Here is a 144179-nt window from a genome sequence, read left to right on the forward strand (position 1 = left end):
GGCTGGCGGCCAACTGACTTCGGATCGGCAAGCATCGGCGGTTTCGGCGGCGGGCCCCCACTAACGGAATTTCGGAACGGTCGGATGTGGGGGTCCGTTCGGCGATTGACCGCCGTTGTTTTCGACAAAGTTTTATCGGCGCTCGATGCGCCTTTGGTGGGCTACGGACGATGGACAGTCCGTAGTCGTAACGATGCAGCTTGCGGGCTGCACCGTTACAAATTTTCTAAGTTCTTAAATCGCGCTTCGCGAAATTTTCTAAGTTCTTATTTCGCGGAGTTAAATATGACTTCTTTGTTCTTACCCCGACACTGGACGCTGTACTTCTTGCTGAATTTAATTTTACGCACTGCGATTTGGAGCCATCCGGTGGCCTTTTTCATAGGCATGGCTAAAGATGATGTGGCACGTGTCAAGGCTCTTCTTTTATTATTAAATGTTCTTTGTAGTTCGGTACGTGATCGGCGATGATTTTCCTTTGGCGGCGAGTTGCATCAAATGGCTCTTCTATATGTATTGAACCGTACGTGATTTCGTAGAACATCGCTAGACCTTTAGCTCAAAGTGGAAATTTCCTTCGTCTTATTGGATGCTCGATCTTTGCAGGTGTTGGTGAGTCCGCATTTGTATTTGTCCATGTATTCGTCGATCTATTTTATGTTCCGATTCGTAATTTTGTAAGACATTTCCCTTACAGATAAATATTTGCATCGTTTGTTCGAAGATTGACATTGCTCATTTTCTGATCTACAACAGTGTATAAATTTGATCTCGGAAAAGTTCTGTACTCCGTGTCTTAAATTAATTATTGTTTATAGAATGTTAATATTTAACTTATTCTAACGGAATTCATCGCATATAACAAGGCGCAATGTTACAGATATATAACCGCAAGTGTGTACAATAGTTATTCATTATATGCGAGAAATTTATATTTATACTAATAATTCGAAAACATCGACAATGTATTCTAATTAAGGGGATGCTGGAGTGGCAGCCGAACTCCGACGTGAAAGCGCCATCATTTCGATGATACTAAAAATGAAATGACATCGGCGTAGCGTGATGCGATATCTACTACCGGGCTTGCGGCTCTCGAGCCCCAACACAAGTAAGAAGCGCTTACGTCACGCATCTGTGTGCGCTCGGCCGTTCGGCTATAGAGAGAGAGCGGACGTCTCTGTCTTGCTACCATCGAGCCGACGTAAACACATTGCGGACGGCAAATGCTCAGAAACAAGCGCTTTTAATCGAGTAAGGCGAGTGCCTAGCGGATTCGAAGTCCCGTATTCGAGACTTGATTTTCGCAACTTTTTTTTTTCTTTTTTCCACATTTGTTTCTAACAGTGTAAGTTAGTTAATAACGTTTTTTTGGCTAAAAAATATTATTTCGTATATTAATAATATATTTGCATATGTTAAACTAATAACTAATTATTTTAAAAAGAATACTGATTTGCTATTATAAATAGAAAAATGAAGTCATTTTACAACATACATATTGCAACAAAGTGCAATTTAACATGTGCAATTATTGTTAATAAATATAAAATAATATTTTTTAGCCAAAAGCATTATCTAATGATTCACTTGATGGTACAGTGCTAGAAACAAATATCGAAAAAGAAAAAAAATGTTACAAAAGCAGTTATCAAACACAAGATTTTCAATATTCCTGCCACTCGCCTTAACCGATTAGTCACGCTTGCTTCTTAACATTTATCTCTATCGAAAGATTACGCACCTGGAAAATTTTTAACTACTTATTTTAAATTACTGCATATTAGCAAAAGTTACTGTAATGTGGAGATTAGTGGAGAAACGGTAACATACAATGCAGTCAAATACATCTTACAAATGCAGTCAAATAGATCAAAGATTTATTGCACTCTTGTTAGCATGTTAAAGTATGTGTAGCGTATTATTAGTTTATTAGTAATTTTAAGTGTTAACAATAGTGGTCTTCCACACCACCTTTGAGGTTCCACTAACTAGGCGCGTTCGATTTTTTTTTAAGTGGACCGTCGCCTGGAGCCCTATCGTACCACTTTTTTAAAATTATAATTTAAGGTAAAAGTAATTTTTATTGTTTTGATGTTGATGGACCATCATCTGCAATATGTAACGTTATATTCCTTTTTATTTTCCCAGGACTACTGGCGTACAGTGTCTTTGCCGACATCAAAGACAAATGCCTCTCATTAATGTTCATATTTAACACTGTTTCCTTACGCGATTTTAATGCTGATTTTAAAACACAAAGAGCGTTAACATTGGTGACCGAAAGTTTGTTGCGTTTTTTGGTTTTTAAATCAGAAACTTTAAAACTGAAAACATCCTTTCAGGATCTGTATTAGAATTAGACAGTGTTTGAATAGCATTCACCAAAGATTTCATATTAGGATATTTTATAGTGTTGTTACTTCGTAAAATTTTTTTCCACATATCATCAAAATTTAAATTAGAAAAATTTATTTTGTCTGTCTCAGTAAAATCTTCATGTAATTTTAACCATTCTTCCCGCAAACCGTTTTCGTCAAATCTGCCTATAGTTTTGGCAATAAAAGAAACATCGTTAAATGATATTTCTCTATCATTATCTGATAAAGCTACATTTGCTTCTAAAACTGTTAACGTGGACAAAAATTTGTCATTAATTGGTAATCTTTTACTAATTTCTTCAGCAGCGGTGACGTAAAATTGTAAACAATTTTCTCGTATATTTGTAATTATGTTACATTTGTAATCGTACATCGTATCTGTAGATCCTTCTTTTATTAATTCATCGAGATATTCCTCGCATTCGGATCCCAAATTTATTTTTTGTAAAGGTTTTTGATTCTCTTTTTGAGAAAATTTAATATTATTACATACGGTTTTCAATAATTCTGGCTTCAAGAAGTATTTGCATATTGTTGTTAAAAATTTTACTGAATTTGGTTGCAATAAATGAATTCTTGTTTCTGTTGCTTGGAAAAATGCATTAAATGAATTAAAATAATCTAAAATATGCTCTAAAAATAAAAAATATGCTTTTACATCGTAACTTTCCATTACAGACATTAAATCTTTTGCAGATTTTGATTTGTCTGCCAACGCCATATCAGTGAGAAAAAGCTTGATAGCATCCCAAGATTCAAGAATTCTTTCAATACATGAATGGCGAGAAAGCCATCGCGTATGAGACAATTTTAAAATGTTGTGACTTGTTTCCAAAAAGCAATCACTAAAGTCTCTATAAATAGCTGAACGCTTATTATTTTTATATTTATTTCTTTTATTTTTGCACAAGGTATGGTCCATCAACATCAAAACAATAAAAATTACTTTTACCTTAAATTATAATTTTAAAAAAGTGGTACGATAGGGCTCCAGGCGACGATTCACTTAAAAAAAATTGAACGCGCCTAGTTAGTGGAACCTCAAAGGTGGTGTGAAAGACCACTATTAATAACAATTAAAATTACTAATGAACCAATAATACGCTACACATACTTTAACATGCTAACAAGAGTGCAATAAATCTTTGATTTATTTGACTGCATTTATAAGATGTATTTGACTGCATTGTATGTTTACCGTTTCTCCACTAATCTCTACAGTACAGTAACTTTTGCTAATATGCAGTAATTTAAAATAAATAGTTAAAAATTTTCCAGGTGTGTAATCTTTCGATAGAGATAAATGTTAAGAAGCAAGCGTGGCTAATCGATTAAGGCGAGTGGCAGGAATATTGAAAATCTTATGTTTGAAAACTGCTTTTGTAACATTTTTTTTTTTTTTCGATATTTGTTTCTAGCACTGTACCATCAAGTGAATCATTAGATAATGCTTTTGGCTAAAAAATATTATTTTATATTTATTAACAATAATTGCACATGTTAAATTGAACTTTGTTGCAATATGTATGTTGTAAAATGACTTCATTTTTCTATTTATAATAGCAAATCAGTATTTTTTTAAAAATAATTAGTTATTAGTTTAACATATTCAAATATATTATTAATATACGAAATAATATTTTTTAGCCAAAAAAACATTATTAACTAACTTACACTGTTAGAAACAAATGTGGAAAAAAGAAAAAAAAAGTTGCGAAAATCAAGTCTCGAATACGGGACTTTGAATCCGCTAGGCACTCGCCTTACTCGATTAAAAGCGCTTGTTTCTGAGCATTTGCCGTCCGCAACGTGTTTACGTCGGCTCGATGGTAGCAAGACAGAGACGTCCGTTCTCTCTCTCTATAGCCGAACGGCCGAGCGCACACAGATGCGTGACGTAAGCGCTTCTTACTTGTGTTGGGGCTCGAGAGCCGCAAGCCCGGTAGTAGATATCGCATCACTGGGCGTAGCCTACGCCGCGTAGGTCCGTGTGTACGCATTTGTTTGTAGTGGTAACTCACTACACTGACGTGTGGTCTGTGTACGTGTGTCATCAGAAGTTTGTAAACAAACGATGCTTGCGCTTGTTTTCTCGACTGAAATTTCGTCGCAAGACTGCAATATAATGTCCGAGAAGGCATAGGCGTATACAAGGTGTCAAATAAATATGTCAACTAAATATGACAAAATAATAAATGAAAAATATACATATAATACTATATATATCACTGAAGAAAAATGTCGTATACTTTTCTTATTTTTATGTAGTAAATACAAAATAACTAATTAATCAATTAATTTATATATATATATATACACATATATATGTCAATCGTATATTTTGACGACAATTTTGAGGATGGATTGGCTACTTTGACGACCGTCGTCACAATTTTTACCAGTCAATCGTATACTTCGACGACTGTCGCCGAATTAACCGTAATGGTGTAAGGGCTATTTTAAGGACACTGTATTTATTTTGACGACTGTCGTCAAATTATACAATGTAGTTAAAGTATTTGATTCATTATTAGAGGTTAATTTGACGACATAAGCATATAAATGATAAGATCAGGCCAAGTTCCAAAAAAGACACTCCAATATGTTTATATTTTAATAATAATCTGAATTTTTAATATATTACCAACATGAAAAGTAACTGATATATTGTTCAAGGTGCAAATTCAAAATAAACATACATAACATGTATAAATAAAACTGATCATAATTTGATTCTAGAAAGTAAGTGATATATTATTCTTAGTGCACATACAAAATTTTTAAAAATTTAATTAAAATAACAAAATATTTATTAAAAAATACAAAAACACTTGGCGCTGCCAACGGGCTTCACCATCCCCCCTCCCCCTAGCGCAACCCCTTCACGCCATTTCCCCCTTTCATCACTCCCCCCCCTCCCCCGTCAAGAGGCTCCACCACCCCTCCACCCCTTTACATCTTTACACCTATAGTATTATGAAACAACGAAAATGAGTAATAATGTAATAATAGCATGATTAACTGACATCATGTAATTAATTGACATTATGTAAGTTAACATGTTGTTCGGTGTGGCAGCGCCAAGTGTTTTTGTATTTTTTAATAAATATTTTGTTATTTTAATTAAATTTTTAAAAATTTTGTATGTGCACTAAGAATAATATATCACTTACTTTCTAGAATCAAATTATGATCAGTTTTATTTATACATGTTATGTATGTTTATTTTGAATTTGCACCTTGAACAATATATCAGTTACTTTTCATGTTGGTAATATATTAAAAATTCAGATTATTATTAAAATATAAACATATTGGAGTGTCTTTTTTGGAACTTGGCCTGATCTTATCATTTATGAATTTTTGTGCTATATCACCTACTTTTTTACATTTTGTGCACAGAATTCTATCCCAGATTTTTCTAATTGACCGCCTAGGGCAAGCCTGAATTCAACGCTATTGCAGCCGTAAACGCTATAATTGCGAAAATAATTTTTGTTTGGGGCCCAAAAATAATTTTTTTAATTTGGCACCTAGGACAAGTCTAAACTCAGCGCTATGGCAGCCGATGTTTTAGTTCAGCGCCTACGGCAGCTTTTATGAAGCGCCAGAGCAGCCGATTAATTGTTATAATTTTCCGGATCTAAAAAATTCACGTAAATTTACTACAAAGAAATTCCGACACTTACATTCGAGGAAAGTGTCATTAAATGCAGTTATTTCCAAAATCACTTAATCTGCTCCAAGAACAATATGTACGCCCCTTGTGCTCCTTTGGGCCAGTTTTTCTTAATGACTTTCATGTCATTAGAGCAATACCATTCTGATTTTTTTTCTGCTCTCAACATACACGTGTAGTGACCACGATTCATTTCTTCGCCTTCGTGAAATATAGCGCTTATTACCTTGTACTTTTTTTTATCTATCGTGATATTATTCGTCGGTACGGCGTTAATCCGATTGTTGATAATTTTTTTGCAAACACCGTTCACAAAAGTGTATAAATTGAGCTGTATCACTAAGATGGATAAAGTCGATTCGATTACGGTTTTCTTTTTCAGAACGGAACCTTTACATGCGTTACAACTGCCGTCTATCGTTTCCCATTTGGAAAATTCCGAATCAATCAAAGTTTGTAGCGTGACACCTCTTTTCCTTTTTAATGTCGATTGTATAGGTAATATTAGCAAACAACTTTTTTCCAACGTAGTTACCGTGTAATTACATTTGGCATTTGAGCAACATGTTACGTGCTTCAATTCGTGTTCCAATATATCATTGATTTCAGAATACGTCGACATTAGAGCCATGAAAAATTGCGAAGCATCTTGTTGTATTCGTTCTTCGAAGCATTCTCCGACAGATCTTCTAACCGCTTGAACGTTGCAATATTTACGCTCAGTATACGCGCATATAGCATCAGTCAATGCGTTCGATGCTTTATATTTTAGTATTTGTTGCCTGATACGCACGCAATGAAATACACACTGCAATATTACATTAGCGTAACACGAAACATTATCGTCATTAAGAAGGCCGTATATTTTCCACGTAATTACACTTTTTGATTCCTCGCAACCATGATTCTGTACATTATCAATGATACTAGGTATGGTCCATCGACGATCGTAAACTTTTATAGCCTTTTTCTTGGATAAATCGATTTGTGGCAGCTGAGATTTGAACAAAGATCTTAGTCGATTATATTCCGAAATGGCTCCTGAGTGTGCTTGAACTGATGCCGGATTGAAGTTTATCAAATGTAGGCCTTCCAATGTACTCACTCGAGACAAACCTACATAGGCTTGACCATCACTGAATACAGTCGTTCCCAGATCCATCATTGCATTTTTACACGTAACGCCTTGACTTTTGTGTATAGTTATTCCATAACTGAGGGACAATGGAAATTGTTTGCGATGTACCACTATTTTGTGAAATATCTCGAATTTAATGTCTACTCTCGTTATTGCGAATTCTTTGTTATCCGAAGTAACTAATGTGACGGAATAAATATTTCCATCAGCAGCACGATTAACCGCAACTACATTGCCTATTGTTCCGTTGACAAGTCCCAGAGTTACGTCAATGTTTCGTCGAATCATCACTTTAGCACCAATTTTAATCATTATTACTCTTTCAATGCCTGCCGTTTCTGAAACTTTGTCATCTTTATCTTCCAAGGTTTTTTGCACTTTTTTTCTCATTGCTGGAGCACAGTCGACATCATCTTCTGCTATTAGTAGAATTTCCTCGCCGTCGATTTTATTAAGCATTGCCGTGTTCAAAACCTTGCACAAATAACACGTAGGTAATAAACATATTGTATCGGTCGGTAATTGATTCATATAAGTGTAAAGTTCATTCAATCTTTCGTCGCAACTATTTTCTTTGAAAATGATTTTTCTTGATTCAAGTACATTGATGTCAGAATCCGTTATGAGACCTATTCGTATTCTAGAAAGTATATCGCGATATCTGTTGTCGCCTCTTTGTCGCATATTTATCAAGAGTTCGTCGTAATCAAACAATCTCCACAAGTCAAATCCACCCATGGTACCTAAATACTTCTGAACATCTGATCGAGACATTTTAACGAACGGAGGATGTCCTTTTACAGGAGGAAGCTGCAACAAGTCTCCAAACAAGAGAATGTGTTTTCTACCAAAGAAACCATCATTTGTATCTGTCGTATCAAAAATTTCACATAATCGTAGATTGATAAACATAAGTGTCACATTCGAAATCATGGATACTTCATCGATTATGAATAGTTCGACATTCTTCAATTTGTCTCTCAAAATTTTCAAGATTACGTCTGACAATTGCACGTACTTAGGCGTAGATTCATGAGTGACGGGTAGCTGAAACATTCTATGGATTGTCAGGCCATCGATATTGAATGCTGCAATACCCGTGGGAGCAGATATCGCAGTCGTTTTTTTCAAATTTATTTTGATCCAATGTTTGATCGTTTCAATAAGAAAACTTTTTCCTGTACCACCCTCACCGCTTACGTACAATCGTAGAATATGATTTTTATTTTGTAAAACTTGGCATACCCTGTCGAAGACTCTTTTCTGATCTTTGTTCAATTGCGACATCATTTGCGATAAATTAATCGGGGCGTCAATCTTACCAAAATCTTCCAGATTTTTCATCGCGTCGTCAGCTTGTACTGGATTGCAATCCAGTTCATCGTCATCAGATTTGTCTCCGTCTGCTATTTTTAAATCATTTTCACGCTTCTCGATCAATTCAGTAACATCCTCAAAAGCTTTCTGTATTTCTTCGAGCCTTTCGTGATATTTCATTGCCTTCGTCAATCCAGTCTCTGAATTCTTAAAGGCATCCGTGTAAGTTTCGTACGCACCTTTGAGTTCACTCGAATCTCTCCATGGTTTGAACAGAAGAAGCAGCGAGTAAAAGTACTTTTCGGGTTCAGTTTTTACATTGAATCGGTAATGGTTTATTAAACTACCCTTTTTTCGTTTCTTTACAAATAAACGCGATACCAGTTCGTAATATTCGACCTCGTCACTTTTTGGCATCTGTTTTACAATGTCCCAGAATCTAGTAAAATCGTACAAATTCAATGATTCTAGTTCTTTAGGTCTGTTTGGATAATGATCATCGATGAGCGACGGACAATAGATATTCGTAGAATTTTTATCGAGAGCTGTAATTTCATTGAATGTTTTAACTTTTCTGTTTCTCACTTCATTGACGTCGATCCATTTGATAATGGTATCACAATCCGTACCATACAAGGGATGCCCTAATAGTGTATCCGCAGCTTCTAAAGCACCGCATTCTCTGTTATTCAAACGACGCATCGCAAAATTCCACAATTTCGATGCCAAAGGCTTATTGGAATCTATCATTTCAAAGTCTATGTTACATTTTTCCGACTTTGTCGTGTATTTTGTTAAATACGAGTTTAAAAACTCTGATTTTTCTCCAACAAATTGTATGTCCATATTTCCCTCCCAAGCCAATTTGATAGCCGGATTATAATCATTAATAAACCTCTCCGACTTCTTGCGAGGAAGATCGTACAACCTGCTTCTACTGCGTAAATTTTTTCTACCCACTATTGAAGTGACAACGTCTCTTAAAACGAAATTTGTCGTAACTGATCGCGGAAAATCAAACCGACACTTTCTGTAAATATTTGTTTCGGTTTTCTTTGTACGCATGCAATACGAGTTATGTTTATGATTCTGATCACTTGTAACCGTTTCGTACAATGTTGGCGAAACGTTTTTATCTGGAATTTCGCACGTCACGTATTTTTGAATAAACGAAACAACTTCTTCATCCGGCGATTTTCCTAGCACAGGAGCATCTCTTATCCAAATCAAGCAATGCATGTGCTGGATACCTCTAGTTTGATATTCTAATCGCCAGAAGTAGTGGATTACTTCCCCTATTGGGTTATCAACTGAACGAATAAAATCAATCATGGCTTTGAATTTTATGCACATGAATCTAGACGTGCTAACAGGGTCATATGCGATTAGTTCGTTAATGCTTAACTTCTCTTTATCGGGATTCATGTCTCGTAAATATTCACCCAAATCGGACCATTTCCATTCACTAGGACTCAAAGTCAAAAACCACGTTGCTGGGCCGTAATGCAGAGTCATGCATTTCACATTATTGGATGGTTGTCGCCAAAATTGATCCGTATTTCTCAGTTTTCCGAAAATACTCATTAAATTCGATTCCAATTGTTCGTCTTTCAATTCGTTCAAGTATCTATCAGCAGTATATCTCTCTCGTGCGTTAGCAACCATCATCGTATAATATATACCGTTTTTCAATTGTCGGTTGTTAGTATCATGAAGAAGGAAAAACAAGTACTGCGGATTCAATCTGAATCTATTGTGTTTCGACATCAATCGCGTTCTGATGAATAAATATTCCGGTAATGCAAAATTTCTATCTTCTCGTTGTCCATTGATACCCTCTGGATATAAATCGGGGAAACACATGACATCCAGATATTTATAACGATTATCCATTGGAACATCTTCGATTTTTAACATTTGATAAAGTTTGAGTGCAGATTCGTTATCAATCCTTTTCACGCGCATTGGGTATATCGTATACTGATCATTAATACCCGAGTCTTTGGTAATTTGTGTCAGGAAAGCCTTACGTTTCAAAACGATTTGGTCATTATCTTTAATCTGCTGTACGGTGTCCTCAACCACCTCATCTATTTCGTCATTATTGCTCTCCTCGCCCCCATCATCGACGATCTGATATTCTGTTTCTTGCAACTTCTCATTTAATAAATCATCAGATGACGCTGGAAGACGAATTTCCGAATAGTGCGGATTATTTTCTTTTAACCATTGCAAAGCCTTAAACACTTTATTAATATCCACCAAATTTTCCCAAACAACTTTTGATTTTTTAGGCATACCTCGAACGAGAATGTGCAACTCGTGTTTCAAATTTATAGGATTTTCCGGAGGACATATCTTATCCAATGTTTCTTGTAAAGGAAGTGGCAAATGAAATGTTCTACCTTTTACTTTACGGATCATTTGTCTGTGCGGCAAATGTTTGTTCGAAACAGCGCCCATTGTTTGCACTACTTGGAAGCTGCTCATTCTCTTGATTAACATTTTTTCGTAATCATTGAAATCCGACAAAACATCCGGTAATGGTTTTACGGCAAGATTATTCAAAACGCAAGTAGAAGGCAACATGCCTTTCCGAAATTTGCCCAAACAAAACTTACAAATTAATCCAGTATCGCTATTGTGTTCTGTTACGTAAGTCATCAAGTTTTTCCAAAAAGGTCCCTCTACTGGTTTTTTCAGCTTTTTTAGCTCAGAAACGTCACTATTCACACATAGTTTTTCGCAAGAGACACAAGGGAAACGTGGTGTATCCAACAATCTCTTTTTCATAACTGTAAACGCTTCGTAATTTTGCGACAAAATTTTTTCCTCGTCCAAACTAACGGTCAAATTGTTTTTGTAAAATCTTGCTTTAACCTTTGCATCATTGGAAATTTCCAGCAATTTATCCATATTGACAAATCTCAAAGCTGAAAACAAATGATGAAATTTTTTATAATTGCCTATCAATTTGTAGACATTTATTCGAATATTTCTCACGAGAGGAAAATGAGGCGATAAAGTGCTTATCGTTGCAATGTATGATTCGCAAATATTTGGATTCGCATAACAGTCCGGAGGATATCCCAATCTGCTACTCATATGTGAAACAGAACAATTTTTGAGCCGCGCCATAAATTTAGCATTCATTATCTTCTTTATAGTAGCTCCTTCAAACTCTTCCAACAATTTCACATACTTTTCCAAGGAAATATCACTTATGCGGCATCGTTTCTCGTCACAGTGCCATATTTTTGACTTTTTATCATTGTTATCCATTAACGGTAAAACATTTATCACTCCATGAGAAGAGGACTGTCCTATTATAAGTGGTTGCTCAAACTTTTTCCTTTGCTCGTAAGCAGTTTCAAAAAAGTATGCTTCGGAAGACGAAGTATGTTTGGATGAGCCACAAAGAGCTCTAATTCGATCGCTTTTTGGATATTTCAAAGTCTTACATTCATTGAATCGCAATAGTGCGGTTTCAGCAGCATTTTTCAAATACAAAAACACTTTTCTTGCTGCATTGACGTACGATTTTTTTGCTATCATGCACCACTTGAATATATATTCGGCTTCCAATCGAGCACATATCGCCGGTTTATTAATTTTCCTCGATATCCGTCGAATATAGAACTCTGACCATTTTGGAAAGTTAAAACACTTTTGCCAAGATCGGACAGTACTGAATTTTTCTTTTACTCTCTCGATCGTCTTTGATCTTTGTACGATAGACTTGTTACCACGTTTTGCATAATACTTTTTGTTGTACAGTTTTTTTGAGTCAGAATGTTTGTGTTTAAATTTTCTTCGGCGATCTCTTTCACGTGCAGCATTTTTAAAATAATTTTTTCTTTTGATTTGCCGATTGTACAGCAATTGGTGTGAGTAATTATGGCGTTTTTGAGCTCGTTTATTTTCTAAATCTTTTTGGTACTCGTCGCGTTTTCTTTTACATTGTTCCTCAGGATTTTTTTTGTACTGATTACGCACTCTCTGACGTTGTGTTTCGGGATCTTGTATGTACTGATCACACATTATCTGGCGTTTCGGTTTGGGGTTTTTTTTATATACCTCACACATTTTATAACATTTTATTTTAGGGTCCTGTTTATATTTATTGCGCTTTTGAGTGCATAAAAAATCAGCGTTTTTGGCATATTGTTGTTTGTGAGAAAAAGCATCTTTCTCGAGTCGTTTTGAACGCTGTTCTTCAGTTTCCTTGCTACGTGCAAGCCTTTTTCTCAGTGCATCCGCCTCTCGTATTTTCAATGTCTCCAACGGTAATAACATTAATGGAGCAGTTGAATTACAGAGGTACGGAAAATGAGTGATTGTTTGTCCTGCAAACATTGCAGACAAATGAGGTCTTAGCAAAGATCGATCGTACGTCACAATACAAGGATTTATGCCAAACAGAATCGATGTAGCAAACGCAATCGCCATAGGACCACAATTACAACCGTCGACTTGCGACTGGACTGTAGGAAAGACTATCGGATTGTTTTGAAAATCATGAAAAGGAAATAATCTCTCCACAAAAATTCGAATTTCTCCATTCAAATTTTGCTTATTAGCATTACGACTGCCTTCATGAGAATCATATATAATAACAGACTTTGCGTCGTAATGACAAGTAACCCAATGTCCGCCCGCGAAATTACTGTGCAGTATTTGCAAATGCTTCTTTTTTAGATTTTCGAGTGGAACAATCTGATCAGGAAATATCGTCAACCATACAGGTCGAGGTGCATATTCAGAATTTCTTTCGAGTAACGCATGGAAACTATCTATCATCGTTTCTGTCAACCATTCTTTGGAAATCAAAATGTCTTTTTCCTTATTGCCATAATAGAACTTGTGACACTGATGATGCATTTTGAGCTGGCGCTCGGGGCAGCCTTATACAGATATATGGCGCTTAGGGCAGTCTTTTAGTCATGCAAGTGTCACAATCACCTTAAACGAATAATTAAAGTTACAGAATTCTATATCAGATTTTTTAATTTGGCGCCTAGGACAAGCCAGCCAGGGCCAAAACTCAGCGCTATTGCAGCCGATATTTTAATTCAGCGCTTACGGCAGCCGTTATACAGCGCCAGAGCAGCCGATTATTTTTTCTAATTTTTTTCTGGATCTGAAAAATAAAAAAAGTGTATTAATACATAAAACAAACAAGTTATAAATTTTAGATTAATAATTGTAAACTTTGTACAAGTTTTTTTGCAATAAGCAAGCGAACAGTTTAAAATAATTTTAATAAACATATGCAGAGATTTAAAATTATTATACTAAATAAAATATTGCAGAAAATTTGCTTATAAAGAAGTGAAGCTACATTTATCTTCTGTATAGTATTTCTGAATAGTTGAAAATCAAGTAATCACATTAACATTTAAAAATAGTATTTATTTATTATCACTAAATCATCAATGCAATCTCCTAAAAATTTTTGCTGCTTTCTATTCTATATAAATAAATCCTGTTTATAAACCTTGCTTATAAAAAAAAATTATTCCATAAATTCTACACTTATATTAAATATCTCGAAAATAAAACATTTTATAGGAAAATGTGTTAGACAAAAGATGTTTGGTTCGAAAAAGGAAAAAAGATGGACATATTAATTTGGATGAAAGCGCTTCGGAGATTTGAAAGTCAATCTAGTTTTTTTAAATGGAACTCTATCTTAATTTTTTTATAAATCGATTCCTCGCAATATTCGGTGTTAAAAGTTATATAGGTAGAATGGCCACAAATTAAATAGTTTATGAGATATTTTATACGTTGACATAATTTTACTAAAACAATAAAATATCTCATAAAATAGTCATTTTTCCATTACCTTATCTGCATACTTGTATGCACAAAATAATGAAAAGAATCAATTAGTGTAAAGAAATAAATAGTTGTTTAGAAAAAAAATATGTACCTGCTTGTTGCAAATTCATGCTTTTTCTTAAAAACAACTATATGTTTCCTTTACACCAATTTGTTCCTCTCATTATTTTGTGCTTATAAATATTCAGGTAGAAATATTATGTCAAATGAAAATAAACATATGCATATAATATATCTTGAAAACTATTCCATTTTTGACCATCCTACCCTTATAACTTTTAACAGCGTATATTGCAAGGAATCTATTTATATAAAAAAATTAGAGCGCTTCCATTTAAAAAAATGAGGTTTACCTTCAAATCGTCGAAGCGCCTTCACTCATAGTCAAACTAATATCCTTTTCCTTGCTTCCTCTTCAAAGCGAACAAGTTTTTTCTAAAACATTTTCCTATAAATAAAAAAATGTTTTATTTTCGAGATATTTAACAGTTTTTGAACTTTTGGGACACACTGTATATACAACCTACAGGGTGCGGCATTTAAATTGAAACGTCTAAATGCCACCCTAATTTTTTTAAATAAATCGATTCCTCGCGATATTCGATGTAAAAAGTTATAACGATAGAATCTCGTTAAATATTCATTTTTCGATTATCTTATCTCAATACTTTTATGCACAAAATGATGAGAGGAATCAATGTTTAAAAAAAAATATGTTACTGCTTGTTGCAAATTATCATACTTTTTCTTAAAAATAACTGTGTTTTTTATATACCAATTGATTCCTCTCATTATTTTGTGCAGAAGAGTATATAGATAAGATAATTGAAAAATGATTATATTACGAAATATTTCATACTTTATGTAAAATTATGTCAAATTAAAGTATAAAAATTCTCCTAAACTATTCAATTTTTGGCCATCCTATCATTACAACTTCTTACGTCGAATATGGTGAAGAATCGATTTATAAAAAAATTAGAAGAGTTCCATTTAAGAAAACTTGATTGATCTTTAAATCTTTGAAGCATCTCCACCCAAGGTGTAACTAATATCTCTATCTCTTTTTCTTTTATGAAGCAAACAACTTTTGTTTAAAACATTTCTTTTCATTTTTATTTTTTATACATGATTCTGAAAGGTTTCCTCAAACTTCAACGGCGTATTCTAGCGGTCCTGATGAAAACAATTCCTATAAACATATGTCCTGCAATGTTTCCTTTTCAAGATACAATCATTTTTTAATTTTTAATGAAATTTTTAATTTTATTGGAAAGTGCAGTATTAAATCCAAAAAACAATCAAAGTAAATGTTCGAAATGTTCGCCAGCCGCAATTCAGCGCCCAAGAACAGTATTGTCGAGAAAAAAGGTATCTCGAAAAGAAAGCGTTGTAGGACACGTTCATAAGAACTTTTTTCATCCTTATGACCGCTAGAATACGCCTTTGAAGTTTGAGAAGACCTTTCAGAAACACCTTGTATATTTTGGAGTCTGAATTAAAATGCCGCACCCTATATATGTATATATATTAATAATAAATAAAATTTTATTAACTAAACAACTGCAATAATTGTTCAATAATAAATTCAACAAATGAATAATAGAAATATGTTCCAAGAAATATGTTCCAAGAAATATGTAAGAAGGCAGTAGACCGTTATATTACAACGATCTCGTTTGTCTAATGCAGTGCTCGAAATTGGTTGAACATTTGAGCCGATTTCCGCGGTAAACGCCTCCTTTCCTCTCCTTACCGCGCGCGCCGCAGCCGCTAGGGCCAGCACCGCCGAGCGTTAGGAGCGGCACTATCTGATTATGAGTGGGTTCTTCTCCCTATTTATTAAAATTTTAAAAAATGTATTAAAATTTAAATATAAATTTAAAAATAAATTTTTTATTTTTAAATTTAATAAGTGGAAATATTTCAATAGATTTCTACGTCACTCATGAGGTACTAATGCTGACGCGTTTTTTTAAAAGTGGTTTCTATCTACATTATTGCATCAATTGTTCATTCTCATAAAAGGCCAAGAAAATCTAATTAAGAAAATCTCTTTTATATATTTTTTTTAAATTAAGAATTTGTTATTTTTATCTTTAGTGGAATAGGCCTACGGGGGAAACCACTTAAAAAAAAAAAGCGTCAGCATTAGTACCTCATAGGTGACATGGAAATCTATTGAAATATTTCCACTTAATAAATTTAAAAATAAAAAATTAATTTTTAATAAATTTTAATACATTTTTTTTAATTTTAATAAATAGGGAGAAGAACCCACTTATAATCAGATAGTGCTGCTCCTAACGCTCGGCGGCGCTGGCCCTAGCGGCTGCGGCGCGCGCGGTAAGAAGAGGAAAGGAGGCGTATCCCGCGGAAATCGGCTCAAATGTTCAACTAATTCCGAGCACTGGTCTAATGCATAATATATTACATGGTAACGTAAGCGCGAGAAAATCATATCTACTCAATAAATACCTGTGATAGCTAAGAAAGCATATGTATACAATAATTATACAAGATAATACATAAATAGAATAAATAGAAATGTTAATAATAGTAATTATTTCTTACCTGATTTTAAACTCCAGAAAGTATAGATAATATATAAGTAAGCTTCAGAAAGTCTGTACTATTACAGTTATTTGCGTAAAAATCTTCAAAGTAAAATAAAGCCGCAGATTTATTTTATTTTATAGCTCAGGCTTCTTCTATGTAACTCCCACAGAACAAATTCTAATGGATAGAAAAACAGAATATCAAAAATTGTTGCACATGTGTCTGTATATCTATAAATAAATCTAACTTTATTTATTGGTCAAGCAACGGTTTGTTGAATTTTTAAAGAAATATGTTTTCATCAATGATAAATAAATCGCAGAACTAATTTATTTCCTAAGACAATTGAATTGACTCGACGAACTGTATTTATGTAAGAAGGCAATAGACCATTATATTACAACGATTTCGTTTGTCTAATGTATAATATTAAATGGAAACGTAAGCGCAAGAAAATCATATCGACAAATACCTGTAAAAGTTAGGAAAACATATACAATAATTACAAGATAATACATAAAATAAATGGAAATGTAATGTAACAATAATAACTATGCATTACTTACTTATGTAGCCACTTCTTTATACCAAACACTACTTAAGCAGTTAACCTGGTACACTCTGTCGTCAATATTTACACTCACTGATCAATGAAGTACTGAACATTGACATCCCGAATTCATAGTCGCGACATATAGATCTACTTATATCGATAATCTCGATGATAACTAAATCCATAATGTACATTTACACGAACTTACTCCAAACTACATTACCAGCTGTCGAAGTGATGACAATATTATTGTGAAAGTTTCAAATCTGTACTAATTATCGATTCAATGATCTTCAATGATCTCTGCCCTGTGGGGACCTATGGCGGACCGCTTCGACATTTGTGAACGCATGAGGATGGAGGACGATGTAAGTAACTCCTTTAATATTGTTAATATTTTATTAACAAATAAAATTAATACAATAAAATTGCAGATACTAATGATGAACGAAGAATCGCTCCTCAACGGCGATGTCGACGTCGACGTCGATTTAATCACCGCCCATTCCGTCGCCGCCCGTTCCGTTGCCGCCCGTTCCGTTGCCGTCCGGGACGTGGCTGCTGGTTCCGTCGCCGCCGGTCCCGTCGCCGCCGGTCCCGTCGCCGCCGGTCCCGTCGCCGCCGGTCCCGTCGCCGCCGGTTCCGTCGCCGCCCGTTCCGTTGCCGTCCGGGACGTGGCCGCCGGTCTCGTCGCCGCCGGTCCCGTTGCCGCTGATTCCGTCGCCGCTGGTTCCGTCGCCGCCGGTTCCGTCGCCGCCGGTCCCGTCGCCGCTGGTTCAATGTCGAAACAAAACAGACAAGGTAACATAATTTTAATCTATTAAAGATTGTACCATATATTAGTACTTACATAGTGTATAATTATTAGTACTTACGTACTGCATATTTTCCTACGCACTATTTTTTAGTAATTACGTAGAATATATTTTTCTTTGTACTATTATAAAAACACATATGTAATTAAATTAATTTTAATAATTACAGATTATAGACCGAGAGGTAGAGCCGCAGGAGCTCGTCGACAGCAGGAACGATTTATGAAATTTTTATATCAGCTATCCATGGCACCACATCACTGGGGCAGACACAGGGGAAGAGGCAGAGGAAGAAGGTAAGAAAGCATTAAAAAATTTCTAAAAATTACAAGTTATAGTTACATGTATAGTTATTACATTTATTTTACAGAAACAATTAAGTATTATCAAGTCATGGTGTTCAAGCGGCTCGTCGCATCGCTCAAGAAAAAATTTTTTTTAGTTATTTTCTAATATTACCAATAAAACATCTGTTTCACAGAATGTAAGTGTGATGTGACAAAATACTTGTGTTAGAATGCGAAATAATTTAGTTACTATGTAATTAAGTTAATATTAATGCACAAAATTAATTATGTGACAAAATTGAGATTATTTTTCAATTATTTTTGCACATTTTAGATGTAACATTTATATTAAGTCAGTTGTATATTAACTAAATTATCTTACATTCTAACACAAGTATTTTGTATCACACTTACATTTTGTGAAACAGATGTTTTATTTCGAATATTCAAACTAAACTATTTTTTGTTGTAACATGTCTTCGGTTTGACTGCCCCATTGATATAAAGCCGTGGATAGCTGATATAAAATATCTTTGGTTTGATATTACAGTTTTGTTAAAATTTTTACAAAATATACGAAATAAAACTATAATATCAAATCAAAGACATGTTAAACATAAAATAATTTAGTTAAAACATTCGAAACGACACTTATTATGTTTCATTTAGCGTAATTGTGATATCAAACGCAATACTTATGTTTTATTTCAAATATTCAAATTAAACTATTTTTAGTTGTAACATGTCTTTGATTTAACTGCCCCATTCATATAAAGTTATGGATAGCTGATATGAAATATATCTTTGGCTTCATATCACGGTTATGTTAAAATTTTTACAAAATATGCGAAAAAAACTATGATATGATATCAAAGACATGTTAAACATAAAATAATGTAGTTAGAACATTCAAATGACACTAATTATGTTTCATCTAGCGTAATTGTGATATATCAAACGCAATACTTATATTATTAGTTATTTTTTAATATTATCAATGAAACATCTGTTTCACATGACTTAAATGCTATATAAAACACAAGACGTGTTATAATGTAAAATAGTTTAGTTAATATGTAATTAAGTTAATATAAAAATGTACAGAAATGTACAAAATTAATTATGTGACAAAATTTAAATTATTTTTCTACATTTTGAATGTAACATTTATATTAACTTAATAACATATTAATTAAATTATTTAAATTATAAGTTTTGCGACTGGATCGATGTCAACGTCGATGAGATGTTCTTCGTTCATTAATACTAATAAAATTCTATTATATGGCAGTTTATTTGTTAATAAAATATTATTAACAAGATTAAAGAATATAATTTTTTTTTCATACTTTTCAGAAGTTTTTTTTAATACTTTTCGAGTTATTTTATATCTTAATCTGACATATTTTGATATAAAATTTAAATTAAAATATCTCTAAAAATATTAAGTTCTGGATAATCTTACCGTAATACTTTTATGATTAGAATAATGAGAATCAAGTGGTATAAAGAAAACGCATAATTGTTAAAAAAGTACATTGTAAATTGCATACTTTTTCTTCAAATAATGGGTTTTTTACACGTATTGATTTGTTTTATTATTCTGTGCATAAAAATATTACGGTAAGATTATCGATAACTAAATATTTTAAGAGATTTTAGATTTTATATCAAAATATGTCATATTTCTCTCTCTCTCTCTCTCTCTCTCTTTTCGTGTTTGCGAAATTTTCGTAGTGCAACTTGGGGAAGTCGAATTTGTTGAACCTTGATACCTGGTGCAAGGAATTCCCGTAGCGCAACTCGGGGAAGTCGAATTCGTCGACTCTTTGCACCTAGTGCGAAAAATTCCTGTAGCGCAACTCACGAAAGTCAAATTCGTCGACCCTTGATACCTGGTGCGAGGAATTTTCGTAGCGCAACTCGGGGAAATTGAATTCGACGACCTTTGGCACCAGGTGCAAAAAATTCTCGTAGCGCAACTCGCAAAAGTCGAATTCGTCGACCCTTGACACCTGGTGCAAGGAATTCCCGTAGCGCAACTCGGGGAAGTCGAATTCGTCGACCCTTTGCACCTAGTGCGAAAAATTCCTGTAGCGCAACTCGCAAAAGTCGAATTCGTCGACCCTTGACACCTGGTGCGAGGAATTTTCGTAGCGCAACTCGGGGAAATTGAATTCGACGACCCTTGGCACCAGGTGCGAAAAATTCTCGTAGCGCAACTCGCAAAAGTCAAATTCGTCGAACCTTGACACCTGGTGCAAGGAATTCCCGTAGCGCAACTCGGGGAAGTCGAATTCGTCGACCCTTTGCACCTAGTGCGAAAAATTCCTGTAGCGCAACTCGCGAAAGTCGAATTCGTCGACCCTTGACACCTGGTGCGAGGAATTTTCGTAGCGCAACTCGGGGAAATTGAATTCGACGACCCTTGGCACCAGGTGCGAAAAATTCTCGTAGCGCAACTCGCAAAAGTCGAATTCGTCGAACCTTGACACCTGGTGCAAGGAATTCCCGTAGCGCAACTCGGGGAAATCGAATTCGTCGACCCTTTGCACCTAGTGCGAAAAATTCCTGTAGCGCAACTCGCGAAAGTCGAATTCGTCGACCCTTGACACCTGGTGCGAGGAATTTTCGTAGCGCAACTCGGGGAAATTGAATTCGACGACCCTTGGCACCAGGTGCGAAAAATTCTCGTAGCGCAACTCGCAAAAGTCGAATTCGTCGAACCTTGACACCTGGTGCAAGGAATTCCCGTAGCGCAACTCGGGGAAATCGAATTCGTCGACCCTTTGCACCTAGTGCGAAAAATTCCTGTAGCGCAACTCGCGAAAGTCGAATTCGTCGACCCTTGACACCTGGTGCGAGAAATTCCCGTAGCGCAACTCGGGGAAGTCGAAATCGTCGACTCTTGGCACCTGGTGCGAGAAATTCCCGTAAATTTTAATGATAATGATAATACTCTGGGCCCCGTAAATTCTTCATTCGTCCCTGCGGACAGAGGAGAAGAATAAGGAGACGACGTTTCTTAATTTTTTGCATTACCAACATCACTTTTTGACCGCTTGTATCTCTGAAACGGCTGGACCAATTTAAATTTTTTTTGGCTTAAATTAGTCGTGGCGATGCCGCCTTTAAGGATATACTATGTGTTTTTATAAAATTTTTTATATTTTAGTTGCTACAAACCCCCGAAAAGTCGACTTTGTGCGCGCAGGATAAGAGACTTAGTAGTGTCATTTTCCGAACTTTGCCAGAGATTCTTTTCCTGACTTAGTAGTGTCGTTTTTTGAACTTGGCCGGAGACACTACCGCGTCTCCTGATATTGACTTTGACGACATGTAGTATAGTGGCGATTGGGTGATCCAAAAATGTGGAAACCCTTAATATTTCAAAAAATACGCATTTTCATAAAAAATGTTTTATACAAAAGTTATAGGATTTAATATTGCTTTTAAGAAAAAACATGCAATCGCATGTTGCATATTAAAATTTTTTAAAGAAACTATTATGTTTTCTTTACACCAATTGATTTATCTCATTATTTTGTGTATAAAAGTATTACGGTAAGATTATCGAAAATTGAATGTTTTGCAGAATATTTTGTATTTTATGTGAAAATGTAAGGCTGATGGCAGGGAACGAGATGTAAGCGCTTATGTCTGTCGAAGTAGCGAAGAATCGTGGACATATGGTAAAGGCCATCACACACAAAATTCCGTAACGACGTAAGACGTAACCATAAGGAAATCGACTAATCACAATTGAGTGTGCAACTTGGATGCATCAAGTGGGGATGCACACTCAATTGTGATTCGATTGTGGTCGATTTCCTTATTCTTACGTCTTACGTCGCTACGGAATTTTGTGTGTGGTGGTCTTTAACTCTGATCTACAATAGGTGTAGTAAGCTTTAAGCAGTAAGAAATTAACCAATCACAGACAAAGCATAATCAACAAGCAAAAGAATAATCGACTATGACTGGTCAATTTCTTACGACTTACGACTGTATTGTAGAACAGGTATTAATGGCCTTAACTCTCTTTGTCTAACTATAGTTTACGTAATCTATATTATAGACAAAGAGGGTTACTCAGAGTAAGATTTCTGAACGCGGTCCTGGATGCATCCAATACATTAAGAACTGAAACAAAAAAAACTGTGTCCGCGATTTGGAAAAGAATACGTATATAATTTGAGGATCTCTGTCTCTTTTTGCCATCAATCAATCAGCGAATGACTGACAAGAAAGACTAGCCTCACATAATCTATCTATCCTTTTCAACCGAGGAGACACTCTCACTCCTGAAAGGCTCGCTCCAGTATGTTATAGAACTCAATGATCCAATATGTCGTAGAATCTCCTTTTTGGCTCCTGCGCCATAGGACGCGCCAATGTTTGCTGAGCGACCAATCAACTTAGGATGAATTCTCACTGAGCACGTCACACGTCGCGTCATCCATCAGCGTCACGAATTAACCAATCAAAACATCCATTTTATTACATTCTATTATCATGCAATAAAATGAGATGCTTTGATTGGTTAATTCGACGCTAACGAATGACACGACGCGTGACGCACTCAGTGGAAATTCACCATTACAATATTTCCGAAAAATTGATTGGCTACTGCAATGTTACTTGCTGCGCGACAAATGTTTTACAGTATGCAATATTTAGAATACTTACCATTTAAAAGATAAAGAAAGGTGTTCAAGATCGATAATCAATGTAATAGAAAAATAGCCGTAATAACGAAGGAAAATTCAACCAGTTAAATTGTTATCCCAACTGTACCCGCACTCAGTTTTTTCTCCGTTCAAAGGGGGGCCAAAACAACAAACAACCGAATAAACAAGCAGTGACAGTTACTAATTTCAACAACATCCGCACACATGAACGCAAGCGTCACACAAATCTTAACCAATACTAGATGGCAACTCTCTCGCACACATGAGTCACACCACCAATTACCAATCATAGACATTTTGCAAGGGTCATCTTGAGAATCAAAATCCTTGCGATCTCATTGGCGAATTTCAACGGAACTCCGGATTTTTAAGCTATAAAAACCGCCCCGCACCACGACGACCGCCAGTCGCTTCCTTGAAAATTAGTGCAATCGCAAGTACGCGCGCCGCAGTTACTCCGCTGAGATTCCGCAAATTTGCAGACATTACGTGTCGCAGAAATTAATACCGCAATATCGCAGTCTAAGTTTGTGAACCGAACCAATCTGTTAAAATACTGTACTCCCTTTTTTTTACATTTATTTGCCTTCATGAGGACAGGTACATGCCTTAACTTAGATAAATAAAGAACTTGGTTGTAGTAAAATCACGTCGTTTCTTTAATTGCTCTTCCGTACACCTCACTGCCTCAACGACCAATTTTGACGCGCTCCCGAACAAAAGACATTAAAAGTATAATATTAAAAGTATAATATTTTTGTTCTATATTTACATTTATTATTTGTATATTATTATTTGTACATTTGCTCGATAACGCATTCTTCGAAGAATAAAATGATAATTTCAAGTTTACTATTCAAACACAATTGTCTAAAGATGAAAACGGAACGGTAGGTATGCAAAGTAGAGATTATGAATTTGGAAGCAATAATGAAATACAATCAGGTTTTAATTTCAATAACTATTACATAACTATTTTATTTTAAATTTGATAATAATGCCGAAAAGTAAAAAAGCATATTATTAATAAATATAATATAATAATATAATAAAAATGATAATGGAGAAGCTAGTACGCAAAGTAGAAGTTATGAACTTGGAAGTGATGATGGTGAAATACAATCAGGTGAGTTTTTAATTTTAATAAATTTCATGAGTTATCTTATTTTAAATTTGATAATAATGTAGTCTTGCACTTTTTACTTTTGGATATTAAGAATACTGTAATAAGATCTGTCGATGAAAATGGAAAAGCTAATATACATTTTGAATATGGAAGCAATGCTAAAATATAATCAAGTGAGTTTTTAATTTTAATAAACTTCAGGACTGCCATTTTCTTATAAATTATTATATTATTATATTATATTCGTTAATAATATGCTTTCTACTTTTAGACGTTGGCACTGTGGTAAGATCTGTCGATGAAAATGAATAGACTAGTGTTTAAAGCAAAAGTTGTGAATCTGGAAGCAATACTGAAATACAATCAGGTGAATTTTTAATTTTAATAAATTTCATAACTACCATTTTATTTTAAATTATTATATTATTATATTATATTTGATAATAATATGCTATTTTTACTGTTTAAAAGTAGAAATCTGTCGATGAAAATGGAGAAATTAGTATGCAAAGTAGAAGTTATGAATTTAGAAGTAATATTGAAATACAATCAGGTAAGTTTTTAGTAAATTAATAGGAAAGAAACCATTATTGTGTACTACAAGCAGTTATAAAAGAGATGTGCGTTTTGTCATATTTTATAAGAACACGTGTTTCATTATAAGTAACACTAAAGTAATTATAAAAGTGTACGCTTATTACAAAATTGCAAACAAAACTTCCTCGCCACTTGGAAACTATGCATTGCAATGAACCTGAAGTTAAAACGTTCGCTACGTTACCTAAAGGCAATCCGGAAAGGAAGAAAATAATACACACTCTTCGAAAAAATGGTAATTTCAAACACAATTTAAACTCAGAAGTAAACAATGGAAAACTCATTGTATGTAGGCGTCCTAACAAAAAATATAATAAAAATGCTACAGACTAAGAGGTATGTACAAAACGTAACTTGAAAAAAAAAAAAAACTATACTGCATCATTCTCGAAAGTGCCTTAAAAAAGATTTTAGTAAAAATAAGTGCATATACAAGGTGTCCCAAAAATTTTGACACAGCGGCCGTATGCCGGTAGAGCAGACCAAACTGAACCGAAAAGTCCTCTACCATTTTACAATTTTCACAAGGGTTAAAGAGATATTAATTATTAAAGATTACCGAATGCGAACGTACGGCTGAGATACGACCGCCTACAGACTACGGTCGCTAGGCGCGTGGCGTGCGGTAAGCGGCGAGCGACTTGCGGCGCGCGTCTCGCCGCTTGTCGCTCGCCGCTTACCGCACGCCACGCGCCTAGCGACCGTAGTCTGTAGGCGGTCGTATCTCAGCCGTACGTTCGCATTCGGTAATCTTTAATAATTAATATCTCTTTAACCCTTGTGAAAATTGTAAAATGGTAGAGGACTTTTCGGTTCAGTTTGGTCTGCTCTACCGGCATACGGCCGCTGTGTCAAAATTTTTGGAACACCCTGTATATATATAATAATTATGGAAAGAAAAGTGACTTGCAGAGTACACTCTTTGACAAATCAAATATTAGCGAAAATAATATTTCCCGTAACAAAAGACGATAACGTGACAAAATAGCACGATTGATGAACTGATTGTATTATATGGAAATAAACTAACTATTAAATACTCAGCACAACACCAAATAATAAATGCAAAATTGCGTCTTCGTGGACGATTCTTTATAGCACGTTAAAAAAAATGTTTTTATGTACAATGTAATAAGTAGTCGCACGCATGCTTCAATAATGTTGATAAAAATGTAGAAAATTTCAAATCTTTCTATCATCCAAGTGTGTATGACGATTGTGTTTCTACAATAAATGTAGTTACACAATATGACAAAGAGAAATGGATGTATAAAACTCCAGCAGTAGCGTCTACATTAATTTATTTACATTATTGAAGCATGTGGAAAACTTATTACAGTGTCCATAAAAACCTTTTTATTGCCGTGAATCAGAGAAAAAAAATCAGTGAAAGATTTTTTACAATTGTTAATCATAGACATCCAAACAAGTGTTAACAAAACTGTTACTGAAACACAATCAGCTCAGGAGAGACAAAATAGGATAATCCTGCCATCAATGCAAGATATTAAAAAATTATACAATCATTTGGCAAACTTGAGAAAAAAGTTTTACATGGCACTAGAAAAGTCGTTTTCTTACGAAAACTGGATTTCTTTAGCAAAGGCAACGTTAACTTCAATCCATGTGTTCAATAGACGACAGGCAGAAGAAATAAAGCGCATACTTGTCGAAAAATTTAAAAATTATAAAAAAATAAATAAAAATATGTATGGCGATATATATGCATCTTGCTATCAAAGAATACTCGAAAAATAGCAAACAATTATTGTCGATTCTGCATAAGAGGAAAATTAGAACGTACGGTGCTTGTGTTATTGATTAATAAACTGCTCAGGATATGAGCATAAATGCGAAATAACAGTTTAAGACTTAAAGTCTTAAATGTAAACTAATGCACAAGCTTTGGCGAATGCTTTATAATTTATTATTACGTTTAATTTTTCGCATTTGTATTCATAAATGTGCTCTAAATTGTACGCAGTAAGTTGCCACGTGTTTCCGTAATATTGTACCATATAAAACTGATAATTCACTTGCATTGCATTCTGTTGTGAATCTTATACATTAAGATACAGGCTCTAAGATCTTTTTTATTGCCGTGTAATCCAAAAATATATAGGTTTTCTCATGGTACTTTAGCTTTTTCGCGAAACTGCAAAATCAGATTGATGCATTTAAGGATATGGGCACAAATATGAAGTAACAGTTTAAGACAGACTTAAGTCTTAGACGTAACGCACAAACTTTGGCCTTAGAATTCATTATTACATTTAATTCTAAAGAAAAAGAAAAGGAAACAGTCCTTGAAGAATTTACTGTACACGTGGAGAACTTAACGCTACCATATTTGGAAGAAATTCAAGAAATGAAAAGGAAGTACAAATGTCTATCTCATCGGACATCGCCGCAAATAAAGAAACATGGATATATAATCAACAAAAAAAAACATGATATTATGGTAACGGCTACTTTTATTACAAGATAATAAATATTAATTTTTACTTATTGGATTTTAATAAGTATCATTTTTTAAAAAATGTTTAGATCTCTTGTTTCTTGTCATTTAAACATGCCTACAACTGGATAATTTTCATATATTTTTTTAAGATGTCCTGAATGTCGCAACAAAAAGAGATGAAAATGTTAGAATTCATTGTTATATACGCCAAAGCTTGAGCATTATTTTACATCTAAGACTTGAAGCCTGTCTTAAACTGTTACGAAGACAGAAAAAAATTATCTTTTACGTGTAATATATGAGCATATACTTTTTAACAGTATTAGGTATACAAAGAGGATACGTACTGCAAGATTTATTTATGAAGCACAAGAGAGTTGTACAGTTAATTAATTTTCTCTCTCTCAATAAGCTATAAATTTAAAAGAATTTTTAAAACATTAATTCTAGATTTGATATAAATATACTAAATATTGAAAATGCGAAAAAATAGAAGCTTTTTTTAAAATATTCTGAATTTTTCTAAAAGCCAAACAAAAAAATCAATAATTCTAAGATATATCCGGTCTATAAAATGCTTCCATCATAGCTTTCATTAAATCTTATAAATTTAATAATTATATTTTTTAAAATGTAACATTTGTGCTCATACCTTTAATTTCAATGATGCCAATGTTTCGGATTTGGGCTACATTCGTGGGACATGCAGAAAAAATACATTGATATTATAGACAACTCCTAGCAAGCAAGGATATTCTTAAAATCTCACAATATTTAAAAGCAGTCCAAGGAAACACAAAAGATTTAAATGAATTTTTATCCCGTACGTTTTTGAACTACCTGCTATTAACAAATATAAGTACAGATATCTTGCAGCCTGTATTGTAATGCAGATTCGCAAAAGAATGCAAGTAAATCTTCAGTTTAATAAGATATATGATTTTACGAAAACATGTGCTAACATAAATATATATGTATCGCTATACATGTTTCTATTTATAAAAAAAATATCTATACCGATGATAGAAACGATACGATGATGATATTTGTTATTGTCATATTCCTGTACTTGCAAGTTACTTTCTTCCCATAAGGTATATCCGCTGTTACTTTAAAGTGTTGATACTGTTGATTATCTTCGATGCTACTTCAATGCTGCTTCAGTTTAATTTCTGCAGGAGAAGGAAACGACACATAAATCTGAAATAAATAAAATAATGAATAATTAATCAGTAATGTAGTTAATATGAGATATGACATTAGGCACAACTATTCAATTGAATCATAAGTAATGAAAATAAATTTAAATAAAAGAAGATACTTGTGACTTAATATACAAAAATGAGATATCAGATTTGCAAAAATGATATATTATAATCAAAGATCCAGAGTAGATTTTATATCATTTAAAGAATTTTGATTGAGATTACAATACTTGACAAACAATATTCAAGGGTGTATGAAGAAATTGTACAAAGCTATCATAATTAAATTAAAGAAAAATTAAAATCTGATAAAAATCAGTTTAAAATTATAGTATTAAAGACAATCAACAATATTACCACTTTAATCATGGATCTTTTTCTATTATAATGCATATAAAATCTTAAATTGTATTTTTTAAATATATGCTTTATACAAGGCAGTGACGGAAAAAATATAATTAAAGGCTTGTTTGTTTTAGCTGCACTGGGGCAGCTCTGGGTCTGCTCTAAACAAGATAATACAGGACAAACTATTTATCTGTCCTGTATTATCCTGTGTAGAGCAGACCCAGAGCAGCCCCAGTGTAGCTAAAACGAACAAACCCTATGAGTAACTGTATATATATATAAATCAATGTTTTAATATAATTGATAAATCTTTTATTTGTACTTATCATGTACTTTAACTGTATAAGAAATGAGAATGTCAGAAGTAAAGATAATTACTTCTAAAATTCTCACAAAGATATTCTTATGTTTTATTCTTATCTATTGCTATTGAAAGCAGTTATACATTACATTAAAAAAAGAGAAATGCTTTTAATCACAACGTAATATTCTGTAAAGATATATAAATAAAAATAAAAAATATATAAAAAAGTTTATCTGTTTTTTCAATAAAGATCAAAGAAATGATATTACGAGTAAAAAACTGAATGCATAAAAATTGAGCACTCAAAAAAAAGATAATGCTTCAAATTGCTGTTTTCAGTTTAAATACGATACTCGCATTAAGACAAATTATTTGTAAAATTATTTACAAAATAATGAAATTTATAGAAAAGATTGCATGTAAAATATAATACACACATTTTATCAGTAAACTACAACATGTAAAATTGCAGATACTTGCATCATTACAGTTTTACTAAACAATATGATCTACGATACTTTAAGTAGATAGACATAAATGCATAATTTTCTTTACCCTGCATATTATGGAAGTTCATTTTTTTGAGACATGAATTTTATAAGACGTGCATAGAAGTAATGCATGGAATTTGTTTTTGCTGATGCATAGTACCATCATCAAGCGTGTTTGACTCAATGTCTAAAGCGACACGTTGGCACATGAATATCAACAGAGTTAGTAAGTCATGCCGAGTACTGTTCTTAGGCCGGTATTCATAGTCCGTTCTTATATTCAAGATCGTCTTAAGCACGAACTTATATTCGCTCTTTTCGTCAGACACAATCTATGTGTGACAAAGAGAACGAATATAAGTCCGCGCTTAAGACGATTTTGAATATAAGAACGGACCATGAATACCGCCCTTACATAATTCCATGCACAACACTGACATGAACCATGATCCATGACTGATGTTCCTCCAGGAATAATAACCTGTTAATTCCAAAAATTATTTATAAATTATAAACAAAAGTGAACAATTGTGTTGATTTATAATAATTAACAATTTAATTTTTTATAGAACCCTAACATTTATCCACAAATAGCAATACAATACCTAGTATCATGAAATATGCAATGAGAAAGTCTGCTTGTGAGAGAATACCGAAAGTCTTAGCTTGTTGTTCATCTGTTTCAATACACTCCTTAAGAGTATTATCTAGATCTAGTTTATTGACCTGGCAGGCTTGTATAAAAAGTAATTCGCTGGGCAGAGTGAGGCATCTATCAGCAGTAAAGTGATGCCAAAGGGAATCTGCTTTGTAAACAGCCTAAGGCGGCAGCTACTAAACATTCATGATCTGAATGATCCATCTGCCACTGTAAAGAAAATAATTCATTTGTAACAAAATAAGTAAATATATCTTTCATGGAAAATTTTGTATAAATAGAAAGATAAAAATTATGAAAATATATTGCTTACCATATATTTATGATCTTCAAGTTTTATAGTTTGATAAAATGGACATTTGTCCTCAAGTCGACCACAGTCCGTTGTGGGAGTGATGTGCCACGATAACGTTTGTCTTGTATTGGCACATAAGGACCTAAGCAGAATGGCTGTCTTATGTCTAGTCTTACAAAACAGCCATTCTGCTTAGGCCCTATATCTGAAATAAGTAAAATTATGAATGATCAATTAATAATCTAAGGTACGATTAAAAGTAACGCTACAGATGCTTTCATGTATTTCTTTTCCCTTTTTATTTCAAAAAAATTTGTTTGTAGCTGTTAAGGACTGAGCACAATGAAAAGCACAGGCAATAGGAACAGGAAATAACATAGAAGAGAAAGAGAAAAAAGCTATTTTTCTCTCTTTCTTTCCTATATTATTCCTTGTGCTTTTTATTGTGCTCAGCCCCTTACATTGGCCGTATCTCAGGTTATTGTGAACATAGACATTAAATAAAACTATTCAATTGAATTATTATTATTAACTTTCTTAAGATCGATTGTTCCACCAACAGTTAACTTTGATCTTAAGTTAAGTTGTGTCTATCTTTTTCAGATGAAATATAAAAAGGAAGAGGATACAATTTGAGATTAAAGTTAAATGACGGTGAAAAAACCGGCCCTTAATGATAATGAATTTAATTAAACGAAACGGAAGTACCTACACGTGGTTTAATAAAAAATAATGTACCAGGTTTTTAAGAATTAATATATTCTAAAAAAGAAAAATTATATAGCACAAAAATTCATAAATGATAAGATCAGGCCAAGTTCCAAAAAAGACACTCCAATATGTTTATATTTTAATAATAATCTGAATTTTTAATATATTACCAACATGAAAAGTAACTGATATATTGTTCAAGGTGCAAATTCAAAATAAACATACATAACATGTATAAATAAAACTGATCATAATTTGATTCTAGAAAGTAAGTGATATATTATTCTTAGTGCACATACAAAATTTTTAAAAATTTAATTAAAATAACAAAATATTTATTAAAAAATACAAAAACACTTGGCGCTGCCAACGGGCTTCACCATCCCCCCTCCCCCCTAGCGCAACCCCTTCACGCCATTTCCCCCTTTCATCACTCCCCCCCCTCCCCCGTCAAGAGGCTCCACCACCCCTCCACCCCTTTACATCTTTACACCTATAGTATTATGAAACAACGAAAATGAGTAATAATGTAATAATAGCATGATTAACTGACATCATGTAATTAATTGACATTATGTAAGTTAACATGTTGTTCGGTGTGGCAGCGCCAAGTGTTTTTGTATTTTTTAATAAATATTTTGTTATTTTAATTAAATTTTTAAAAATTTTGTATGTGCACTAAGAATAATATATCACTTACTTTCTAGAATCAAATTATGATCAGTTTTATTTATACATGTTATGTATGTTTATTTTGAATTTGCACCTTGAACAATATATCAGTTACTTTTCATGTTGGTAATATATTAAAAATTCAGATTATTATTAAAATATAAACATATTGGAGTGTCTTTTTTGGAACTTGGCCTGATCTTATCATTTATGAATTTTTGTGCTATATCACCTACTTTTTTACATTTTGTGCACAGAATTCTATCCCAGATTTTTCTAATTGACCGCCTAGGGCAAGCCTGAATTCAACGCTATTGCAGCCGTAAACGCTATAATTGCGAAAATAATTTTTGTTTGGGGCCCAAAAATAATTTTTTTAATTTGGCACCTAGGACAAGTCTAAACTCAGCGCTATGGCAGCCGATGTTTTAGTTCAGCGCCTACGGCAGCTTTTATGAAGCGCCAGAGCAGCCGATTAATTGTTATAATTTTCCGGATCTAAAAAATTCACGTAAATTTACTACAAAGAAATTCCGACACTTACATTCGAGGAAAGTGTCATTAAATGCAGTTATTTCCAAAATCACTTAATCTGCTCCAAGAACAATATGTACGCCCCTTGTGCTCCTTTGGGCCAGTTTTTCTTAATGACTTTCATGTCATTAGAGCAATACCATTCTGATTTTTTTTCTGCTCTCAACATACACGTGTAGTGACCACGATTCATTTCTTCGCCTTCGTGAAATATAGCGCTTATTACCTTGTACTTTTTTTTATCTATCGTGATATTATTCGTCGGTACGGCGTTAATCCGATTGTTGATAATTTTTTTGCAAACACCGTTCACAAAAGTGTATAAATTGAGCTGTATCACTAAGATGGATAAAGTCGATTCGATTACGGTTTTCTTTTTCAGAACGGAACCTTTACATGCGTTACAACTGCCGTCTATCGTTTCCCATTTGGAAAATTCCGAATCAATCAAAGTTTGTAGCGTGACACCTCTTTTCCTTTTTAATGTCGATTGTATAGGTAATATTAGCAAACAACTTTTTTCCAACGTAGTTACCGTGTAATTACATTTGGCATTTGAGCAACATGTTACGTGCTTCAATTCGTGTTCCAATATATCATTGATTTCAGAATACGTCGACATTAGAGCCATGAAAAATTGCGAAGCATCTTGTTGTATTCGTTCTTCGAAGCATTCTCCGACAGATCTTCTAACCGCTTGAACGTTGCAATATTTACGCTCAGTATACGCGCATATAGCATCAGTCAATGCGTTCGATGCTTTATATTTTAGTATTTGTTGCCTGATACGCACGCAATGAAATACACACTGCAATATTACATTAGCGTAACACGAAACATTATCGTCATTAAGAAGGCCGTATATTTTCCACGTAATTACACTTTTTGATTCCTCGCAACCATGATTCTGTACATTATCAATGATACTAGGTATGGTCCATCGACGATCGTAAACTTTTATAGCCTTTTTCTTGGATAAATCGATTTGTGGCAGCTGAGATTTGAACAAAGATCTTAGTCGATTATATTCCGAAATGGCTCCTGAGTGTGCTTGAACTGATGCCGGATTGAAGTTTATCAAATGTAGGCCTTCCAATGTACTCACTCGAGACAAACCTACATAGGCTTGACCATCACTGAATACAGTCGTTCCCAGATCCATCATTGCATTTTTACACGTAACGCCTTGACTTTTGTGTATAGTTATTCCATAACTGAGGGACAATGGAAATTGTTTGCGATGTACCACTATTTTGTGAAATATCTCGAATTTAATGTCTACTCTCGTTATTGCGAATTCTTTGTTATCCGAAGTAACTAATGTGACGGAATAAATATTTCCATCAGCAGCACGATTAACCGCAACTACATTGCCTATTGTTCCGTTGACAAGTCCCAGAGTTACGTCAATGTTTCGTCGAATCATCACTTTAGCACCAATTTTAATCATTATTACTCTTTCAATGCCTGCCGTTTCTGAAACTTTGTCATCTTTATCTTCCAAGGTTTTTTGCACTTTTTTTCTCATTGCTGGAGCACAGTCGACATCATCTTCTGCTATTAGTAGAATTTCCTCGCCGTCGATTTTATTAAGCATTGCCGTGTTCAAAACCTTGCACAAATAACACGTAGGTAATAAACATATTGTATCGGTCGGTAATTGATTCATATAAGTGTAAAGTTCATTCAATCTTTCGTCGCAACTATTTTCTTTGAAAATGATTTTTCTTGATTCAAGTACATTGATGTCAGAATCCGTTATGAGACCTATTCGTATTCTAGAAAGTATATCGCGATATCTGTTGTCGCCTCTTTGTCGCATATTTATCAAGAGTTCGTCGTAATCAAACAATCTCCACAAGTCAAATCCACCCATGGTACCTAAATACTTCTGAACATCTGATCGAGACATTTTAACGAACGGAGGATGTCCTTTTACAGGAGGAAGCTGCAACAAGTCTCCAAACAAGAGAATGTGTTTTCTACCAAAGAAACCATCATTTGTATCTGTCGTATCAAAAATTTCACATAATCGTAGATTGATAAACATAAGTGTCACATTCGAAATCATGGATACTTCATCGATTATGAATAGTTCGACATTCTTCAATTTGTCTCTCAAAATTTTCAAGATTACGTCTGACAATTGCACGTACTTAGGCGTAGATTCATGAGTGACGGGTAGCTGAAACATTCTATGGATTGTCAGGCCATCGATATTGAATGCTGCAATACCCGTGGGAGCAGATATCGCAGTCGTTTTTTTCAAATTTATTTTGATCCAATGTTTGATCGTTTCAATAAGAAAACTTTTTCCTGTACCACCCTCACCGCTTACGTACAATCGTAGAATATGATTTTTATTTTGTAAAACTTGGCATACCCTGTCGAAGACTCTTTTCTGATCTTTGTTCAATTGCGACATCATTTGCGATAAATTAATCGGGGCGTCAATCTTACCAAAATCTTCCAGATTTTTCATCGCGTCGTCAGCTTGTACTGGATTGCAATCCAGTTCATCGTCATCAGATTTGTCTCCGTCTGCTATTTTTAAATCATTTTCACGCTTCTCGATCAATTCAGTAACATCCTCAAAAGCTTTCTGTATTTCTTCGAGCCTTTCGTGATATTTCATTGCCTTCGTCAATCCAGTCTCTGAATTCTTAAAGGCATCCGTGTAAGTTTCGTACGCACCTTTGAGTTCACTCGAATCTCTCCATGGTTTGAACAGAAGAAGCAGCGAGTAAAAGTACTTTTCGGGTTCAGTTTTTACATTGAATCGGTAATGGTTTATTAAACTACCCTTTTTTCGTTTCTTTACAAATAAACGCGATACCAGTTCGTAATATTCGACCTCGTCACTTTTTGGCATCTGTTTTACAATGTCCCAGAATCTAGTAAAATCGTACAAATTCAATGATTCTAGTTCTTTAGGTCTGTTTGGATAATGATCATCGATGAGCGACGGACAATAGATATTCGTAGAATTTTTATCGAGAGCTGTAATTTCATTGAATGTTTTAACTTTTCTGTTTCTCACTTCATTGACGTCGATCCATTTGATAATGGTATCACAATCCGTACCATACAAGGGATGCCCTAATAGTGTATCCGCAGCTTCTAAAGCACCGCATTCTCTGTTATTCAAACGACGCATCGCAAAATTCCACAATTTCGATGCCAAAGGCTTATTGGAATCTATCATTTCAAAGTCTATGTTACATTTTTCCGACTTTGTCGTGTATTTTGTTAAATACGAGTTTAAAAACTCTGATTTTTCTCCAACAAATTGTATGTCCATATTTCCCTCCCAAGCCAATTTGATAGCCGGATTATAATCATTAATAAACCTCTCCGACTTCTTGCGAGGAAGATCGTACAACCTGCTTCTACTGCGTAAATTTTTTCTACCCACTATTGAAGTGACAACGTCTCTTAAAACGAAATTTGTCGTAACTGATCGCGGAAAATCAAACCGACACTTTCTGTAAATATTTGTTTCGGTTTTCTTTGTACGCATGCAATACGAGTTATGTTTATGATTCTGATCACTTGTAACCGTTTCGTACAATGTTGGCGAAACGTTTTTATCTGGAATTTCGCACGTCACGTATTTTTGAATAAACGAAACAACTTCTTCATCCGGCGATTTTCCTAGCACAGGAGCATCTCTTATCCAAATCAAGCAATGCATGTGCTGGATACCTCTAGTTTGATATTCTAATCGCCAGAAGTAGTGGATTACTTCCCCTATTGGGTTATCAACTGAACGAATAAAATCAATCATGGCTTTGAATTTTATGCACATGAATCTAGACGTGCTAACAGGGTCATATGCGATTAGTTCGTTAATGCTTAACTTCTCTTTATCGGGATTCATGTCTCGTAAATATTCACCCAAATCGGACCATTTCCATTCACTAGGACTCAAAGTCAAAAACCACGTTGCTGGGCCGTAATGCAGAGTCATGCATTTCACATTATTGGATGGTTGTCGCCAAAATTGATCCGTATTTCTCAGTTTTCCGAAAATACTCATTAAATTCGATTCCAATTGTTCGTCTTTCAATTCGTTCAAGTATCTATCAGCAGTATATCTCTCTCGTGCGTTAGCAACCATCATCGTATAATATATACCGTTTTTCAATTGTCGGTTGTTAGTATCATGAAGAAGGAAAAACAAGTACTGCGGATTCAATCTGAATCTATTGTGTTTCGACATCAATCGCGTTCTGATGAATAAATATTCCGGTAATGCAAAATTTCTATCTTCTCGTTGTCCATTGATACCCTCTGGATATAAATCGGGGAAACACATGACATCCAGATATTTATAACGATTATCCATTGGAACATCTTCGATTTTTAACATTTGATAAAGTTTGAGTGCAGATTCGTTATCAATCCTTTTCACGCGCATTGGGTATATCGTATACTGATCATTAATACCCGAGTCTTTGGTAATTTGTGTCAGGAAAGCCTTACGTTTCAAAACGATTTGGTCATTATCTTTAATCTGCTGTACGGTGTCCTCAACCACCTCATCTATTTCGTCATTATTGCTCTCCTCGCCCCCATCATCGACGATCTGATATTCTGTTTCTTGCAACTTCTCATTTAATAAATCATCAGATGACGCTGGAAGACGAATTTCCGAATAGTGCGGATTATTTTCTTTTAACCATTGCAAAGCCTTAAACACTTTATTAATATCCACCAAATTTTCCCAAACAACTTTTGATTTTTTAGGCATACCTCGAACGAGAATGTGCAACTCGTGTTTCAAATTTATAGGATTTTCCGGAGGACATATCTTATCCAATGTTTCTTGTAAAGGAAGTGGCAAATGAAATGTTCTACCTTTTACTTTACGGATCATTTGTCTGTGCGGCAAATGTTTGTTCGAAACAGCGCCCATTGTTTGCACTACTTGGAAGCTGCTCATTCTCTTGATTAACATTTTTTCGTAATCATTGAAATCCGACAAAACATCCGGTAATGGTTTTACGGCAAGATTATTCAAAACGCAAGTAGAAGGCAACATGCCTTTCCGAAATTTGCCCAAACAAAACTTACAAATTAATCCAGTATCGCTATTGTGTTCTGTTACGTAAGTCATCAAGTTTTTCCAAAAAGGTCCCTCTACTGGTTTTTTCAGCTTTTTTAGCTCAGAAACGTCACTATTCACACATAGTTTTTCGCAAGAGACACAAGGGAAACGTGGTGTATCCAACAATCTCTTTTTCATAACTGTAAACGCTTCGTAATTTTGCGACAAAATTTTTTCCTCGTCCAAACTAACGGTCAAATTGTTTTTGTAAAATCTTGCTTTAACCTTTGCATCATTGGAAATTTCCAGCAATTTATCCATATTGACAAATCTCAAAGCTGAAAACAAATGATGAAATTTTTTATAATTGCCTATCAATTTGTAGACATTTATTCGAATATTTCTCACGAGAGGAAAATGAGGCGATAAAGTGCTTATCGTTGCAATGTATGATTCGCAAATATTTGGATTCGCATAACAGTCCGGAGGATATCCCAATCTGCTACTCATATGTGAAACAGAACAATTTTTGAGCCGCGCCATAAATTTAGCATTCATTATCTTCTTTATAGTAGCTCCTTCAAACTCTTCCAACAATTTCACATACTTTTCCAAGGAAATATCACTTATGCGGCATCGTTTCTCGTCACAGTGCCATATTTTTGACTTTTTATCATTGTTATCCATTAACGGTAAAACATTTATCACTCCATGAGAAGAGGACTGTCCTATTATAAGTGGTTGCTCAAACTTTTTCCTTTGCTCGTAAGCAGTTTCAAAAAAGTATGCTTCGGAAGACGAAGTATGTTTGGATGAGCCACAAAGAGCTCTAATTCGATCGCTTTTTGGATATTTCAAAGTCTTACATTCATTGAATCGCAATAGTGCGGTTTCAGCAGCATTTTTCAAATACAAAAACACTTTTCTTGCTGCATTGACGTACGATTTTTTTGCTATCATGCACCACTTGAATATATATTCGGCTTCCAATCGAGCACATATCGCCGGTTTATTAATTTTCCTCGATATCCGTCGAATATAGAACTCTGACCATTTTGGAAAGTTAAAACACTTTTGCCAAGATCGGACAGTACTGAATTTTTCTTTTACTCTCTCGATCGTCTTTGATCTTTGTACGATAGACTTGTTACCACGTTTTGCATAATACTTTTTGTTGTACAGTTTTTTTGAGTCAGAATGTTTGTGTTTAAATTTTCTTCGGCGATCTCTTTCACGTGCAGCATTTTTAAAATAATTTTTTCTTTTGATTTGCCGATTGTACAGCAATTGGTGTGAGTAATTATGGCGTTTTTGAGCTCGTTTATTTTCTAAATCTTTTTGGTACTCGTCGCGTTTTCTTTTACATTGTTCCTCAGGATTTTTTTTGTACTGATTACGCACTCTCTGACGTTGTGTTTCGGGATCTTGTATGTACTGATCACACATTATCTGGCGTTTCGGTTTGGGGTTTTTTTTATATACCTCACACATTTTATAACATTTTATTTTAGGGTCCTGTTTATATTTATTGCGCTTTTGAGTGCATAAAAAATCAGCGTTTTTGGCATATTGTTGTTTGTGAGAAAAAGCATCTTTCTCGAGTCGTTTTGAACGCTGTTCTTCAGTTTCCTTGCTACGTGCAAGCCTTTTTCTCAGTGCATCCGCCTCTCGTATTTTCAATGTCTCCAACGGTAATAACATTAATGGAGCAGTTGAATTACAGAGGTACGGAAAATGAGTGATTGTTTGTCCTGCAAACATTGCAGACAAATGAGGTCTTAGCAAAGATCGATCGTACGTCACAATACAAGGATTTATGCCAAACAGAATCGATGTAGCAAACGCAATCGCCATAGGACCACAATTACAACCGTCGACTTGCGACTGGACTGTAGGAAAGACTATCGGATTGTTTTGAAAATCATGAAAAGGAAATAATCTCTCCACAAAAATTCGAATTTCTCCATTCAAATTTTGCTTATTAGCATTACGACTGCCTTCATGAGAATCATATATAATAACAGACTTTGCGTCGTAATGACAAGTAACCCAATGTCCGCCCGCGAAATTACTGTGCAGTATTTGCAAATGCTTCTTTTTTAGATTTTCGAGTGGAACAATCTGATCAGGAAATATCGTCAACCATACAGGTCGAGGTGCATATTCAGAATTTCTTTCGAGTAACGCATGGAAACTATCTATCATCGTTTCTGTCAACCATTCTTTGGAAATCAAAATGTCTTTTTCCTTATTGCCATAATAGAACTTGTGACACTGATGATGCATTTTGAGCTGGCGCTCGGGGCAGCCTTATACAGATATATGGCGCTTAGGGCAGTCTTTTAGTCATGCAAGTGTCACAATCACCTTAAACGAATAATTAAAGTTACAGAATTCTATATCAGATTTTTTAATTTGGCGCCTAGGACAAGCCAGCCAGGGCCAAAACTCAGCGCTATTGCAGCCGATATTTTAATTCAGCGCTTACGGCAGCCGTTATACAGCGCCAGAGCAGCCGATTATTTTTTCTAATTTTTTTCTGGATCTGAAAAATAAAAAAAGTGTATTAATACATAAAACAAACAAGTTATAAATTTTAGATTAATAATTGTAAACTTTGTACAAGTTTTTTTGCAATAAGCAAGCGAACAGTTTAAAATAATTTTAATAAACATATGCAGAGATTTAAAATTATTATACTAAATAAAATATTGCAGAAAATTTGCTTATAAAGAAGTGAAGCTACATTTATCTTCTGTATAGTATTTCTGAATAGTTGAAAATCAAGTAATCACATTAACATTTAAAAATAGTATTTATTTATTATCACTAAATCATCAATGCAATCTCCTAAAAATTTTTGCTGCTTTCTATTCTATATAAATAAATCCTGTTTATAAACCTTGCTTATAAAAAAAAAATTATTCCATAAATTCTACACTTATATTAAATATCTCGAAAATAAAACATTTTATAGGAAAATGTGTTAGACAAAAGATGTTTGGTTCGAAAAAGGAAAAAAGATGGACATATTAATTTGGATGAAAGCGCTTCGGAGATTTGAAAGTCAATCTAGTTTTTTTAAATGGAACTCTATCTTAATTTTTTTATAAATCGATTCCTCGCAATATTCGGTGTTAAAAGTTATATAGGTAGAATGGCCACAAATTAAATAGTTTATGAGATATTTTATACGTTGACATAATTTTACTAAAACAATAAAATATCTCATAAAATAGTCATTTTTCCATTACCTTATCTGCATACTTGTATGCACAAAATAATGAAAAGAATCAATTAGTGTAAAGAAATAAATAGTTGTTTAGAAAAAAAATATGTACCTGCTTGTTGCAAATTCATGCTTTTTCTTAAAAACAACTATATGTTTCCTTTACACCAATTTGTTCCTCTCATTATTTTGTGCTTATAAATATTCAGGTAGAAATATTATGTCAAATGAAAATAAACATATGCATATAATATATCTTGAAAACTATTCCATTTTTGACCATCCTACCCTTATAACTTTTAACAGCGTATATTGCAAGGAATCTATTTATATAAAAAAATTAGAGCGCTTCCATTTAAAAAAATGAGGTTTACCTTCAAATCGTCGAAGCGCCTTCACTCATAGTCAAACTAATATCCTTTTCCTTGCTTCCTCTTCAAAGCGAACAAGTTTTTTCTAAAACATTTTCCTATAAATAAAAAAATGTTTTATTTTCGAGATATTTAACAGTTTTTGAACTTTTGGGACACACTGTATATACAACCTACAGGGTGCGGCATTTAAATTGAAACGTCTAAATGCCACCCTAATTTTTTTAAATAAATCGATTCCTCGCGATATTCGATGTAAAAAGTTATAACGATAGAATCTCGTTAAATATTCATTTTTCGATTATCTTATCTCAATACTTTTATGCACAAAATGATGAGAGGAATCAATGTTTAAAAAAAATATGTTACTGCTTGTTGCAAATTATCATACTTTTTCTTAAAAATAACTGTGTTTTTTATATACCAATTGATTCCTCTCATTATTTTGTGCAGAAGAGTATATAGATAAGATAATTGAAAAATGATTATATTACGAAATATTTCATACTTTATGTAAAATTATGTCAAATTAAAGTATAAAAATTCTCCTAAACTATTCAATTTTTGGCCATCCTATCATTACAACTTCTTACGTCGAATATGGTGAAGAATCGATTTATAAAAAAATTAGAAGAGTTCCATTTAAGAAAACTTGATTGATCTTTAAATCTTTGAAGCATCTCCACCCAAGGTGTAACTAATATCTCTATCTCTTTTTCTTTTATGAAGCAAACAACTTTTGTTTAAAACATTTCTTTTCATTTTTATTTTTTATACATGATTCTGAAAGGTTTCCTCAAACTTCAACGGCGTATTCTAGCGGTCCTGATGAAAACAATTCCTATAAACATATGTCCTGCAATGTTTCCTTTTCAAGATACAATCATTTTTTAATTTTTAATGAAATTTTTAATTTTATTGGAAAGTGCAGTATTAAATCCAAAAAACAATCAAAGTAAATGTTCGAAATGTTCGCCAGCCGCAATTCAGCGCCCAAGAACAGTATTGTCGAGAAAAAAGGTATCTCGAAAAGAAAGCGTTGTAGGACACGTTCATAAGAACTTTTTTCATCCTTATGACCGCTAGAATACGCCTTTGAAGTTTGAGAAGACCTTTCAGAAACACCTTGTATATTTTGGAGTCTGAATTAAAATGCCGCACCCTATATATGTATATATATTAATAATAAATAAAATTTTATTAACTAAACAACTGCAATAATTGTTCAATAATAAATTCAACAAATGAATAATAGAAATATGTTCCAAGAAATATGTTCCAAGAAATATGTAAGAAGGCAGTAGACCGTTATATTACAACGATCTCGTTTGTCTAATGCAGTGCTCGAAATTGGTTGAACATTTGAGCCGATTTCCGCGGTAAACGCCTCCTTTCCTCTCCTTACCGCGCGCGCCGCAGCCGCTAGGGCCAGCACCGCCGAGCGTTAGGAGCGGCACTATCTGATTATGAGTGGGTTCTTCTCCCTATTTATTAAAATTTTAAAAAATGTATTAAAATTTAAATATAAATTTAAAAATAAATTTTTTATTTTTAAATTTAATAAGTGGAAATATTTCAATAGATTTCTACGTCACTCATGAGGTACTAATGCTGACGCGTTTTTTTAAAAGTGGTTTCTATCTACATTATTGCATCAATTGTTCATTCTCATAAAAGGCCAAGAAAATCTAATTAAGAAAATCTCTTTTATATATTTTTTTAAATTAAGAATTTGTTATTTTTATCTTTAGTGGAATAGGCCTACGGGGGAAACCACTTAAAAAAAAAAGCGTCAGCATTAGTACCTCATAGGTGACATGGAAATCTATTGAAATATTTCCACTTAATAAATTTAAAAATAAAAAATTAATTTTTAATAAATTTTAATACATTTTTTTTAATTTTAATAAATAGGGAGAAGAACCCACTTATAATCAGATAGTGCTGCTCCTAACGCTCGGCGGCGCTGGCCCTAGCGGCTGCGGCGCGCGCGGTAAGAAGAGGAAAGGAGGCGTATCCCGCGGAAATCGGCTCAAATGTTCAACTAATTCCGAGCACTGGTCTAATGCATAATATATTACATGGTAACGTAAGCGCGAGAAAATCATATCTACTCAATAAATACCTGTGATAGCTAAGAAAGCATATGTATACAATAATTATACAAGATAATACATAAATAGAATAAATAGAAATGTTAATAATAGTAATTATTTCTTACCTGATTTTAAACTCCAGAAAGTATAGATAATATATAAGTAAGCTTCAGAAAGTCTGTACTATTACAGTTATTTGCGTAAAAATCTTCAAAGTAAAATAAAGCCGCAGATTTATTTTATTTTATAGCTCAGGCTTCTTCTATGTAACTCCCACAGAACAAATTCTAATGGATAGAAAAACAGAATATCAAAAATTGTTGCACATGTGTCTGTATATCTATAAATAAATCTAACTTTATTTATTGGTCAAGCAACGGTTTGTTGAATTTTTAAAGAAATATGTTTTCATCAATGATAAATAAATCGCAGAACTAATTTATTTCCTAAGACAATTGAATTGACTCGACGAACTGTATTTATGTAAGAAGGCAATAGACCATTATATTACAACGATTTCGTTTGTCTAATGTATAATATTAAATGGAAACGTAAGCGCAAGAAAATCATATCGACAAATACCTGTAAAAGTTAGGAAAACATATACAATAATTACAAGATAATACATAAAATAAATGGAAATGTAATGTAACAATAATAACTATGCATTACTTACTTATGTAGCCACTTCTTTATACCAAACACTACTTAAGCAGTTAACCTGGTACACTCTGTCGTCAATATTTACACTCACTGATCAATGAAGTACTGAACATTGACATCCCGAATTCATAGTCGCGACATATAGATCTACTTATATCGATAATCTCGATGATAACTAAATCCATAATGTACATTTACACGAACTTACTCCAAACTACATTACCAGCTGTCGAAGTGATGACAATATTATTGTGAAAGTTTCAAATCTGTACTAATTATCGATTCAATGATCTTCAATGATCTCTGCCCTGTGGGGACCTATGGCGGACCGCTTCGACATTTGTGAACGCATGAGGATGGAGGACGATGTAAGTAACTCCTTTAATATTGTTAATATTTTATTAACAAATAAAATTAATACAATAAAATTGCAGATACTAATGATGAACGAAGAATCGCTCCTCAACGGCGATGTCGACGTCGACGTCGATTTAATCACCGCCCATTCCGTCGCCGCCCGTTCCGTTGCCGCCCGTTCCGTTGCCGTCCGGGACGTGGCTGCTGGTTCCGTCGCCGCCGGTCCCGTCGCCGCCGGTCCCGTCGCCGCCGGTCCCGTCGCCGCCGGTCCCGTCGCCGCCGGTTCCGTCGCCGCCCGTTCCGTTGCCGTCCGGGACGTGGCCGCCGGTCTCGTCGCCGCCGGTCCCGTTGCCGCTGATTCCGTCGCCGCTGGTTCCGTCGCCGCCGGTTCCGTCGCCGCCGGTCCCGTCGCCGCTGGTTCAATGTCGAAACAAAACAGACAAGGTAACATAATTTTAATCTATTAAAGATTGTACCATATATTAGTACTTACATAGTGTATAATTATTAGTACTTACGTACTGCATATTTTCCTACGCACTATTTTTTAGTAATTACGTAGAATATATTTTTCTTTGTACTATTATAAAAACACATATGTAATTAAATTAATTTTAATAATTACAGATTATAGACCGAGAGGTAGAGCCGCAGGAGCTCGTCGACAGCAGGAACGATTTATGAAATTTTTATATCAGCTATCCATGGCACCACATCACTGGGGCAGACACAGGGGAAGAGGCAGAGGAAGAAGGTAAGAAAGCATTAAAAAATTTCTAAAAATTACAAGTTATAGTTACATGTATAGTTATTACATTTATTTTACAGAAACAATTAAGTATTATCAAGTCATGGTGTTCAAGCGGCTCGTCGCATCGCTCAAGAAAAAATTTTTTTTAGTTATTTTCTAATATTACCAATAAAACATCTGTTTCACAGAATGTAAGTGTGATGTGACAAAATACTTGTGTTAGAATGCGAAATAATTTAGTTACTATGTAATTAAGTTAATATTAATGCACAAAATTAATTATGTGACAAAATTGAGATTATTTTTCAATTATTTTTGCACATTTTAGATGTAACATTTATATTAAGTCAGTTGTATATTAACTAAATTATCTTACATTCTAACACAAGTATTTTGTATCACACTTACATTTTGTGAAACAGATGTTTTATTTCGAATATTCAAACTAAACTATTTTTTGTTGTAACATGTCTTCGGTTTGACTGCCCCATTGATATAAAGCCGTGGATAGCTGATATAAAATATCTTTGGTTTGATATTACAGTTTTGTTAAAATTTTTACAAAATATACGAAATAAAACTATAATATCAAATCAAAGACATGTTAAACATAAAATAATTTAGTTAAAACATTCGAAACGACACTTATTATGTTTCATTTAGCGTAATTGTGATATCAAACGCAATACTTATGTTTTATTTCAAATATTCAAATTAAACTATTTTTAGTTGTAACATGTCTTTGATTTAACTGCCCCATTCATATAAAGTTATGGATAGCTGATATGAAATATATCTTTGGCTTCATATCACGGTTATGTTAAAATTTTTACAAAATATGCGAAAAAAACTATGATATGATATCAAAGACATGTTAAACATAAAATAATGTAGTTAGAACATTCAAATGACACTAATTATGTTTCATCTAGCGTAATTGTGATATATCAAACGCAATACTTATATTATTAGTTATTTTTTAATATTATCAATGAAACATCTGTTTCACATGACTTAAATGCTATATAAAACACAAGACGTGTTATAATGTAAAATAGTTTAGTTAATATGTAATTAAGTTAATATAAAAATGTACAGAAATGTACAAAATTAATTATGTGACAAAATTTAAATTATTTTTCTACATTTTGAATGTAACATTTATATTAACTTAATAACATATTAATTAAATTATTTAAATTATAAGTTTTGCGACTGGATCGATGTCAACGTCGATGAGATGTTCTTCGTTCATTAATACTAATAAAATTCTATTATATGGCAGTTTATTTGTTAATAAAATATTATTAACAAGATTAAAGAATATAATTTTTTTTTTCATACTTTTCAGAAGTTTTTTTTAATACTTTTCGAGTTATTTTATATCTTAATCTGACATATTTTGATATAAAATTTAAATTAAAATATCTCTAAAAATATTAAGTTCTGGATAATCTTACCGTAATACTTTTATGATTAGAATAATGAGAATCAAGTGGTATAAAGAAAACGCATAATTGTTAAAAAAGTACATTGTAAATTGCATACTTTTTCTTCAAATAATGGGTTTTTTACACGTATTGATTTGTTTTATTATTCTGTGCATAAAAATATTACGGTAAGATTATCGATAACTAAATATTTTAAGAGATTTTAGATTTTATATCAAAATATGTCATATTTCTCTCTCTCTCTCTCTCTCTCTCTTTCGTGTTTGCGAAATTTTCGTAGTGCAACTTGGGGAAGTCGAATTTGTTGAACCTTGATACCTGGTGCAAGGAATTCCCGTAGCGCAACTCGGGGAAGTCGAATTCGTCGACTCTTTGCACCTAGTGCGAAAAATTCCTGTAGCGCAACTCACGAAAGTCAAATTCGTCGACCCTTGATACCTGGTGCGAGGAATTTTCGTAGCGCAACTCGGGGAAATTGAATTCGACGACCTTTGGCACCAGGTGCAAAAAATTCTCGTAGCGCAACTCGCAAAAGTCGAATTCGTCGACCCTTGACACCTGGTGCAAGGAATTCCCGTAGCGCAACTCGGGGAAGTCGAATTCGTCGACCCTTTGCACCTAGTGCGAAAAATTCCTGTAGCGCAACTCGCAAAAGTCGAATTCGTCGACCCTTGACACCTGGTGCGAGGAATTTTCGTAGCGCAACTCGGGGAAATTGAATTCGACGACCCTTGGCACCAGGTGCGAAAAATTCTCGTAGCGCAACTCGCAAAAGTCAAATTCGTCGAACCTTGACACCTGGTGCAAGGAATTCCCGTAGCGCAACTCGGGGAAGTCGAATTCGTCGACCCTTTGCACCTAGTGCGAAAAATTCCTGTAGCGCAACTCGCGAAAGTCGAATTCGTCGACCCTTGACACCTGGTGCGAGGAATTTTCGTAGCGCAACTCGGGGAAATTGAATTCGACGACCCTTGGCACCAGGTGCGAAAAATTCTCGTAGCGCAACTCGCAAAAGTCGAATTCGTCGAACCTTGACACCTGGTGCAAGGAATTCCCGTAGCGCAACTCGGGGAAATCGAATTCGTCGACCCTTTGCACCTAGTGCGAAAAATTCCTGTAGCGCAACTCGCGAAAGTCGAATTCGTCGACCCTTGACACCTGGTGCGAGGAATTTTCGTAGCGCAACTCGGGGAAATTGAATTCGACGACCCTTGGCACCAGGTGCGAAAAATTCTCGTAGCGCAACTCGCAAAAGTCGAATTCGTCGAACCTTGACACCTGGTGCAAGGAATTCCCGTAGCGCAACTCGGGGAAATCGAATTCGTCGACCCTTTGCACCTAGTGCGAAAAATTCCTGTAGCGCAACTCGCGAAAGTCGAATTCGTCGACCCTTGACACCTGGTGCGAGAAATTCCCGTAGCGCAACTCGGGGAAGTCGAAATCGTCGACTCTTGGCACCTGGTGCGAGAAATTCCCGTAAATTTTAATGATAATGATAATACTCTGGGCCCCGTAAATTCTTCATTCGTCCCTGCGGACAGAGGAGAAGAATAAGGAGACGACGTTTCTTAATTTTTTGCATTACCAACATCACTTTTTGACCGCTTGTATCTCTGAAACGGCTGGACCAATTTAAATTTTTTTTGGCTTAAATTAGTCGTGGCGATGCCGCCTTTAAGGATATACTATGTGTTTTTATAAAATTTTTTATATTTTAGTTGCTACAAACCCCCGAAAAGTCGACTTTGTGCGCGCAGGATAAGAGACTTAGTAGTGTCATTTTCCGAACTTTGCCAGAGATTCTTTTCCTGACTTAGTAGTGTCGTTTTTTGAACTTGGCCGGAGACACTACCGCGTCTCCTGATATTATAAAAAAGGTTACGTTTTGTCTATCACCCTCGATTTGTAGTTTAACGACTTGAAGAAAAATGCGTCGTTTTATCACGTTATGACTGCGGTCGACTTGAAGACAAATGCGTAGCTCGCAAAATGCATTGCACGATTTTGGCGGCAACGGCCTATTTTAGGCATCACTGTGCTTGAAATTTCCGTTGTTTTAGGCCGGTATTCATAGTCCGTTCTTAAGGCCCTGGAACATACTTTTGCATAAAGCATAACGCATAAACATAAGGAAATTGATTGATTTATATATAATATAAGCATAAGCAAATGCATAAGGAAATGGACCAATCAATTTTCTTATACTTATGCTTTATGCAAAAGTGTGTGCCAGGGCCCTTATATTTAAGATCGTCTTAAGTACAAACTTATATTCGCTCTCTTCGTCATACATAGATTGTGTCTGATGAAGAGAGCGAATATAAGTTTGTACTTAAGACGATCTTGAATATAAGGCCCTGGCACACACTTTTGCATAAAGCATAACGCATAAGTATAAGAAAATTGATTGGTCTATTTCCTTATGCATTTGCTTATGCTTATATATAGACCAATCAATTTCCTTATGCTTATGCGTTATGCTTTGTGCAAAAGTATGTTCCAGGGCCTTAAGAACGAACTATGAATACCGGCCTAAAACAACGGAAATTTCAAGCACAGTGATGCCTAAAATAGGCCGTTGCCGCCAAGATCGTGCAATGCATTTTGCGAGCTACGCATTTATCTTCAAGTCGACCGCAGTCATAACGTGATAAAACGACGCATTTTTCTTCAAGTCGTTAAACTACAAATCGAGGGTGATAGACAAAACGTAACCTTTTTTATAATATATAATTTTTCTTTTTTAGAATATATTAATTCTTAAAAACCTGGTACATTATTTTTTATTACACATGCAGGTACTTCCGTTTCTTTTAATTAAATTCATTATCATTAAAGACCGGTTTTTTCACCGTCATTTAACTTTAATCTCAAATTGTATCCTCTTCCTTTTTATATTTTATCTGAAAAAGACAGACACAACTTAACTTAAGATCAAAGTTAACTGTTGGTGGAAAAATCGATCTTAAGAAAGTTAATAATAATAATAATTCAATTGAATAGTTTTATTTAATGTCTACGTCTCACAATAACCTAGGATACGGCCAATGTAAGGGGCTGAGCACAATAAAAAGCACAGGCAATAGGAACAGGAAATAATATAGGAAAAAAAGAGAGAGAAATAGCTTTTTTCTCTTTCTCTTCTATGTTATTTCCTGTTCCTATTGCCTGTGCTTTTCATTGTGCTCAGCCCTTAACGCTAGAAACAAATTTTATTGAAATAAAAAGGGAAAAGAAATACATGAAAGCATTTGTAGCGTTACTTTTAATCGTACCCTAGATTATTAATTAATTATTCATAATTTTACTCGTTTCAGATATAGGACCTAAGCAGAATGGCTGTTTTTGTAAGACTTTAGACATAAGAGCCATTCTGCTTAGGTCCTTATGTGCCAATACAAGACAAATGTTATCGTGGCACACCACTCCCACAACTGACTGTGGTCGACTTGAGGACAAATGTCCATTTTATCAAACTATAAAACTTGAAGATCATAAACATATGGTAAGCAATATATTTTTATAATCTTTACCTTTCTATTTCTGTGTACAAAATTTTCCATGAAAGATATATTTACTTATTTTGTTACAAATAAATTATTTTCTTTACAGTAGCAGACATGGATCATTCTGATCATGATTGTTTAGTAGCAGCCATGTGAGGTCATGGTGAATTTGTTTTTATCTATACCGACGAAGCTTCTTACAAAACAGATTCCCCTTGGTATCACTTTACTGCCGATAGATACCCTACTTTGGCCAGCAAATTGTCCTTTACACAAGTTTGCCAGGTCAATAAACTAGATCCTGATAATGCTCTTAAGGAACGTATTGAATCAAATGGGCAACCAGCAACGACTTTCTGTTATCTCTTACAAGCAGACTTTTTCATTGCATATTTCACGATACTAGGTATTGTATTGCTATTTGTGGATAAATGTTAGAGTTCTATAAAAAATTAAATTGTTAATTATTATAAATCAACACAATTGTTCACTTCTGTTTATAATTTATAAATAATTTTTGGAATTAACTGGTTATTATTCCTGAAGGAACATCAATCATAGATCATGGTTCATGCCAGTGTTGTGCATGGAATTATGTAAAAACAGTACTCGGTATGACTTACTAACTCTGTTGACATTCATGTGTTAACGTGTCGCTTTAGACATTGAGTCAAAAATCAGATTTCAATTTTTCCTTAGTTTTATTATGATAGCTTTGTACAATTTCTTCATATATCTTTGAATATCGTTTGCCAAGTATTGTAATCCAATTAAAATTCTTTAAATGACATAAAATCTACTCTGAATCTTTGATTACAATATACCATTTTTGCAAATCTGATATCTCATTTTTGTATAAAGTCAAAAGTATCTTCTGTTTCTTTTATTTAAATGTATTTTTATTACTTACGATTGAATAGATTAATTGAATATGTTACGTCCTGATAGAAGTAGAATTTTTTCGTTGGGCTCGGCGATCAACGTAAACGGGCCTGACCGCACGAGCTGAGCGGCACGTTTAGGACTTGCGACGGGTCAGCGACTGAAAGAGTCGTTTTTACTCCGTCGACAGGTTAACCGCTCGTGGTTCCCTTTTTGGGTCAAGGAATTGAATCCCTTTTACCCGGGACGGAACCTTTGTGCGCAATTTGAGAGGGAAGGTGTGAGGGGGTGATGAACGAGGAGGGTGTGGTTAAATGAAAAAGAACAAAAGTTTAATTTACTAAAGACAACATTTTAATTTAATTAAATTTTTAATTTGGATACAAAACTTAACTCTTAATCGCATGTGTTTATAATTTTGTTCGTGTATTTCCTACAATAGTGTGTGTGTGTGTGTGTGTGTGTGTTTTTGTGAGTGTTTCATTCTTCCGGAGGGAGGACAGAGGAAACTATAAAATAAAGAGGAATGAACTGACTTACTCGTTGCAGAGTAACCTTGGTTAGTGCTGAGTAGGTTCGGTGGTTCTAAGCGAGCACCCCGTTGAGGGATGGTGTTGTATAGGCGTCGGACCCTTTTTTTTTAAACGTGTGGGCACCCTGCTGCGGGATGGTGTCGTCAGGGTGATGGACCCTCTACTCGAGATGCACTACTTGGTCGCGACAAAGTATCAACTAATTTTACTTTTTTAATTCGCGTCCCCGAACTACTCGAAAAACTGTTTCAAGAAACTGAGCTGAACGGGATAAACTGCGCAAAAACTGCTTAAAGAACTGTGTGTAATTGTGTATAATTGCGTGTGGAGCCACCAGAACACGGGTTTTTATACCCTTTTCTTGGGGTAGATCCCTTTGGAAAATCTTAGGTTTTTGGAGCGGGCCCCCTCCTCCCCCCTCCCAGGGGGCTGGGAAAAAAGGAGGAAAGAAAAGGAAGGCCCCCCGCACAGCGGCGATCATGATCACCTGCCCAGGGGGTGAATACGCCGCTGTGATAAGGCGGGCACAGGAGGAGATCCCCCTCAAGGACTTAGGGATCACGGGGACGCTCAAGTCCCGTCCGGCTCTGACGGGTGCCATGCTGGTGGGGTTTCCGGCCCCGAAAGAAAGGAGCAGGCGGACAGGCTGGCCAAGAGAATGACCGACCTGTTCGCGGACGAGCCGGAGATTCGGGTCGCCCACCCCCAGAAGATGAGGGAGATCCGGGTCAGCGGCGCGGATCTCTCAGCCACACCCGAGGACATTGCCCGGGCGGTGGCAGCGCAGGGAGGATGTCCCCTCACCGAAGTTAAAGTGGGGGACATCAAAACAACGGTGAGGGGCACCAAGACCGCATGGGTCCGTTGCCCCCTGGAGGCGGCCACCAAAATTGACAAAGTCGGCCGTCTCCAAATAAAGTGGTTCAACTTCAAAGTGGAACTACTGGATGCACGCCCCCTCCAGTGCCACAGATGCCTGGAGAAGGGGCATGTGCAGGCCAAGTGTCCCGCGGGCAATACAGACCGCAGCAAATGTTGCTACCGCTGTGGCACCGAGGGACACGAGGCGGGTACCTGCACGGCGCCGGCCCATTGCGCTATAGTGTATGCAGTGCAGCCGGTCGCCCGGCCTCCCACCGATTGGGAGGCCCGGCGTGCAAGGCCCCAAAGAACGGGGGAAAAAAGACTAAGAGAAGGACTGCCCCAGCACCCCCCCCCCCAACTAGGAAAGAAGGCGACGGCAGCGGCGATTCTGCCCAACCGGGAGGGGCCTTGTCCCCCCCTTGATATGGAGTGCGAGCCGTCGCCAAGTGTCACGATCGACGACACGATGGAGGTTGGCCTGCAGGAGTGACGGGTTTTGTGGACTCGATAATGTCTACGAGACTCCTGCAGGCCAATTTGAATCACGCCCGACAGGCCCAGGATCTTTTTCTTGAGGACCTGTGCGGGCGTGACGCAGGATTGGACGTGGTGGCGGAGCCGTACAGTGTGCCCGACTCAAATCCCAATTGGGTCGCGGCCGCTGACGGCTCCGCCGTCATCATTAGAAGACACTCCCCGCGTTCCCCCTCCATATCCTTAATGGAGAGGGGGAGAGAATTTGTCATCGCGCGGTGGGGTGCCCTACGGGTAGTGGGGGTCTACGCCCCTCCCAGCATGTCTTACCCCGAGTTTTTACAACTCTTACGGGAGATGGGGGCAGGCATTCGCCGATGCCTCCCCCACCCCGTGCTGGTGGCCGGGGACTTTAACGCCTGGAACATGGCGTGGGGTTCCCGGCGCACCGGTAAAAGGGGTGAGAACGTGATGGATTGGGCGGCGGAGCTGGACCTCCAACTGTTAAACTGGGGGTCCAAAAGCACATGCGTGCATCCCCGTGGGGAGTCTATAGTCGATCTGACGTGGGCCTCCCCGCGGGCTGCGCGGTTGGTGGAGTCCTGGGGGGTGACGGACAGAGAGTCCCTGTCGGACTACCAGATCATAGAGATGGTCCTGACAGCCACCCCCCGGGAGGTGCTGCTCCGTCGCCTGCAGAGGGGAAACAGACCCCCACGCAGGTGGATCCTGGCCAAACTGGACCAGGACAAGCTGGAGGCGGCGGTCTTGGTGGAGATGTAGTCGGATCCTCCCGACCACGTCGAAGCCGAAGAAGAGGCCGCCGCGATCGTGGGCATGGTTACACGGGCTTGTGACGTGGCCATGCCCCGATCGAGATCCGCCCCTCGTCGGGCGGCATATTGGTGGAGCGAGGAGATCGCGGAACTCCGCAGAGTAGCCAACGCGGCTCGACGCGATCTCCTCAGGGCCCGACGAAGGGCGGGTGGAAATGGAAGTACTGCTGTGGCGCACGGTGCGTACTTAGCCGCAAAGTACTCACTGCAATCGGCCATCAGCAGGGCCAAGACCAAGGCCTGGGAGGAGCTGATAGCGGAACTTGACCGGGACCCATGGGGGCGTCCCTACCGGATAGTCCTAAACAGACTAAAACCGGCGGCGCCCCCCATCTTGGAGACGCTCGATCCAGAATTCCTCGGCCAGGTGGTGGAGACCCTCTTCCCTGTAAGGGATGTAAACATCCCCGCGAGGAGGGACCTTTCCCCCTGGTCCGGGGACCTGGAAATCTCGAGAAGGGAGCTCTCCGAGGCAGCAAAGAGACTGGGGGCGGCTGGCAAAGCCCCCGGTCCTGATGGGATTCCCGGTCGAATCTGGGCCTTGGCCTTTGGCGGAGTGGGAGCCCGCCTGAGGAGGTTATACAACACCTGCCTCAGGACGGGCACCTTCCCCTCAACGTGGAAAAGAGCAAATTTGGTTCTGATCCACAAAGAGGGGAAGCCGGCGGAGCAGCCTTCTGCTTATAGGCCGATTTGCCTGTTGGACGAGGTCAGCAAACTGTTCGAGAGAATAGTCGCTGGCCGAATCGTCCAGCACCTGTCGCGGAACGGTCCCGACCTAAGCGAAGAGCAGTTTGGGTTCCGGGAGGGTTGCTCAACAACAGATGCAGTTTTGCACCTGAAGGCCCCTCGGATCAAATTGTAGGGGAGGAAGAGGTGGCGTTGGCGGTGTCATTAGACATCGTCAATGCGTTTAACTCCCCCCCTGGGACTGGGTGGGGGTGGCCATGGAACATCATGGTCTCCCCCAATACCTACGGGATGTAGTCTGGGACTACTTCCGCGACAGGACGCTCCAGCACCGAGATCAGCTGGAGCGGATAAGCAGAAGACCAGTGCACTGCGGGGTTCCGCAGGGGTCGGTTCTAGGACCCCTACTGTGGAACCTCGCGTATGATAGAGTGCTCCGCACGGCGCTCCCCCTGGGCTGTCGTCTGTTGTGCTACGCAGACGACACACTGATAGTGGCCCGGGGGGAGGACTGGAGAGAGGCTCGGGACGCGGCAAATGCCGCAACCCGAGCGGTCGTGTGCTCCATCAGAGCCATGAAACTAGAGGTAATCTTAAGTTAAAAATAAAAATATTGTCATATTTCAAAAATATTACATAACACCTTTATTCTTTTTCCTAGCATATTTTCTGTTAAAAATGGAAAATTAAGTCTTATATAAATTTTTTTTATCTAACAAATTCGTTGTATTGTTTCAATCGTCATTATAGACATTTTCTTTATTTTCTTTGTCGTCTGATAAAAATTCACTTAAATATTCAATTTTTCATCTTACGTATGTTTATTTGAAATTTACTTATTTAATACTGATAAAATATTTGTTTCAGGATATTTTCTCATTTTACATCTAATGACTTAATGTATGTATTTTAATGCAAAAATTCGCTATGGAATGCAATGCAAGTAAATCATCAATTTTTTATGGTATACATTTATGGAAACACGTGGCTATTTAATGCATAAAATTTAATCTCAATATTATTGATGTTTAAGATTTGGGTACATTCATGGGACATGCAGAAAAAAATTTAAAAAACAAGTTAATTTAAAATCCTAAAAGATGTTTATTTTTTACTAAAATAATTTTCCTCCTCAATCTAATATTCTTTAGTATTCTACTTATTGTACACGCAACCAGAATAGGAACTTTGATAAATCGGTGCAAAATACTTACTGGATCTTTTCTTCCGTTTATTAAGTTTTTGTACATTATTCTCTAGATTGTATGATTGTATATTTAGGTCATTGGATGTATTAGAAGAGATGTGTCTGAAACAAATATTTTATCAGTATTAAAAATTAATAAATTTCGAAAAAACATAAATAAGATAGAAAATTGAACTTGTCACAAATCTAATATATCTGAAATCTCTCAGCAAATAATTAAGGAAGCAAGAAGTTATAGCACAGAGCTGTTGCTCGTTTGTCGAGTTCAAACCAGGCAATTTCATAATTACTAAGATATTTGACAGATTTCACATATATTTGTAGCAAGTTTAATTTAAATTACTTAAATTAAAAATGTCCTTAAATTAGAAATGGAAATATTGTCATATTTCAAAAATATTATGTAATACCTTCATTTTTTTACCTAGTATATTTTCTGTAAAAAAATTAAGTCTAATATAAGTTACCCGAAGATAAATTTTCTTTATCTAACAAAGGAGGATGTTAAATATAGGTCGATTTTGGCCCATGGTGTGGAACCAAAACTACACATGGTTTCTTATAGATTTTATACCGTAGAATCACGTGGTAAAGTTTGTTTTTCTCTAGACACCGGGGAAAGTACGGAAAAATTGAAAAAAGACCATGAAAAATGAAATTTCCCGAGCTGGTTGAAGCTTGGAACATTCCTGCAGCGATTTAAAAAAAATGATTTGTCGCTCTTGTCCTTTTGCAGGGAGGAAGTTTTGAGACCCTCACATAACATACAAAAAAGACCGATCCGATACATGCGTCGGAAGACACCCTTATATTCAATAAACCACCTCAGAGTGCCTAAAAAATTCTCGCCTAGCAAAAAATAATTTGTCGTTTTTTTCCTTTTGCACTGAAAAAGTTCCGAGGCCCTCACACGACATGCAAAAGAGACCGATCCGATACATGCGTCGGAAGACACCTTTAGCTTGGCGAGAATCGTTTAAATGATTTTGGGGGTGGTTTTTCGGGTAAAAGGGTGTCTTCCGACGCATGTATCGGATCGTACTTTTTTGCATGTCGTATGAGGGCTTCAGAACTTTCTGTATGCCAAAGGAGAAGAGCGACAAGTTTTTTTTTGCTAGGCAAGAATTTTTTAGGCACTCTGGGGTGATTTTTTGAGTATAAGGGTGTCTTCCGACACATGTATCGAATCGGTCTTTTTTGTATGTCATGTGAGGGCCTCAGAACTTTCTCCCTGCAAAAGAACAAGAGCGACAAATCATTTTTTTAAAATCGCTGCAGGAATGTTTCAAGTTTCAACCAACTCGGGAAATTCCATTTTTTATGGTCTTTTTTCAATTTTTCCGTACTTTCCCCGGTGTCTAGAGGAAAACAAACTTTACCACGTGATTCTACGGTATGAAATCTTTAAGAAACCATGTGTAGTTTTGGTTCCACACCATGGGCCAAAATCGACCTATATTTAACATCCTCTTTTGTTGTATCATTTCTATTGTCATACAAATTGTCTGATAAAAATTTATTTGAATTTTCTGATAAAATATTTGTTTCCTTGGACCGCCTGTAAATATTGTGAGATTTTAAGAATATCCCTGCTTGCTAGGGATTGTCTATAATGTTGTCGATGAATTTTTTCTGCATGTCCCATGAATGTTGCCAAATCCGAAACATCGATATCATTGAGATTAAATTTTATACAGTAAGTTGCTACATGTTTCCGTAAAATTGTACCACGTAAAATTGATGATTCACTTGCATTGCATTCCAAAGCGAATTTTTGCATTAAAATACAAGCTCGAAGATATCTGTATCTATCTTTGTTATTACCGGGTAGTCCAAAAACATATAGGTTTTCTCGTGGCACTTTAGCTTTTTCACGAAATTGCAAAATTAGATTGATGCATTTAAGCAATTCATTCGTCAATAATACAGGCACCGTACGTCCTAATTTTTCTCTTATACAAAATCGATAATAATTGTTTGCTATTTTTCTATTTTCCTTTGATAAAGATGCATATATATCGTCATACATATTTTTATTTATTTTTTCATGATTTTTAAAATCTTCGATAAGTATGCGCTCTATTTTACCAGCCCGTCGTCTATTGAACACATGGATTGAAGTTAACGTTGTCTCTGCTAAAGAAATCCAGTTTTTGTAAGAAAACGACTTTTCTAATGCCATGTAAAACTTATTTCTCAAATTTGCCAAATGATCGTATAATTTTTTAATATCTTGCGTTGATGGCAGGATTATCCTTTTTTGTCTTTTCTGAGCTGATTGTGTTTCAGTAACGGTTTTGTTAACACTTGTTCCGATGTCTATGATTAAGAGTTGTAAAAAATCTTTCACTGATTTTTTTTTCTCTGATTCACCTGTTTTTATGTACACTATAATAAGTACGTTTCCCACATGCTTCAATAATGTAGATAAACTAGATGCTACTGCTGGAGTTTTATACATCCGTTTCTCTTTGTCGTATTGTGCAACTACATTTATTGCAGAAACACAGTCGTCATACACACTTGGATGATAGAGAGACTTGAAATTTTTGCCATTTTTATTTATTTCTTTTAATGCTATAAGAAATCATCCAAAAAGACGCAATTTTGAACGTATCATGTCGTGTTGGTGTTGTGCTATTTAATACTTAGTTTATTACCATATAATACAATCAATTCATCAAATCGTGCTGTTCTTGTAATGTTATCGTCCTTCATAACGGGAAATATTATTTTCGCTAATGTTTGATTTGCCGAAGAATGCACTCTGCAAGTCGCTTTTCTTTCCATAGTCATTATGCACTTATTTTTACTAAAATCTTTTTTAAGGCACTTTCGAGAATGATGCCGTATAGTTTTTTTTTGAAAAAAAAACCTTTACATTTTGCACATGCCTCATAGTCTGTAGCATTTTTATTATATTTTTTGTTAGGACGTCTACATACAATGAGTTTTCCATTGTTTATTTCTGAGTTTAAATTGTGTTTGAAATTACCATTTTTTCGAAGAGTGTCTATTATTTTCTTCCTTTCCGGATTGCCTTTAACGTAGGTAACGTAGCAAATTTTTTAACTTCAGGTTCATTGCAATGCACAGTTTCCAAGTGGCGAGAAAGTTGTGTTTGCAATTTTGAACAGAAGTAACAGTAATTTTGTTTTGACTTTTGGTTATATATATATATACATTGGTCCACAGACATATTTTCATCATTACATCCAAATGTATTATTTTCTGCCGAGATATTTGGATTTGATATTGGAGACGCTGATGTACATAAAATTGATTTCTCTTTCTGTAATTTGTTACGTTTCAATGAACATGGATCATTTTCAATTTTTTCATCGGATTCTTCATCTTTTTCATCGAATTCTTTATCAGATTCTTCATCAGATGGCAAATATTCTGATTCGTAACTTTTTGAACTATTATTAACATTATCTAAGAAAAAAATTGATAAAGGACTTTAATAGAATGGCCGACTGGTAACCCGTTATTCAAGCTTTCAAGATGATGTTTTATACTCTTTATCTTAGCTAACGCACAATATTGCTATATCTTAAGTTTTAAATGTGTACAAACCAATGATTGCAAAAAATACATGTGTATGTATGCAAGAAATAAACACATAAAGGCAACAATTTTACTGTATGACTACTAACAGATAAAATATAAAACATTGTCTTGAAATTAAAAGTCAGCAAATCTGGTAAGGGCCTTCAGTCTGAGGCTCTAAGTCTTGTTCTCTCAAGATTTTTTAAATATGATTTGTAAAGCCTGAAACACAATGAAAAGCACAGGCAATAGGAACAGGAAATAACATAGAAAAGAAAGAGAGAAAAGCTATTTCTCTCTCTTTCTTTCCTACATTATTCCCTATTCCTATTGCCTGTGCTTTTCATTGTGTTCAGGCTTTAATGTGTTTCTAACAAGAAATAAGTACAGGTATTGAGAGTTTTTATGCAGTTGTGTTTTAAATAAAAACTTGTGTAGATATAAAAAATATTATTCTTGTTTTTTTCCTTTGTAATCTGTTGTACATTTGCCACACATATTTTTATTTTAAAAATAAATTATTGATCATGTATGTATATAGTTTCCTGTAAAATTTTTATTTTTAATAATTTATATAACAATTTAACAATAATAATAATTTTATTATTTAAGTAATTTAATTTTTTTAGTTCTTAATAAAATTCTGTACATTATATAAATACATGTGTAGCTAATGTACAAAAAATTCTAAAAAAAAAGAAAAAACGCAAATAATTTTTTTTTATATCTAAGGCTGAAATCAGATAATACGGAAAAGAGTTGCGGAACGGAACACGTGGACCAATCACAGCCATTCTATTTTCCACTGTTTTCTTTTTCTGTCTTCCTAATTAGTCCGTACGTTCCGCTCCGCAGCTCTTTTCCGTATCATCTGATTTCAGCCTAAGTAAATCTATAATTCTAGTCTATAAAACGTTTATTTCTTTTTAGCAACATGATTAAATCAGAAATATTTATATTATGTGATGTATTCTTTGCAATCATAACTAAATCATGTAATTCTTTTATTTATCAAGAAACAAGGTAGTGTCTCGCGCCATCAAAGTCATGTAATTCTTTTATTTAATTATTTAAAAAAGAACAAATCTGTATACCATGCAATGCAGACGCCGATGATGTTGGAGACGATATTGGAGACAATGATATTGGAGGCAGCGATGAATTAAGAAGATGATTCTCAGAAGATAGATTTATGTTCTCTTCATTTTCTTGATTACAGGCTATACCTTCAATAGCAGGTATATTTGCTGTATCTGTCAAATCTGTTAAATAGAAATAAAATATTATTAAATCATGAAACTGTATAAATCAATAACATATGATAATTGCAATCAAACAATACATACCAAAATTATCTAAAGTTAGTTTCTTGACACAATTATCTAAATTGCTACTTGTATTGATATTATAACACAAATCTGAAAATAAAAATAAAACTTATAATAAAAATAAATATTACAATTTTATCTAGGAAATAATACATCCTCCATGTATATAGTGTTCAATTTTAAATAATATAATGGACTTAATGTATATGATAAAAAACTTACCTATAGTTCAAAGAACTTCAGAATTTTGTAGATAATTACTGTCTGTATTATGGGTATCAGCCTCTCTGTTTTTATTTTCATCGACAGATCTTACCACAGTGCTCATCTCCAAAAATAGAAAGCATATTATTGCAGTAAGTTTTAATTTTACTACATTCAACCTTATTACAATGTTAATATCTAAAAGTGAAAAGAGATTACATTATTATCAAATTTAAAATAAAATAGCAGTCATGAAATTTATTAAAATTAAAAACTTACCTGATTGTAATTCAGCATTCCTTCCAGATTCACAACTTCTGCTTTGAACACTAGTATCTCCATTTTCATCGACAGATCTTACAGTGCCAACGTCTAAAAATAGAAAGCATATTATTAACAAATATAATATAATAATATAATAATTTATAAGAAAATGGCAGTCATGAAGTTTATTAAAATTAAAAACTCACCTATTTCAGCATTGCTTCCAGATTCACAACTTCTGCTTTGAACACTAGTCTCTCCATTTTCATCGACATATCTTACCACAGTGCCAACGTCTAAAAGTAAAAAGCGTATTATTAACGAATATAATATAATAATATAATAATTTATAAGAAAATGGCAGACATGAAGTTTATTAAAATTAAAAACTCACCTGATTGTTTTTTAGCATTGCTTTCAGATTCACAACTTCTGCTTTGAACACTAGTCTCTCCATTTTCATCGACAGATCTTACCACAGTGCCAACGTCTAAAAGTAAAAAGCATATTATTAACGAATATAATAAAATAATATAATAATTTATAAGAAAATGGCAGTCATGAAGTTTATTAAAATTAAAAACTCACCTGATTGTATTTCAGCATTGCTTCCAGATTCACAACTTCTGCTTCGCATATTAGTTTCTCCATTTTCATCAACAGATTTTACCACAGTGCCAATGTTTAAAAGTAAAAAGCATTTTATTATCAAATATAATATAATAATATAATAATTTAAAATAAAATAGCAGTTCTGAAATTTATTAAAATTAAAAACTTACCTGATTGTATTTCAGCATTGTTTCCAGATTCACAACTTCTGCTTTGAACACTAGTCTCTCTATTTTCATCGACAGATCTTACCACACTGCTAATGTCTAAAAGTAGAAAGTGTATTACTATCGAATATAATATAATAACATAATGATTTATAATAAAATAGCAGTTATGAAATTTATTGAAATTAAAAACTCACCGGATTGTATTTGAAGGTTATTGTTTTCCACATATTTGTTTATATTTTTTTTTCCAAATAAATCCTTCGGTACATAATATATGGTTTTTCATTATTCATGTTTTTCGCTATTTTTTTTAATATAACTTTATTATCTGTAAAATAATTTAAATTTGTTTTATGAGGTAAAATAAGATAAAATTTTTTCAATGTTCAATTATTGTTGAGTAAGTCGGAAATGTGCTACTTACCATTTCTCGCTAAAACGTTTGCTGCATATCTACGTCCATCACTATACAATGCTTTGGTAGTGTCTTTTTTTACAATAATTGTGCTTGAGTTTGATACGTAATAATAATTATCATCGCAAAATTTCACTAAAGCGTACATTTTTATAATTACTTTAGTCTTACTTATAATAAAACTCGTGTTCTTATAAAATATGACAAAACACACATCTCTCTTATAACTGCTCGTAATACACAATAATGGTTTTCTTCCCGCTAATTTAACAAAGACCTGCAGGAGCATTTACATTAAATCATTTTATTGGCTACGGTCTTATATAATATTGTTGCGCCTGTGTTTTTCGCCGCTGATGCTGTGTGTTACAGCTGACGGACCGATCGATAATATCGATCGGTCACTATAAAGTTAAAGCCATATGGCATTTGTAAATAACAAGAGTTTTTCTTATATTTGTTGTCAAGACGATATCGATTAGCGGTTTAAATGGTCTCTATAAGTTTGTAAACAAGCTGTCACATATGTCAGATCTTCGGTAGCTGTCTGCTCGGGCGGACTTTTATGACAGCTCTGATATTTAAATTGTATTTTTGGTTACTATTTGTTGAATGTTTATAATTAAGAGGATGCTTAAGTCCTACTTTATCGACCGGTATTTTCAATTTTCTGGAAAGTATGGCATTTTTTATTGCTTTGATAGAATTACAAATCCTTTGGTGTAAGTGAAGTACACATGCTAATCTTTCGGCAGATAGTGAAATTTAGACCAAAAAATAAAAAAAATTTTAGAAAATTTATCGACAATGTCACCTCAAAGAATTATATCTTTTATATCAAAATTATACTGCTTCAATCTGCAAAACAAGACCATGTGCCGAAGAAGAGCGTATGAAACAATGGAAAACCAAAAAAATAGAGCTTAGAGACTTATTTTCAAAATGCCATACTTTTCCAGATTTATGCAAAGCATGCGTGCAATATAGAAGAATAAGATAAAAAAGAGCTATAGATTAGTTCCGGGATTTTAAGATAGAGGCGCTATACAGTTCTCAGTGCTATCTGTCATATACAGAATCTGTTAGGTTAGTTATGTGTGTGTTAGTTGTGTGTGTGTGTGTGTTGTGTTATGTGCTATGAAACCCGGCTGAAAAAAATGGATTGAAGGCACTCTGAAGGATAAAGTGTATGTATTACACATAAATTTTGCAACATTTTTGCAAACATTCACATTATTTAGTTACATACATTCATATTCTAATTTCTGTAAAATATTTTATTCATGTGCTTTATATGTATATATTATGTATATTAAGTGCTCCATATTATGTATATTCACATCAAAGTATCTATGTAAAAAGTTAATATCATTTTGTATATTGTTATAATAAATGTATATGTCATATAACTTATATATTATTTATATGACGAATGACATATATCATTTAACACATATACATTATATATATATAAAGCATATGACGTAATAAAAATATCTTACAATAAAGAATAAGACAAGCCAGAGGCGGTTTTCTCGTGGACTGACAATATAAAATAAGACAAGCCAGAGGCGGTTTTCTCGTGGACTGACATTAGAAAATTCTTATTCTTCTCTTCAAGCCAGAGGCGGTTTTCTCGTGGACTGGCAATACAGAATAAGACAGCCAGAGGCGGTTTTCTCGTGGACTGGCATTAGAAAATTCTTATTCTTCTCTTCAAGCCAGAGGCGGTTTTCTCGTGGACTGGCAATACAGAATAAGACAGCTAGAGGCGGTTTTCTCGTGGACTGGCAATATAAAATAAGACAAACCAGAGGCGGTTTTCTCGTGGACTGGCAATATAAAATAAGACAAGCCAGAGGCGGTTTTCTCGTGGACTGGCATTAGAGAATTCTTATTCTTCTCTTCAAGCCAGAGGCGATTTTTTCGTGGACTGGCAATACAGAATAAGACAAGCCAGAGGCGGTTTTCTCGTGGACTGGCATTAGAGAATTCTTATTCTTCTCTTCAAGCCAGAGGCGGTTTTTTCGTGGACTGGCCATACAGAATAAGACAAGCCAGAGGCGGTTTTCTCGTGGACTGGCAATTTAGAATTACAAAAGCCAGAGGCAATCTAACGTCAGCTGACCGTTTAGAAAAAAGAGAGCTAAAGACGATTTATTCGTGAACTGACAGATTTTAAGAAATATTGTCAGAGACGATCTAACGTCAGCTAACAATTTTTAATAAATATAGTCAGAGGCGATCTAACGTCAGCTGGCCGTTTAGAAAAAAAAGAGCTAAAGACGATTTATTCGTGAACTGGCAGATTTTAAGAAATGTTGTCAGAGGCAATCTAACGTCAGCTGACCGTTTAGAAAAAAGAGAACTAAAGAGGATTTATTCGTGAACTGACAGATTTTAAGAAATATTGTCAGAGGCGATCTAACGTCAGCTAACAATTTTTAATAAATATTGTCGGAGGCGATCCAACGTCAGCTGACCGTTTAGAAAAAAGAGAGCTAAAGACGATTTATTCGTGAACTGACAGATTTTAAGAAATATTGTCAGAGGCGATCTAACGTCAGCTAACAATTTTTAATAAATATAGTCAGAGGCGATCTAACGTCAGCTGACCGTTTAGAAAAAAGAGAGTTAAAAACGATTTATTCGTGAACTGACAAATTTTAAGAAATGTTGTTAGAGGCGATCTAATGTCAGCTAACAATTTTTAATAAATATTGTCAGAGGCGATCTAACGTCAGCTGACCGTTTAGAAAAAGAGAGCTAAAGACGATTTATTCGTGAACTGGCAGATTTTAAGAAATACGTATTTCTTTTAGTTAGTAATTTACTACACTTGTGGTCTGTTTTTGTTTTATCGAATAATCTATAAGGTTATTTCAACTTTTTTCTCGCTATTAAAATTCTATTGTATGGCTGTATGATGTACATACGAGACGAAATAGACTTATACAAGGTGTCTAATAGATATAAATTAGATATGATAGAATCTTTTATTTAAAAAATCTATATACAATACTATATATCTAATTGGAAAAAAATGTTATATGTTTTCCCTATTTTTATTCTTATGTAATTAATACAAAATAAATAAATTAATTAATTATTCAATACATACATATATATATTGAATATAGTTGTCTTTATTTTGTATTTTATATAAGTGAAATGATATATACTCTCATTATTTCAGTTATCATCATATAAAATATAAAATAAAGATAATTATTTATTTAATATATGTGTATATATATATATTAATTAATTGATTAATTAGTTATTTTGTATTTGCTACATAAGGATAAAAATAAGAAAAGTATATGACATTTTTCTTCAGTGATATATATAGTATTTTATGTATATTTTCATTTATTATTTTGTCATATTTAGTTTATATTTATTTGACACCTTATATATGCTTATGTTTTCTCGGACATTATATTGCAGCTTTGCGACGAAATTTCAGTCGAGGAAACAAGCGCAAGCATTGTTTGTTTACAAACTTCCGATGACACACGTACACAGACCACACGTCAGTGTAGTGAGTTACCACTACAAACAAATGTGTACACACGGACCTACGCGGCGTAGGCTACGCCGATAATGTCATTTCATTTTTAGTACCATCGAAATGATGGCGCTTTCGCGTCGGAGTTCGCCCGTCACTTTAGCATCCTCTTAAAGTGTTCTCTCTTATAAAGTGTTGTGTTGTTTTACTTATTTTCCGCGAGTTCCGTTGACGCGTGTGATATCTCGTTCTGCGGGCGCAACAATATATAGCTAATACAATTTCTATTGGTTGTTATTGCCGATGTTTCATTGTTTCAAAGCTTTTCTCTTTTTATATAATAGAAAGGCATAGAGAGCCGTCGCGGGATGTTAGTGCGAAATTATAATTTTTCTTAAAGAAATTAATTTGTTAGTCTATGTGAGACTGTTAAATTTGTACACCGATCTCTGGTTCGAGATACTTAAAGTGTACGAAAATTTTAGTACATTGTTCTCACATATGGAGAATCAGTATGTACTGATAGGAATTATTAGAAAGAAGGGAAGAGAGAAAAAATATCAGGGCGCGAGTGGCTAAGCCGGGAATTGAACCCGGGTCTTCCGCTTGCCGGGCGAATGTTCTACCACTAAAATACTCAGACCCCACGCTTCTAACATTTATTTCTCTTAGATTAGGAAATCAACAAATCTGTAAGACATAAACGCGTCATAATGCCCGCGTGATTTAAAACAATCTAACACATATAAAGGAATGGCTCTAAAGATAACAATCAATTAATATAATAGAAAGGCATAGAGAGCCTTTTTCTTTTTTTTTCAATAAAAAGAGGAAAAGAAGAAAAATGTTTGAAAACATTTGTAGCTAGAACTATATGGACTATTTTATTTAACATAACATTCTTTATTAGAAAAGCAATTAAGATTGATATTGCGACAAATTGTGGGACAAATTTCTTAAACATATTAATTAATTACAAATAGATTATATCTTTCAGCAAATCAATAAACTTAATAAATGTGTCGTACGATAAATGTAATAGCATAAGACTGGATTTGCACTAAATATAATAAACCATAAGTCATAATAAATTGACCAATTATAATCGAATATTCTCTTCACATTTGATTATAATTGGTTAATTTTTTACATAACAGACAATAGCACCTAATACTCCAAAGAAGTCATGTTTGAGATTACTAATTTGATTATAAAAATGAACTTGAAGTTAAATATATATAATATAGTCTGAGATAATAAAATTTTATAATTTAATAACTAAGAGAAAGAGAGAATGAGATGCACACAATTTGAAAGTCATAGTATTTTATAAGAATTAATGATAATTAGTAGCTTAATATATTTTGATATAATAAAAAGTTTTATGCTATATATATAAAATATAGCACAAAAATTCATAAATGATAAGGTCTGGCCAAGTTCCAAAAAAGACATTTCAATATGTTTATATTTTAATAATTATCTAAATTTTTAATATATCACCAACATGAAAAGTAACTGATATGTTATTCAAGGTGCAAATCCAAAATAAACATACATAAAATATTCATAAAATGTATAAATAAAACTGATCAAAATTTGATTTAAAAAAAATTTAGTTAAAATAACAAAATATTTATTAAAAAATACAAAAACACTTGGCGCTGCCACACCGAACAACATGTTAACTTACATAATGTCAATTAATTACATGATGTCAGTTAATTATGCTATTATTACATTATTACTCATTTTTGTTGTTTCATAATACTATAGGTGTAAAGATGTAAAGAGGTGAAGGGGTGGTGGAGCCTCTTGACGGGGGGGGGAGGAAAGGGGGAAATGGCGTGAAGGGATTGCGCTAGGGGGGGGGGGATGAGTGAAGCCCGTTGGCAGCGCCAAGTGTTTTTGTATTTTTTAATAAATATTTTGTTATTTTAACTAAATTTTTTTTTAATCAAATTTTGATCAGTTTTATTTATACATTTTATGAATATTTTATGTATGTTTATTTTGGACTTGCACCTTGAATAACATATCAGTTACTTTTCATGTTGGTGATATATTAAAAATTTAGATAATTATTAAAATATAAACATATTGGAATGTCTTTTTTGGAACTTGGCCAGACCTTATCATTTATGAATTTTTAAGCTATATTACCTACTTTTTTATAAATGTACAAAATTAATTATGTGACAGAATTGAGATTATTTTTCAATAAGTTTTGCACATTTCGGATGTAACATTTATATTAAGAGGATGCTAAAGTGACGGGCGAACTCCGACGCAAAAGCGCCATCATTTCAATGGTACTAAAAATAAAATGACATTATCGGCGCAGCCTACGGACCTATGCCGCGTAGGTCCGTGTGTACGCATTTGTTTGTAGTGGTGACTCACTACACTGACGTGTGGTCTGTGTACGTGTGTCATCGAAAGTTTGTAAACAAACGATGCGCTTGTTTCCTCGACTGAAATTTTGTCGCAAGGCTGCAATATAATGTCCGAGAAAACATAGGCGTATACAAGGTGTCAAATAAATACAAACTAAATATGACAAAATAATAAATGAAAAATATACATATAATACTATATATATCACTAAAGAAAAATGTCATATACTTTTCTTATTTTTATCCTTATGTAGTAAATACTAAATAACTAATTAATCAATTAATTAATATATACATATACACATATATTCAATAAATAGTTATCTTTATTTTGTATTTTATATGATAATGACTGAAATAATGAAAGTATATATTATTTTAGTTATATAAAATACAAAATAAAGATAACTATATTCAATATGTATATGTATGTATTTAATAATTAATTAACTTATTTATTTATTTTGTATTAATTACATAAGAATAAAAATAGGAAAAGCATATAACATATTTTTCCAATTAGATATATAGTATTATACATACATTTTTCAAATAAAATATTTTATCATATCTAACTTATATCTATTAGACACCTTGTATAAGTCTATTTTGTCTCGTATGTACATCATTCAGCCATACGATAGAATTTTAATTGCGAGAAAAAGGTTAAATGACCTTATAAATTATCTGATAAAATATAAACAGACCACACGTGCAGTAAATTGCTAACTAACATAAATACGTATTTTTTCAAATCTGTCAGCTGACATTAGATCGCCTATGACAATATTTCTTAAAATCTGCCAGTTCACGAATAAATCGTCTTTGGCTGTCTTTTTTCTAAACGGTCAACTGACGTTAGATCGCCTCTGACTATATTTATTAAAAATTGTCAGCTCACGATAGATCGCCTCTGACAATATTTCTTACAATTTACCAGTTCACGAATAAATCGCCTTAGCTGTCTTTTTTCTAAACGGTCAGCTGACGTTAGATCGCCTCTGACAATATTTCTTACAATTTGCCAGTTCACGAATTAATCGCCTTTAGCTCTCTTTTTTCTAAACGGTCAGCTGACGTTAGATCGCCTCTGGCTTGTCTTATTCTATATTGCCGGTCCACGAGAAAGCCGCCTCTGGCTTGAAGACAAGAATAAGAATTTTCTAATGCCAGTCCACGAGAAAACCGCCTCTGGCTTGTCTTATTCTATATTGCCAGTCCACGAGGAAACCGCCTCTGGCTTGTCTTATTCTTTATTGTAAGATACTTTTATTACGTCATATGCTCTATGTATATATATAATGTATATTATATGCTCCATATTATCTATATTCATATCAAAATATCTTTCTAAGAAATTGACATCATTTTGTATACTCTTTTTACAATATATGATATATGATATATGCCATATTTTTTATTTCTAAAGCATGAAATATAAAGATATTTTTATTTTTTTGTGTCTATCATTTGTAAAAAAATTTTGATAAAAGAAACAACATTAATTTTACGACTTACAATAATCTGTTTTATTATATGCTTCTTTTAAATACTTACAATTAGTCTTATTTTATGTGATTAACTTGGTATTTAAAATACGTATCAAAATCGAAGATGTATTTCTATTACAGTAGAAAAGAAACATTCTTGTCTTACAACAGAAAGAAATGGCAAAATATAATATTGTCTAAAGTACAGTCCAATAAAAACTGTTAAAATTGAACATTTTATAAAACCATTGTGATTCATAAAAAATCAGAACTATTATTTCAAAAATATAGACATATTTCGACTGTGTGTTTTAAACTGCACTACACATTCAAAATTCACAGAATAAATTTATTTCTGCAAAGTTGTGTATAATGTCAGTGGAAGAGTGATTTATTTGTTATTACATATACATGATATTTTACCATTCCTCTCTGGTGTAAGACTACAATGTTTTTTTTTTACTGAACTAGAAATTAATTTTATATTTTGATGAGTATTTTAGATACCAAGATAAACGCATAAAATAAGGCTAATTGTAAGTATTTAAAAGAAGTATATATTGAAACAAATTATTGCAAGTCACAAAATTAATGTTTTTTTTTATCAAGATTTTTTTACAAATGATACATACAAAAAACTAAAAAACTTTTATATTTCATGCTTTATAAATAAGTTATATGACATATACATTTATTATACAATATACAAAATGATATTAACTTTTTACATAAATACTTTGATGTAAATATACATAATATGGAGCACATAATATACATAATATATACACATAAAGCACATAAATAAAAGTATTTTACAGAAATTAGAATATGAATGTATGTAACTAAATAATATAAATGTTTGCAAGAATGTTGCAAAATTTATGTATAATACATACACTTTTTTATCCTTCAGAGTGTTTTCAACCCATTTTTTTCAGCCGGGTTTTGTAGCACATAACACAAACACACACTCACACGCACAACTAACACACACATAACTAACCTAAAAGATTCTGTATATGACAGATAGCACTGAGAACTGTATAGCGCCTCTATCCCAAAATCCCGGAACTAATCTATAGCTCTTTTTTACGTTATTCTTTCTATATTGCACACATGCTTTACATAAATCTGGAAAAGGGTGGCGTTTTGAAAATAAGTCTCTAAGCTCTATTTTTTTGGTTTTCTATTATTGTTTCATACGCTCTTCTTCGGCACATGGTCTTGTTTTGCAGATTGAAGCAGTATAATTTTGATATAAAAGATATAAATCTTTGAGGTGACATTGTCGGTAAATTTTCAAAAATTTTTTTTATTTTTTGGTTTAAATTTGACCAACTGCCGAAAGATTAGCATATGTACTTTATTTACACCAAAGGATTTGTAATTCTATTAAAGCAATAAAAAACGCCACCCTTTTTAGAAAATTGAAAATACCGGTCGATAAAGTAGGACTTAAGCATCCTCTTAAGTCAGTTGTATATTAACTAAATTATCTTACATTTAACACAAGTATTTTGTATATTACCAGAGAGAAACCTGAGAGAGGTCACGCTGCCGTTTTTCGTACGACGCTTTCTCTAGGCCGTACGCTAGTGACGCACGTCCATTTCCGGCCGGCTTAGGAACTAAATAGCCACGTCCATTTTCCGCATCGGTCAAAAAGTCACGTCTATTTTTTGAGATGGTTCATGTCCATGTTATATCCACAAGCGAAGCTATTTACGTCACGCGTCCTTGCCGTGCGTTAGACTGTTTGATCAACAGCAGCGTACAACAAAGAATCAAGCGTTTTTTAATCGAGTAAGGCGAATCGCTTGAATATTAAAGATCCCATATTCGAGACCTACTTTTTGCAACTTTTTTTTCTTTTTTTTGCATTTTTTTCAACTGTATATAATCAAATTAATAAATTAAAATAAAGTTTAATAATAAAATAATGTTAAAATAATGTTAATATAAAAATAATATTTAATAAGCTTTTATTGCAGAATTGTAAAATTATTTTTAATTTTTTTATTAACAATAACAAATCAGTTTTTATTAAATAATTATAAAAAATTTTTTATATTAAAAAATGCTTTTTATAATGTTTTTGTAATATTTAGTACATGCCATGTACAATAAAATATACATATTTTTATATAACTAACATATGATCTGTATTAAAAAATGTTTTCTCTTTCTCGATCCTTCAAAAAAAAAAAGTATTAATCGTAAAGAGTGATTCAAATAATAATTTCAATGTAGAAAGAAATTCAGTCTCTTATGCAAATGTAATACAAGTAACGATAGCATCGATCTCATTCTTAATAATGTGCAGTGGCTTAACGGAAAATAGTTGGTCTATCACAACGCAGATCAGGTTTCGAGACTGAGTGGTGTCCGATTTTTTTCAAGTTTATGGTACATCTTATATAGATCACATTTAGATTTGATAATTTAACACAGGCCTCGGAATTATTTCATCTTTTCAGCCGATTCTCGTGGTATACGCCTCCTTTCCTCTCTTCACCGCGCGCGCGGCAAACGCTAGGGCCAGCGCCGCCGAGCGTTAGGAGCGGCGCTATCCGATTAATGTTAAAAAAATTTATTAAAAATATTTTTTTCCTCAATAACAATAGTACCTCATGGGTGACGTGGAAATCTATTGAAATATTTTCAAATAATAAATTTAAAAATAAAAAAAATATTTTTAATAAATTTTTTTAACTTTTAATGATCAAGGAAGAAGAACCCAACATTTATCGGATAGCGCTGCTCCTAACGCTCGGCGGCGCTGGCCCTAGCGGCTGCCGCGCGCGCGGTGAAGAGAGGAAAGGAGGCATATACCACGAGAATCGGCTGAAAAGATGAAATAATTCCGAGGCCTGATTTAACAAGAAATAAGTCAAAGAGATTTATGTAGATTTTTTTACTTTTTTTTTTACTATTTGTTTATTCATGATACATAATGAAACATATATTTATTAATGTGATTATATTTAACAGAAATCAGGAGACGCGGTAGTGTCTCCGGCCAAGTTCAAAAAACGACACTACTAAGTCAGGAAAAGAATCTCTGGCAAAGTTCGGAAAATGACACTACTAAGTCTCTTATCCTGCGCGCACAAAGTCGACTTTTCGGGGGTTTGTAGCAACTAAAATATAAAAAATTTTATAAAAACACATAGTATATCCTTAAAGGCGGCATCGCCACGACTAATTTAAGCCAAAAAAAATTTAAATTGGTCCAGCCGTTTCAGAGATACAAGCGGTCAAAAAGTGATGTTGGTAATGCAAAAAATTAAGAAACGTCGTCTCCTTATTCTTCTCCTCTGTCCGCAGGGACGAATGAAGAATTTACGGGGCCCAGAGTATTATCATTATCATTAAAATTTACGGGAATTTCTCGCACCAGGTGCCAAGAGTCGACGATTTCGACTTCCCCGAGTTGCGCTACGGGAATTTCTCGCACCAGGTGTCAAGGGTCGACGAATTCGACTTTCGCGAGTTGCGCTACAGGAATTTTTCGCACTAGGTGCAAAGGGTCGACGAATTCGATTTCCCCGAGTTGCGCTACGGGAATTCCTTGCACCAGGTGTCAAGGTTCGACGAATTCGACTTTTGCGAGTTGCGCTACGAGAATTTTTCGCACCTGGTGCCAAGGGTCGTCGAATTCAATTTCCCCGAGTTGCGCTACGAAAATTCCTCGCACCAGGTGTCAAGGGTCGACGAATTCGACTTTCGCGAGTTGCGCTACAGGAATTTTTCGCACTAGGTGCAAAGGGTCGACGAATTCGATTTCCCCGAGTTGCGCTACGGGAATTCCTTGCACCAGGTGTCAAGGTTCGACGAATTCGACTTTTGCGAGTTGCGCTACGAGAATTTTTCGCACCTGGTGCCAAGGGTCGTCGAATTCAATTTCCCCGAGTTGCGCTACGAAAATTCCTCGCACCAGGTGTCAAGGGTCGACGAATTCGACTTTCGCGAGTTGCGCTACAGGAATTTTTCGCACTAGGTGCAAAGGGTCGACGAATTCGACTTCCCCGAGTTGCGCTACGGGAATTCCTTGCACCAGGTGTCAAGGTTCGACGAATTTGACTTTTGCGAGTTGCGCTACGAGAATTTTTCGCACCTGGTGCCAAGGGTCGTCGAATTCAATTTCCCCGAGTTGCGCTACGAAAATTCTTCGCACCAGGTGTCAAGGGTCGACGAATTCGACTTTTGCGAGTTGCGCTACAGGAATTTTTCGCACTAGGTGCAAAGGGTCGACGAATTCGACTTCCCCGAGTTGCGCTACGGGAATTCCTTGCACCAGGTGTCAAGGGTCGACGAATTCGACTTTTGCGAGTTGCGCTACGAGAATTTTTCGCACCTGGTGCCAAAGGTCGTCGAATTCAATTTCCCCGAGTTGCGCTACGAAAATTCCTCGCACCAGGTATCAAGGGTCGACGAATTTGACTTTCGTGAGTTGCGCTACAGGAATTTTTCGCACTAGGTGCAAAGAGTCGACGAATTCGACTTCCCCGAGTTGCGCTACGGGAATTCCTTGCACCAGGTATCAAGGTTCAACAAATTCGACTTCCCCAAGTTGCACTACGAAAATTTCGCAAACACGAAAGAGAGAGAGAGAGAGAGAGAGAGAAATATGACATATTTTGATATAAAATCTAAAATCTCTTAAAATATTTAGTTATCGATAATCTTACCGTAATATTTTTATGCACAGAATAATAAAACAAATCAATACGTGTAAAAAACCCATTATTTGAAGAAAAAGTATGCAATTTACAATGTACTTTTTTAACAATTATGCGTTTTCTTTATACCACTTGATTCTCATTATTCTAATCATAAAAGTATTACGGTAAGATTATCCAGAACTTAATATTTTTAGAGATATTTTAATTTAAATTTTATATCAAAATATGTCAGATTAAGATATAAAATAACTCGAAAAGTATTAAAAAAAACTTCTGAAAAGTATGAAAAAAAAATTATATTCTTTAATCTTGTTAATAATATTTTATTAACAAATAAACTGCCATATAATAGAATTTTATTAGTATTAATGAACGAAGAACATCTCATCGACGTTGACATCGATCCAGTCGCAAAACTTATAATTTAAATAATTTAATTAATATGTTATTAAGTTAATATAAATGTTACATTCAAAATGTAGAAAAATAATTTAAATTTTGTCACATAATTAATTTTGTACATTTCTGTACATTTTTATATTAACTTAATTACATATTAACTAAACTATTTTACATTATAACACGTCTTGTGTTTTATATAGCATTTAAGTCATGTGAAACAGATGTTTCATTGATAATATTAAAAAATAACTAATAATATAAGTATTGCGTTTGATATATCACAATTACGCTAGATGAAACATAATTAGTGTCATTTGAATGTTCTAACTACATTATTTTATGTTTAACATGTCTTTGATATCATATCATAGTTTTTTTCGCATATTTTGTAAAAATTTTAACATAACCGTGATATGAAGCCAAAGATATATTTCATATCAGCTATCCATAACTTTATATGAATGGGGCAGTTAAATCAAAGACATGTTACAACTAAAAATAGTTTAATTTGAATATTTGAAATAAAACATAAGTATTGCGTTTGATATCACAATTACGCTAAATGAAACATAATAAGTGTCGTTTCGAATGTTTTAACTAAATTATTTTATGTTTAACATGTCTTTGATTTGATATTATAGTTTTATTTCGTATATTTTGTAAAAATTTTAACAAAACTGTAATATCAAACCAAAGATATTTTATATCAGCTATCCACGGCTTTATATCAATGGGGCAGTCAAACCGAAGACATGTTACAACAAAAAATAGTTTAGTTTGAATATTCGAAATAAAACATCTGTTTCACAAAATGTAAGTGTGATACAAAATACTTGTGTTAGAATGTAAGATAATTTAGTTAATATACAACTGACTTAATATAAATGTTACATCTAAAATGTGCAAAAATAATTGAAAAATAATCTCAATTTTGTCACATAATTAATTTTGTGCATTAATATTAACTTAATTACATAGTAACTAAATTATTTCGCATTCTAACACAAGTATTTTGTCACATCACACTTACATTCTGTGAAACAGATGTTTTATTGGTAATATTAGAAAATAACTAAAAAAAATTTTTTCTTGAGCGATGCGACGAGCCGCTTGAACACCATGACTTGATAATACTTAATTGTTTCTGTAAAATAAATGTAATAACTATACATGTAACTATAACTTGTAATTTTTAGAAATTTTTTAATGCTTTCTTACCTTCTTCCTCTGCCTCTTCCCCTGTGTCTGCCCCAGTGATGTGGTGCCATGGATAGCTGATATAAAAATTTCATAAATCGTTCCTGCTGTCGGCGAGCTCCTGCGGCTCTACCTCTCGGTCTATAATCTGTAATTATTAAAATTAATTTAATTACATATGTGTTTTTATAATAGTACAAAGAAAAATATATTCTACGTAATTACTAAAAAATAGTGCGTAGGAAAATATGCAGTACGTAAGTACTAATAATTATACACTATGTAAGTACTAATATATGGTACAATCTTTAATAGATTAAAATTATGTTACCTTGTCTGTTTTGTTTCGACATTGAACCAGCGGCGACGGGACCGGCGGCGACGGAACCGGCGGCGACGGAACCGGCGGCGACGGAACCAGCGGCGACGGAATCAGCGGCAACGGGACCGGCGGCGACGAGACCGGCGGCCACGTCCCGGACGGCAACGGAACGGGCGGCGACGGAACGGGCGGCGACGGAACCGGCGGCGACGGGACCGGCGGCGACGGGACCGGCGGCGACGGGACCGGCGGCGACGGAACCAGCAGCCACGTCCCGGACGGCAACGGAACGGGCGGCAACGGAACGGGCGGCGACGGAATGGGCGGTGATTAAATCGACGTCGACGTCGACATCGCCGTTGAGGAGCGATTCTTCGTTCATCATTAGTATCTGCAATTTTATTGTATTAATTTTATTTGTTAATAAAATATTAACAATATTAAAGGAGTTACTTACATCGTCCTCCATCCTCATGCGTTCACAAATGTCGAAGCGGTCCGCCATAGGTCCCCACAGGGCAGAGATCATTGAAGATCATTGAATCGATAATTAGTACAGATTTGAAACTTTCACAATAATATTGTCATCACTTCGACAGCTGGTAATGTAGTTTGGAGTAAGTTCGTGTAAATGTACATTATGGATTTAGTTATCATCGAGATTATCGATATAAGTAGATCTATATGTCGCGACTATGAATTCGGGATGTCAATGTTCAGTACTTCATTGATCAGTGAGTGTAAATATTGACGACAGAGTGTACCAGGTTAACTGCTTAAGTAGTGTTTGGTATAAAGAAGTGGCTACATAAGTAAGTAATGCATAGTTATTATTGTTACATTACATTTCCATTTATTTTATGTATTATCTTGTAATTATTGTATATGTTTTCCTAACTTTTACAGGTATTTGTCGATATGATTTTCTTGCGCTTACGTTTCCATTTAATATTATACATTAGACAAACGAAATCGTTGTAATATAATGGTCTATTGCCTTCTTACATAAATACAGTTCGTCGAGTCAATTCAATTGTCTTAGGAAATAAATTAGTTCTGCGATTTATTTATCATTGATGAAAACATATTTCTTTAAAAATTCAACAAACCGTTGCTTGACCAATAAATAAAGTTAGATTTATTTATAGATATACAGACACATGTGCAACAATTTTTGATATTCTGTTTTTCTATCCATTAGAATTTGTTCTGTGGGAGTTACATAGAAGAAGCCTGAGCTATAAAATAAAATAAATCTGCGGCTTTATTTTACTTTGAAGATTTTTACGCAAATAACTGTAATAGTACAGACTTTCTGAAGCTTACTTATATATTATCTATACTTTCTGGAGTTTAAAATCAGGTAAGAAATAATTACTATTATTAACATTTCTATTTATTCTATTTATGTATTATCTTGTATAATTATTGTATACATATGCTTTCTTAGCTATCACAGGTATTTATTGAGTAGATATGATTTTCTCGCGCTTACGTTACCATGTAATATATTATGCATTAGACCAGTGCTCGGAATTAGTTGAACATTTGAGCCGATTTCCGCGGGATACGCCTCCTTTCCTCTTCTTACCGCGCGCGCCGCAGCCGCTAGGGCCAGCGCCGCCGAGCGTTAGGAGCAGCACTATCTGATTATAAGTGGGTTCTTCTCCCTATTTATTAAAATTAAAAAAAATGTATTAAAATTTATTAAAAATTAATTTTTTATTTTTAAATTTATTAAGTGGAAATATTTCAATAGATTTCCATGTCACCTATGAGGTACTAATGCTGACGCTTTTTTTTTTAAGTGGTTTCCCCCGTAGGCCTATTCCACTAAAGATAAAAATAACAAATTCTTAATTTAAAAAAAATATATAAAAGAGATTTTCTTAATTAGATTTTCTTGTGGCCTTTTATGAGAATGAACAATTGATGCAATAATGTAGATAGAAACCACTTTTAAAAAAACGCGTCAGCATTAGTACCTCATGAGTGACGTAGAAATCTATTGAAATATTTCCACTTATTAAATTTAAAAATAAAAAATTTATTTTTAAATTTATATTTAAATTTTAATACATTTTTTAAAATTTTAATAAATAGGGAGAAGAACCCACTCATAATCAGATAGTGCCGCTCCTAACGCTCGGCGGTGCTGGCCCTAGCGGCTGCGGCGCGCGCGGTAAGGAGAGGAAAGGAGGCGTTTACCGCGGAAATCGGCTCAAATGTTCAACCAATTTCGAGCACTGCATTAGACAAACGAGATCGTTGTAATATAACGGTCTACTGCCTTCTTACATATTTCTTGGAACATATTTCTTGGAACATATTTCTATTATTCATTTGTTGAATTTATTATTGAACAATTATTGCAGTTGTTTAGTTAATAAAATTTTATTTATTATTAATATATATACATATATAGGGTGCGGCATTTTAATTCAGACTCCAAAATATACAAGGTGTTTCTGAAAGGTCTTCTCAAACTTCAAAGGCGTATTCTAGCGGTCATAAGGATGAAAAAAGTTCTTATGAACGTGTCCTACAACGCTTTCTTTTCGAGATACCTTTTTTTCTCGACAATACTGTTCTTGGGCGCTGAATTGCGGCTGGCGAACATTTCGAACATTTACTTTGATTGTTTTTTGGATTTAATACTGCACTTTCCAATAAAATTAAAAATTTCATTAAAAATTAAAAAATGATTGTATCTTGAAAAGGAAACATTGCAGGACATATGTTTATAGGAATTGTTTTCATCAGGACCGCTAGAATACGCCGTTGAAGTTTGAGGAAACCTTTCAGAATCATGTATAAAAAATAAAAATGAAAAGAAATGTTTTAAACAAAAGTTGTTTGCTTCATAAAAGAAAAAGAGATAGAGATATTAGTTACACCTTGGGTGGAGATGCTTCAAAGATTTAAAGATCAATCAAGTTTTCTTAAATGGAACTCTTCTAATTTTTTTATAAATCGATTCTTCACCATATTCGACGTAAGAAGTTGTAATGATAGGATGGCCAAAAATTGAATAGTTTAGGAGAATTTTTATACTTTAATTTGACATAATTTTACATAAAGTATGAAATATTTCGTAATATAATCATTTTTCAATTATCTTATCTATATACTCTTCTGCACAAAATAATGAGAGGAATCAATTGGTATATAAAAAACACAGTTATTTTTAAGAAAAAGTATGATAATTTGCAACAAGCAGTAACATATTTTTTTTAAACATTGATTCCTCTCATCATTTTGTGCATAAAAGTATTGAGATAAGATAATCGAAAAATGAATATTTAACGAGATTCTATCGTTATAACTTTTTACATCGAATATCGCGAGGAATCGATTTATTTAAAAAAATTAGGGTGGCATTTAGACGTTTCAATTTAAATGCCGCACCCTGTAGGTTGTATATACAGTGTGTCCCAAAAGTTCAAAAACTGTTAAATATCTCGAAAATAAAACATTTTTTTATTTATAGGAAAATGTTTTAGAAAAAACTTGTTCGCTTTGAAGAGGAAGCAAGGAAAAGGATATTAGTTTGACTATGAGTGAAGGCGCTTCGACGATTTGAAGGTAAACCTCATTTTTTTAAATGGAAGCGCTCTAATTTTTTTATATAAATAGATTCCTTGCAATATACGCTGTTAAAAGTTATAAGGGTAGGATGGTCAAAAATGGAATAGTTTTCAAGATATATTATATGCATATGTTTATTTTCATTTGACATAATATTTCTACCTGAATATTTATAAGCACAAAATAATGAGAGGAACAAATTGGTGTAAAGGAAACATATAGTTGTTTTTAAGAAAAAGCATGAATTTGCAACAAGCAGGTACATATTTTTTTTCTAAACAACTATTTATTTCTTTACACTAATTGATTCTTTTCATTATTTTGTGCATACAAGTATGCAGATAAGGTAATGGAAAAATGACTATTTTATGAGATATTTTATTGTTTTAGTAAAATTATGTCAACGTATAAAATATCTCATAAACTATTTAATTTGTGGCCATTCTACCTATATAACTTTTAACACCGAATATTGCGAGGAATCGATTTATAAAAAAATTAAGATAGAGTTCCATTTAAAAAAACTAGATTGACTTTCAAATCTCCGAAGCGCTTTCATCCAAATTAATATGTCCATCTTTTTTCCTTTTTCGAACCAAACATCTTTTGTCTAACACATTTTCCTATAAAATGTTTTATTTTCGAGATATTTAATATAAGTGTAGAATTTATGGAATAATTTTTTTTTATAAGCAAGGTTTATAAACAGGATTTATTTATATAGAATAGAAAGCAGCAAAAATTTTTAGGAGATTGCATTGATGATTTAGTGATAATAAATAAATACTATTTTTAAATGTTAATGTGATTACTTGATTTTCAACTATTCAGAAATACTATACAGAAGATAAATGTAGCTTCACTTCTTTATAAGCAAATTTTCTGCAATATTTTATTTAGTATAATAATTTTAAATCTCTGCATATGTTTATTAAAATTATTTTAAACTGTTCGCTTGCTTATTGCAAAAAAACTTGTACAAAGTTTACAATTATTAATCTAAAATTTATAACTTGTTTGTTTTATGTATTAATACACTTTTTTTATTTTTCAGATCCAGAAAAAAATTAGAAAAAATAATCGGCTGCTCTGGCGCTGTATAACGGCTGCCGTAAGCGCTGAATTAAAATATCGGCTGCAATAGCGCTGAGTTTTGGCCCTGGCTGGCTTGTCCTAGGCGCCAAATTAAAAAATCTGATATAGAATTCTGTAACTTTAATTATTCGTTTAAGGTGATTGTGACACTTGCATGACTAAAAGACTGCCCTAAGCGCCATATATCTGTATAAGGCTGCCCCGAGCGCCAGCTCAAAATGCATCATCAGTGTCACAAGTTCTATTATGGCAATAAGGAAAAAGACATTTTGATTTCCAAAGAATGGTTGACAGAAACGATGATAGATAGTTTCCATGCGTTACTCGAAAGAAATTCTGAATATGCACCTCGACCTGTATGGTTGACGATATTTCCTGATCAGATTGTTCCACTCGAAAATCTAAAAAAGAAGCATTTGCAAATACTGCACAGTAATTTCGCGGGCGGACATTGGGTTACTTGTCATTACGACGCAAAGTCTGTTATTATATATGATTCTCATGAAGGCAGTCGTAATGCTAATAAGCAAAATTTGAATGGAGAAATTCGAATTTTTGTGGAGAGATTATTTCCTTTTCATGATTTTCAAAACAATCCGATAGTCTTTCCTACAGTCCAGTCGCAAGTCGACGGTTGTAATTGTGGTCCTATGGCGATTGCGTTTGCTACATCGATTCTGTTTGGCATAAATCCTTGTATTGTGACGTACGATCGATCTTTGCTAAGACCTCATTTGTCTGCAATGTTTGCAGGACAAACAATCACTCATTTTCCGTACCTCTGTAATTCAACTGCTCCATTAATGTTATTACCGTTGGAGACATTGAAAATACGAGAGGCGGATGCACTGAGAAAAAGGCTTGCACGTAGCAAGGAAACTGAAGAACAGCGTTCAAAACGACTCGAGAAAGATGCTTTTTCTCACAAACAACAATATGCCAAAAACGCTGATTTTTTATGCACTCAAAAGCGCAATAAATATAAACAGGACCCTAAAATAAAATGTTATAAAATGTGTGAGGTATATAAAAAAAACCCCAAACCGAAACGCCAGATAATGTGTGATCAGTACATACAAGATCCCGAAACACAACGTCAGAGAGTGCGTAATCAGTACAAAAAAAATCCTGAGGAACAATGTAAAAGAAAACGCGACGAGTACCAAAAAGATTTAGAAAATAAACGAGCTCAAAAACGCCATAATTACTCACACCAATTGCTGTACAATCGGCAAATCAAAAGAAAAAATTATTTTAAAAATGCTGCACGTGAAAGAGATCGCCGAAGAAAATTTAAACACAAACATTCTGACTCAAAAAAACTGTACAACAAAAAGTATTATGCAAAACGTGGTAACAAGTCTATCGTACAAAGATCAAAGACGATCGAGAGAGTAAAAGAAAAATTCAGTACTGTCCGATCTTGGCAAAAGTGTTTTAACTTTCCAAAATGGTCAGAGTTCTATATTCGACGGATATCGAGGAAAATTAATAAACCGGCGATATGTGCTCGATTGGAAGCCGAATATATATTCAAGTGGTGCATGATAGCAAAAAAATCGTACGTCAATGCAGCAAGAAAAGTGTTTTTGTATTTGAAAAATGCTGCTGAAACCGCACTATTGCGATTCAATGAATGTAAGACTTTGAAATATCCAAAAAGCGATCGAATTAGAGCTCTTTGTGGCTCATCCAAACATACTTCGTCTTCCGAAGCATACTTTTTTGAAACTGCTTACGAGCAAAGGAAAAAGTTTGAGCAACCACTTATAATAGGACAGTCCTCTTCTCATGGAGTGATAAATGTTTTACCGTTAATGGATAACAATGATAAAAAGTCAAAAATATGGCACTGTGACGAGAAACGATGCCGCATAAGTGATATTTCCTTGGAAAAGTATGTGAAATTGTTGGAAGAGTTTGAAGGAGCTACTATAAAGAAGATAATGAATGCTAAATTCATGGCGCGGCTCAAAAATTGTTCTGTTTCACATATGAGTAGCAGATTGGGATATCCTCCGGACTGTTATGCGAATCCAAATATTTGCGAATCATACATTGCAACGATAAGCACTTTATCGCCTCATTTTCCTCTCGTGAGAAATATTCGAATAAATGTCTACAAATTGATAGGCAATTATAAAAAATTTCATCATTTGTTTTCAGCTTTGAGATTTGTCAATATGGATAAATTGCTGGAAATTTCCAATGATGCAAAGGTTAAAGCAAGATTTTACAAAAACAATTTGACCGTTAGTTTGGACGAGGAAAAAATTTTGTCGCAAAATTACGAAGCGTTTACAGTTATGAAAAAGAGATTGTTGGATACACCACGTTTCCCTTGTGTCTCTTGCGAAAAACTATGTGTGAATAGTGACGTTTCTGAGCTAAAAAAGCTGAAAAAACCAGTAGAGGGACCTTTTTGGAAAAACTTGATGACTTACGTAACAGAACACAATAGCGATACTGGATTAATTTGTAAGTTTTGTTTGGGCAAATTTCGGAAAGGCATGTTGCCTTCTACTTGCGTTTTGAATAATCTTGCCGTAAAACCATTACCGGATGTTTTGTCGGATTTCAATGATTACGAAAAAATGTTAATCAAGAGAATGAGCAGCTTCCAAGTAGTGCAAACAATGGGCGCTGTTTCGAACAAACATTTGCCGCACAGACAAATGATCCGTAAAGTAAAAGGTAGAACATTTCATTTGCCACTTCCTTTACAAGAAACATTGGATAAGATATGTCCTCCGGAAAATCCTATAAATTTGAAACACGAGTTGCACATTCTCGTTCGAGGTATGCCTAAAAAATCAAAAGTTGTTTGGGAAAATTTGGTGGATATTAATAAAGTGTTTAAGGCTTTGCAATGGTTAAAAGAAAATAATCCGCACTATTCGGAAATTCGTCTTCCAGCGTCATCTGATGATTTATTAAATGAGAAGTTGCAAGAAACAGAATATCAGATCGTCGATGATGGGGGCGAGGAGAGCAATAATGACGAAATAGATGAGGTGGTTGAGGACACCGTACAGCAGATTAAAGATAATGACCAAATCGTTTTGAAACGTAAGGCTTTCCTGACGCAAATTACCAAAGACTCGGGTATTAATGATCAGTATACGATATACCCAATGCGCGTGAAAAGGATTGATAACGAATCTGCACTCAAACTTTATCAAATGTTAAAAATCGAAGATGTTCCAATGGATAATCGTTATAAATATCTGGATGTCATGTGTTTCCCCGATTTATATCCAGAGGGTATCAATGGACAACGAGAAGATAGAAATTTTGCATTACCGGAATATTTATTCATCAGAACGCGATTGATGTCGAAACACAATAGATTCAGATTGAATCCGCAGTACTTGTTTTTCCTTCTTCATGATACTAACAACCGACAATTGAAAAACGGTATATATTATACGATGATGGTTGCTAACGCACGAGAGAGATATACTGCTGATAGATACTTGAACGAATTGAAAGACGAACAATTGGAATCGAATTTAATGAGTATTTTCGGAAAACTGAGAAATACGGATCAATTTTGGCGACAACCATCCAATAATGTGAAATGCATGACTCTGCATTACGGCCCAGCAACGTGGTTTTTGACTTTGAGTCCTAGTGAATGGAAATGGTCCGATTTGGGTGAATATTTACGAGACATGAATCCCGATAAAGAGAAGTTAAGCATTAACGAACTAATCGCATATGACCCTGTTAGCACGTCTAGATTCATGTGCATAAAATTCAAAGCCATGATTGATTTTATTCGTTCAGTTGATAACCCAATAGGGGAAGTAATCCACTACTTCTGGCGATTAGAATATCAAACTAGAGGTATCCAGCACATGCATTGCTTGATTTGGATAAGAGATGCTCCTGTGCTAGGAAAATCGCCGGATGAAGAAGTTGTTTCGTTTATTCAAAAATACGTGACGTGCGAAATTCCAGATAAAAACGTTTCGCCAACATTGTACGAAACGGTTACAAGTGATCAGAATCATAAACATAACTCGTATTGCATGCGTACAAAGAAAACCGAAACAAATATTTACAGAAAGTGTCGGTTTGATTTTCCGCGATCAGTTACGACAAATTTCGTTTTAAGAGACGTTGTCACTTCAATAGTGGGTAGAAAAAATTTACGCAGTAGAAGCAGGTTGTACGATCTTCCTCGCAAGAAGTCGGAGAGGTTTATTAATGATTATAATCCGGCTATCAAATTGGCTTGGGAGGGAAATATGGACATACAATTTGTTGGAGAAAAATCAGAGTTTTTAAACTCGTATTTAACAAAATACACGACAAAGTCGGAAAAATGTAACATAGACTTTGAAATGATAGATTCCAATAAGCCTTTGGCATCGAAATTGTGGAATTTTGCGATGCGTCGTTTGAATAACAGAGAATGCGGTGCTTTAGAAGCTGCGGATACACTATTAGGGCATCCCTTGTATGGTACGGATTGTGATACCATTATCAAATGGATCGACGTCAATGAAGTGAGAAACAGAAAAGTTAAAACATTCAATGAAATTACAGCTCTCGATAAAAATTCTACGAATATCTATTGTCCGTCGCTCATCGATGATCATTATCCAAACAGACCTAAAGAACTAGAATCATTGAATTTGTACGATTTTACTAGATTCTGGGACATTGTAAAACAGATGCCAAAAAGTGACGAGGTCGAATATTACGAACTGGTATCGCGTTTATTTGAAAAAAAAAAAAAAAAGGGTAGTTTAATAAACCATTACCGATTCAATGTAAAAACTGAACCCGAAAAGTACTTTTACTCGCTGCTTCTTCTGTTCAAACCATGGAGAGATTCGAGTGAACTCAAAGGTGCGTACGAAACTTACACGGATGCCTTTAAGAATTCAGAGACTGGATTGACGAAGGCAATGAAATATCACGAAAGGCTCGAAGAAATACAGAAAGCTTTTGAGGATGTTACTGAATTGATCGAGAAGCGTGAAAATGATTTAAAAATAGCAGACGGAGACAAATCTGATGACGATGAACTGGATTGCAATCCAGTACAAGCTGACGACGCGATGAAAAATCTGGAAGATTTTGGTAAGATTGACGCCCCGATTAATTTATCGCAAATGATGTCGCAATTGAACAAAGATCAGAAAAGAGTCTTCGACAGGGTATGCCAAGTTTTACAAAATAAAAATCATATTCTACGATTGTACGTAAGCGGTGAGGGTGGTACAGGAAAAAGTTTTCTTATTGAAACGATCAAACATTGGATCAAAATAAATTTGAAAAAAACGACTGCGATATCTGCTCCCACGGGTATTGCAGCATTCAATATCGATGGCCTGACAATCCATAGAATGTTTCAGCTACCCGTCACTCATGAATCTACGCCTAAGTACGTGCAATTGTCAGACGTAATCTTGAAAATTTTGAGAGACAAATTGAAGAATGTCGAACTATTCATAATCGATGAAGTATCCATGATTTCGAATGTGACACTTATGTTTATCAATCTACGATTATGTGAAATTTTTGATACGACAGATACAAATGATGGTTTCTTTGGTAGAAAACACATTCTCTTGTTTGGAGACTTGTTGCAGCTTCCTCCTGTAAAAGGACATCCTCCGTTCGTTAAAATGTCTCGATCAGATGTTCAGAAGTATTTAGGTACCATGGGTGGATTTGACTTGTGGAGATTGTTTGATTACGACGAACTCTTGATAAATATGCGACAAAGAGGCGACAACAGATATCGCGATATACTTTCTAGAATACGAATAGGTCTCATAACGGATTCTGACATCAATGTACTTGAATCAAGAAAAATCATTTTCAAAGAAAATAGTTGCGACGAAAGATTGAATGAACTTTACACTTATATGAATCAATTACCGACCGATACAATATGTTTATTACCTACGTGTTATTTGTGCAAGGTTTTGAACACGGCAATGCTTAATAAAATCGACGGCGAGGAAATTCTACTAATAGCAGAAGATGATGTCGACTGTGCTCCAGCAATGAGAAAAAAAGTGCAAAAAACCTTGGAAGATAAAGATGACAAAGTTTCAGAAACGGCAGGCATTGAAAGAGTAATAATGATTAAAATTGGTGCTAAAGTGATGATTCGACGAAACATTGACGTAACTCTGGGACTTGTCAACGGAACAATAGGCAATGTAGTTGCGGTTAATCGTGCTGCTGATGGAAATATTTATTCCGTCACATTAGTTACTTCGGATAACAAAGAATTCGCAATAACGAGAGTAGACATTAAATTCGAGATATTTCACAAAATAGTGGTACATCGCAAACAATTTCCATTGTCCCTCAGTTATGGAATAACTATACACAAAAGTCAAGGCGTTACGTGTAAAAATGCAATGATGGATCTGGGAACGACTGTATTCAGTGATGGTCAAGCCTATGTAGGTTTGTCTCGAGTGAGTACATTGGAAGGCCTACATTTGATAAACTTCAATCCGGCATCAGTTCAAGCACACTCAGGAGCCATTTCGGAATATAATCGACTAAGATCTTTGTTCAAATCTCAGCTGCCACAAATCGATTTATCCAAGAAAAAGGCTATAAAAGTTTACGATCGTCGATGGACCATACCTAGTATCATTGATAATGTACAGAATCATGGTTGCGAGGAATCAAAAAGTGTAATTACGTGGAAAATATACGGCCTTCTTAATGACGATAATGTTTCGTGTTACGCTAATGTAATATTGCAGTGTGTATTTCATTGCGTGCGTATCAGGCAACAAATACTAAAATATAAAGCATCGAACGCATTGACTGATGCTATATGCGCGTATACTGAGCGTAAATATTGCAACGTTCAAGCGGTTAGAAGATCTGTCGGAGAATGCTTCGAAGAACGAATACAACAAGATGCTTCGCAATTTTTCATGGCTCTAATGTCGACGTATTCTGAAATCAATGATATATTGGAACACGAATTGAAGCACGTAACATGTTGCTCAAATGCCAAATGTAATTACACGGTAACTACGTTGGAAAAAAGTTGTTTGCTAATATTACCTATACAATCGACATTAAAAAGGAAAAGAGGTGTCACGCTACAAACTTTGATTGATTCGGAATTTTCCAAATGGGAAACGATAGACGGCAGTTGTAACGCATGTAAAGGTTCCGTTCTGAAAAAGAAAACCGTAATCGAATCGACTTTATCCATCTTAGTGATACAGCTCAATTTATACACTTTTGTGAACGGTGTTTGCAAAAAAATTATCAACAATCGGATTAACGCCGTACCGACGAATAATATCACGATAGATAAAAAAAAGTACAAGGTAATAAGCGCTATATTTCACGAAGGCGAAGAAATGAATCGTGGTCACTACACGTGTATGTTGAGAGCAGAAAAAAAATCAGAATGGTATTGCTCTAATGACATGAAAGTCATTAAGAAAAACTGGCCCAAAGGAGCACAAGGGGCGTACATATTGTTCTTGGAGCAGATTAAGTGATTTTGGAAATAACTGCATTTAATGACACTTTCCTCGAATGTAAGTGTCGGAATTTCTTTGTAGTAAATTTACGTGAATTTTTTAGATCCGGAAAATTATAACAATTAATCGGCTGCTCTGGCGCTTCATAAAAGCTGCCGTAGGCGCTGAACTAAAACATCGGCTGCCATAGCGCTGAGTTTAGACTTGTCCTAGGTGCCAAATTAAAAAAATTATTTTTGGGCCCCAAACAAAAATTATTTTCGCAATTATAGCGTTTACGGCTGCAATAGCGTTGAATTCAGGCTTGCCCTAGGCGGTCAATTAGAAAAATCTGGGATAGAATTCTGTGCACAAAATGTAAAAAAGTAGGTGATATAGCACAAAAATTCATAAATGATAAGATCAGGCCAAGTTCCAAAAAAGACACTCCAATATGTTTATATTTTAATAATAATCTGAATTTTTAATATATTACCAACATGAAAAGTAACTGATATATTGTTCAAGGTGCAAATTCAAAATAAACATACATAAAATATACATAAAATGTATAAATAAAACTGATCATAATTTGATTCTAGAAAGTAAGTGATATATTATTCTTAGTGCACATACAAAATTTTTTAAAATTTAATTAAAATAACAAAATATTTATTAAAAAATACAAAAACACTTGGCGCTGCCACACCGAACAACATGTTAACTTACATAATGTCAATTAATTATATGAATATATTTAAAGAAGAACACGTGAAATTTATAAATAACTGAAAAAAAGATATATAAATAATTATTTAGTAATAATAATTAATAGTGGTCTTCCACGCTACCCATGAGGTGCCACTAATAGCGCGTTAGATTTTTTTTAAAGTGGATCTTCGCCTGTAGCCCTATTATACCACTTTTTATTACATTATATATTTACAAAAGATATATATATATATATATATATATATATATATATATATATATATACCGGGTGGACCATTTTAATCCATCCACGTAAATTTCTCCGTAAGTAAGCCAAATACAGAAAAATGGTTCAGACAAAAGTTGTTCAAGACAATAAGGGTCACCTATTTGTGTTAGTGACTTTGACCTTAAAGTCAATTTTCAAGGTCATTTGAAGGTCAGAGTTATTTTTTTAAATAAACCCCCTATTTTTGATTCCAAAATCTAATAGCTGGTGTCAAGAGCTTTTCAAAACATTATAAAAAAGTTATGTTTTATTAAGTGCTTTTAAAGTTAGGAGGCTTGTAAATTACAGTATTTTGACATAAAATACAAAATATCTTGTAAAACATTCAATTTTTGGGAATCTTACCTTAATACTTTTATGCATAAAATAATGAGACAAATCAATTGGTATAAAGAAAACACATTGGTTTTAAACAAAAGTATGCAGTTGCATGTTGCAAATTACATATTTATTCTTGAAAGCAACTATGTGTTTTCTTTATATCAATTGATTCGTCTCATTATTTTATGCATAAAAGTATTAAGGTAAGATTCCCAAAAATTGAATGTTTTACAAGATAATTTGTATTTTATGTCAAAATACTGTAATTTACAAGCCTCATAACTAGAAAAGTTCTTAATAAAAAATAACTTCATTATAGTGTTTTGAAAAGCTCTTAACACCAGCTATTAGATTTTGGAATCAAAAATAGGGGGTTTATTTAAAAAAATAACTCTGACCTTCAAATGACCTTGAAAATTGACTTTAAGGTCAAAGTCACTAACACAAATAGGTGACCCTTATTGTCTTGAACAACTTTTGTCTGAACCATTTTTCTGTATTTGGCTTACTTACGGAGAAATTTACGTGGATGGATTAAAATGGTCCACCCGGTATATATATATATATATATATATATATATATATATATATATATATATCTTTTGTAAATATATAATGTAATAAAAAGTGGTATAATAGGGCTACAGGCGAAGATCCACTTTAAAAAAAATCTAACGCGCTATTAGTGGCACCTCATGGGTAGCGTGGAAGACCACTATTAATTATTATTACTAAATAATTATTTATATATCTTTTTTTCAGTTATTTATAAATTTCACGTGTTCTTCTTTAAATATATTCATATTTCTGTTAAATATAATCACATTAATAAATATATGTTTCATTATGTATCATGAATAAACAAATAGTAAAAAAAAAAGTAAAAAAATCTACATAAATCTCTTTGACTTATTTCTTGTTAAATCAGGCCTCGGAATTATTTCATCTTTTCAGCCGATTCTCGTGGTATATGCCTCCTTTCCTCTCTTCACCGCGCGCGCGGCAGCCGCTAGGGCCAGCGCCGCCGAGCGTTAGGAGCAGCGCTATCCGATAAATGTTGGGTTCTTCTTCCTTGATCATTAAAAGTTAAAAAAATTTATTAAAAATATTTTTTTTATTTTTAAATTTATTATTTGAAAATATTTCAATAGATTTCCACGTCACCCATGAGGTACTATTGTTATTGAGGAAAAAAATATTTTTAATAAATTTTTTTAACATTAATCGGATAGCGCCGCTCCTAACGCTCGGCGGCGCTGGCCCTAGCGTTTGCCGCGCGCGCGAGTGAAGAGAGGAAAGGAGGCGTATACTACGAGAATCGGCTGAAAAGATGAAATAATTCCGAGGCCTGTGTTAAATTATCAAATCTAAATGTGATCTATATAAGATGTACCATAAACTTGAAAAAAATCGGACACCACTCAGTCTCGAAACCTGATCTGCGTTGTGATAGACCAACTATTTTCCGTTAAGCCACTGCACATTATTAAGAATGAGATCGATGCTATCGTTACTTGTATTACATTTGCATAAGAGACTGAATTTCTTTCTACATTGAAATTATTATTTGAATCACTCTTTACGATTAATACTTTTTTTTTTTGAAGGATCGAGAAAGAGAAAACATTTTTTAATACAGATCATATGTTAGTTATATAAAAATATGTATATTTTATTGTACATGGCATGTACTAAATATTACAAAAACATTATAAAAAGCATTTTTTAATATAAAAAATTTTTTATAATTATTTAATAAAAACTGATTTGTTATTGTTAATAAAAAAATTAAAAATAATTTTACAATTCTGCAATAAAAGCTTATTAAATATTATTTTTATATTAACATTATTTTAACATTATTTTATTATTAAACTTTATTTTAATTTATTAATTTGATTATATACAGTTGAAAAAAATGCAAAAAAAAGAAAAAAAAGTTGCAAAAAGTAGGTCTCGAATATGGGATCTTTAATATTCAAGCGATTCGCCTTACTCGATTAAAAAACGCTTGATTCTTTGTTGTACGCTGCTGTTGATCAAACAGTCTAACGCACGGCAAGGACGCGTGACGTAAATAGCTTCGCTTGTGGATATAACATGGACATGAACCATCTCAGAAAATAGACGTGACTTTTTGACCGATGCGGAAAATGGACGTGGCTATTTAGTTCCTAAGCCGGCCGGAAATGGACGTGCGTCACTAGCGTACGGCCTAGAGAAAGCGTCGTACGAAAAACGGCAGCGTGACCTCTCTCAGGTTTCTCTCTGGTATTACACTTACATTTTGTGAAACAAATGTTTTATTTCGAATATTCAAACTAAACTATTTTTTGTTGTAACATGTCTTCGGTTTGACTGCTCCATTGATATAAAGCCATGGATAGCTGATATAAAATATCTTTGGTTTGATATCACAGTTTTGTTAAAATTTTTACAAAATATGCGAAATAAAACTATAATATCAAATCAAAGACATGTTAAACATAAAATAATTTAGTTAAAACATTCGAAATGACACTTATTATGTTTTACATAACGTAACTGTGATATCAAACGCAAAACTTATGTAATTAGTTATTTTCTAATATTACTAATAAAACATCTGTTTCACATGACTTAAATGCTATATAAAACACAAGACGTGTTATAATGTAAAATAGTTTAGTTAATATGTAATTAAGTTAACATAAAAATGTACAGAAATGTACAAAATTAATTATGTGACAAAATTTAAATTATTTTTAAATTATTTTTCTACATTTTGAATATAACATTTATATTAACTTAATAACATATTAACTAAATTATTTTACATTATAAGTTTTGCGACTGGATCGATGTCGATGAGATGTTCTTTGTTCATTAATACTAATAAAATTCTATTACATGGCAGTTTATTTGTTAATAAAATATTAACAAGATTAAAGGATATAATAATTTTCTTTTTCATACTTTGCAGAAGTTCTTTTTAATACTCTTCGAGTTATTTTATATTTTAATCTGACATATTTTGATATAAAATTTAAATTAAAATATCTCTGAAAATATTAAGTTATGAATAATCTTACCGTAATACTTTTATGATTAGAATGATGAGAAGTAGTAAAGAAAACGCATAATTGTTAAAAAAAGTACATTGTAAATTACATACTTTTTCTTAAAAATAACAATGGGTTTTTTTACACGTATTGATTCGTTTTATTATTCTGCGTATAAAAATATTACGGTAAGATTATCGATAACTAAATATTTTAAAAAATTTTAGATTTTACATCAAAATATGTCATATCTCTCTCTCTCTTTTTCATGTTTGCGAAATTTTTGTAGTGCAACTTGGAGAAGTCGAATTCATTGACCCCTGGCACCTGTTGCAAGAAATGCACGTAGCGCAACTCAGGGTACTCGAGTTTGTCAACTCTTGGGACCTGATGCGAGGAATTCCCGTAGCGCAACTCCCGAAAATCGAATTCGTCGACTCTTGACACCTGGTGCGAGGAATTCCCGTAGCGCAACTCGGGGAAGTCGAATTTGTCGACCCTTTGCACCTAGTGCGAAAAATTCCTGTAGCGCAACTCGCAAAAGTCGAATTCGTCGACCTTTGGCATCTGGTGCAAGGAATTCCCGTAGTGCAACTTCCGAAAATCGAATTCGTTGATCCTTGACACCTGGTGCGAGGAATTCCCGTAGCGCAACTCGGGGTAGTCGAAATCGTCGACCCTTGGGACCTGGTGCGAGAAATTTTCGTAACGCAACTCGGGGAAATTGAATTCGACGACCCTTGGCACCAGGTGCGAAAAATTCTCGTAGCGCAACTCGCAAAAGTCGAATTCGTCGAACCTTGACACCTGGTGCAAGGAATTCCCGTAGCGCAACTCGGGGAAGTCGAATTCGTCGACCCTTTGCACCTAGTGCGAAAAATTCCTGTAGCGCAACTCGCGAAAGTTGAATTCGTCGACCCTTGACACCTGGTGCGAGGAATTCCCGTAGCGCAACTCGGGGAAGTCGAAATCGTCGACTCTTGGCACCTGGTGCGAGAAATTCCCGTAAATTTTAATGATAATGATAATACTCTGGGCCCCGTAAATTCTTCATCCGCCCCTGCGGACAGAGGAGAAGAATAAGGAGACGACGTTTCTTAATTTTTGCATTACCAACATCACTTTTTGACCGCTTGTATCTCTGAAACGGCTGGACCAATTTAAATTTTTTTTGGCTCAAATTAGTCGTGGCGATGCCGCCTTTAAGGATATACTATGTGTTTTTATAAAATTTTTTATATTTTAGTTGCTACAAACCCCCGAAAAGTCGACTTTGTGCGCGCAGGATAAGAGACTTAGTAGTGTCATTTTCTGAACTTTTCCAGAGATTCTTTTCCTGACTTAGTAGTGTCGTTTTTTGAACTTGGCCGGAGACACTACCGCGTCTCCTGATATATAGCATTTACTAAAACAATATATATACCTGTTGCTGTTGTGCCAAAGGACTTTTAAGATATGTAGCTGGAAAATCTATATCTTTGGTTTGTGCTATAGATGGTCTGAAAAATTGATATACTAAAAATACCCGATTACACAGGCAACATAAAAAGAAAACGTAAAATTCTACTAACTTGTTAACTTGTTCATAGCAAGCTTCACAAGCTTGCACTTCTTTTTTGATTCCAAATTTTAGGAGAGTACCCACACAGCATGGAATGTTACCAGAATGTCGCTAGAATATTTCAAATGTCTTGTACATAATATTTCATTTGAAATATTTTTGCAAACATCTAGAGATATTACATGTAGGATATTTTATTTGAAATGTTCTATAGACATTCTATTTAAAATATTACATTTGCAATATTTCTGCCACATTCCAGAGACGTTTTGCTTGAAATCTTTCTAAATGTCGCATATGAAATATTCTGGCAATATTCTGTTACGTCCTGATAGATGTAGAATTTTTTTGTTGGGCTCGGCGATCGACGTAAACGGGTCTGACCGCACGAGCCGAGCGGCGCGTTTAGGACTTGCGACGGGTCAGCGACTGGAAGAGTCGTTTTTACTCCGTCGACAGGTCAACCGCTCGTGGTTCCCTTTTTGGGTCAAGGAGTTGAATCCCTTTTACCCGGGACGGAACCTTTGTGCGCAATTTGAGAGGGAAGGGGTGAGGGGGTGACAAACGAGGAGGGTGTGGTTAAATGAAAAAAGAACAAAAGTTTAATTTACCAAAGACTTAACATTTTAATTTGAATGAATTTATAATTAGGATACAAAACTTAACTCTTATCCACGCGTGTTTTATATTTCTATTAGTGTATTTTTTACAAGTGTGTGCGCGCGCGCGCGCGCGCGCGTGTGTGTGTGTGTCTGTGTGTGTGTGTGTGTGTGTGTGGATTATTCCTCAGGGGAGAGGACTAAGTTTAGGAAATCAAACCCTGTGAATTCAGGGTTAGGAAGATGGGGAGGAGCCTCGACGTATTCGATGGTGGTGGCTTCGGAGTTGACAGATATGTTGTCGAACTCCGGATCGTTTTGTGGGAATTCCTCCAGTTGAGCCTCTACTGGAGGAGGATAGAAGCGGACAGACGAAGGGGGTCTGTACTCCAGGAACTCTTCAAGAGACGGAGAGATAGACCTAGGAGAAGGAAGTAGAGGAAAGTCGAGCTCGGAAAAGGGTTGAGGAGGTGGTTGAGGAAATTCCTGAGGAATCGGTGGTAATGCAGGAGGTTGGTCTGTTTGCGTGTGAGTGCTTGTACGGGCGTTATTAAATGGGGTGTGTCGCCTAATTCTAATGGGTCTTACGGTGACCCTCGCAGCGTATCTAACGTATGGTGGGAGAAATATAGCTAGGCAGAGAGCAAATGCCGAGAGATCCGAGCGGTTCCGACGATTGTTGAGTCGCGGCGAATGTTTAGTTCTCACTGACAAATAACACAAAAAAAATTTTTAACCGAAATAGGGACGGATCACATAAAAGGAATAAAGAGAATACTAAAGAGAGGAGAAAAAAAAACAAATAAACTAACTTACTCGTTGTAGGATAGTTTCAGATCGGGTTGACTATGTTCGGTGGTTCTGAGCAGGCGCCCCGTTGAGGGAAGGTGTTATATGAGCGTCGGACCCTTTTTTTGTAAACGTGTGGGCACCCTGCTGCGGGATGGTGTCGTCAGGGTGATGGGCCCTCTACTTGAGATGCACCACTTGGTCGCGACAAAGTATCAACTGGTTTTACTCTTTGATTCGCGCCCCCGAACTACTCGAAAAACTGTTTCGAAAAACTGAGCTAAACGGAATAACTGCGCAAAACTGCTTGAAAAACTGTGTGTGATTGTATCCGGAGCCACCAGAACACGGGTTTTTATACTCTTTCTTTGGGGTAGATCCCTTTGGAAAATCTTAGGTTTTTGGAGCGGGGATCGAATAGGAATTAGTCTTGCGAGAAGATTTTTAATGTGGGGGAGGATGGCGTCATTTTTAGTTAATAGGATTGGGTTTAGATGATTAGGTTACTTGAAATGAGATAGGAAGAAAGGAGCCCTAACGAATAAGGAATAGCTTCGTTTCGGGTCCATATATAATGGGGGTAGGTTTTTGAGGTGGCGTAACCCGGTTGGTGTTAATTAGTATAGGTGGGGTGCATCTCAGTATCTTAAGATATGGGTGGGCGTAGTTTTTAGACCATACGATGGAATGATGGGTGGTCTATAGAGGTGCTTGCCCCCGATTCCCGGCTTTCGGATTGGATGGTTAAGAATCGGTATATAAGTTCGCAAAGCGCCTTGGGTCACTGATCTAATAAATTTGACAGTTTACGACTGTCGCGTGCCCTTGGTGTCGCGTGGAGAGTGCGACTAATGCATCTCGGTTTCCCAGACCTACTAAACACGTGCGCCGTATCAGGTGTCGCGCCTTCTCGGCATGCGACGGCAGTCATTCCCCGATCGTTACTCGGTAAAACCCTATCTATTAGCTAGAGTTTCCGTAGGTGGAATCCAAGAATATGACTAGCTGGTGCCAGTTTTTCTTTTTATCTCTTACTCTAACCGTCTGGAGTCGGTTAAGGACCTCAGCTACCGCGAAGTTTTGACTTTTACGGTTTTTCTGGCAACGATAGGCACGCTGAGCGGCCAAGGTATTTTGAAATATCCATGGCCCTTGCTATTTTTCTCTGTGAGAGAAGATCCAAGCTCCTGGTGTCTCATGAGAAAAACAGCTCTGGCGTTATAATATTTCTTAAGAGTTTTTGTTGGTCCCGCGTTTACTAGGTCTGGTATTTAATGAAAGGAAAAGAATCGTGAAATCTGATCAGGACGTAACAATTCTATTTGACATATTTCAGAATGTCGCAAATGAAATATTCTACAGACTTTCTATTTAGAATATTACATTTGCAATATTTCTGCCACATTCCAGAGACGTTTTGCTTGAAATCTTTCTAAATGTCTCATATGAAATATTCTGGCAACATTCTATTTGACATATTTCAGAATGTCGCAAATGAAATATTCTACAGACTTTCTATTTGAAATATTACATTTGCAATATTCTTGCAATATTCTGGAGGGGTTTTGCTTGAAATCTTTATAAATGTCTCATATGAAATATTCTGGTTACATTCTATTTCAAATATTACATTTACAATATATTATTCAACTAGTCGAAATAAAATAAATATCATAAATGATGTATTTTGGTGAAATTGATTTGTTTAAAATATTACACATGTATAATATTCGCGCGATATATATATATATATATAATTACTTATAATTGTGAACTCTAATATATATATGAGAGCGAATACACCATATTTTATGATGATTTTCTTTCTCTGAACTCATAATCAAATCACGGCTAAAGTTATATATTAAAATAAATATATATGCAATGAATTTGTAATAACGAAATTAATAATTATTATTTTTTAATATTTTGTATTTTGTATATATATGGAATATTTCAGATTTAAAATGTAAATAATATTCTGGCGACATTTGGTATAAGAAAAAAATAATTTGCAAAAATATATAATAATAATCCGTATTACAGGTACATTTTGAATAAAGTTTTATTTTACTAAACTTACATATACTCTGTATATATAGTACATGTGTTTGCGAAATAAATGCATCTTTTTAATTTTAAACATTTGAGAGAAGCGTGGCAGTGCGCGTATACATGTGCCAGCCAGCCATAGCGTCGGGCCTAATAATATACATATCGACGCGAGCATTATGTGTGCGTCATAATAACTTAGTTCCCGTAACGACGGGACCACGGCGCGACGAATCACAAAACTAGTCTTCCACTCTTCCCGCTTTTTTCATTGTTTTTGTTTTGTTTCATCGTGTATGGTGCGTCTCATGACTCGTGGTGTCTTGTGTGATTTTTTCGTGTCTCCTATTCATAGGTAAGCTTATATGGTCTTCACAATATACAGTATATATAAATAAAGAGGTCCTCATAATGCATGTTCTGTATATTTTTAAAAATGGTACTCATAATGTACGAAATTCGATAAAGAAATTGTGAGATCCGGTCTACACAATATACGTTGCGTATAAAATATTATGTGTACCGGCCTCATAATGACGGTTGGTCTACATAATATACGGTTGTTCAATGAAAGTGTCCTTACAATATACGTTCCACATATATATGCCACCGACTACTGATGGAGAGATTTTATTTCGTACGTATAATATTGTGACGATATTGTGCAGACATATTGGAGATATTTCAGAATATATCCAGAATATCGCCACAATGTTACAAAATGTCTTCAAAATGTCTGTATAATATCGCCAGAATATTACAGAATGTCTCCAGAATATTGCCAAGTGCGGACATAAGACATTCTGCTAACATTGCTAGAATATTTTTGAGATTATTATCAGAATATTTCAGATTTTAAATGTAATATTCTGACAACATTCTGACGACATTCCATGCTGTGTAGGTAGAGACTTTACTAAAACACTGATGACAAAAGACTTGACCACATGCTCTGCAGTGATACTTCCATTGAATCAAACCAAAAACTACATAACAACTATTACATACTTCACCATCCATCCAAACAAATACAATATTTACTCCAAACACAGCATCACTTTCTTTTAAAGCAGATAATTGATATCCCTCAGTTTTCGTTATATTTACTGTATCCTGCAAAATAAATAATAATAGGGTAAAAATAAATATCAAACACAGACTAATAACCAAAAATTATTTGTGGAATTTTTATATATATTACACATTTTAATAAAACAAGCTATAATCTTTTACCTGAACTGTTCTATATTTGGAACTATGATAAAACACATGAGCCCAAACTTGTATTAGTTCCAATGTTTTCAATCGAACATTTTTATGAGAAGTTTTAATTAATTCTTTCAACTGTTCCATATATTGTTTGGTGCCTACCTCATCATGAATCAATGTTCCACAATTTTTTACATAAGACTCCAATATCTGAATACGAGTTAACAACCATAAAAATGATAATCACAATTTTTTTTCAGGTTATGATTTTAAATTATATCTTACCAATAAAACATATAAAGCTACTTGTAGATTATTGTTCATCATCTTCTTTATAGCAGTGAGTGCAGCTTTTGGCCTTAGGATATAAAATGATTAGAAACAAATTTCCAATATAATTTTTTAAAATAATGCAAAAATGTCATTGTCATTTACTTACAAAAGTAAAAAATATGTAAAAGCATGTTTTTCAATAATTATACTTACTGAACATCACTTTGGCGTATGAGATCACAAATTTGTATAATTTTAGGCCAATCTGGTTTCCAATTATACAAATTCTAACTGCAAATGGCTCGTCGCTTTACTACATATGATTAAAATGACTCACTAAACTCAGACATTTTTGAGGAATTAAGGCCATTAAGGCCATTAAGGCCACACACAACTTCCGTAACCGTAAGCAAAAGACGGGCTTTATTTTATTTACTATTATTGAATGGCTGGCTACATCAATTGTGATTGGTCAATTTCTTTATGGTTACGTTTTTACGTCGCTACGGAATTTTGTGTGTAAAAGCCATCATACACAACTTCCGTAACCGTAAGCATAAAACGTAACGTAAGAATTAGCCAATGAATGAGCGTATAGACTAATGGAACCTTGGTCTATATGCTCATTCATTGGCTAATTCTTACGTTACGTTTTATGCTTACGGTTACGGAAGTTGTGTATGATGGCCTTTACACACAAAATTCCGTAGCGACGTAAAAACGTAACCATAAAGAAATTGACCAATCACAATTGATGTAGCCAGCCATTCAATAATAGTAAATAAAATAATTTCTGATTGGTTAAATTCTCAATCTTTAATCTCCAATCTCAATCTTTAATGCGTCGTCTGTAACGGGCTTAAGCCTGTATCAAACTACGCATTGAAGATTGAGATTAAAGATTGAAGATTGGGAATTTGACCAATCAGAAAAAAGCAATATTTGTTTGCTTCTCTTCGATTGGTTAAATTCTCAATCTTCAATCTTTAATCTCAATTTTCAATGCGTAGTCTGATACGGGCTTTACAGACGACGCATTGAAGATTGAGATTGGAGATTGAAGATTGAGAATTTAACCAATCAGAAAGAAGTAATATCTGTTTGCTTCTTCCTGATTCGTCAAATTCCTACGGGCTTAAGGCATCTGCTTACCAAACTTTTGATCCAAGTTCGAATTCCGACGCTGGTCGTATCTTTTTTTTATTTATTTATAGTAATAAAATAGAAAATATGTTAATACTATATTATTAATAATATTCTATTAATGTTACTTAACATTTTTAATTTTTTCATAATTTTTTCTTTTTATATTTTTTTATTTTTTTTATTTTTTCTGGAGAATTACATATATTTCAAGTTTTTCTAAATTTAAATCAAGTATGCGTTTCTTTAGATATCTTATCCAAATAAAAATGTCGATGCGGTCAAATGTCTTTTATACAATATTTAATTTGCCAAAAATGTCTTTGTTTTCCTTGTTTTCATCCTAGTATTTGTATTATTAAATAAAATACAATTTTCCAGAAAATAATTTAAATAAAATAAAAAAATTTTTAAATGTTAAGTAACATTAATAAAATATTATTAATAATACCAGGTGTACAAGTATGAAATGCGGATCCTTTTTCCAAAAAAAAACACGTTAAATTCGGAAGAATGATAAAAAGTAATTTATTCAAAGTATGCTCTATTGCTAGTTATACATTTTCCCCATCTTTTGGGTAATTTGTGGATACCACGCCAGTAAAAATCTTCCCCTTTTGCCGCAAACCATTCATCGAGCCATTTTTTCACATCTTCGTACGAACCAAAGCGCTGCTCAGCAAGTGCGTGACCCATCGATGCAAACAAGTGGTAATCGGAAGGAGCCAAGTCTGGTGAGTAAGCCGCATGGGCTAGCACTTCCCAGCTGAGTGCTTCCAATGTGTCGCGAACCGGTTTTGCCGTATGTGATGGAGCATTGTCATGGAGAAAAATGATCTTGTGTTGCCTTTTTCGATATTCTGGTCGTTTTTCGAGTAGCAGACGGTTCAAATCGATCAATTGTTGTTGGTAGCGTTTGGTATTAACCGTTTCACCAGGCTTTAACAGCTCATAATAGACCATACCCTTTTGGTCCCACCAAACACAGAGCATCGTCTTCCTGCCAAAACGATTCGGTCTTGCGGTTGATGTGGATGGTGCGCCTGGGTGTACCCATGATTTTTTGCGCTTGGGATTTTCAAAATATATCCACTTTTCATCCCCAGTAACGATACGATGCAAAAACGACTTTTTTTGTATTGTTCGAGCAAAATTTCACATGTGTTTTTGCGCCTCTCCATCTGCCTCTCGTTCAACTCATGTGGTATCCATCTGCCGACCTTCTGAATCTTTCCCATCTCTTGTAGGCGATTGGAAACAGCTTGTTGACTAACGCTCAATTGCTCTGCGAGTTGTTTTTGTGTTTGTGAATTGTCTTCGTCCAACAATGCTTGCAATTCTACATCTTCGTATCTTTTTGGTGGTTTTCCGTGTTCCTTGTCTGCAACATCGAAATCACCACTTTTGAAACGCCGAAACCATCGTTCACACGTATCTTGCGATGGAGCATGTTCACCATAAGCTTCTTGAAGTAATCGGTATGATTCAGCAGCAGTTTCCTTCAAATGAAAACAAAAAATTAACACTGTCCGCGAATGCTCTTTATTTGGCACAAATTTCGACATATTGAACACAGCAAAACAATAATATGCAAACACTTTTTCAATTTATCACTTGTGCGCGTTGACTTTTGTTGATGGCACAACTAAATGGCATATACTTCAAATTTTTATACTACACACTGCATTGGTGCACTATCTGTTGTCTCAAATCCGCATTTCATACTTGTACACCTGGTATAATATTAATATATTATTTTTTATTTTATTATTATAAATAAATAAAAAAAAGATACGACCAGCGTCGGGATTCAAACTCGGGTCAGCAGTTCGGTAAGCAGATGCCTTACCAGGCCGCTATGCACCACTTCGAAGTTCTTGTCTTATCGCACTGGTTTATAACGGACATTACAATCTTATTTTCTTTATTATTATTGAATGGCTGGCCATCTACACTTAATATTTTACGTATGTACTCAGGAGGTCCTCCTCTATACACTATTAAAGTTTTGTTATCTGCGTTTCCCAACTGGTGCACACTCCTGTTAGTTTACACCAATCGTTTAGTACGCGTATCAAGTACTAAATCTGCTTCTCCGATTGGTTTAAATTATTTAGGGTAAAATCTACACCAATCAAAGAAACAGATTTAATATTTGGTACGCGTACTAAACAGTCGGTGTAAACTAAGCCATAACTTCTAGTTGTGGAAAGAAGGAACCGCTTATTAATGCCGCGTAAGTTTAAGTAATTTAAAAAAATTGAAGGTGACCTTTATATAATTTTGATAACGCTATTCAAAGTCATAATAATATTGCTATGTAATGCGTCACATAAAACCTACAACTTTTGTATGTAACATTTTTCTCGAAATGCGTATTTTCCAAAATATTAAAGGATTTTCACACTTTTGATAAACTTTGTATATAAATAATAACTTCTTATTGCGTTTTTCTATTTATTGGCAACTGTATACGTAACAGATATGCTAATTTTAAAATATTTTATTGCATACTTTAGAAAAATAAATATACAGAATTATTATAAGATGTTAAATTATTAATCTAATACTATATTATTATTCTAAAACTATTAATTATTTAAAAGAATAATTTCAATTAGCTATTTGATATTATTTAGGAGGAAACAGTGAGCATCGATGACGAAATCAACTCGAAATATGCAATTAAATGATAGCACTGTCGTACAAAATAACAATGTCGCCGTACTATACAAACGACATATTATTGTAAATAATTTTACCGCTAAAATACCTACTGTCGTCAAAACAACCGATCCATAGTTTATTGCGTATACATTCTTACTGAAATGTCGTATCTCAAAAATTTTGGTGATGTATACGTCAGACAATCAATGTACTCTAATGTATGCAATAGTACATAAGAAATTTTAATGTCGCCAAAATAGCCAATTGACATATATACCGGGTGTTTCAGACCACCCGTCCCACCCTTTTAAAACGTAGGGTTGTGCTTGTACAAAAAAATGGCTCAGACAAAATTTGCATGATTTCGAGGGATCTATCTGAGGTGACCTTGACTTTGATCTCGCAGTTGATTTTCAAGGTCATTTGAAGGTCAGAGTAATTTTTTAAAATGGAAACCCCTATTTTTTAGTCCAAAATCTAATAGCTGGTGTCAAGAGCTTTTCAAAACACTATAATAAAGTTATTTTTCATTAAGTACTTTTTGAGTAATGAGGCTTGTAAATTACAGTATTTTGACATAAAATACAAAATATCTTGTAAAACATTCAATTTTTGGGAATCTTACCTTAATACTTTTATGCATAAAATAATGAGACGAATCAATTAGTATAAAGAAAACACATAGTTGCTTTCAAGAAAAAATATGTAGTTTGCAACATGCAACTGCATACTTTTTTTTAAAACCAATGTGTTTTCTTTATACCAATTGATTCGTCTCATTATTTTATGCATAAAAGTATTAAGGTAAGATTCCCAAAAATTGAATGTTTTACAAGATATTTTGTATTTTATGTCAAAATACTGTAATTTACAAGCCTCATAACTCGAAAAGTACTTAATAAAAAATAACTTCATTATAGTGTTTTGAAAAGCTCTTGACACCAGCTATTAGATTTTGGACTAAAAAATAGGGGTTTCAATTTAAAAAAATTACTCTAACCTTCAAATAACCTTGAAAATCAACTGCGAGGTCAAAGTCAAGGTCACCCTCAGATAGATCCCTCGAAATCATGCAAATTTCGTCTGAGCCATTTTTTTGTACAAGCACATCCCTACGTTTTAAAAGGGTGGGACGGGTGGTCTGAAACACCCGGTATATATATATATATATATTGAATAAATAATTATCTTTATTTTGTATTTTATATGATGATGACTGAAATAATGAGAGTATATATCATTTCAGTTACATAAAATACAAAATAAAGATAACTATATTCAATATGTATATGTATGTATTGCGACGTGAATAGAAATCGGCAACCGCGGTACTCCACGATCTTTGGGAGTTAGGTAACTTACGCGGCGTCGGCAGTAAATGCACGACTCGGTAACTCGCGGTATCGGCAATAAATGCTCGATTCGGTAACTCGCGGTATCGGAAATAGATGCTCGATTCGGTAACTCGCGGTACTTCACGTTCGTCGGGAACAAGGTAATTCGCGAAATCGGCAATAACTGCACGATTCGGTAACTCGCGGCACTCCGCAAAATTCGGGAGCAAGGTAACTCACGCGATATCGGTAACCGGAAATGGGCGCCAGGTGCGAGTAATCGCACTGCGGTATCGGTAACTTCAACAATTTTCTAAAATGCTCGGCCGCTCCCCGCTCAGTATATGGCAGAGGGGTGCAGTTCTTTAATTTTACGTTAGATATCTGGAGTGAGAGGCGAACACAAGGACAACTCAATAATTAAGATTTAACAATAATGTATTTCAACGATTTGGTTACAAGGGTTAAAGATGAGTAGATCGTTCGGCCGGAGCCGATACGGCGGAAATAGTTTAATACGGCGGCAGTAAGGCAATTCGCTCAATAAATCGGTAACAAGAACAAATTTCGATAACTACATGAAATTTCGGAAACGCGATCACGATAATTCGCAGCTGATCCGACGATACTCAGCGAAACGGATAGCACGTAACACGACAATACAATGCGACCGATGAAGGCCAAACAAATATGATTCGAACGCCGATGGCCTAACGGCCAGAAATGATATGTCGCGGAGCGGCTATTTTTGCGGGTTTTCACGTTTCTCGCCGAGACGCTAATTTGGCGGTAACAGCGGTCTCGCGGAGAACGTTCCCGAGCAAAATCCGTCCGCGGACATTTAACCACGGTACTTCCGGTACTATGATAACGCGACAAAAACGGTAACAAAACGGTATCGTAAGGAAGACGGTAGCAGATAGACGGTATCTCAAAAAAAGAAACGGTAACGGAAAAACGGTACGGTAACGAAACGGAACGATAATCAAAACGGCAACGAGAAAAAGACTGTCGGTGCTTGATTCACGCAAGACGAAGAGACTTTTACGCGATATCCGGAGCCGGCTGGATATGCGGTAACTGAGCGCCAAAACGCGCTCACGGTATCAAAATCGTGGTTAGTCGTGTGAGAGACACTAAACACAGAACTTTAGACTCACGCTACCAGCCATAACCGGACGGAACTCTACGGCTACCCGAGAGGCGGCTTACATCGAGCCGGCGTCTTCGACGTCGTTGGGCTGAATCCTGGCGTTGGTCCTCGTACTCTTGCGGCACACCGAACAGTGACTCTTCTCGGCTCTGCACGTTGGTCCTTCTAATTCCGCGTCGCCTTCTTGCGTATCCTGCCGATTTTCCAAAAAGGGGGGCCCCTGAGAACCGCCCACAGTTCATCCAGCCCCCCCCCCGCTTTCTGTGGTTTCCTCAATCCGGTCCTCATCCGGTTCGGATCGCGTTGATCATTCGATGTTCCCGGAAGAGACTGGTTAGGCTGGCCGGGCCATACTCCGGTCCCTCCGGATGCAGCATCTTCGGAGTCCTCGATGCCGTCTGCAGCCGGGCGAGGTCCGCTGCTGCGTTTCTTTGCGAGTTTGTGGCTAAAACCAAAGCGGAGTTAGTCGATAGGGCTTGGATGGCGGAGGCGACAGGATCGCGGTACCTGACCTTTTTGCTGTGGGGTCACTAACATGCGACACCCGTTGATGATCCCCCGGCGTCCGGTCTCTATGGCGATGCTGAATCTTCGCCCTGAGGCACAAAATACGCAACGCCGCCCGCACGGGGTCTCGCCTTACTACTTAAACGATAATAAAAACACAAAACGGGAACGACATATACAACAACGCACGAAAATGGTGGAGTTTCGCGGGTTGCTCTCTCAACGCGAGAAGCAACTCCAGGACTCTGCTCCCTCGGCCGGGCTATCGCCCTTGTGACGGCGCTCGAAAAGCGTCATGTCACAGTATTGAATAATTAATTAACTTATTTATTATTTTGTATTATTCACGTAAGAATAAAAATATGGAAAGCATATAACATATTTGTCCAATTAGATATATAGTATTATACATACATTTTTCAAATCAAATATTTCATTATATCTAATTTATATCTATTAGACACCTTGTATAAGTCTATTTCGTCTCGTATGTACATCATACAGCCATACGATAGAATTTTAATTGCGAGAAAAAGGTTAAATGACCTTATAAATTATCCGATAAAACATAAACAAACCACACGTGTAGTAAATTACTAATTAAAAAAAATACGTATTTCTTAAAATCTGACAGTTCACGAATAAATCGTCTCTAGCTCTCTTTTTTCTAAACTGTCAGCTGACGTTGGATCGCCTCTGACCATATTTATTAAAAATTGTTAGTTGACGTTAGATCGCCTCTGACAATATTTCTTAAAATCTGCCAGTTCACGAATAAATCGCCTTTAGCTCTTTTTTTTCTAAACTGTCAGCTGACGTTAGATCGCCTCCGACTATATTTATTAAAAACTGTCAGCTCACGATAGATCGCCTCTGACAATATTTCTTAAAATCTGCCAGTTCACGAATAAATCGCCTTTAGCTCTCTTTTTTCTAAACTGTCAGCTGACGTTAGATCGCCTGTGACAATATTTATTAAAAATTGTGAGCTGACGTTAGATCGCCTCTGGCTTGTCTTATTCTGTATTGTTAGTCCACGAGAAAACCGCCTCTGGCTTGAAGACAAGAATAAGAATTTTCTAATGCCAGTTCACGAGAAAACCGCTTCTGCCTTGTCTTATTTTATATTGCCAGTCCACGAGAAAACCGCCTCTAGCTTGAAGACAAGAATAAGAATTTTCTAATGCCAGTCCACGAGAAAACCTCATCTGGCTTGTCTTATTCTATATTGCCAGTCCACGAGGAAACCACCTCTGACTTGTCTTATTCTATATTGCCAGTCCACGAGAAAACCGCCTCTGGCTTGAAGACAAGAATAAGAATTTTCTAATGCCAGTCCACGAGGAAACCACCTCTGGCTTGTCTTATTCTTTATTGTAAGATATTTTTATTACGTCATATGCTCTATGTATATATATAATGTATATTATATGCTACATATTATCTATATTCATATCAAAATATCTTTCTAAAAAATTGACATTATTTTGTATACTCTTTTTACAATAAATGTATATAATATATGCTATATTTTTTATTTCTAAAGCATGAAATATAAAGATATTTTTAATTTTTTGTGTCTATCATTTGTAAAAAAATTTTGATAAAAGAAACAACATTAATTTTGCGACTTGCAATAATCTGTTTCATTATATGCTTCTTTTAAATACTTACAATTAGCCTTATTTTATGTGATTAACTTGGTATTTAAAATACGTATCAAAATCGAAAATGTTTCTATTACAGTAAAAAAGAAACATTCTTGTCTTACAGCAGAGAGAAATGGCAAAATATAATATTGTCTCAAGTACAGTCCAATAAAAACTGTTAAAATTGAACATTTTATAAAACCACTGTGATTCGTGAAAAATCATAATTATTATTTCAAAAATATAGACATATTTCGACTGTGTTTTAAACCGCATTACACATTCAAAATTCACAGAATAAATTTATTTCTGCAAAGTTATGTATAATGTCAGTGGAAAAGTGATTTATTTGTTATTACATATACATGATATTTTACCATTCCTCTCTGGTGTAAGACTACAATGTTTTTTTTCTACTGAATTAGAAATTAATTTTATATTTTGATGTATATTTTAGATACCAAAGTAAACGCATAAAATAAGGCTAATTGTAAGTATTTAAAAGAAGTATATATTGAAACAAATTATTGCAAGTCACAAAATTAATGTTATTTTTTATCAAGATTTTTTTACAAATGATACATACAAAAAACTAAAAATACCTTTATATTTCATGTTTTATATATAAGTTATATGACATATACATTTATTATAAAAATATATACAATATACAAAATGATATTAACTTTTTACATAGATACTTTGATGTGAATATACATAATATGGAGCACTTAATATACATAATATATACATATAAAGCACATGAATAAAAGTATTTTACAGAAATTAGAATATGAATGTATGTAACTAAATAATATAAATGTTTGCAAAAATGTTGCAAAATTTATGTGTAATACATACACTTTTTTATCCTTCAGAATGCCTTCAACCCATTTTTTTCAGCCGGGTTTCGTAGCACATAACACAAACACACACACACACACACACACAACTGAACACACACATAACTAACCTAAAAGATTCTGTATATGACAGATAGCACTGAGAACTGTATAGCGCCTTTATTCCAAAATCCCGGAACTAATTTATAGCTCTTTTTTACTTTATTCTTCTATATTGCACGCATGCTTTGCATAAATCTGGAAAAGTATGGCATTTTGAAAATAAGTCTCTAAGCTCTATTTTTTTGGTTTTCCATTATTGTTTCATACGCTCTTCTTCAGCACATACCCTTGTTTTGCAGATTGAAGCAGTATAATTTTGATATAAAAGATATAATTCTTTGAAGTGACATTGTCGGTAAATTTTCAAAAATTTTTTTAATTTTTTGGTTTAAATTTTACTAACTGCCGAAAGATTAGCATGTGTACTTTACTTACACTAAAGGATTTGTAATTCTATCAAAGCAATAAAAAATGCCATATTTTCCAGAAAATTAGAAGTTCGGTCGGTAACAAAATGACTTCAGCATCCCCTTGAGAATAAAAAGATATATCATTTTAAAATGATAAATTAGTTTTCTTATTCTACCTCATGCTTTATAAAATATATATATAACAATAAATTATTATTCTTAATTATTGCATAAAAATATGTAACGAAGCGGGTTTTTATATAATAATAATATTTTATATAATAATACATAGGTATTTTATTATTGTAACGGTGTTGTCGTAAATAAATGAGAATGGATTATTAAAAAAATAAATAACCAGCGGAGGCGCGTAAATAAATAAACGTGTTCGGTCGGAGTGCGCCTTTTTCCGGAAGTAAACGAATGAATCTAATTAATTCTAATCTAGTCTAGTTCGGTCGGTTAATACTAAGGAAGAACAAAGACAATGCAAATAAAGATACCGCGTGTATCTGGACTGGATCAGTCGTAGACAGTTGCTGGTGCGCTGCGTCCTAAGAAAGAAAATCGTCTCTCTTACGAGGATTCTGGAAGCCGATTGTTGGGAACACCCGACTGGAGTTAGGAACGCCTCACTACTAGATCGACGGATTGTTGGAAGTCGAACGTCGGGAACATTCGACCGGAGCAGAGAACGCCCTGCTACTAGATCGACGGAATGTTGGAAGTCGAACGCCGGGAACACCCGACCGGAGCAGAGAACGCCCTGCTACTAGTTGGACGAAAATCTGGAAGTGACAGGAAGTCGGTTATCGGGAACACCCGGCCGAAGCAAAAAACGCCCTGCTACTTTTCCAACTGTCAGGACGGGAGCGAGTACGACTGGAGTTTCAGAATGCGCCCTGAGGCTTGTCCGAGTCGTATTCGGAGGAATGGTGCTGGTCTGTCCCGCGAGCCGGCTTTTATACCGGTCGCGCTACCCCCTCTCGGGGTTACCCTACCCGGCAGCTACTCCTTCTCGGGCTACTACCCCCGAGTTGGGGGATCGGAATGCGGCCCGCAATGGGGAGTGTTTACGCGGAGCCCGATCGGCGCTTTGTAACAGCGCGTACTGTTACACTACTTCCCCCCCCCTCCCGAAAGGAAAATAAACATATTTTTTGTAGTGTAAAAAAACAGAATTACGGTACGCTCGTCGGTAAAAAAATAAAAATTATTACACGGCTTATTTCCAACTAGAACGGCGCGGTAATCTTAAAAGAGAGGGGTTCAACTGCCTACATTCCCATTTGCCAACATCTTCGTTTGCCTACAACATTTTGCCGACATTCCCGATTGCCTACAAGCATTATTGCGCACATTTAAAAATTAAAAATACAAACGTACGTTTGCACACAAGACATTATTGCACACATACACATTGCACACATGACATTATTGCGCACATACACATTGCACGCATAATATTATTGCGCACATACACATTGCACACATAATATTGGGTTAGGTAAAAAGTCTTTTTACAAATTGCTGATAGATGGAGATCTGATTGATTTTTGACATAGCGCTATTTTGTGACATATTAGGTTATTTATTTTTGGAAAGGTGTCATTTTATAGAACATTTTAAAATAGAGTTATCATATATTTGAACGATATTGGTGCATTAAATTAAATGTGAAAATGAGTGAAAATCAGGAACATTTTCGACACATTTTACTTTTTTATTATAAAAAAAGAAAAAACGCTGCACAAGCAAAAGAAAAAATTTGTCGTGTTTATGGAGAGGATGCTTTGACTAGACAAACAGCAGCAAATTGGTTTCGCCGATTTCGAGATGGAAATTTTGATATAAAAGACGCACCTCGTTCTGGTCGGTCTATTGTGGAAAATGTCGATGAAATCTTCCAAAAAATTGAAAAAGATCGTCATATAAGCAGCTATGACATAGCTAAGGAACTAAACATTGATCATAAAACCGTTTTAGGACATTTACGTAAGGCTGGATACACAAAGAAGCTCGATGTTTGGGTGCCACATGATTTGACGCTAAAAAATGTAATGGGCCGAATTTCCATTTGCGAATCGCTGCTGAAGCGAAACCAAATTGAGCCATTTTTGAAAAGATTGACAACGGGCGATGAAAAGTGGGTAACATACAACAATAATGTTCGAAAATGATCATGGTCGAAGCGAGGTGAGGCACCACAAACAATTGCAAAGTCCGGATTGACGCCAAAGAAGGTAATGCTATGTTTCTGGTGGGATTGGAAGGGAATCATCCACTATGAGCTACTGCCGCCAGGCAAAACAATTGATTCTGATCTCTACTATCAACAACTAATGAGATTGAAGCAATCGATTCAGGAAAAGCGGCCAGAATTGATCAATAGGAAGGGCGTCGTCTTCCATCATGACAATGCCAGGTCACATACATCTTTGACGACTCGGCAAAAATTGAGAGAGGGCTGGGAAGTTTTGATGCATCCACCGTATAGTCCTGACATTGCACCGTCAAATTATCATTTGTTCCGGTCTTTGCAAAACTCCCTTAATGGAGTAAACCTAACATCAAAAAAGACCTGCAAAAATCACTTGTCTCGGTTTTTTGCCCAGAAGCATCAGAAGTTTTACACACATATACACACCGATGGAATAATGGCTCTACCCGAAAATGGCAGAAGATCATTAATCAAAACGGCACATACTTGGTTTAACAAAAAATTTGTAAACAATTTTAAAAATATGTTTCAATTACGTTCTAATTTGTAAAAAGACTTTTTCTCTAACCCAATATTATTGCGCACAAAATATGCGCATAAAATAAAAAAATCGTATTAACACTTTTCGCATAGAATATTATTGCCCACATACAGATTGCACACATGACTTTATTACGCACATACACATAGCACACATGATCGTAAGGCACGCACAAAATAAAGGAATCATATTAACACTTGCACACAGGATATTATTTCGCACATATATATTGCGCACATACACATTGCACACACAATTGTAATGCACATATAAAATACGAAAATCATATTAACACTTTGTACACAGGATATTATTGCGCACATACACATTGCGCACATGACATTATTGCGCACATACACATTGCACACATGACCGTATAGCACATATACACATTGCACACATGACTATTGCGTACATACACATTGCACACACGACCGTAAAGCATACACAAAATAAGAAAATCATATTAACACTTTATACACAGGATATTATTGCGCACATACACATTGCACACATGACCGTAAAAAATACGCAAAATAAGAAAATGATATTAATACTTTGCACACAGGATATTATTGCGCATATGCACATTGCACACATGACCGTATTGCGCACATACACATTGCACACATACACATCCCAAGGAGAACAGAAAGTCAATATGATGTCGAACTGATATTATTTTGACTTTCTGTTCTCCTTGGGATTGCACGCATGACTTTATTGCACACATACACATTGCACACAAGTATTACACACATAAAATAGAAAAAATCATAACTTTGACATCAGGAGCGATTTAAATTTACAGAAAGAGAGAGAGAGAAAGAGAGAGAGGGAGGGAGAGAGAGAGAGGGAGAGAGAGATCTATGTTGTTAATTCGATATCTTCTTTATCTGATGTAAAATTATACAGTATTTATATTGTTATGGCGCGAATACAGTAGGTAAATTTTGTACAACATAGTGGACATTTATGATCTTGCAATCGTTTTTGGCATTCATTACAAATACACAAATGTCCACATGGAACAAATATGTACGCGGCAGTAGCATTCAAGCATGTGCAGCATGTATCATTGGTGCGATCGCGTTGGCTTGATGCTATTGTACTAACAGGATGAAAAGGTACGTGATCCTCTTTTTTATCGCTTAGGGTGCATCCCGACGAAGGAAGAAATAGCGGAACGGAACAGTAGCGGAAAAGAAACTAGATGGAAAGTAGCCAATCAGAATGATTCCGTTTCAATTCCGTTCCGCTTTTTAACCACTGGGTTCCCCATGGCACGGAACTGTTAGGCCGCAATCAGATGGTGCGTAATAGGACTGCGGAATAGAAAGTGCGTCATTGAAACAACCAATCAGCGCTATTCCGCTCTTTTCTATCACGCAAGTTTTGTGTGTTATGTTCACATGATGCGTCAAAGAGATGCAATGATGCATCAAGGATAAATATAATTTTAAAATTAATAATTTTATATTAATAATTTGTTTATTAAAATAAAATATAATTACTCAAATTGTAAAAACAATTATTACTGCATTAATATTTAATATATATAATTAATATTTACAAATTCAAAATAATTTTTTGAACTGCTTTGACACATTTATGTCATTTTTCCGTATCGTGTGAACAGGGCACACTGAAATCGTAATGCGTAATGCGTCATTGTTTCTATATTTCTCGATGTTGACATTTATATTTGCGCATTCCGATTTAGTTTCCGTAGAAGTTTGTAAGTTTTGGTCATGGATAATAATAAATTAATGATGGTGACTGAATCTATTAAGTATTTAATGAAGACATACTTGAAAATTCCAATGATGCAATATCGAAAGGAGAAAGTGAGATTAACTTTACTGAAGTTATATTCCGTTTACGTTGCCTTGTCAAAAAGAAAATCCAAAAGAAGTGTATGGGTCAGGCTCATTTATTCAATAGAGCAGCGGTTTCATTAAGGTGATAATTGGTGATGATAGTGATAATTTAATTACCATGCTAAGAGAAACTGATCATTCACTGCATTTCAATTATTTAAGAATGGATATTGACACCTTCGAGCACCTTCTTTCAATAGTAGGCCCTGGAATTGAAAAGAAAATACATATTAGAGAACCAATTGCTTCTTATACAAGACTGCAAATTTGCCTCAGGTATTTAGCCAGTGGAGACAGCATGAGATCAATAGGATATGCATTTCGAGTTTCTCCAAACACTATTTCACAAATAATCCATGAAACTTGTGATGAAATCTGGCTTAAATTAAAGGATTTAGTTATGCCATTACCAAGCAAGAATGCGTGGATAAAGATTGCAGAAGACTTTGAAACATTGTGGAATTTCCCTCACTGCATTGAGGCAATAGACGGAAAACACATTGTAATAGAAGTAATATATTAACGTTTTATTCAGACATCTTTTATATTTAACATTCATATAATAAATTAATTTAAAATTCAAATTACAGGCTTCTCCTCATAGTGGCTCCTTCTATTACAATTACAAGAAAGCGCATAGCTTGAATCTTACTGGCATTTCAGATGCACATTGTCGATTTATTTTGGTAGATGTAGGAGCAGAAAGTCGTCGTAGCGATGCTGGAGTTTTTGCCAATAGCAAAATAAAATTAGGACTAGATACAAACACTTTAAATGTGCCTCCATCTTCTGCAGTTGGTCAATACAAGTTGCCATTCGTTTTGGTAGCTGATGAGGCATATCAACTATCATATTTGATGCGACCTTATCCGAGAAGATCACAGCTAGATTTAAGGAAAAAAATATTTAATTATCGACTCAGCAGGGCCAGACGAGTTGTCGAAAGTGCTTTTGGCATACTTGTAGCGAGATGGCGAATTTTTCGAAGACCAATCAATACTTATGTCTTGAAAGCCGAAAAGATGATATTGTCCACTGTTTGTTTACACAATTTGATTATTACTAAAGAACTTGAAAAGCGTCCACAAGAAAGGCGATATTTACAATACAATGAACAATACAACAAGCAGCAAATATCGCTTGGCATTGAAAAGATACGAGATCAGGTTAACCGAGATATTATTTCGCATAATTTGTCCAGGGTTTACAGGGAAGAATTTGCCAATTATTTTGTAAATGAAGGCGCTGTTGAATGGCAATGGGAGAAAGCTGCGAATAATGAATTTTAAATTGCAGAAAATGTATAGTTGAATGTATATTTTAATTAATTACTTAAATAATTTTGTAAGCATACATGAAATCCTTATATAGTTTTGTACTTTATTATTTTTTATCATAATAAATAATTCATTAAAAAAAACAAAAATATAACTTTTTAATATAACTTTTAACTTTAACTTAAAATATATTTTTAACTTTAATAATTTTTTTTTTTTAATGTAAATTATAAAAGTCCTGCCTCTTCTTCTGCTCTTAACGCATCCATCATAATTTTAATCTCAAATTGCCTTCTACTTTTATATGGCAATTTTCTTAAAATATCACCCAATTGAAACAAAAATCCTTCAACACCATCAGGAGTTTTGCTACCCTCTGATAATATTTTTAATAAATCTTTTTTGAACTCAGCATCAGATGATTGCTTTCTTGGACCTGAAACACAATATAATAAGTTAATTAACATCGATATTACTAAATTGCTTGTTAATTTAATAATTCGTGAAATTACGTACTTTGACTTTGATTGTGTTGGACTAAAAATTATTTTTTTAATAATTTATAATCCAACTGCGCGAGATTTTATTGAAACAAGCTGAATAAAATCTTGCACAGTTTAGACTATAAATTATTTTAAAATAGCAAAAATGTTCATACAGATTATTATTAAGCACCAAGATCCGCTTTCACTGTAGATGTGGTCTTTATCATTTATTGTGCTTAAACAATATAATATTTTAATTATTTGTTTCACAAATAACTCACTATATACACTATATATAGGTTTATTATTGTTTGTTTTGGCGCTTTAAAAGCGCTTCTTCTCTTTCTGAAGAAAGAGAAAGACAAAGAAGAAGAGCTTAAAAGCGTCAAAGCAAATACAGCCATATTATATACTTATATTACATATAACATAATCAAAGTAATCAATATAATCTAGTTTTAGAGTTAAAAATTATTTAAGTATTAAAAATAAAACTATTAACTTACGTTTAGTGTGCTCCGAGAAACTGGTAAAATCGGACGCACTTGAATTTATTCCGGATAGACTCTCATTATCTTCATTTTCCACATTTGGACATTTGTCAAAGTTAGAGTTACTGGAACTTGTGTCGTTGAAATTCGAGGCTTGTGACAAGTCTTCTGAAATGTTACTTTTAGAACTGCAAAAAATATATATATATGTATTTAAAAATAATTATTTTATATAATTGTAAATTGTTGCTTTTGAAATTGTAGAATTGTTGACTTACGGTCTGGAAATCATCGTGTCATTCAAGAATTCCATTTGATCATAGTACTGTTACGTCCTGATCAGACTACACGATTCTTTTCTTTTCATTAAATACCAGACCTAGTAAACGCGGAACCAACAAAACTCTTAAGAAATATTATAACGCCAGAGCTGTTTTTCTCATGAGACACCAGGAGCTCGAATCTTCTCACGGAGAAAAATAGCATTTGTATATTTCAAAATACCTTGGCCGCTCAGCGTGCCTATCGTCGCCAGAAAAACCGTAAAAGTCAAAACTTCGCGGTAGCTGGAGTCCTTAACCGACTCCAGACGGTTAGAGTAAGAGATAAAAAGAAAAAACTGGCACCAACTAGTCATACTCTTGGATTCCACCTACGGGAACTCTAGCTAGTAGATAGGGTTTTACCGAGTAACGATCGGGGAATGACCGCAGTCGCATGCCGAGAAGGCGCGACACCTGATACGGCGCACGTGTTTAGTAGGTCTGGGAAACCGAGATGCATTAGTCGCACTCTCCACGCGACACCAAGGGCACGCGACAGTCGTAAACTGTCAAATTTATTAGATCAGTGGCCCAAGGCTTTGCGAACTTATATACCGATTTTTAACCATCCAATCCGAAAGCCGAGAATCGGGGCAAGCACCTCTATAGACCACCCATCATTCCATCGTATGGTCTAAAGACTACGCCCACCCAGATCTTAAGACGCTGAGATGCACCCCACCTATACTAATTAACACCAACCGGGTTACGCCACCTCAAAAACCTACCCCCATCATATATGGACCCGAAACGACGCTATTCCTTATTCGTTAGGGCCCCTTTCTGCCTATCTCATTTTAAGTAACCTAATCATCTAAACCCAATCCTATTAGCTAAAAATGACGCCATCCTCCCCCACATTAAAAATCTTCTCACAAGACTAATTCCTATTCGATCCCCGCTCCAAAAACCTAAGATTTTCCAAAGGGATCTACCCCAAAGAAAGAGTATAAAAACCCGTGTTCTGGTGGCTCCGGACACAATCACACACAGTTTTTCAAGCAGTTTGCGCAGTTATTCCGTTTAGCTCAGTTTCTCGAAACAGTTTTTCGAGTAGTTCGGGGGCGCGAATCAAAGAGTAAAATCAGTTGATACTTTGTCGCGACCATCTCGTGGTGCATCTCAAGTAGAGGGTCCATTACCTTGACGACACCATCCCGCAGTAGGGTGCCCACTCGTTTACAAAAGGGTCCGACGCCTATACAACACCTTCCCTCAACGGGGCGCCTGCTCAGAACCACCGAACATATTCAACGCGATCCGAAACTACTCTGCAACGAGTAAGTCAGTTCATTTCTCTTTATTTTATTATTTCTTCTGTCCTCCCTCCGGAAAAATAAAACACTCACACACACACACACACACACACACACACACATACACTTGTAAAGAATACATAAATAAAATTATTAATATATGCGATTAAGAATTAAGTTTTTGTATCCTAATTATAAATTCAATCAAATTAAAATGTTGTCTTTAATAAATTAAACTTTTGTTCTTTTTCATTTAACCACACCCTCCTCGTTCGTCACCCCCCTCACACCTTCCCTCTCAAATTGCGCATAAAGGTTCCGCCCCGGGTAATAGGGATTCAATTCCTTGACCCAAAAAGGGAACCACGAGCGGTTGACTTGTTGACGGAGTAAAAACGACTCTTCCAGTCGCTGACCCGTAGCAAGTCCTAAACGTGCCGCTCGGCTCGTGCGGTCAGGTCCGTTTACGTCGATCGCCGAGCCCAACGAAAAAATTCTACATCTATCAGGACGTAACAGACTTGATAGAAAGAATAAAAATTGGGGGCTCGTCCGGGATGAAAAGTGCAATTTTTGAGAGGTAGGAATGACAACGAGGTCTAACTCCGATAAAGATAAAATAGAAGAACAATTTAATGCCGCAATAAAAAACAAAAAGAAAACTAAATCAGATGTATTAGATACACTTCACACATCCACTCCAGCAGCCTCCTCCGCTCGCGTCCCTAAACGAATTAAATTCAACGCTAACGAACCTGAAATTGAAGCGTTTTTAGTGGAACCTAGTGCTCCCGAGTACGGTTCCGACGATTCTGGTGACGAGACTATTAGACCGTGTGGTGAGAACGAACACTTAAATTTTAAACTAAGTCCAAGTGACAGTAAAAGGGTGAAAAATATGGCGCAAGGTAATCCGTTTGCTACCCTAAAATACGCGGTCGAAGCCGTTCCATTTTTCGACGGAAAAAATATCCCATTAAATTATTTTATCGAAGGATGCGAAGAGGCAAAGTCTATGTTGCCCCATGAAGCAGAGCCTCAATTTACTAAAATTTTACGAACGCGAATAGTAGGCGAGGCGCGACGAACAATTAGAGATCAAGATTTCGAAACAGTAGCTCAGTTAACTAAATATCTAAAACAAATTTACGGCGGATCTAAAAATGTGTATCAGTTACAGGGAGAATTAGGAAACGTATATCAAAAGAATGACGAGGATGTCGTCACTTATGCTAATCGTGTAAAACTCTTAGGAAAACAGATACGAGAAGCCTATCGTAGTTCAGAACACGCGTTAACAGATCACGACGTGCGAGCATCTTTAGAAAAAGACATGTGTAAATGTTTCATCCGAGGCCTAAAACCCGAAATCGAGCAGAGGATCGCTCGAACTTAGACGTACAGGCGACTGTAACAGATGCCCTACGCATAGAAAGAGAGCTTCGTGCTATTACAGATTTACGACATGGACCTGCTAACTCCGACCGAAATAATGTACAGGAAAATCGTTCCAGAATTTGTCAAATTTGCTTTAAAATTGGCCACTCAGCAGCTAATTGTAGGAAACTTATGCAAATGGCAGACTTTTTTAAACAAAATAATTTAGGCACTGAAATCCTAATTTGCCAGATTTGTAAAAAACGCGGACATAGTGCAGAAAAGTGTCGATTACGTGATCCTCAAGCTCAACGATCAATAAATATGGTGCAGGAAAATACCATAAAATGTCAATTATGTTTTAAACCGGGTCATAATGCAAAAAATTGCCGCCTAAATAATTCTAATAACCAAATAAGTAATTTTAACAATAAGATCTCCATAATTTGCCAGTGGTGCGACCGACCGGGCCATTCTGCCAATAATTGTTGGAAAAAACAAAACGAGCAAACAAATCTTAATAATCAAAACAGAATTATCTGTCAAATTTGTAATAACTTGGGCCATACAGCTAAAAACTGCCGTTCAAATCCTAATCAAATTCTGCAAATCCAGCAAATTCTGCTGACGGAACGTTTTGCCGTTATTGTAAAGAAAACGGGCACCTAATTGAAAATTGTCAATTGCGCATTGCAAGTAATAATCGTAAAAGAGAAGGAAACACGGGAAATGGGAACGGCCCCTCGAAATCGGGCGTACCGCAGGGGTCCGACCAGACCTTACGCCCGTCGACCTCACAGAAAAATGCGTAAAAAGTGACCCTTCGGAAATTCGGCCCGTAACTGTAAATCTTAACAAACAGAGTCGCGTACCTACTGTCCAAATAAAAATTAACGAAATGATTTTGCCCATAACTTTTATGCTAGACACAGGTTCCGGTCCTAACATAATTAAGGAAAATTTTGTGCCTCAAAATTTAAATATTAATTATAATAACGTTTTACAGTTAAATGGTATAAATAATTACCCCGTTTATACACTCGGAGAAATCGCTCTTACTCTTTTCGGCGAGTCAGTAAAATTCCACATAGTAGCCGATGACTTTCCGATTACGCAATCAGGAATATTAGGAAACGATTTCTTTAAACAAACAGCTTCAACTATCGATTACGCACACGAACGACTAAACGTTTTTGGAAACTGCGTGACATTTTCTTCTCCAGAAACTATCGTAGCATCACCCAGATCAGAATCCTTGTTTTACGTGAGAATAAAAAATCCAGAAATAAAAGTAGGTTATTTACCAAAAATCAAATTAGCGCACGGAATATATTTGGGAGATACTATCGTGGAAAACGTGTCGGGAAAAGCTTATTTGAATGTCATAAGCACTTTGGACGAAGAAGTTGAAATTCGAGTGCCTACCCTTCGACTCAGGCCCCTGAGTGAACTGCTCGACGACCATAAAATTGATCTTAACCAGGATAGTTTAAGGAAAACGCAAGAGACGACGATACAACCTGAAAGCGACGAAACTCTTAAGATGCAAAATGAATTTAACAACGATGAACTCGACGATAGAGACATTAATAACGTTAACATTATTAATAATAATGAAAAATTCGAAGATGGTAGTAAAAATAAAACTAAGATCAAAGTAAACAAAAATGATGACGTGTCAAATAATAAAATTAAAAGGGAAATTAAAAATAAAGATAAAATTGAAGATAAAGATAAAATTAAAAATAACGTTGAAAATAAGAATGATCCTGAAAGTAGAGAGGGAAGTTGTCAAGTCCCTCCAAAATTATTGAACAATTCTAAAAACGGGGAGGAAAGCCGTCAAACCTCGTTAAAAGAAATGAGTGACTCTACATCCTTTGAAGGGAAAAGTTTCTGTACTTTTCCGAATCATCAAATCATTCCCGGAGGGGGAAGTTACCAAACCTCTCCAGACCCCGTCGGTTGCGAGGAGGGAAGTTACCAAACCTCGCTACGCAATTCGACACAATCTTCTTTTAAAAATATAAAAGGGAGAAGTTTTCTATCCTCCCTAAAAAATATAAAATTTCCAAAGGTTGAATCACTCTCGAAAATTAATGGAAAAGAAAATCAGGATACATATGTAACAATTGAAGAGCTACTGGATAAAATCCAACATTTTAATAAAAAAATGACGATTAATGACAGTATTAAGAGTAAAAATAAACCATCTTCGAAAATTTTGGCGTTATCAAAAATTAAGACTCAGGAAATGATAGATAAATTTATGCGAAAGAGGAAATCTAAACATAAACATGAAAATGTGAAAAAATTAGTAAAAGATTGCATGGAGAAGTTAACTCCGCGTGAAAATCTAAGTCAAGACGCTGTTAACACTCCAGTCCGTAGCAAGTGTCTAGTAGTAGCAGAAAAATCTGGAAAGGATCGTCTTACAGAAATCGTCGACCTACTACGTTTGGAACACTTAAACGCACGAGAAAAAGAAGGCATAATAAGGCTTATTACACAGAGTCAAGACCGATTTCACATACCTGGAGAAAATTTAACTGCCACTCAAATATTACAACATCAAATTTCAACAACGGATGATCGACCGATAAACACGAGGCAATATAGATTTCCGCAATCTCATAAGGAAGAGATAAATAAACAAGTAGAAGAACTGCTGACAGGAGGTATAGTTAAATCTTCGCAATCGTATAATACACCCATATGGATAGTACCCAAAAAGGAAGACTCGAAAGGAAATAAACGCTGGAGAATGGTTTTAGATTTTCGAGCTTTAAACGATAAAACAATCGGAGATGCTTATCCATTACCGAATATTGTCGATATTTTTGATCAATTAGGAGGAGCGCAATACTTCTCCGTATGTGATTTAGCTTCCGGATTTCATCAAATAAAAATGGATCCTGCAGATGGCCATAAAACTGCTTTCACCACTCCTTTTGGACATTATGAATTCGATAGAATGCCTTTTGGATTAAAAAACGCACCTGCTACTTTTCAACGTTTAATGGATCTAGTATTATCAGGACTACAAGGCCAGGAATTATTTGTTTATATGGACGACATCGTTATTTACGCCGCCTCATTGGAAGAACACGAAAGGAAATACAATTTATTAATTGAAAGGCTTCGAAAGGCCAATTTAAAATTACAACCAGACAAATGTGAATTCTTAAAAACAGAAGTAACTTATCTAGGGCATATAATTAGTAAAAATGGAGTTAAACCTGATCCTAAGAAGTTAGAAGCAGTAAAATTATTTCCTAGGCCCAAAACACCAAAAAACATTAAACAATTTTTAGGACTCGCTGGATATTATAGACGATTTATACCGAATTTTTCAAAACTGGCAAAACCATTAACTAATTTGTTAAAAAACAATACACGATTTGAATGGACGATTACTCAAGAAGAATCTTTCGAAATATTGAAACAATTATTATGTAAAGAGCCCGTATTGCAATATCCTGATTTTTCAAAACCATTTATTTTAACAACGGATGCTTCTGGGATAGCAGTAGGAGGAATATTATCGCAAGGAGAAATAAATAAGGATCGTCCAGTGGCTTATGCATCTCGTACTTTAACAGATAACGAACTGAAATACGATACATACGAAAAGGAAGCATTAGCAATAGTTTATTGCGTTAAACATTTTCGACCATACTTATATGGACGAAAATTTACACTGGTAACCGATCACAAGCCTTTAATGTGGTTTAAGAATGCTCAAGATGCGAACATGAGAATATTACGATGGAGACTAAAATTAGCGGAATACAATTATGAAGTGGAATATAAAGCAGGTAAAATGAATGTAAACGCAGATGCATTATCACGAAATCCTATAAACTTTGAAGAAGTCGATTGTAAACCAGTTAGAAAGGGCAGACAGAAACAAAAAATCTCTGAAAATGCTAAAACAACCTTAAAAACGCAAAGAGAATTTGACGAAGAAGAAGATAATTATAAATTGTATCTCTCCGATTCTTCAGAGGAAGATGATAATTACGAACTACGCCTCTCTGACACTGAAGAAAATGATAATTACAAATCGCATCTTTCTGATAGCGAGGAAGAAAATTACGAATTACATTTTTCCGACACCGAAGAAAACGAAAATGCAATTAAAAATAATACAGACTCGATACCATTTACCCAAGAAGAATTAGATGAACCAAATCAACAAATAATAGAGAGAGCATTAATTCACAGTTCACCTACACATGACAAAATACTAACAAGAAGTCGGACAGCACGACGTCGAATTACCGATCAAGATGATTTAATAAAAGAGCAAATAGACGATAACATTATATTGTTAGACGATAGAAATGATCCGCCTGATAAAGAAAACAGTGATGAAGACGAGGAACAAGAAAATATAGACAATAACCAAGAGATCAATATCAAAAATTATAGTAAACCCACTATTAATAATCAGCAAATAATAAAAAATAATATAATTGAATCTCGCGATCTATTATTCTTACGTAAAGACAACATAGCATATTTTGTTGATACAAACGGTAAACCTTTAGATTCCGGTTCGCAAAAGTTATTCGAACGAAACAAACTTCCAAATTTAAATAATCTTATGTTAAATCAACCTAAAACCATTAAAGTAAAAAATTATTATCATATAATATTGCCGATAAGCGAAGAACAACGAGAAGGCCCAACATTAACTTTATCTCGAATCATAACCGCTTTAAATAACTTAAAAGAAACTGTTGAAAATTTAAAAATTGAAACACTTAGTATTGCTAAAACGGATTTTATTAACAATGTACCGTGGAACAATGTCAAAAATCAGCTACAATTAATATTCCTTGACGCACCAATTAAATTAATTATTTGCAATGGATTAGTTAAATATCCACCTAGAGATCTACGACCAATAATAATAGGAGAAACGCACTGTTTACCCACTGGGGGACATCGCGGAGTAACTAAAACGTATAATAGAATCAAACATAATTATTACTGGGAAAATTTAAAAATAGATGTACAGCGTTTTATCCAACAATGTTTACATTGCCAATTAAAGAAACTAGTTCGCGTAAAAACCAAACAACCTATGATAATTACCGATACACCCGGATCATCTTTCGATAAGGTCGCCATGGATATCGTAGGACCTTTGCCTAAAACCGAACGTGGCAATGAATATATCTTAACTCTACAAGACCAACTCACTAAATTTAGCATGGGAATACCGTTATCCGACCAAACTGCCGAAACGGTAACCGAAGCTTTCGTCGATCGATTTATTTGTGTATTCGGTTCTCCGAAAGCAATTTTAACAGACCAGGGTAGAAATTTTATCAGTGACTTAATGAAAAAGGTAGCTAAAATATTTAAAATTTGTAAATTCCGTACAACCGCATTCCATCCTCAATCAAACGGCTCATTAGAAAGATCACATCACGCATTAGGAGAATATTTAAAGCAATATGCAAGAGAACAAAAACAGTGGGATAGATGGATAAGTCTCGCGATGTATAATTATAACACTAGTGTACATGAAGCAACTAAACACACGCCTTACGAATTAATCTTCGGTAAAATAGCACGAATTCCGTCAAATGAACCTTTAGCATCTGGCGATAAATTAGCAACTTACAACGAATATCTTGTAAATTTAGTTAGTCAACTCCACGCAATTCAGAAAAATGCCCGAGAAAACGTTGTCGAAGCAAAAATTAAATCGAAAAGACACTATGATAAAAAGATAAACCCACAAACATTCAAACTTGGTGATCAAGTCTTTTTATTAAAAGGCCCTAAACCTGGCAAATTTGGAGATCAATACACAGGACCCCATGAGGTCTTAGAAATATTGAATAGAAATAACGTAAGAATTAAAATAAAAAAGAACAGTCGCGTTGTACACCCTAATCGCCTACGAATCTCACACATCAAACCAACTCCTAATAATTAAGTAATTTTATTATTATTAATTAAAATAAGTAACTATAAAAAAAAAATATATAAATATATTTTACACAAAAAAAAAAATTTTATAAATAAATAAATGATAAATTGATTAGCAAATAAGGAAATAAGTAATAACAACAAGCTTGACAATTAAAGGTGCGCTATATTAATATACCTTAGACGTGCTAAATTTCAGATGGATCTCCGAGGATTTTTAATAATCGCCGTGCTAAATTTTTGGTTACGCGGCACTAAAGGCATAATAGGATATGACTGCGGATCTGCATCGATGAACATTACGACTCTATCATTACTGGGGATAGAGGAATGTGATATACCACAGCCAGAAGTAGCAGCTCAGAAGATTTATATACAATTGCTACAAATTAACGAATTTACCTCCGCGAGAGTTATACAATGCAAAATAGAAATAGACAGATTAATCAGGAGATGCGGAATGTTCTCTCACTCCATGGACGTGTACAACGGAAAGCACGCGTATATAGAAGAAGTATCAAGAGACGCCTGCCAACGAATGCATATGTATGGTACTTACGAAATCGGGAACACTCGAATAACAGGATTGAAATCCAATCAAACTGCAACACGACCGATAACACTGGCCGGACACGTGAACAATGATGGCACCTGTTCCGGAACAACATATAGCGATCCATTCGGCACATGGGAAAAAGCCGTGGTACTCGCAACCATAAAAATTACACTACAGGATTATATAGCTGACGTGAAGATAAACACGAACCGAGTCCAACTGAGGTCTGGAGTGACCTGTGCGTTGAGCGCAACACATTGCACCGACATCGAGGGTGGGGATACCTACTGGGCATCCATGCCCACGGATACCTGCAGGTTCGGCACTTATGGAGTATTATATGAAGGATATGCACACAGAATAATAGACATCGTCAACAAACAACAGCAAATTGTTTATTCCATGACTACAGAAGACACAGTTTTTGCATTGGCAAGCAGAGACTCCTATTCTACTTGTGGATACACTCTTTTCCACACGGAACATCCAAAATTAGTAATTTTCGAAACTTCACCAGGCGTAGCAATTTTTAAAAAAGAATCACGCATAGCTAATTTGGACATTTTCACCTATATGAATTCTAAATTTGTATATGTAGAGAAACATGTGCGGACTCAATTTAGTGAACTATATAAGAATATTTTACTGCAACAATGTCAGCTCGAACAGAAAATATTACACAATTCATTAGCCATAGCCACTCAATCACCGGATGTTTTCGCTTATCACTTTATGAAGGGACCAGGATACATGGCCTTACTGGCTGGCGAAGTAATACACATAGTAAAATGTGTGCCTGTCGAAGTAAGAGTAGCACACACCGAAGAATGCTATGATCAATTGCCTGTGACGCGAGAAAACAGAACACAATTTTTAACACCGCAAACCCATATACTATTACGACAAGGAACGCAGATTACGTGCAATTTGTTCGCACCACCTATGTATCTTCTGGGAGATGCATGGTATAGACTCACTCCTAAACCAATACATACAGTACCGCCGATGACCATGAAACCGATGACAACACCTAGCTGGAAATATATTAGCCCCGGATCACTTGCTACCAGCGGCATATATACTGAAGGAGATTTAAGCGATCTCAGGGATCATATTATGTTTCCTGCTGAGAGACCAGCAATGTTAAACACCTTGGCCAGAGGAATGATGGGCCACTCTACGATTATGCACGATGGAGGATCTTTTGCAAACTTCCTAGATGAAGCATCAGTTGAAAAAATAGCTATGTCAGCATGGCAGAAATTTTGGGATCGATTCCTAATTTTCGGCAATATAAGCGCTGGATTTTTAGGAATTTACTTGGCAGTAAGAGCAGTAAAATTAATATTGGATACCATTGTGCATGGCTATGCTCTACACACAGTATACGGATGGTCCATATACCTGCTTGGAGCCATTTGGGACTCGTTAACTCAGCTCCTATTACACTTAAAACTGAAAAAACCACGCGATGGAAATAGAGAAACTATGCAACCGTCCGCAGAACGAAACCCGATAGAAGACTCTTCACAGAGGGGAACCTACCCCCTATTACCTGCAAAGGATGCATCCACTTATACATTCGCACTAAAGGACTGACCGCTTGATTTCTCTTTCCCTTGAAAAAAAAAGGGAAAAAAAAAGGGGGAAAAAAAAAGAGGGGAACGGAAAGAAGGAAAAGAAGAAAAAAAAAAACATAAACAACAGCTTCCCTACCAACCTTACATAAGCGCCAACTCTGACAATTCTTATTTTTCTTATTTACGCATTTTATTGTTTTATCTCATTTTAATCTGTTTTGCTCCTTCTTATGGGGTCTCGCGGTTGCGACCCGAAATTCGCACCTAACCCCAACACCACCTTTTTGTTTATAGAAACATGGAGATCGAACACCTCGATACTCAAACACTGAGCCGCTCGCCGTTTGCTGTTAAAATAATCAGGGTGTTTTCGCCCACGCTGATTTGGATTCACCTGGAAAATAGTAAAGAATCTTTCCAAAAAATGATGGAAGACTTCAACCAGCGGATGAACAAACGCCGATTTTTCCATTCGAATACAAAACTAGGCGACATTGTTGCCCTCGAAACGAATGGAGGATGGCAACGCGGCATCGTTACAAAAATGAACGGAGATGGGACAGCGCAGGTAGGACTCCGAGATTGGGGCGTGTATGTCCGCCATGCAATCGCTGAACTCTACCATCTCGAGGAGAGGTTTAGAGAACATTTCTGGCAAGCCGTGCCATGTAGCTTAGCCTACACAGCCCCTGCCACCACAGGACCCACATGGTCCCGCAGAGCCATAAATGTTACCAGAAGCATCGCCGAACAGCAAACCGGAATTATGCAGATAATCAAACCAATTCGTGACGAAGGTGCACTCATCAAATTAGATATTAAGAACGAAACTAACAACGTCTACCACAACCTCAGAGACTTATTAATAGAATTAGGAGTCGCGCAAAAAATAGCGAATATAGCCACACACACCGTACCATCCGCGTTGAGTTAAACACCACACCCTTATTATCACGCATAAGGATATATACATAATTAATTCTATAATCACAGATAATAACTGATAAGAATAACAAAAATATATACATATATATATTGTGTTTGTTATTAGGCAAAAGAAAAGTTTTTAAAAAAAAAAAGAAAAAAAAAAGGAACAAAATTTTATATAACTATCTTTTATAAAAAGTTATCTCTAATTATCTCTTATAAGAGAGAAAATACATAAATATATATACATATATATATTCAATAGTATAAATAATAACCATAATATTATACACACACACCTATATATATATATATACATACATATATATATGAATACGTATATATACACGTTTAAAATGATGTTAAGAAAAATCTATATATACATATATCTCTATATATCAAACATATATATATAGTACAAAGAAAAAGGGAAGAAAAAAAAAAAAAAATTTTTTTTTTACTATCTACTTCAATAAATAATCAAACATATATAATCTTATATACATATATACATATATATAGATACATACACTTCTAAAGCATATATATATATATATCTAAGTAAATAAGCAAAATAATTAACTTAGACGTAGGATTAACTTCTAGTATATATTTTACTTAATACATACATAAATAAATAATGTCGTATACTTAAAGGATTTTCACATATCCATAATTCTCTCATAAGTAAATCTTAGATAAAGTGGAATCCTTTTCATTAACAATTTGCTATAGGGAGAATTACTCGATGATCAGTCACAGTATAGAATGTCAAAGTACCAACTTTTACAAATACAAAAAAGGAGAGAGAAAGAAGAAGAAAGATCTATACATATAGTATATCGAAGAGTAATGTGCCACTAATCCACTTGACGCCACACTGAAAGATCACCCTGGAGCCTGCCCGCTGCTCACGGAACTTAATGTACGACCGCCCTGAGTGGGAAAATACATTAATTGTGGTAGACTACCACAATTCCCGTCACCAGTGTTGGCACAATCAGTGACTAAGGTGACTAAGGACAAACTTGAATACGCACCTATCACATTACCCTACCTGATCCATGAGATCAACCTATGTGAAGGTTGCGGAAACTTTATTAATAACATTGAAGATAAGAAGACTGTACAAAAAGGTTCCTGTATAAAGATGAAAGCCGAGCTGGACCAAGGGATGGAGAAGATAAGTGGCTACCCAGAAAAACAATAAAAGGGTACATGTGGTTGGACTGACCTACGGACCTTTGCACGTGACATTCTGGGACACGATTATCACGTAAATAAAACTCCATCTTTTCTTTTCTTTACTCATTTTACCATGTTCTATCGAACATTTGAAAGGATTCCACGGAAGAAGACTTCATCAAATCCTTTATAGTAGATTTTTATTATTAGAAATAGAGTCAAAAGAAAAAATATATGCAGTATGTAAGCGACAGCAAAAAGAACGAAAGGAATAAGGAAGGGGTTTTGGAGGTCGCCTTTCCTTTCCTTCTCTTTAACAAACAAGCAGTGTAAGAACGATTCGGCATCTCAAATGGGAATGTTAACCGAGAAAAGAAAAGAATCTATCTTTAATTTAATTGCAAATGTTGCATACCCCCAACATTTGTCTAAGGTGGGGGGTGTTACGTCCTGATCAGACTACACGATTCTTTTCTTTTCATTAAATACCAGACCTAGTAAACGCGGAATCAACAAAACTCTTAAGAAATATTATAACGCCAGAGCTGTTTTTCTCATGAGACACCAGGAGCTCGAATCTTCTCACGGAGAAAAATAGCATTTGTATATTTCAAAATACCTTGGCCGCTCAGCGTGCCTATCGTCGCCAGAAAAACCGTAAAAGTCAAAACTTCGCGGTAGCTGGAGTCCTTAACCGACTCCAGACGGTTAGAGTAAGAGATAAAAAGAAAAAACTGGCACCAACTAGTCATACTCTTGGATTCCACCTACGGGAACTCTAGCTAGTAGATAGGGTTTTACCGAGTAACGATCGGGGAATGACCGCAGTCGCATGCCGAGAAGGCGCGACACCTGATACGGCGCACGTGTTTAGTAGGTCTGGGAAACCGAGATGCATTAGTCGCACTCTCCACGCGACACCAAGGGCACGCGACAGTCGTAAACTGTCAAATTTATTAGATCAGTGGCCCAAGGCTTTGCGAACTTATATACCGATTTTTAACCATCCAATCCGAAAGCCGAGAATCGGGGCAAGCACCTCTATAGACCACCCATCATTCCATCGTATGGTCTAAAGACTACGCCCACCCAGATCTTAAGACGCTGAGATGCACCCCACCTATACTAATTAACACCAACCGGGTTACGCCACCTCAAAAACCTACCCCCATCATATATGGACCCGAAACGACGCTATTCCTTATTCGTTAGGGCCCCTTTCTGCCTATCTCATTTTAAGTAACCTAATCATCTAAACCCAATCCTATTAGCTAAAAATGACGCCATCCTCCCCCACATTAAAAATCTTCTCACAAGACTAATTCCTATTCGATCCCCGCTCCAAAAACCTAAGATTTTCCAAAGGGATCTACCCCAAAGAAAGAGTATAAAAACCCGTGTTCTGGTGGCTCCGGACACAATCACACACAGTTTTTCAAGCAGTTTGCGCAGTTATTCCGTTTAGCTCAGTTTCTCGAAACAGTTTTTCGAGTAGTTCGGGGGCGCGAATCAAAGAGTAAAATCAGTTGATACTTTGTCGCGACCATCTCGTGGTGCATCTCAAGTAGAGGGTCCATTACCTTGACGACACCATCCCGCAGTAGGGTGCCCACTCGTTTACAAAAGGGTCCGACGCCTATACAACACCTTCCCTCAACGGGGCGCCTGCTCAGAACCACCGAACATATTCAACGCGATCCGAAACTACTCTGCAACGAGTAAGTCAGTTCATTTCTCTTTATTTTATTATTTCTTCTGTCCTCCCTCCGGAAAAATAAAACACTCACACACACACACACACACACACACACACACACATACACTTGTAAAGAATACATAAATAAAATTATTAATATATGCGATTAAGAATTAAGTTTTTGTATCCTAATTATAAATTCAATCAAATTAAAATGTTGTCTTTAATAAATTAAACTTTTGTTCTTTTTCATTTAACCACACCCTCCTCGTTCGTCACCCCCCTCACACCTTCCCTCTCAAATTGCGCATAAAGGTTCCGCCCCGGGTAATAGGGATTCAATTCCTTGACCCAAAAAGGGAACCACGAGCGGTTGACTTGTTGACGGAGTAAAAACGACTCTTCCAGTCGCTGACCCGTAGCAAGTCCTAAACGTGCCGCTCGGCTCGTGCGGTCAGGTCCGTTTACGTCGATCGCCGAGCCCAACGAAAAAATTTTACATCTATCAGGACGTAACAGTACCGAAAGCCACCTTTCCTATTCTCGGTTGATGGTGCTGCTGAACCACTGGGTATATATTTGGTCATTTTATTTCTGGCTTTTTTGTAGGAATCACGGAGGTTTTTCCAACGTTCTTTAATTATTTCTACTTCAAACTTATCTAAAAATTTAAAATTAAATATTTTTCATAAAACATTTTTCTAACAAAGGGATTTTTAAGTACATCTACATTTTAAATATTAAAATAAATATTACTCTCTATTTCCTCTTTAACTTCAAGCCATGCCTTTTTGACAATTAATGGACCTCTTGTTTTTGGTGGAGTGATGTGATTCCATAGACAAGGCCTTTTCATAACAGCATTTATTAGTAATTCATCATAGTCAGCCCAAGCTTTATTCTCCTTGTTTCGGATTTTCTTTTTTCCAACAGACGAGCAAGATTATCAATCTCACTAACTTCATCGTTAGCATTTGATTCTTGAGCCATATCTGTTGCACCTGTACATAACTTACTTTTATGAAAAATTGGCAGTAACTATAAATTATATCTATTGAAAAAATTAAATGTGATATACACATATATTTAATAAATTAAGAATTAACTAACCTCTAAATAAACAGTTAAAATTGTCAACATAAATGTTCTCTTTTAAAATATTTATATTTGCGAAGCATGAATGATTCAAATAATCATAGTTCTCCTTTGGTAGCATAAAGTTGCAATACGTGCATTTATAATACTTTAACAAAAAATATAAACAACATTATTATATAAATCTAACAAATATTAAAATAATTTTTAAATAATATTTAATATTTTTTATGTAAACTTACATTAGAATCTGCTTTATTCATATTAACATCACACCGATCACGCGATTCCATCGTATCCATCATTTAATATTATTTCACGTTCTACCAGTGTTTATTTTAACCTCTTTCACCTCTATTCGATAATTACGTCCTTTCCGCAGCATCTAACAATAAGGCAAATGCAGAATAGCGCTGATTGGTTGTTTCAATGACGCACTTTCTATTCCGCAGTCCTATTACGCACCATCTGATTGCGGCCTTACGGAACGGAAAAATTTCTAACTTATTGACATGAAAAATTCGCGAAGTGTCCGTTTGTTTATTCGTTTTGCAACGTACGTGCATTTTGGAAGCTGTTGGAAGAAAATAAAAAGCAATGTCGTCATCGGTACGTTATTATTGTATAAAATAAAAATAATATATAATATAATATTTAATATAATATATATGTTTTCACATAAATTCAATTATATATATATTTAACATGAAACTCATAAAATAGATTAGGTTAAGTTGTTCTTATAATATATAATAGAAATTTAAAAAACAGATACAATTGTATGTAATATATTTTATTGATTAGGAGAAATTCAAATGTGGATATTGTGGCTGAATTATTTGGCGTGATAAAAGTGGACAGATTTCACATGGTTGCTTTGGAAAGTGTAAAGAATTATTAATGGATAAGGATAAAAATCTTTTTAGAAATTTGCATGTAGAGAATGAGATTGGTGAAAATAGCACTATTGAAGAAAGTACTTTCGAGAAAGAAAATATTGATAAAAATCTTGAGGAACACACTGTACGTTTGCAAGGTAGTATTGACATTTACTTACTTATATATTTATTTTTTTATTATGTGCAACTTACATTAGCGAATAAATAATAATTAATTTACATATTTTTTTGTTGCAGAAAAAAACAGGCTTGATTTAGACGAATACGAAAAAACTCATGAAGATGAGTATGAGAATATATCAGAGTCTTCAATCTTTACAAATGTTTTGCCAGTAAAAAATTTCAAATATTCTGAAAAAAAAATAAAATGTATAAAGAAAAGTATTATTAAATAAAATAAATGAATGGAAAAGATCACAATTAAGTTGGCACAAAAAAATGCGAAGAATACAATTAGTTAAAACTTTTTTACTGTATAATTTCTTAAGGAAAAGAAAAAAAGAAGAAGAAAACCAATCAAAACTTTGGGTTCGATCAATCTTTACTGAAGAAAAGAGATATTATCAAGGAGATAGTGACAATTTAATTAGAGAAATGGCAAATGATGATTATGCTAAATATTTTAAATATTTGCGAATGACTAAAAAATCCTTTAACGATTTATTGAAGTTACTTGAGTCAAGAATCACAAAACAACATGTTATAAGAACTCCAATATCAGCGTCTATGCGATTACAAATCTGTTTACGCTATTTAGCTTTAGATCAGTGCTCGGAATTAGTCTGAACATTTCAGCCGATTTCCGTGGTATACGCCTCCTTTCCTCTCCTTACCGCGCGCGCCGCAGCCGCTAGGGCCAGCGCCGCCGAGCGTTAGGAGCGGCACTATCTGATTAGGTTCTATGAGTAGGTTCTTCTCCCTATTTATTAAAATTTAAAAAAATTTATTAAAATTTATTAAAAATAAATTTTTTTTTAAATTTATTAAGTGGAAATATTTCAATAGATTTCTACGTCACCCATGAGGTACTAATACTGACACGTTTTTCAAAAAGTGGTTTTTATCTACATTATTGCATCAATTGTTCATTCTCATAAAAGGCTAAGAAAATCTAATTAAGAAAATCTCTTTTACATATATATTTTTTTTTAAATTAAGAATTTATTTTTATCTTTAGTGGAATAGGTCTACGGGGGAAACCATTTAAAAAAAAACGCGTCAGCATTAGTATCTCATGGGTGACGTGGAAATCTATTGAAATATTTCCACTTAATAAATTTAAAAATAAAAAATTTATTTTTAATAAATTTTAATACATTTTTTAAAATTTTAATAAATAGGGAAAAGAACCCACTCATAATCAGATAGTGTCGCTCCTAACGCTCGGCGGCGCTGGCCCTAGCGGCTGCGGCGCGCGCGGTAAGGAGAGGAAAGGAGGCGTATACCACGGAAATCGGCTGAAATGTTCAGACTAATTCCGAGCACTGCTTTAGATGATACAATGCATTCGATATCTTTCGCCTTTCGAGTTGGATTGAACACAATTTCAAAAATTGTAGCAGAAACTTGTGAAGCTATTTGGGATGGGCTATTTGGATGTTTTAAAAGAAAAAGTTTTTCCTGAAGCAAAAGAGGCTTTATGGATCCAAAAAGCAAAGGAATTTGAACTTTTATGGGATTTTCCAAACTGTATTGGAGCTATTGATGGAAAACATGTGCAAATCCAGGTATATATAATTTGTATATTATAATATAAAGTACATATATATTTATTATTTTTTAACTTATATTTCAGGCTCCATTTAAAAGTGGTTCAACATTTTACAATTATAAAGGTACGCACAGTATTGTACTTATGGCAGTAGCGGACGCCAATTGCTGTTTTACGGTAGTTGATATTGGAGCTGAAGGAAGACGAAGTGATGGAGGTATATTTCAAAATAGTAAACTTAGACATTTATTAGAAGATAAGTGTTTAAATGTACCAAAAGCAAGATTAATTTCAGACGAAGGTCCTAGGCTTCCTTATGTTATAATAGGTGATGAAGCTTTTGCATTAACTAGTTATATGTTACGTCCATATCCACGAAGAAATAATTTAAATCTAAATGAAAAAGTATTTAATTATCGATTAAGTCGTGCTCGAAGAATAGTAGAATGCGCTTTTAGTATTTTAACTACAAGGTGGAGAATTTTTCAAAGACCTATAGCAACAAATGTTCATAATGCGATTTCTATTATCAAAGCTATAGTTTGTTTGCATAATTTTTTAATGACAAAAGATCTTGCACTTCCTATAACAAGCAGAATATATTTTGTAAATATTTATCAGAAAGATAGAGAAAATAGATATTTTCAAAACTTACAAATTCTTTCGAGTGAAGATGATACATTTTAACGTGGAAGTACTGTTCGGGATATGTTTACGGAATATTTTTGTATTTTTGGAACTATTAAACAACAATGGGAAAAAGCGAACAAAAATAATTTTTAAAAGTTTAATAAATAATAGAGAATTCATATTGTTTGCATTTTTTTATATTTTTTTATATTTTTTTATATTTTTTTATATTTTTATATTTTTATATTTTTTTATATTTTTTTATATAACAAATTCAGAGTATGTTCTATATTTGACAAAAGTTGTAAAATCGTTTGTCATTAAATAAATTTATGAAAAGCAAGGTTAATTTAAATATAGAAAACAAATTGTACTGTATTACTGTTGTAGTTATGTTGTAATAAACAAGTATTTGTGTATTATTGATTATTAATTATTTATATGTAGGTATATTGTCACATAAATCTGTTAAAAACATTAAGTTTGATAAAAAGTTTAAGATTTCTGTATACATATTATATTATAGCTGTAATTCATTTTTTATATTTATTTATTCTGTCTTACTAACAATACAGCTTAGAAACATTGCATCAGACGAACAGTATTATATCAGATAAATAAACACATTTTAAAAGAATATTGTAAAAGAAATAAAAACTAAGTAGCAGTAACGTTCAAATAAACTTTATTATTATTATTTTGTTATATATAAACTTTTACCTTCTTATATAAATTATTATATAAATATTGTTCTATTTTATTTTATATAAACTTTCTAATTAACAGTACTGTATTAAAAAATAATGCTACAAAAGAAAATTATTCAAACATTGCATCGTACACAGTACTGTAACAAATAATATTTTATAATGCTGTAACATAAAACAATTCTGCAAATAAAATAAAAACTAAATATTGTAGAAAACACAAAACAAATCGCATCAGTCTTTTTCTTAAAATCAGTCTTTTTAAAATGTTTCTTTATCACATGTCTTATTGCGTCTGTATCTCTCCTCTTCCTCTTCAACTTCATATAACCTTGATAAGAATTCTATTTCTAATTTAGACCGTAATTTATAAGACAGTCTATGTAGACCTTCTGCCAAACGTGACACGAATCCATCTATAGGATTAGGTTCTGCATTTTGTGTCAAAGAATGAATAAGAGCTTCTTCATATTCGTCTAAATCAATCCTCTTTTTTTCTGCAACAAAAAAATGTGTAAATTAATTATTATTCATTCGCTAATGTAAGTTGCGTATAATAAACATTCGTACTTCGTGATTTCGGTAAGACTGGAGACAGTGATGTGGAAGTATTATCATCAGTGATAGGAGTCAGAACATCATCCACGCTGCTTGTTGATGTGGAAGGAATGCTGTTGCAACTTGAAGCTTGCTCTTCACATATTGATCTTAAGGACGTTACGGTTCTGAAATAAATGTTAGGATGTTATTTCTATATAATTATTATCAATAAAACTACCACTATTCTTGAACTTACTATTGATATTCCAACATATCATTTAAAAAATTCATTACATTGTAGTGACGAAAGGACGGTTTCATTTCATATTTTTTTTTATATACCAGCCGCACCACTTTTTTGCACAATACTTTGTTTTTTTTTTTAAATATATTTCTTGCTTTCCTATAACAATCTTTTAAATAGGTCCATCGTTTTTCCGCTTCAGTAGCGGTATATAAACCTACAACACACAATGTAATTAAACAATATATTTAAATGTGTAATACTTGTTTTATATACATTTCCAAAATCTAATAGCTGGTGTCAAGAGCTTTTCAAAACACTATAATGAAGTTATTTTTTATTAAGTACTTTTCGAGTTATGAGGCTTGTAAATTACAGTATTTTATGTCAAAATACTGTAATTTACTAACCTCATAACTCGAAAAGTACTTAATGAAAAATAACTTCATTATAGTGTTTTGAAAAGCTCTTGACACCAGCTATTAGATTTTGGAATCAAAAATAGGGGTTTCTATTTAAAAAACCTAACCTAACCTTGAAATGACCTTGAAGGTCAAGCTCAAGGTCAAATTGAAGGTCACCGTTGAATTCCTCGTTGAAAATTACTTCAGAAATAACCTTGACTTTTTTCAAAAATACCTTACATGAGAAAATATTTAGCCGTCCCGGGACTTAATTGACACCCTGTATACATATGTGTGCGTGCGTGTTTGCTTATATACAGAAAACCTTGCAGATAAATATATATATAAGTAAATAAGTATAAATAAATATATAAGTAAATAAATATAAATACTACCTTTCAAACGTACGCTGACTTCTTGCCATAAGCTGTCTTTTTGTTTTCTTCTTCGCTCTTTCACCGGTATGCGAAAATCATATAATGCTGGTCTTTCTTTTACTGCACTTATTAAATCTTCATCTAGTTTATCGATATCAATGTGTTCCTCAAGATTTTCATCAATATTTTCTTTCTCGTAGGTACTTTCTTCAATAGTGCTATTTCCACCAGTCTCATTCTCCACATGCAAATTAATTAAATTGAATGACAGTTCTTAAAAAATAAATAATAGTTTGTTGAATATATTACCTCTTTTGTAGACACAAATATACGTACCATTTCTAAAAAGATTTTTATCCTTATCCATTAATAATTCTTCACACTTTCCAAAGCAACCATGTGAAATCTGTCCACTTTTATCACGCCAAATAATCCAGCCACAATATCCACATTTGAATTTCTCCTAATCAATAAAATATATTACATATAATTGTATCTGTTTTTTAAATTTCTATTATATATTATAAGAACAACTTAACCTAATTTATTTTATGAGTTTCATGTTAAATAATTGAATTTATGTGAAAACATACACACATAGTGTTTTAATATATATATTTTATTTTTATACAATAATAACGTATCGATGACGACATTGCTTTTTATTTCCTCCCAACAGCTTCCAAAATGCACGTACGTTGCAAAACGAATAAACAAACGGACACTTCGCGAATTTTTCATGTCGATAGGTTAGAAATTTTTCCGTTCCGCAACAGTTCCGTGCCATGGGGAACCCAGTGGTTAAAAAGCGGAACTGAATTGAAACGAAATCATTCTGATTGGCTACTTTCCATCTAGTTTCTTTTCCGCTACTGTTCCGTTCCGCTATTTTTTTCTTCGTCGGGATGCACCCTTAGACCAATCGTTCCAAAATCATCTTCTGATGTGCGAAAAATATCTTAAAAATCTATAAAATATGAATAAATTAATGATAATAACAGGCGCGTGTTTTTAAAATAAGATCCAGTCCATCGTAAGAAAGCTACAGTTAATTACCCAGCGAGAAATGACCTATCAATCGATGTCAAATCGGCATTGAAGTCATCGATATTAAATCATATTGATGTCGATTCGACGTCAATTCGATAAGTGGGTTTATACCCATGAAAATCTTTTAATACATATGAAAATCTTTTAATACAAATTAAGAATGCTTTAATATACACTTAATTTTTCTAATCACTGTTTCTAGTCGACCTCGATACACTTTGTACTGTAGCATCAACTTTTTTATAATCTTAAATAATTCTGCCGTCGATAAATTGAATCATTTCATTTTGAAAGTTGAACAAATGTGTGATTATGTCATTTTAAAAACACTGACAAGAAAGTCACTTTTAAGATGTAAAATATGATTATATTTATAGGCGAGATATATTGTAGAGAGAATGGTTAAAAAGTTCACAGTCGAATCTATTCATCCAACTCTATAGAATTGACACTAATTTTCTTTGATTATTCTTCCACACTCTGGATAATCTCAATGATTATCACAAATTTTTACACTTTAAAAGTGGCTTTCTTGCTAACGTTTTCAAAATGATATGGTCACACATTTGTTTGACCTTCAAAGTAAAGTGATTCGATTCAGTGACAGCAGAATTGTTTCATACCTGTATAAAAAGGCTAATGCTACGATATACAAGATGCACCGACGTCGATTACGTAGAAAAATTAAATATATGTTAAATTATTTTAGTTTGCAATAAAAGATTTTTATAGCCATTGTCGTATTTTTTATGGCCAGTCGGATCTAACTTTAAAAATGTGTACCATATTATGATCACAAATAGAAATATGTATACTAACCTTCATTATGCACCATCTCATTCTGATCGCTCAAAACTGCTTCTATTTCATTTTCTTCATTATGATCAGATTCACTCGAAACTTTTTCTATGTCATTTTCTTGTTTATCATTCTGATCAGATTCGCTTGACAGCACTTCTATTTGTTGACTTCCTTGTTCAGTGCTTGTGTGTCCTGAAATAATGACAATATTTATTAACATATTCATTAATGAATATAATAAAAAAAAATGCTTTATTTTTCATTATGTTAAATTATTACATTTATAAAATCAATAATGTACAAATCTTTATGCTGTATTAATTGTTTAGATATTTATATCGGATAATAGTATATATCATAATAATCAATTCATATTTTTATTATTTTCAAAGTTAATCGTGTTTATTTTTAAAATTATATCGATTTAAATTCTTTACAATGTGATAAAATCCCGAAAAAGATAACATCAAATTGATAAAATACATATATTATTTATTAATATTATCACAGCAATGTAATTATTGTCAGTTTAAGGTGGTACTTCCGCGACCATACCTGAGAAAATCATATCCCAGTAAACATTTTTGCTGGTGGAAGTTCTAAAAGATATCTAAAAGATATCTTTAGCATGATATCTTGAAGGCACTTTGAAAAGAACTCTAAACGGTATCGCAAAGACGTCGTGTTGCACGACGCGACTGCTTGATGGCGCGGCAGTTGTTTTCGCCTATAAGTATTTGGCACGGTACGTGTGTTAAAGATATTGATTGTTTGTTTGTTTGATCGATGCAACTAAGTGCTACTGTGATCTGCGATTTTTATTGTTTTTAACAAGTGAGTGCAAAAACAGTGACTATTTTTTTTAACAATTTGTGTCTTTGAACTCAATCTGAAAAAAAATTACAAAAGTTTAGTCAGTATTTTTTTATAAAGCCTTTAATTCTTTTATGTATGATTAGCACGTGATATTTCAATAGGTTATGTATTCCTATTAAGCAAAAATTAATCTGATATGATAAATAATATATACCTTTACAAATTTACAAACAGCTAAACATTATTTAATCAAATTTCTTTTGTTACGAAGATTTTTTGAAATAACTAAATCTGTACATTTTCTAACCTTTAAGCTCCTCAGGATATAACCATCAAAGAGTATTGTCCATCTGCGACAACAATATATATTTCTTACATGTTAACGTAGACAATTTTTCAACAAATCTTTATCAAAGAAATATCATATTTACAATTAAACAATTCAGCAAAATAAAGTAATGTTAACAAGTTAATAATATGGATCTCTAAGTAAATGTCGTTCAAGATAAACAGTTTAAGAACAATAAATATAATACATACTTTTTGGCATCAAATCTACATATTAGCGAGCTATAGTTTGTTTCTCAATTGGTTACATAATTAGATAATTAAAAACAGTAAATATTTATAAAAATTAATCAAATTTATATTAATCGTTAGATGTCCGGCTATTGAAACATTTATCTTAAATAAATATTGATGATAAATATTAGATTTATGCAATAAATAACATGTTATATTAATAATATCAAATGTCACAATAAGCTAACTTAATTTTTTTACTCTACTGTTTTGGCATGATTTTGGCATTCAATATTTATTGGCGATTATTCCTTCAGTTAAAAAAATTTTAAATACATAAGTTTATATATAACGTTAATATATTAAGCTTTATTTTAGCGCTATAGTCTTTCGCATGACACTTTGTGTGTTTCAAACTGTTAGAGTGAAGACATCTTCTGGCCTTTAGAAGAGAGAGAGAGATGACGTGTGGTTTCCCTCTTCTCTCTCTTACACTATTAAGAGTTTTTCTTTTTATTTTGGTTTTTATATACAGCGTAGCTGCGCCACGTTTTGTTACTTACATTAAGACCTTCGTTGATGTCACATCTAAGTTTCAGTTTTTATATTATAAAGAGTATTACTAAGTAGTGTTAAACATTAGAGATAAGATACAAAATTCAGAATTAAATGAGAAAGAGTGCGCAGTGCGGAAGATATATTTGTACTAAAACAGGAAGTTAGTTGTATTCTAACTAAAGCTGTCCTTCCGTTCAACCTCGCGCAATGTACCAGGTTATGGGCCCAGGCACTCGGTGGACAAGAAATTAAGAGTTCCTTCAGAGAAACCGTAAGTACATACTTAAGCAGGTGCTAGTCAATGAAAAATAGAGAGGGGCGGAACTATAAGAGACCGGACATGTCATGTAAAATCGAGCGATATTATATCAATCTCAGAATTCCAAGAAATTTAGAAAATCACGCATGTGTCGCAAAGAAAACGTGTCTCAAAAATAGATTAAAATAGTAAATAAATCTGAGATAAATTCTAAAGAAAACAATTGCATGAATTGTCCGGCACTTGGCGGGAAACAAAGTCACGTGGTCCAGCCATAGCCATAAAGTATATGCAGAATCGCAATCGATCAAGCAATAGAAATGAATGCTGTGCAGTGACGAAGCGCGGCGCCAGTGTATGTAATTCTCCGGAGTAAACGGACTACTAGTGTACCTGCACCGGAACCATGAAACGCAGTGCGTGTAGTGGTATAAGCAATATTGCATCCTGCGCGTGGCGCGCGAAATCATTTGCGAAAGGAAAAAAAAAAAAAAAAAAAAAAAAAAAAAAATTATACAGAGAACTTAATAAAGAGAAACTATATCTTATTAATATGAGAACTATCAAAAAATTTTGAATAAATTAAAAGATCAGTATGAACCGACTGTACTCATGTAAGTGATCACCCCCACCCATTAAGTAACGACAAAATCGTAGTACGACTAGTTGGTTTGGGAGGGAGTATATGAGTATAGGCGGTAAATACAAAAGATCAGAATATTGATTTGTCGTACAAAGCAATATTCATGTGTGCGAAATAAGGTAAAATAACAAAGAGTAATGTTTGGCAGGAAGCAGAGATATATATTCAGAGATGGAAGGGCAAGGAAGAAAAAAAGACGACCAAACTTCAAAAACAACAAAAGGTAAATTTATTTCCTAACTTATATTTGCACACAATAAATAAAAATTGTGGAGAAAGAGAACAAGAATATGGATCCATAAGTATGTGGTAATATGTCCAAGGACATATAACATGTACGCTGTTCGTAAGTCCAAACATTAATGAGAATATAATCTACATGCTAATCATATTAACCGAAATTACAGAGACACAAGATGAAAACAAGGCCATACTAAACACAATGGTAAAACTACTAATACAACAAACCGAAGCAACTACAAAACTAGGCACATACGTGCAAAAAATGTATGAAGGGATGGAGACCCTCATAACATCAATAAAAGTACAAGAACAAATAGGAAAGGACCTAAAAAAAGTGACCGAGACCTGTCTAGCCGACGTCCGCACCCTTTCAGAGAAAGTAAGAGAAGTACCCACAAATACAGAGATCTCAGAAATTATACACTCTACTGCTATCGAACCGAATAATACAGAGTGGTCAGAAATTCAAAACCAAACAAATAATACCGAGAATATTACTCATATGCAATCACTAAATGAAATGACTAAAACCTTTGCAAATTTAAATAGAACTTTAGAATGCAATATGCAAAGAAAATTTAATATTAAAAGAGATTATAAACTAACAACTAAAAGTAATCTAGATCTATGGTTAGATTCCTTAAATTCAGAATTAGCTGCGAACGATTTATTAGAAGTATTAAATAATAATAATAATGACAATTCAGAGAAAACAATGAAAGAAAAAAATATCATTAGAGATATTATAATAAATCGACTCGACTCTAAATACCATCAGAAAATCATAGAATTAAAAGACCCCAAAGACATATTACTAAAAATTAAAGAAATTAAGAGACTAGAGACAAACATGACGCACGTTACTGTAAGACAAAAACTCTATAGCATTAAAAAGTCACAAAAAGAAAAAGCGGTCGATTTCTTCGATAGATTCGACAATATCATAAGAGAATACGAAATTTGCAATTCCGAAATAGAACTAACTGAAAAAGAAATAAGAGCTGCCTTCTACAATGCAGTGTCTGACTCCAGCCCGGAGCTGAGAACGGCATATATTGTAAAAGGCCAAACAGGTCCAGAAATGACCATTGAACAAATGAAGACTTGTCTCTTACAGATAGAAGCAACAAGACAAAATACAGAGGCCAGAGCAAATATGATTCAGAGGACAGAGCCACGAGCAGGAACATTACATCAGAGCACAGGGGACATAAAATGCTATCGTTGCAACAAAATAGGCCACTGGCAATCTGATTGTCCATTGAAGACTTATGGTCTGTGGTTCTGCTATGTGTGCAATATGATCACAGACCATAAGGGCGACAACTGCCCGAACAAAGTTCAAAGGTATGAACCTATTAAAAATAACTCAAATATCAACACATTAAACAGAAGCAAAGATAGCGGTAGAGGTAAATTCAGAGGTAGAGGAAATAAAGTTCAGAGTAGGTACCATCCTTATGACAAGAAAAACCAACCGAACAACCCATCAGCTAAGATTGCAGGTAAGCATAACATCACAAAACAAACTGACAAAAAGATTAGTTTTATAGCTGACTCAGGAGCAACAGAACATATAATAAGTAAAGGATTACTGCTCAAAAATTTTATTAAAACAATAGGAGAAGAAATTCGGAGTGCAAATAAAAACAAAAGAGCAAATATAAAAATAGATGGAAAAGGAAACTTACATTTAAAATCAAGCATAACAAACGAAACGATTTTTCTATTCAACGTAATAGCAGCACCAGGAATATCAGATAACTTACTGTCACTAAGAAAATTCGCAGAAGCGGGTTATGGTATATATTTAGATAACACGGAAGTAAAAATTTTTAATAAAGAAAATGGGGAAGAATATATAACGGGAAATTACGTAAAACCGAACTGGATAATTGATTTTGAAGTAGATAATTCTGAAGATATAGAGAACAAAAGCAATAAGTACATAGTAACTGCAAATCTAGTTTCTCTAGAAGATTTCCTGTCACAACCTCAGA

At 34.5% G+C, this 144179-nt stretch overlaps 10 protein-coding genes, 1 long non-coding RNA gene and 1 pseudogene across 13 annotated transcripts; 8 read left to right on the forward strand and 4 right to left on the reverse strand.

Annotated features, from left to right (window-relative positions):
• Nucleotides 1–6109: 6109 nt before the first annotated feature.
• LOC136997862 (uncharacterized) lies at nt 6110–11431 on the reverse strand. The gene has a single exon (XM_067349258.1). It carries the CDS (start codon nt 11429–11431, stop codon nt 6110–6112), a length of 5322 nt encoding a protein of 1773 aa, XP_067205359.1.
• A 177-nt stretch (nt 11432–11608) lies between these two features.
• Nucleotides 11609–19863, forward strand: LOC136997706 (uncharacterized). 2 transcript variants are annotated; one of them, XR_010888334.1, is made up of 3 exons: nt 11635–17839; nt 17906–18582; nt 18657–19863. It is a non-coding gene; the product is annotated as an uncharacterized lncRNA (long non-coding RNA). The 2 variants fall into 2 exon arrangements; XR_010888333.1 differs by having other exon boundaries at nt 11609–18582.
• A 12852-nt stretch (nt 19864–32715) lies between these two features.
• On the reverse strand, nt 32716–38037 carry LOC136997863 (uncharacterized). The gene has a single exon (XM_067349259.1). It carries the CDS (start codon nt 38035–38037, stop codon nt 32716–32718), a length of 5322 nt encoding a protein of 1773 aa, XP_067205360.1.
• A 203-nt stretch (nt 38038–38240) lies between these two features.
• Nucleotides 38241–46467, forward strand: LOC136997664 (proline-rich protein 27-like). The gene is made up of 3 exons (XM_067348689.1): nt 38241–44443; nt 44510–45186; nt 45261–46467. Exons 1-2 carry the CDS (start codon nt 44372–44374, stop codon nt 44897–44899), a joined length of 462 nt encoding a protein of 153 aa, XP_067204790.1. The 5' UTR covers nt 38241–44371; the 3' UTR covers nt 44900–45186; nt 45261–46467.
• Nucleotides 46468–52213: 5746 nt separating this feature from the next.
• On the forward strand, nt 52214–52909 carry LOC136997864 (uncharacterized). Its single transcript, XM_067349260.1, has one exon. It carries the CDS (start codon nt 52214–52216, stop codon nt 52907–52909), a length of 696 nt encoding a protein of 231 aa, XP_067205361.1.
• A 20-nt stretch (nt 52910–52929) lies between these two features.
• On the forward strand, nt 52930–53676 carry LOC136997865 (uncharacterized). The gene has a single exon (XM_067349262.1). It carries the CDS (start codon nt 52930–52932, stop codon nt 53674–53676), a length of 747 nt encoding a protein of 248 aa, XP_067205363.1.
• Nucleotides 53677–74592: 20916 nt separating this feature from the next.
• On the reverse strand, nt 74593–78124 carry LOC136997697 (proline-rich protein 27-like). Of its 2 annotated transcripts, XM_067348753.1 has the most exons (4): nt 76632–78124; nt 76184–76565; nt 75874–76000; nt 74593–75799 (listed from the first exon to the last, which is right to left on the reverse strand). In XM_067348753.1, the coding sequence occupies exons 1-4, from the start codon at nt 76701–76703 to the stop codon at nt 75790–75792; spliced, it is 591 nt and encodes a 196-aa protein (XP_067204854.1). In that variant the 5' UTR covers nt 76704–78124; the 3' UTR covers nt 74593–75789. The 2 variants fall into 2 exon arrangements, with proteins under 2 accessions (XP_067204854.1, XP_067204853.1); XM_067348752.1 differs by having other exon boundaries at nt 76184–78124.
• Nucleotides 78125–83040: 4916 nt separating this feature from the next.
• Nucleotides 83041–88362, forward strand: LOC136997866 (uncharacterized). Its single transcript, XM_067349263.1, has one exon. It carries the CDS (start codon nt 83041–83043, stop codon nt 88360–88362), a length of 5322 nt encoding a protein of 1773 aa, XP_067205364.1.
• A 21759-nt stretch (nt 88363–110121) lies between these two features.
• On the forward strand, nt 110122–111727 carry LOC136998106 (histone-lysine N-methyltransferase SETMAR-like). The gene has a single exon (XM_067350236.1). It carries the CDS (start codon nt 110619–110621, stop codon nt 111114–111116), a length of 498 nt encoding a protein of 165 aa, XP_067206337.1. The 5' UTR covers nt 110122–110618; the 3' UTR covers nt 111117–111727.
• A 13317-nt stretch (nt 111728–125044) lies between these two features.
• Nucleotides 125045–127002, forward strand: LOC136997654 (uncharacterized). Its single transcript, XM_067348673.1, has one exon. The coding sequence runs from the start codon at nt 125197–125199 to the stop codon at nt 126889–126891; it is 1695 nt and encodes a 564-aa protein (XP_067204774.1). The 5' UTR covers nt 125045–125196; the 3' UTR covers nt 126892–127002.
• Nucleotides 127003–131144: 4142 nt separating this feature from the next.
• Nucleotides 131145–132077, reverse strand: LOC136997867 (uncharacterized). The gene is made up of 5 exons (XM_067349264.1): nt 132018–132077; nt 131791–131923; nt 131641–131681; nt 131437–131599; nt 131145–131341 (listed from the first exon to the last, which is right to left on the reverse strand). The coding sequence occupies exons 1-5, from the start codon at nt 132075–132077 to the stop codon at nt 131145–131147; spliced, it is 594 nt and encodes a 197-aa protein (XP_067205365.1).
• Nucleotides 132078–133564: 1487 nt separating this feature from the next.
• On the forward strand, nt 133565–135437 carry LOC136997737 (uncharacterized; annotated as a pseudogene).
• Nucleotides 135438–144179: the final 8742 nt, after the last annotated feature.

Source organism: Linepithema humile, chromosome 2 (assembly GCF_040581485.1).
Source record: "Linepithema humile isolate Giens D197 chromosome 2, Lhum_UNIL_v1.0, whole genome shotgun sequence".
NCBI classification, from domain to species: Eukaryota; Metazoa; Arthropoda; class Insecta; order Hymenoptera; family Formicidae; genus Linepithema; species Linepithema humile.

Coding starts and splice junctions, on each gene's coding strand:
- LOC136997697 (XM_067348752.1), bottom strand. CDS start 76,703: ATGATCTCTGCCCTGTGGGGACCTATGGCGGACCGCTTCGACATTTGT. Junction 76,001..76,183: donor GTCGAAACAAAACAGACAAG/GTAACATAATTT, acceptor TAATAATTACAG/ATTATAGACCGAGAGGTAGA.
- LOC136997867 (XM_067349264.1), bottom strand. CDS start 132,077: ATGGATACGATGGAATCGCGTGATCGGTGTGATGTTAATATGAATAAA. Junction 131,682..131,790: donor TTTTAACTGTTTATTTAGAG/GTTAGTTAATTC, acceptor AGTTATGTACAG/GTGCAACAGATATGGCTCAA. Junction 131,600..131,640: donor AATCAAATGCTAACGATGAA/GTTAGTGAGATT, acceptor GTTGGAAAAAAG/AAAATCCGAAACAAGGAGAA.
- LOC136997862 (XM_067349258.1), bottom strand. CDS start 11,431: ATGGATAAATTGCTGGAAATTTCCAATGATGCAAAGGTTAAAGCAAGA.
- LOC136997865 (XM_067349262.1), top strand. CDS start 52,930: ATGTCTACGAGACTCCTGCAGGCCAATTTGAATCACGCCCGACAGGCC.
- LOC136998106 (XM_067350236.1), top strand. CDS start 110,619: ATGAGTGAAAATCAGGAACATTTTCGACACATTTTACTTTTTTATTAT.
- LOC136997864 (XM_067349260.1), top strand. CDS start 52,214: ATGACCGACCTGTTCGCGGACGAGCCGGAGATTCGGGTCGCCCACCCC.
- LOC136997664 (XM_067348689.1), top strand. CDS start 44,372: ATGATCTCTGCCCTGTGGGGACCTATGGCGGACCGCTTCGACATTTGT. Junction 44,444..44,509: donor GCATGAGGATGGAGGACGAT/GTAAGTAACTCC, acceptor ATAAAATTGCAG/ATACTAATGATGAACGAAGA.
- LOC136997863 (XM_067349259.1), bottom strand. CDS start 38,037: ATGGATAAATTGCTGGAAATTTCCAATGATGCAAAGGTTAAAGCAAGA.
- LOC136997654 (XM_067348673.1), top strand. CDS start 125,197: ATGTTCTCTCACTCCATGGACGTGTACAACGGAAAGCACGCGTATATA.
- LOC136997866 (XM_067349263.1), top strand. CDS start 83,041: ATGGATAAATTGCTGGAAATTTCCAATGATGCAAAGGTTAAAGCAAGA.